Source organism: Myxine glutinosa, chromosome 3, assembly GCF_964187855.1.
Source record: "Myxine glutinosa chromosome 3, kmMyxGlut1.1, whole genome shotgun sequence".
Taxonomy (NCBI): Eukaryota; Metazoa; Chordata; class Myxini; order Myxiniformes; family Myxinidae; genus Myxine; species Myxine glutinosa.
The window spans coordinates 64155062-64299240 of NC_136263.1; the positions used below are offsets into that span (position 1 = coordinate 64155062).

At 45.3% G+C, this 144179-nt stretch overlaps 1 protein-coding gene across 2 annotated transcripts; it reads right to left on the reverse strand.

The window, feature by feature from the left end:
- Positions 1–7613: 7613 nt before the first annotated feature.
- On the reverse strand, positions 7614–114327 carry LOC137423474 (uncharacterized). 2 transcript variants are annotated; one of them, XM_078774125.1, is made up of 12 exons: positions 114038–114296; positions 107778–107834; positions 105505–105567; positions 85379–85456; positions 84165–84236; positions 81804–81881; positions 76980–77018; positions 75431–75499; positions 31985–32047; positions 20500–20565; positions 9609–9755; positions 7614–9256 (listed from the first exon to the last, which is right to left on the reverse strand). In XM_078774125.1, the coding sequence occupies exons 1-11, from the start codon at positions 114138–114140 to the stop codon at positions 9643–9645; spliced, it is 801 nt and encodes a 266-aa protein (XP_078630251.1). In that variant the 5' UTR covers positions 114141–114296; the 3' UTR covers positions 7614–9256; positions 9609–9642. The 2 variants fall into 2 exon arrangements, with proteins under 2 accessions (XP_078630251.1, XP_067966780.2); XM_068110679.2 differs by having other exon boundaries at positions 7614–9755; positions 114038–114327.
- Positions 114328–144179: the final 29852 nt, after the last annotated feature.

A 144179-nucleotide genomic window follows, 5' to 3' on the forward strand; every position in this document is an offset into this window, starting at 1 on the left:
CCATGCTGGCCCAGGCGTTCGAAGAGCGTGCGGAGGTGGCGTAGGTGCTCTTCGCGGGACGCGCTGGCGACGAGGATATCGTCCAGGTAGACGTAGACAAAATCCAAGTCGCGCAGGACGCTGTCCATCAGTCGCTGGAACGCCTGAGCCGCATTCTTCAGACCGAAGGGCATGCGCAGGAACTCGAAGAGTCCGAATGGCGTGATGACCGCCGTCTTCGGGACGTCCTCCGTCCTGACGGGGACCTGATGGTAGCCGCGTATGAGGTCCACCTTCGAGAAGAAGGACATGCCCGCCAAACGGGCGGAAAAGTCCTGAATGTGGGGGACGGGGTAGCGGTCGGGAGGCGTGGCGTCATTGAGACGGCGATAGTCCCCGCACGGTCGCCATCCCCCGCCGGGCTTCGGCACGATGTACAGCGGCGACGCCCAAGCGCTCTCTGAGCGCCGAACGATGACGAGTCGCTCCAGGGTAGCGAACGCCGCTTTTGCCACCGCCAGCTTCGTCGGCTCGAGGCGGCGTGCCCGGGCGTAGACCGGTGGCCCGACGGTGGGGATGTGATGGGCCACCCTGTGCTTGACGGCCCCCGCCGAGAAGGTGGGCCGCGTGAGGGCCGGGAAGCCGGCGAGGAGGCGGGTGAATGCGTCCGCTGCCGGAAGCGTACAGACCAACGTGGCCGGAACCGAACCGTTCGGCAAGCCGCTTGGCAAGCCGCTCGTTGAGCTGGGCAACGCACAAGCGAGCGAGCTGAACGTCTCGGCCTGGACAAGACGTCTGCGCTTGATGTCGACCAGGAGCCCATTAGTGCACAGGAAGTCCGCGCCAAGCAGTGCCATGGGCACGTCGGCGGTGACGAACGTCCATCGGAAAACCTGCCCTCCGAACCGCAGAGAGAGGCAGCGTTTTCCGTACGTACGGATGGGCGTCCCGTTCGCGGCAAGCAGCGCAGGGCCCCCACCCGCGGCGTGCTTGTCTGACGTGCCGGCGGGAACGACACTCACCTGCGCTCCCGTGTCGCACAGGTAACAGCGCCCGGAGAAGGTGTCCATTATGAACAGCAGGCTGCTCGAACGGCCGGCGCTCATCGCCACTATTGAGCGCCGGCCCGGGCGTTTCCCGACCTGTTGAAGGAGCATGGCGGATGACACTGCCGAGCTTCGTGGCCAAACTTGGCGTGGAACCAGCACCAGGTGGTGGAGCTGGAGGAGCGCGGCTGGCTCCGCCAGGCCGGTGGAGTTGGCGGGTTTCCCCGCAGTGGCGGTTTTTGCTGCGGCGGTGGGCGGGGCGTGGCGGCGGTCATGAGGTGCGTATCAGCATGCTGCGTATGCTGTATAAGCTGATGCTGTGGATCAGCAGCATCAGCAGCATTAGCAGCATCAGCAGCATTAGCAGCATCAGCCACGAGGGCCGTGACGGCCACGCCGACTCTCGCCCACGTGTCCGAAGCGGCGAAGTACTTGTCCGCCTCGGCCGCCAATGCTTGGGGTTCCGTTAGCCCGGTCCCGGCCAACGCGAGGCAAACCTGCGCTGGAAGTTGGCGACGGAAAAGCGCCCGGAATAGAGAACCGGGGGCTTCGTCGCCCAACAGTGACAGCATATGGTCCATTCGGACCGACGGGCGCGTGTCACCGAGCTCGGGGAGATCCAGGAGGCGGTCGGCCCGTGCGTCGTCCGTGAGGCCGAACGTGGCTAGGAGTAGCCGCTTGAGTGCCTCGTACTTGTGGCCGTCCGGTGGGTGGCGAAGGACGGACACAACTCGAGCGGCCGTGCCGGGCCCGAGGGAGGCGACGACGTGGCAATAGCGCGTGTCATCGCCGGTGAGGCGCCGAAGCTGAAATTGGGCTTCGGCGTGGACGAACCAGACTTCGGCCTGAGCCTCCCAAAATTCGGGAAGTTTGATGAAGTTGGCCATGGCAATGGCGTCGCGTGTGGAAGGATCGCTCCGGCAGATCCAACGTCGAGGGGGTCACCAGTAAAGCGCGGCGTTACGCGCGCTGCTTGCGAGCAAGGAGGAGGCGGACAAGCGGTAACTTATAAGGGTCTTTATTTCAGGAGCTCACTGTAACACTGGCGCGCTCCGGGCTGCGCGCCCGGTGTATATCATGAGGCCACGCCTACCCCTCGGGCGTGGCCACCGCCCACTTGGTGCGCGGAATGATGTCACCACGCCAGTGGGCTTTTGTGTCCGCCACAGTATGTTGATATTGTTCACATGGTTTGTCGATACTGTATGTCGATATTGTATACTGTGCCTGCTACTGTGTATTTGGTATATCCTCATGATGTTTCCTTTGATGTACATCTCTACTGTACCAGGACTTAGGATTTTGTAGTGTATCTTGCAATGTGCTTTTTCGTGAATTGCAGTATGTTCTTCTTGGTTTGATAAGGGTTTAATGTTTCTTGCTGTGTATTTCCTTGTAAAGAAAAAGTGATATCCTCCTCGGGAATTAAAATTTGTGATCCTTCTTCTGACAAAAGTTTTTGGACATTGAATTTTTGATTCATCAATTACATACTGTCCAAATATCTTCAACGCTGCCCCTCTTGACTTCACCTCTTGTATTGGCTGTCCCTCTTGACGTCCTCGCATCTTCTGGCTTTCGTTGGGAACGGTCACGATTTTTAATATCTCGCTCTGCTTTGGGATTTCATGGCGAGTGGTCGGAGTTCATAGCGCTCCTGCATGAGGGGAATTCATTGACGAGCAGAGACAAGTGGACGGGTGCGGCCTGCTTGCTGCACGCTCGATGGCTAGAGGAGCGAACTGTGCACGGAGGTCTGGTTTCCACTCGTGAGCAAGGCGTGCTGTTCCCACCAAAGACGCCGGGGTTTGGACGATTCCTGACGAGGTTAAGAGCAGCTTGGAGCTAAGTGCCCACGAAACAAACACACATTTTAAAATTTTTGTTCTTTTATATTTCCCGTTCTGTGTATACGAGTCTGTATGGCGGCGCTCCAATTAGGAATTTAGTTTTACTGTGCATTCTGTTGTTACCGACATTTTCTTCAATAAAGCCAGTATTTTTGTGCATTTTAATTCGGTGTCGGGTTTGAGTTGATTATCGCAGGTTCGAAGATGTCGGGTGGAAGCCGTCCAGGTAAGTTAGTCATTCTGCTTTCACTCGCGTGTAAAGAATACCGTCATCATTGGATTTAACGCCTTGGAGTTAAAGCTCGTTTGGTCATCTGTGTCGCCCTGCGGTGTTCACTACAGGGCAGACACATGACAATACATACACACAAAATTACACACACATTGCATTCTGACCCAGCTATAAACGGTCATTCTGATGTTTCACAGGCATAGTGATTTGAACGTGTGTGCCGTCGCTCCAATGGACGTTAAACTGCGTGTCCCATCTGCCGGCATTATTGGTTGACTTAAATATCCCACGATGTCCTACGCGAAGAGTACTCAAGCTATCACTGGCAACCTGAACAAATTACAATTTCCTGCCGTAATTACGACTGGGAAGGCAATGGCAAACCACCAAGTGTAACCCTTGTCAAAGAAACTTCTTCAGCAGCATCGATACTCTATATAACAGAATATGGTACATCAGAATATATTCCTTCCTTCCATCAACAAATAAAGCTTGACTTTTGATAGATAGCAAATGGAAATTGCGAAGCGTACCACATCCTGCAGATCCAGATCCATCGCTTTATCGAAGAAATGCACCCATCCTTGTTCCATTTCATAAATACCAAACTTCATCCACATCCATGTTAAGCACTGGCCCTCGATTACCCTAAAGATTGTGGTTGATGACAAATGTCTTTTTGGGAACAAATTGTTAGATGCTTCCAGATAATAGAGTTATAATAGAGAAACCATGAAGTTATAAATATTATGTCTCTCTAAATATCCCTCAGTGCCACCCTTCGAGCTGCAGCCGTTATTTCAGGAGTAAAGGTTCCTGTTTTTTACTGACTGGGGGTCCAGCAGACCCATCACTCCATTGATTTCCTGGAGCAGATTCAACACGTGAGGAAGAAGCTCCCACCAATAATTTAGATGGCCTCAGGATTTAAATCACAATGTGGTTTCGAAAACCTGAAAGGGCAATTGAGGGTTCTGTGCAAACATTCTGATGCACACCCCAAGGTAAGCAGTTGTTGCGACTTCTTGTGTGATTCTGTGACATGGAGGGCAAAGTGACATGGAAACCCAGGGGGTGCCTTGCACACAGTATGACATCTCTTCTCCGTTAGTATATTTGAAAAGTTGTAGGGAATAAAGACATCCACAGAAACATAGAGGGGAAGTAGAAATTCACCTGGATTTCAAAGAGACAACAACTCTCTTGGAACAGCTAAATGACAAATGCTTGATGGGTGGTCAGTTAAGTTTATGTGATGACAGGAAGGCATCACCTCTACTCTTTAGTTCCTCTTTTTTCCCCACCTGTGGAACCAACTTGCTCAGTCTCTTCAATCTCATCCTTCCTACCAGGGCTTCAAGACAGCAGTTCACCTTCATCTCAACTCATCTCCCATCCCTGCCCACAATCCTTCATACTCCCCTTAACCGTCCCCAAGCCCATCCTTTTTTCTAGGATTCCAATTTTTTCTTCGACTTCTGTAATTGAGAGTTTGTGGCTGGATCCATCTTGGTCACCCCTTGTGTCCTCCCCTTCCTCTCATACCTCCCCAAGTTTCCCTCCTTGTTCTTGATGTGTCTCCTCTCCCGTCTCCTTTCACTGTTCTTTATGTTTTGTTACATCCTGATCCATTCTGTGTTCTAGCCCTTCCTCCACAAACCTCGACACTGCACGACAAATCACATTCTGTCCCTATCCTACCCCCTCGTACCCAGTGTCTACTGGATTATGTCCTTCTTCCCCGAGATGGTAGAAACATTTCTCTTCTGCCTTGACTCTGCTTCGACATGGCCCCAGTGGCCCATGTTCTAAAATGCAGCTCCACTGCGCTTACTTCTCTGTCTGCTCTATTCAGTCTCTCCTTCTCATTTGGCCACTTCTTGTCTGCCTGGAAGTCTGCAAACAGCACTCATCAAGAAGAAGGGTGTAAAAAAAAAAAGATACTCTCAACTACAGATTAGCACACCTGTTTCAAGTACTGTACAAGCAAGGTCATTGACTACATCATTGCTACCAATGTCAAGTTTTTTTTCCAGTTTTCAAACAGCTTGATCTCTGACCAACAGTTTGGATTCCATCCCAGTCGCTCAACATTGGACATGCTGCCCCCTCTCTCAGCAATGGTTGGAAGCCCTCACTCTCAAACTGTCTCCTAGGACATATTTCAGCTGCATTTGCACATGAAATCCTGCTTTGCTTGCCGAACACTCTGCATGTGGGGTAGAAGCTCGCCTTCATTCCTGAATTCCTTACTTCCTCATATCACGCAGTCAACATGTTGCCATTTCGAAAACCTCTCCTCCCACCCTTTCCCCACCCCCACCCTCCCTGCCTCCCAGTGGAGGCTGGAATTCCCCAAGGCAGCGAGTTGGGCCCAGTCTTGTTCCTTATTTCAAAAACAACCTCTCTGATGCTTCCTTTTTGGCAGATGACTCCACATTGTGTCGTACAGTCCCCCCATCCCTCTGCTGGGCATACAGCAGCTGGGCCAGTCTCTGCTGATCTGGAATTGATTAGACACTGGTCTGATAAATGGAACATGTCCTTCAGTCTTGAAAAATCTCGCACAGTCACTCCAGAAGGATTCCACGAGGCTAGATATTTTAGAGAATAACAACAATGTACAGTCGTGGTCAAAAACATTGGCACCCTTGCACTTTTTAAAAAGAATGCACCATTTCTTCCAGAAAATTGTTGAAATTAAAAAATATTTTGGTATCCACATATGTATTTTTTTGTTTGCAGTGTAATAAAACAAATAAAGCTGAAAAAAATTACAAAATCTTAGCTTATTCCACACAGAAATCTTAGCTTATTCCACCTAAAATGGCCCGGACAATATTATTGGCACCTTTAAGAAGTTGGAAAAATAATTAGATTTCAAGCAGGTGATTCTCCTTTACTTTGGAATTGAACTCACCTTTGGTGAATGGCAGGTGTCTGCAATATAAAAAGCACTCATTCAACCAGCTTGAATAGAGAAAAGGAGTCATTCTGCTGTTTTGTGTCACTGTTTGTACCGCAATGAGCATGGAGAAAAGAAAGAAAACCAGAGAATTGTCTGAGCAGGTCAGACACAAGATTGCAGCCAAGCATGGACAATCTCAAGGCTACAAGTCCATCTCCAGAGACCTTGATGTTCCTGTGTCCACTGTACACAATGTTATCAGGAAGTTTAAGGCCCATTGCAATGCAGCCAACCTCCCTGGACATGGCTGCAAGAGAAAACTTGATCGAAGATTGCAGCAAAGGATTGTTCGATTGGTGGAGACAGCACCTCGATCGACTGCCAAACAGATTGAAGCTGACCTTCAGACACAAGGTATGACAGTCTCAACTCACACTATCCGTTGCCAACTCAATGAAAGGGGGTTCTATGGTTGGAGCCCACTGCTGAGAGAGAGAGACATAAGAAAGCCTGACTGGAGTTTCTAAAACACACCTGAACAAGCCAAAATCCTTCTGGGAGAATGTCCTGTGGACAGACGAGACCAAATTAGAGATTTTTGGTAAAGCACATCATCTCTATGTTCACAGAAAACAAAACGAAACCTTGAAAGAAAAGAACACCTTCCCTACAGTCAAACATGGAGGAGGTTCAGTGATGTTTTGGGGTTGCTGTGCTGCCTCTGGCACTGGGTGCCTTGAATGTGTGCATGGCATCATGAATCAGGAGATTACCAAGGCATTTTGGAGCGCAATGTTCAACCCAGTGTCAGAAAGCTGGGTCTCCGTCGAGGTTGAAGGTCATCGGTCTTGCAGCAGGACAATGACCCCAAACAAACTTCAAAAGCACCCAGGAATGGTTCAAGACAAAACGCACCAGTAGAGAGGTGGAGGAAGCTCATTCATGGCTATAGGAAGCGCTTGACTGCAGTTATTTTGTTCAAAGGCCGTGCTACCAAATATTAAGTCTTGGGTATCCATAATTTTGTCAATGCCATTTCTTTTTATTTTCCGATTTAAAAGGATATATTAAGTTCTGAATCAAAAACAAAGGTTCTGTAATATTAACAGTGAAATAAAGAATTGTGGAGACCAAATACTTTTGTCAATTTCAACATATTTGTCGAGAAAATTGTGAGTTATTTGAAAAAATTGCAAGGGTGCCAATATTTTTGGCCACAAATGTATATCATAGGGAAGGCAATTACGGTTGGACAAAGCAATATCATGCAAGTTATATATGATTCGGTACAGTCGATGTGTATTGATGAAATATAGTTTTGATTTTTTTTTTTAAACACTGGATGACCTTTTGAAGAAGAAAGCAAGTTTGTGAGGGTGAGGCTAGTCCCTCTGCAATACATTTTAAAAGCAGTATTTAAATTTTCAGCGTTTGTCAAGCTTTTGCATAATTCTGCCCTCACATGAGCTACAGTCGTATGCACAATGCAAAAGCAATTGTCAACCACTTTGGCCTCCATATGCGTTTAGATACAGGCTCACCATATTTGTATCTCGAGACTTAGGTATACGTAATTTAAGGACCATTGTGTACAAGAGCATTTTGTAAATAAATTTTATTCTCTCTTAATCTCGACAAGCATAAGCAAAGAGAACTAGAAAGCATCTGAAAATGCAAAGCCGCTTTGTATTCAGAATTCTTCAGGAGGCTATACATGAGGAAAACAGCAAAAAAAAACATATATATATATATATTTGATGAATTTAGGTGACCTTGACCTTTTGGCCTCAAAAGCAATAGGCTTCACTGACCCAATACGCAACTCTTAAATTCTTAAAATTCTTAAAATTTCTAATTGTTAAAATGCAAATTCTGCAAATTCTTAAAATTTCAGCTCAATTGGATGAAATTTGACGATTTTATGTGATGTTGACCTTTGACCAAATATTTAATTTGCCTTCTCCATAGTCTCATAATAAGCTTTGTTGAAAATTTGATGAGAAACGCTCAAATGGTAAAACAAAGTTATGGCCCGGATAGACACGCAGACAGACACAGACACACCCAGAAGTGATTGCAAAACCCCATTTTCCCTTACGTGGGGGACGAGCAAACCATCACATGACATAGCATGTTGCCTTACCAATTCAAAAAGGCAAGTATATACCATGATGGCCATTTCACACACAAGAAACCTGCAACAATCGGCCTACATGAACCCTTACAGCGTCCACCAGTCCACTACTAACACAAACAGTTACATTTGGAGTCATTGGGTCACCGAGTGGGATTCGTTCCAGGTATTCGGGTGCTCAACTTGTGGGAGCCGATGGTGTAGCTCAAGGGTGGGACCTTACAGCCACCATAGAAACTCAAGCTTGACGTGACACAATGAACTTTCTGGAGAAGTCATCGTCATCCCCAATGTCACAACCACCAGAACTCTTTTCAAAAGCATACTTTATAAATATAATGATTGACTTCTTACACACACACATTGACAAACATAATTTTAATTCTTAAATTTTTTTTAACAATAGAAAACATTCTAATTGGTCCCCACAGTATAAATTGTGGGTTGATAATTCTGCCTTTGGCACTTTAGGGGTTAATGCATGGAGATTTGGTCAGAACTAAGTGTGACAATACAGTGACTAAAAGAGTTGCTACGTTCGGACAGCTCAGATACTATAGGTCATAAATGTAAAACTGATAATACCAAGAAGAAAATGCATTCCATATTGTAAAGGCAAGCTTGTGGAGTAAATATATTACACAGGCACAGGAACTAAACCAAATAACTGTTTATAGACATTATTTTAGTTTCCTCGTGCATCATCAATGTCTATTCTCTTGATTGTTTTTCATTTCTGGAGTACTTTTGTCATTAATATTTCCATTTGTGGGTTCTTCCTCTCGAAGATCAATAGTTCCTGGTTTTTGTCTAACTTCTGCATTGTACACCTTGTTTCTGGCTCTGATTTCTGATGATGATTGTGCAGATGTTAAGTGCGCAGTGTAGTTTAGGGAGAGTGGCTTTGTACTCATGATAATGGTTGCCTTGATAAGAGGGGCAGCCATGGTCTTGTTGACCTGCACAGCTAAATTTGAATTGGGACATTGTTTGTATGCGATTAGAGATGAGCAGACACGATATTTTCTGATGATCTGTAAGACAATGATGGTGTATCACCAGTTGGTTTCTCCACCCTCTTGTCATGTTGTCTCAAATAAGGAACACCTGACAAAAATAGTGAGAGTGAGTAACAAATGTGGAACCTGTCAGCGGTGTTCTGTTTATATTAAGTAATGCTCAGAGAAGATAACTCATATCTCATTCGTGTTTAGATTTACTCCAACAATATACATAGAGCCACACTGTGGAGATTTGTTTATAAGTTTCCCTAAGAAACTGTTGGTCAGGCAGATTTGCTTTTCGTTTTTAAGTATAATTTTGGATTTTCAAGCTGTCCCTTACCTCCCATCCCACCTTGCTAACTTGCTAATGCAGTGAAATTTAACAGGAACTAGTACAGCACATGCCAGGGGTGGATTATCTACTCAATGTAGTGTTCAAAAACATGAGGGCTGACCAGTGCCACCAGGTCAGCACTGATAGGCCAATGCTCAACCGCTCTGGGCCTTCCTTTTCCGGAGGAAATGCACCAGCAGTGCCACGAGGACGACCACCAAGAGAACTGCAACGCCTATAATGATCGCGATGACCATAGCTTGTGAACCTGGTGGAAGAGTGAGACAGAATGACAGTTCAACTATAGTAAAAAGTATGGATTGCAAATTTCTGAAAATTCATTGTTAGGTTTGACTTTAAGTCAAACATTCAACAGGTGTTCAAAAACAGCTTGCATTTGAGGGAGGTGGTCCAGTAGCCATACAGGGATTTTCACCCTGGCCCCTTTTTGTCAGTTAAAGTTTTTTATTCTCTCCTGATTATTCATTCTTGGCATCCCAGTAATGATATCCAGGCAGATGTCAAGTTCCCACCTTTGAGCAATTTGTGTAAAAGACAAAAATCCAAAGTGGCCACTGCAAATTTTTGGATAAAGCCCTTTTCTTCATATTTTTGCAACCTGATGCTGTATAGACATTAATGAACTACAATTTTATATTTTAGGAATGATAAATCAGTTTCCATCAACATTTAAATTATTAGATGCACCCAAAATGAAATAAGAACAATATTGCTACAAAATACTGTTACGTTTGTGGGGGGTAGGCATGGAATACCTTGGGAAAGTTCAGAATGGTGTAGGTTTTAGAATGGACCGTGTGACGCAAAGAAGAAGAAGCCATCTCAATGTTCATAAGAAGGGAATCTGTATAGAATAATATCGTATATGTGTCTCCATACGAGGGGTTGAGCTATGCTAATTAGGTAGGGTTTAAGGATAACCCCCAGTGTGTAATTGCCCCGGTGTTTTATCCTAATGTTTTTATAAAACTCAGCCGACCAGGCAATGGGCTGCATTAGCCAACCACGCCGCCGGGCCAATAGAAACCCAGCACATTTGCCAATCGACAAGTAAACTCCAATGTCATCCAAACATTCCTGAACAAAGCTTAGACTCCGCTCCCCCGATGACACATGACGGGGAGGCCACGCCTCGACCTTCATCAATGGGCATCAAGCAAGGCCGTAATGCCCCACTCTGAAGACGACGATTGGTCGTGGTGATGGACTGATGTAATGGGACATCGGTGATTGGACAGAGTGTGACGTCAGCATCGAACATTCGATAGCTGAAGGAAAAAGACGCCGTCTCGCCATCATGATCGCTCTTCTGATCCTGGGATTCATAGCGGACAGTCGCGTTTGCCGTTCTCTATCCTTCGTTCTGGTTTGGTTGCAGGCGGTGGCGCATCTTTCGCTCATGTGTGCTTGTGGGGAAGAGACTGAACAGGAGAGGTTCGGGGCAGTCGGCATCGCGAGAAGTACCTCACGTTGGGACGTCAAGGAGTGTGATTCCATGCCATTTTTTTGTGCGCTTCCCACGCGGTGGTTTGGAGGCGACGAACGTCTACAAGCCCTTGGTTGAACTGCGAAGCTGAGTGCCGGCCGATTACCAAATCATATCATTTTCTATTAATTTATCCATGTGTCTGTGATTGAGTCCACGTGGAGGGTCCCTCACCTTAGCCAATTACTTTAAGTTTTTACCTCAACATTTTTATTGTCTTTGCATTTATTTATTTTCATTAAATTATTATTTGTTGACTTTTACTTTTCTTGTCTTGTTTCGTTTCTTTGTTTGTGGGTTCGGATTAACCCAGTGTCGGCCGTCCGATCAGATAAGGCTTCACGCCTTTCCCGTGCGCGCCAAAAACAATCCAGCCAAGGTTCGGAGTATGCTTCGGAGTTAAAGCTCGTTTCGGTCATCTGTCACCCAGGGGTCTTAACCCCGGGGACACGACAATACCCATGACAAGATAGTGGTAACTAACATTTCCCCATGTCCCCCATCAAGAGAGAATTTTTTTTTTTAGCCGGCAATACTGGGTTACCCTCCAATGCTGCCATACTTAACTGGGGGGGGGGGGGGGGGGGAGGTGGGGGGCGGGGGTGGGAGGGTTGAGAAGGGGTCAAGCATTGTGTTCAGATTTACAAGCTATGAGATATACGCACTCAGTAGGTTACACAACAACTCTACTACTGAAGGAATTAGAGAACGGTTTGGGACAAACATGGAACGGAAGTTTGTGGCCATGTATAGTTATTACAGAGTACATGCAATATGAAAGGAGAATAATATATATGATACAGACAAGAAAGTCTGGGGGGCTATTTGAAAAGCAACTCAGTGTCTTAAGGCTTGATGACAGTGGTGGCTTGTTGGTGAGGACAATCATTGGATTGGTTCAAATCTGGCTGAAGGCAGTATTAACTAAGATTTGGATTGCAATCCTCAGGAAGTCAGGATAGTCTCAGGAGAACTGTCACCCCCTATTGCATTGTGGGTAAATACCCAGATGGCTCATTAACGACCTTTACAATAAGATGATCTGCCTATCCTACCTGGTATGGTCTACATTTGATACTAGTCCACTCACTGTGGTTGTTGACCCCTCTCCTGTATCAGTACTTTGGCTTTGAATTTGTACCGATCGTGTATGAGCAGAGAGGAGTGAGATAATATTTCTACTCTGTCTGTCTGGCAGAATGAAACAAAATGAAAATCATTCCAAACAGGAAACTCACGGTTCTTAAGGACGTCATAAAGGACACAAACAACAGGCACAAATAACTAATGTAATGTGCTAAATGAGGTGGTGTAAAAGATGCTGCAGCAATGGCGGTAAACTTACGAATTTTTTTTTCTACAATCCTTAAAATCTTTATTTTATTTCAATTGAATTATATACTTGAAGAAAGTAGTACACAAATCACCTTTTTGTCAGTTTCAAAAACCTTTCATAGCACACCAGAATGTGACTCGCAGCCTTAGAGCACCAGGTGGTGAGCGATGCTGCCTCAGATCACACGAGATGGTGCTTTCCCTCACGTACAGATTTATACCATCTTACCTGCAGCTATCACACCTATCCTTTCACTCATGAATCCTGTGGTGAGCACCTTCAAACAACTTCCTTCTCTTTGTGAACACTGACTGAAGGCAACTTCAGATCATTCCGCAAAGCCTGGAACAAGTGTGTGCCTACTCTTAGGAAAACTAGAAAACAACATCTGGCTAACCTTAAGGCTAAACTCGCCAACCTGTCTCCTTCCTCCAAAGTTCTGGTAGCACCTTGTCATGTTTGTCTCTGGCAGCGGCGGTGATTTATTTGCACGATTGGGGGAACGTTTGGGGGGAAGACGACGACCGAACAAGCAGAGGTTTTTTGCTGTAGTATATCATCTATTTATTTCCTCTGTGGTAATTTGGGAAACGTTTTTATGGTTTTCTCCTTTTAATTGGGAAAATGTACAGAGGGAGAAAATAATTGTTGGGGCGTCCCCATCCGCTTTGTACTCAGACCTCTCTTCTTTCTTTTTTTGCCTTCTTCTTCTTCTTCTTACTTATGCTAAACATGATGAAAACAGCTGGAAAAAATGTACAATTTATTAATTAGTTTTGTCCCTATTCTCATAATAAAGGTTTGTTGAAAATTTGACGACAAAAGCTCAATTGGTAAATTGTAAAGTATCTCAAAATGCAAGCGGACAGAATAAATAAACACAGACGCTTGGTACTTTGTACTTAGTGATTTTAAAAACCCGGGCATCTCGCTCTGTGCGGTAGACGGGCCATAAACAATGCCCATTTGTACTTACTGTGAAGGCAAAAAGTCATAAATATTGATGGGGATATTGCCATTAGCATCCCCTCCACCATAAATATTGGGGGGCATATATCCACCCCGCTCTCCCCGGGATCGCCACCCTTGGTCTCTGGTATCTCCTTCCACTCCATGTCTTCCCTCACTTTAAATGGTATCACCGCTGACTCTGTTGGTGAAAAGGCCGAATTCCTCAATTATGTTTACACCCAAACGTTGTGTACCCAACCCTCACTGCCAACCTTTACACTTTACCCTATCCTTTCATACCCAACTTCTCCTGAATAATGTGTCTTTCCCACTTAAGAAGTTGGAGAGGTTTCTGGCAAACCTCGACTCCAATTACGGCATCAGTGCAAGCGTCCTAAAAACCTGCTCTGTTGCTCTTGCTCGTCATCTTTCTGCTCTGTTCACTTGATCATTATTTCTGGATCAGTTTCCATCTGCCTTAAAGTTAGCCAACATCAATGCATTCCATAAAAATCTGCAAAAATGGACCCCCTCAACTACAGACCTATTAGCTTACTTCTAATCATCAGCAAGGTCATGGAATCAATCATCACAGTTGATATGAAATCTTTCCTTTTCTCCAGCAGCCTCATCTAAGATACAAATTTGGTTTCAGATTAGGTCACTCTACCTTGGACATGCTGCTTAAACTCACCCGACAATGGATGGAGGCCTCAATGTCAGACCTTAGACTAGGCCCGTCGCTCAAGACATATCTCATACTTTTGATACAGTCTGGCACCCAGCCTTGCTTTCCAAACTCTTTGCCTATGGCATCCAAGTCGAACTCCACACTGGCTTCCTGACTTATTCTACCCACGTAGCCAACATGTGGCTCTCAACGGAATCCTTTCATCTCCTCTCCCTATCAAGGCTGGTGTGACCCAATGCAGTGTTCTGTGCCCAGTCCTATTCCTGATCTTCATCAATGATCTCTTTGACTCTCTGGAAAATCCTCTATCTATTTGCTGATGACTCCACCCTCTGCCGTGACATCCCTCATCCTTGAGATAGGCAGGCAGCAGCCTCTTCCTTCTCTTCTGACCTTGGCAAAATCACAAGATGGTCAAACATTTGGAACACATCTTTCAATCCTGACAAATCTCACATCCTCACCATCTCTCTCCGAAAGGACTATCTGGGAAACCCTCCCATCTACTTTCTTAACTATCTTCTGGAAGAGGTTCAGTCACTCAAACTCCTGGGTCTCACTGTCAGCCATGATATTTCTTGGGCAAACCACGTTTGAAAGTTGGCCTCCAAAGCCAGTTGTCAACTGGGTATCCGCCATCATGCAACGTCATTCCTTGGCACACCTGAACTCCTATTTATCTACATGGCCTTCATCCACCGCTTGGTGGACGACTGCTCTCTCTTCTGGGATGATGCCCCTGTCTTACACCTTGCTCAGAGTAACACCATGGAAACCAAGGCCTTCAAGATCATTGGAATCTCCCAAGATCAAAGGTCAAGGTCACATAAATCAGCAATTTTCAACCGATTCACTTGATATCTATGTACATATAGATATACATTATAGTTAAAATATATTATGAGCAGTGAGGTGGAAAGGGGGAAGCAGGGGGATTGCATAAAGGAGAAAAAACTGAGCGATCATGACTCTCTCGCACGCTGCTCTGCAACTGCAGACCCCTCCCCCCTCCCCAGATCGCACCAATCTCAGGAAAACACAAATTAAAAACATGGTCTGTCCGTTCGTACTGTTTGAACGTCAGTGGCATCCTGACTACATGTACATCTATTAATTACATACTATTGGACTGTACCTTTCAACCCTGTTGACTGCTGAGACCCCTTAGACCTTTTAAGATCCTTTAAAACCCCCAAGACCTTAAAGACCCCCAAGACACTTAATACCCTTTACGACCTGTAGACCCTATAGACCCCATTAGCACTCTTTATCCCGTAAGACCCTAGATACCCTGTTGGACCTTCTGTCTGAGGACTTCTGCAATAACACTTGAGGATCACCAGTCACCTTCCTTTCAAAAAAAACCCCAATGGCAAACCACCTCAGTACCAAGCTAAGATGGTGCAAAATATATTTAATGAATTAAATTTCTCTTTCTTTTTTTTCAGGTTTTGCTCATCTGAGTTAGTGGCATTGGGAAAAGTCTCTTGTGGAATAGAAAAAGTCCCACATGGGATAAAAAATTCCCATGTGGTAAAGAGAAAAGTCCCACGTGGAAAATAAAAAACAGTGTCCATGACAACAATTTCACCCCATTATAATCAAATGGGAATTTTTTTGTGATTTTATTATTGCCAAACATCAGGAATTTTTCAAGATATCAGATTTAAAATTACACTGTCCGCATGTGTAGGATATTGTTATGTGGAAGGGGATGGGGGATCCATAGCTGGACCATTGTAATTGTAGTATGGTCCGTGTGTTTTGAGTAGCTGTTAGATTGACATGTAATAGGGACCTGTCAGGTTAAGTCATTTGTTACACGTGACACTGAGGAGGCAGCGAATGTAATTTATAGACAGGATGGATGGTAATATGTGGGTGTGAACACCTCATGTACAGTCGTGGGCAAAAATATTGGCACCCATGCATTTTTTTCAAATAACTCACAATTCATCTAAAAATAAGTTGAAATTGACAAAAGTATTTGGTCTCCATGTTACGAATTCATGTGAATTACTATTCAGGTCTTTGCGTATTAATGTGTAGTCGGTTAAAGGTTGTTGTGATTAAAGGGTCAGGAGCCCTTCTGGGAAAAAGGAGACCGGAAACGGAAGGAAAAAGACACGAGGTCCTGGAGAAGCGACGATCTTCCTCTTCTTCCTCGCCAAGCTCCGAGGCGAGGGTATCGATATCGAGCAGCGTCTGACGCTGCGTTGGGAAACTCACCTGGCGAAAGGAATTACCCCTTGACACATCAAGTGGCCGTGGGTTCATGCACGGAACCAAGCGTCCTACACAGTTCACCTCACCGTCTACAAGGACGCGTACGGGTCGCACCTTGGGCCTCGCGCGCTGGACACGCCGCGCGTTGCTTTGCCCGCGTTGCTTGGCAAGGAGGTGCGCGCTGCAACCGTTGTTCCCGGTACGTGACATGCACGTTTGGGAGCACATCAGCCAGGGGTTCGTTCAACCGCCCGTGTGCGGAGAAGCCGACCATCCTCTTGGTCAGGAGGGGCCCAGAGACATTGTGAGGGACAGAGACCAAAGGGGTCGTGAGTACCCAAGGGGTCGGGAGTGGGGAAAGGGGACACACGTATATAAGATGGCCATCTTAATCATATTGGTGATTGATTGTTAATTGTGGATTGTTGATGGTTGTTGATTGTTGATTCCTTGGGGGAATATATCATTGATTGTTCCGGATCCTTGGTGTGGGGTGTCTTATTGATTGGAATTCATATTGATTGCATTACGAAAGCGCATAAATAGTATATCTTTCTGGCGGAGTTCCTCTCACGGTCCGGGGGTCACCGAGACCAGGTAGTCACCGGGAGGACCACGTAACACTCCGGAATTATTTATTTCAATGTTAATATTACAGAACCTTTTTTTGATTCAGAACTCAATATATCCTTTTAAATCAGAAAATAAAAAGAAATGGTATTGGCAAAATTGTTGACACCCTTGACTTCGTATTTGGTAGCACGGCCTTTGGACAAAATAACTGCAGTCAAGCGCTTCCTATAGCCATGAATGAGCTTCCTACACCTCTCTACTGGCAGTTTGTCCCACTCTTCTTGTGCAAACTTCTCCAGTTCTCCCAGATTTGATGGGTGCCTTCTCCCAACTGCTGCTTTCAGATCTCCCCACAAGTGTTCAATGGGATTTAGATCTGGACTCATTATAGGCGACTTCAGAACAGTCCAGCGTTTTGTCTTGAACCATTCCTGGGTGCTTTTTGAAGTATGTTTTTGGTCATTGTCCTGCTGCAAGACCCATGACCTTCTACGGAGACCCAGCTTTCTGACACTAGGTTGAACATTGCGCTACAGAATGCCTTGGCAATCTCCTGATTTAATGATGTCATGCACACATTCAAGGCACCCAGTGCCAGAGGCAGCACAGCAACCCCAAAACATCACTCAACCTCCTCCATGTTTGACTGTCGGGAAGGTGTTCTTTTCTTTGAAGGCTTCATTTTGTTTTATGTAAGCATAGAGATGATGTGCTTCACCAATAAGCTCTAATTTGGTCTCATCTGTCCATAGGACATTCTCCCAGAAGGATTTTGGCTTGTCCAGGTGTGTTTTGGAAAACTCCAGTCGGGCTTTCTTATGTCTCTCTTTCTCAGCAGTGTGTTCCTCCAGGGTCTCCTACCATAGAACCCCCTTTCATTGAGTTGGCGACGGATGGTGCGAGTTGAAACTGTCGTACCTTGTGTCTGAAGGTCACCTTGAATCTGTTTGGCAGTTGATCGAGGTGCTTTCTCCACTATTCGAACAATCCTTCGCTGCAATCTTTGATCAAGTTTTCTCTTGCGGCCACGTCCAGAGAGGTCGGCTACAGTGCCATGGGCCTTAAACTTCCTGATACAATTGCTTACCGTGAACACAGGAACATCAAGGTCTCTGGAGATGGACTTGTAGCCTCGAGATTGTCCTTGCTTGTCTACAATCTTGTGTCTGACCTCCTCAGACAATTCTTTGGTTTTCTTTCTTTTCTCCATGCTCATTGCGGTGACACAAAACATGCAGTGACACAAAACAGCAGAATGACTCCTTTCTCTATTCAAATTGATTGAGTGCTTTTTATATTGCAGGCACCTGAAACTCACCACAGGTGAGTTCAATTCCAAAGTAAAGGAGAATCACCTGCTTGAAACCTAATTATTTCTAACAATTTCTAAAAGGTGCCAATAATATTGTCCAGGCCATTTTATGATTTCTGTGTGGAATAAGCTAAGAGTTAGTAATTTCTTCAGCTTTTTTTGTTTTGTTCCACTGCAAACCAAAAAAAATACATATGTGGATACCAAAATATTTTTTTAATTTCAACAATATTGTGGAAGAAATGGTGCATTATTTGAAAAAAGTGCAGGGGTGCCAATATTTTTGGCCACGACTGTAGGTGGGACTACTAGGCGAGAACATCTCAGAAGAGACTTTGAGAACTTCTCATCTGTCTGGCCATCACACATATGTCTGGCCAGTATGTGTCAGCCATGGTGGCATAATGTGCCATGGAGGCGGAAGTCCCATCTGCATTTAATTTTTATAGGTGCCGCCCCCTTGGGTGGGACGGCTGGAGCAGGGAACTCTGCCCAGGAGGAGGGGAGAAGCAGAGAGAGAACCACGTGGAAGGAAGAGAACAAGAGAGACCTCGTTTGAGGAAGGTGGACAACAAGAGGCCTGGTTACAAAGAAGAAGCGGCTTCATTATTCAGAGTGGAGAGCATAGGCGTAGTTTGACTTCTCTATTTGTGGGGGTAAGGACTTAATATTAATAATGGGTAGCTCGGTCTGACTTCCAAAATTAGATTACCGTTTGTTAGTATCGTTACAGTAACAGTGTACGTGAAATCACAAATACAGTTTACGTTCATTACTTTTACTCACGTTTAAATACGAGATGTTTTTTTATGTTGATTGTAAAGTACGAAAAAAAATTAAGGAAGGGGCAATGCCCCCCCCCCCACACCCCCCCTCCCCCTCCGGTGGTGGAGAGCACAAAAGCCTTGTGTGGAAGGACTAAGGAGGCCTCGCTTAAAGGACAGAGGGGCCCACGAGGCCTGGTGGAGGAAGTTGATCATCACTGGCATTCGACAACAAGCAACATCTTCATTGTGCTCGCTTCGGTTTTGGAGAGATATCGTCCCACACCTGGTTCCCGAAGCGATCTATTTTGAGCCTGGCATTCACCCTATGCATCAGATAAGGGAAGGCTCACCTACAATTGTTTTGTTGCATATGTGTAATCTATGGCACCTTGTGAATTCGGAATTGCTTTATATTCAATCATTGTATATAAGTTTGAATATTCCCATTTACCTCTTTGTATCCATTTGACTCTTGGCTTATTCTGTATTTGTTTATCGCGTCTTGTTACGCTCTTCCCTGTTGTACACCACTCCTTTCCTATGCCATCTCCAGGCGCTGCATGGTGTCATTGCCGAGCACCGAAGGGGGCCCGGCAAAGACGCGTGCTGAAAGGGAGTACTCAGGTTTTACTTCGGTTTCTTGTTCGTTTGTTTTCTTGTTTGTTTGTTTGTTTGTCCGGGCGATATCTCAGCCATTCTTTGAGCTAGGAAGCTGAAATTTTGGAACAACAGTGAGCAAGTGCTTTGGCAAAAAGGTATTTTTTGTTTTTTTCTTAATCAATTAATCGATTAATTACTTAATTATGATCGATTAATTAAGTGCTTATTTATTTCCTTTCTCATCTGGGCAATATCTCAGGCACCTTTTGAGCTAGGAAGCTGATATTTGGACATGACAATGACCAAGTGATTAGGCTGGAAAGGATATTTTTGATTTATTGATTAATCAATTCATAAATTAATTATTTAATTATTCGATTATGACATATATATATCCTCAGCAGGCGAAACTGAAATTCAACATAGGATATTACCCACAGATATGACATATGTCCTCGGTAGGGGAAACTGAAATTCAACAAACGATATTACCCACAGATATGACATATGTCCTCATTTTGGGAAACTGAAATTCAACAAAGGATATTACCCACAGATATGACATATGTCCCCAGTAGGTCTTTTTCTAACAGTTATTTTAAAAAAAAAGACCTCCAAACAATCGCAATACCTCTTGTAGTCTTGTAGTAACAATCGCAAAAAAAAAACTCCAAATAGAAATTCTGCGCAAAATTTGGTGCTTTTGTCTGGCCTGTAACCGTATTTCCTATAAGCCACCTTGCTAGATGATGTCCTTTCCCACTCTTCCTTCCAGGGCTTTAAGCAGGCTCGTGTCAACCCCAATCCTGACATGATCTTTATTGCCCCCATCATTATCCCTTCCTAACCCAACCCTCTCACTTCCTGGTTTCAGTGTCTCCTCCTCTCTTCTCCCCTTCTCTCACCCTCCCTCTCATTTCCTGTTCATTATTCCTTTGATGATTGTGCCAATCGTTGTGCCGCTACCACACCGCCATTGTCAGTGCAACCTTGCCCTTCCATGAGTCTTGGTATTTTCGTGAAAACGATATGAAAAGAAAATTGCATACCTTTTTTCATCGGGTGTTTCTCGATGCATTCACGTATATCAATAGCACATCCTGGCTTTTCACAAGCTGCAGAAAAGGCATGGGAAATGGGCAGGGATGGAAAATTGAGTAAAGATAAACTTTGCAGAAAATTTTACGTGGCTTGTTTTCATGAATACTGTCTTTGTGCTTTTAATAAAATGGATTTTATTGATTTTAGAGAGGTTTGTATTGTTACAGTCATGGGGTTCGGGTCTACTATAAGAGGGTTAGCCTCCGTTCCCTCCCAAATTTACTGGAACTGAGGCTGCTGCACACGAATAACTTTGTACTTCAGCAGGTTGCGAACCAGCAACTACGAACGCCAATTGGTCCATCGCGCAATAGCAGCGTCCAACCATCTGACTCCGTTTACCTGTATCATGTGACTGTTACAATCGGGGAATGTATCCTCCGGCGGTGTACCACTCTTGTTCCTGGATGGAAATTTGGATGGCCGAGCAACCGCTTGGTACCCGCCGGGCTGATGCTAATGAGCCGATTAACCAGGGACTGATAACCTCCCGTTCACTAGATGCGAGCAATGGCGCCGAACCAATGAAAGAAAGGACATTCACGGAGAGTTGGAAAAGAAATGTTTAACAGTTTGATTTATTTACAAGTTTGTACAGTGCAACTTATCGATAGGAAAGAAAAAGGGATGAGAAGCAGAAACTTAGCTTAATCTACGCTTTATGATGATCACTCCGAATAAGCACGACAAGGGCGCCTATCACATTCACGGGGAGCGAGGGGAAAACGAACGTCAGGATCCTGTTACCAAAGTGGTTACAATGTTATCAGATGCTTCTCCTTGCGACGACCTTTGTCTTGACCTCACCAAAGAGCACCAGGCCGGCAAAGGGGCCAGTCCCAGTACGAACACCAAGAGGCAGTCTCAGCACGAACACAGGCAGCATACAAGCAAGGTCCGATAGGCCAAGGGAGAGCATCGTGAACACGTGCAGAGAGTCCGATGACCGCGTGCAGAGTTCAGAGAGTCTGATGAACACGTGCAGAGTGGGCGATGAACATGTGCAGAGAGCGAAACCGGCCGGCAGGACACGTGCACAGAGAGCAATGAACACGTGCAAAGCGAACAAAGTCCAAGGCCTTTCTGAAGGCCCCTCCCAAGGGTGGGGGCTGTTCGAGGTTTTCCGGGCTGCCGATTGGTGGCCAATTGCGTCACCCTGCCCCCACAAGCCCTCTCGAAGGGACTTTTACCATGACACTTTTCATCCCGGGGACTTTTATTTTGACACTCTTTGGCCCCTCTGAGACATAAGACTGCCTCATCTCGTGGACTCAAGCGTAACAGGTAAATTATAGCACGGGCTCCGATGGTGTGCTTTTGATCCTGCATGCACTGCCTGGCAAATTGCCCCTAATGAGTGGAGGGCCTGTCTTCCCATCTCCAATGCATAACGACATACTAAGCCGTATAAGGGGAAGAGAACGAAGATAATGTTCTGCTATGAAATAGCTATTCTAAGGGACCTGTATGGTGGTTGCCATTACTTCTTAACGGTTTCCCAAAACTGCAACAGTATGATTGTTTTTTTAAAGCAATTTATCAAGTGAAATCAAAGAAATCTATTTACCAGACTGGGTGGCATATAATGGTTTGCACATCTAGTCTGAGTCTGGGAGATAAGCGGTTCCATTCGGACCCTGGCCAAGTCATGCCGAAGACCTTAAGAATGGTACATACTGCTTTCTTGCTTGACGCTCGGCATTTCAAGGATAGAGCACGGATAAGTCCTGTTGGTTGGATGAGGAAATTTCTACTTAATTGCCCTGCTTTGTGTAGACAAAGTAACATCATAAAGATGGTGTCAATGGTACCCAGAGTGCTCTGGAAGGAGACATCACTTCCTCCAAATTCAGTGGTTGTGTTTGCCTGAACTCTGAAGTCAAGTTTTTAAACGTGGGACTGCAATTTGTGTTGTTTGTGCAGGGAACAGTGTTGTCCAAAACTGGTTTGAGATTAAATTTTGAAAAAAATGACAATAGTATACAGCTACAATCAGGTAGTTGCGCATGGTTCTGGACTGTGAAAATCCCACCAAGGCAGAAGCTCTGCGCGAAGGGTCTACATTGCATTCAGAATTAACACGTTACAATCCCCAAGGATTGCCCGATAAATAAACTGAATTTGGCTATTCCTCCGGGTACGCGGAAACTCAAAATGTAGGAAGTTGTTTCCTTGAATTAAAATTGGTTGGCAGGATGATGTAGAGGTACGCACACCCACCTCTTTCTGTCAAGCCCTGGTTTGATTCTGGACCCAGGTATAAACTGTTATCCCTGTGTTTCACAGGCAGGGTGATTTATCATTGTGTGTGCTGTCCCTCGGATATCTGTTAAACTGGGCATCTCATCTACCTGCATTAGTTGGTGCACGTTAAATATCCCATGGGGTCCTTCGCGAAGAGTAGGCGAGCTATCACCGGCAGCTTGGCCAAATTCCAAATTGTTGCCCTAACTACTGCTGGAAGAGGGATTGCAGACCGCACACCATGAACCGTGCCACCAAGAGACTGCTTCGGCAGCACCGACATTCTGATAGTGTGTTGCATTGAATCGAATATATTTTTTTACATAAATACATATGCAACGTTTGTTTCATTGCCTGTCGACGTTGTCACTCGAAGTTAGACACTACACAAGCAACGTCACCAAGTCTTCTCTTTGACCTGCTCTGTCTGTTTCTCAACTTTATCTGTCTCACACATTTTACAAGTTACATCCCTCATCACTCAAATGCAAATCATGCTGCTGCCTATGTCTCCAAGGCCCTAACTTGTTCATGCACGGCTCCTCTTGTCTGGGCTAACCCCTGCCCTGCCACTCAGCTGTGCTATTCTCCAAGAATGATGACTGCTTCTGACCCAAGGCGAATTGCTGGTTATGTGCCATTTTTACTATTAAAGATGATCAACTTCATCACATTTCTCTACTCTATATTTAACTAACATTGCAGATACTAAACAATTTCATTATTGAAGAATAATAATCATGCATGCAAATCTTTATCCTACCAACATATTTACATACAAATCCTACCAACTGGGGTCCGTTCAGACCCCTCCAAATATTTTTGTTTTATAACAGCTACAAACAGATAATAGCACAAAAATACCAGAATATTAGTCAATGCATTCCTTGATGGGTCATTTGTCAGGAAATATCACCTAAATGTAGCTCATTTTTCAGCTAATATTGGCATATTACGTGTATCTGTATTACGTGTATCATTGGGAGATCTCGCGAGATCACGGCGAGGTCACGTCTTTTCGAAGCTGCTCCATGCGCTCACGCTCTCGAAGCTAAGTGATCTATCACAATCGTGTTTTTGTCGAGACTGTATCTATCTTTCGGTGTGTGTACCTATAGCGTATCTTTTGGAAAATTTTCGGTGCTAATTTTTCGTACATGTATACACAATCGTCGGTTAATGGTATCGAGTATTCTGCGGCCTAGTACTCGTAGGCTTAGACTACCGTACCGTCTCCGACCTTGTGGTTTTTTCTCTCAGCGATTCGTCGAATGCGCTGAATTTATTTTCGTTCTCTGTTTCGTACCAGTCGTTCACCCCATACCTCCTTGTTTAATATCTGTACTCACAAAAACAAAAAAAAAACCCCCAAAAAAATATTTCCTTCCCAGGTCTTATTCGTTTATTTGTTGTTCTTTTTGTTCGTTCGTTCTTCGTTCGCGATCACGCGGCTAGAAATATATAATCTCTCCCCTGAACAACTATTTTCTCTCATATATTATAACACCCTTTTCTTCTTTTCCTACAAAAGGATGCTTTCGTCTTGCTCACCAAATCTATTCATTCCAAAAAATATATATAATACCATCTCTTACAGTTCCTCCTTTCTACATTCCCTAAACTATCCAGAACTCCACCCCTCCTCCAGTGTCCTCAAACGTATTTTTGACTCGGTCTCAAACTCATTTTGCAAAAAATGTTCGTTTCCCATGAATCGTACACTTTTCAAAATACAATCTCACCCCTCCCCTCCAAATCCTCCCCATCACCCATCCCTTTCAAATCTCCCCCCTTGCCCCTTCCCTCCCCTCCCTCCTAAACTCCCCCCACACCCCTCCCCTCCGAGACTCTCCCTCGCTCCTCCCCTCCTAGACTCCCCTCTCACCCCTCCTCCTCAAAGCATCCTCCCTGCTTCTTCCCCCTTCCAACTTTCACCTTCATCTCCCCAAACCTTCTGCCTCGCTCTTCCCCCTCCTCAAATAACACCTCACTGTGCCTCACCCAATCTCCATCAAACCTTTTGTCCGCCCCATTCTTCCCTTTCTCCAAGCTATTCTGAAATCTCTGAAATCTCTGACACACCTTCAACAGCTCTCCCTACCTCTTCCTCCTCTTCCACATCTTACCCTACCCCTCCCCCCCCCTGTTCTGGACCCGATGCTCCCCCTTCCTCTTCATTAACGGTATGGACCTCAAACATCCGGGGCCTTCGCTCAAACTTGACTGACCTCTCCATACAGGTTGCTTCTGACAAACCAGATGTGATCTGCTTAACAGAAACTTTCCTCCTTCATGATGTCTCTGATGCCTTGGTATCTCTCCCAGGTTACTCCCTCCTCCGGTATGACAGACCTGAGCCTCGTCCTGGAGGTGGGGTTGCTATCTTTATAAAAAACTCTCTTCCTCACTCGCCCTCCACTGCCCTCTCTCCACCTCACCCCCAGGAATACCTTTGGCTACGGCTTCCCCTTCGCTCCCACCTTTTGTTCATATGTGTGTTGTACCGTCCACCAAACAGCGATGACTCCATCTACATCTCACTGTCTGATAATATGGACCAACTTCTATCTACCCATCCCAACTCTCTCTTCCTCATATGTGGTGATTTCAATTGTCACCATGCCAGTTGGCTGGGGGTGGGTACCTCTCTCACCAGCCATGGCTCTTCAGCAAAGGACTTCTGCGACTCACTGGGACTGACACAATCTGTCAATTTCCCGACCCGGATCTCAGTCAACGGAGCATCTTCTCTTCTGGATTTGGTTATGACAAACTTCCCTGAAAATGTCTGCTGCTCTTCTTCTGCTCCAATCGGCTCATCTGATCATGTGCTTGTCAAAGTGGACATCTCTCTGACCATTCTCAGAGAGCCTCCTCAGCGGCGACGAGTCTGGCATTTCACTCAGGCCAACTGGCACGGTCTTCAAGCAGCCATCAATCATCTGGACTGGTCTCCCATCTCTACCGCCTCTGACATCAACTCATCCTGGGAATTCTTTCAAAGTAAATTGCTCTCTCTCATGCACAGATTTATACCATCTCGTCTTCAGTTGTCATACCCTTCCTTCCGTCCATGGTACACGGAATCTTGTGGTGAGGCTGTTGCCCTGAAACAACTTGCTTTCGTCTCCTGGAAAGCAAATCCAACGGAAGGAAATCTCATTTCCTTTCACAAAGCCCGAAACAAGTGTGTGTCCACCCTCAGGAGAGCCAGGAAACAATATCTCACCATTCTCAAGACCGAACTCTCTTATCTGTCTCCCTCTTCCAAATCCTGGTGGCGTCTGGTCAAATCTGTTTCTGGTGTTTGTTCCCCTTCCATCCCCTCCCTCACCTCAAACGGCTTAACGGCTGACTCCGCACGTGAAAAAGCTGAATGCCTCAACTCTGTGTTTGCCTCTAAATCTTGTGTCCCAAACCCATCCCTCTCTGTACCCACCGTACCCAGTCGTACCCAGCTGCTCCTGGACTCTGTGTCCTTTCCTCCTGACAAGGTGGAAAAGTTTGTCAACCCTCGACTCTGATTCTGCAACTGGTCCTGACGGCATCAGCCCACGGGTCCTAAAATCATGTTCTTCTGCTCTTTCACTCCCTCTTTCTGTTCTCTTCACCCTCTCTTTTGCTCAAGGTCATCTGCCATCTGCTTGGAAATCAGCCAACATCACCGGTTTGCACAAAAAAGGTGCAAAAACAGATCCCAGCAACTACAGACCAATCAGCATTCTCCGAATTATCAGCAAAGTCATGGAATCCATCATTGCTTCAGATATTAAATCTTTCCTCTTCTCCAATGGCTTGATCTCTGATCATCAATTTGGTTTCAGACCTGGTCACTCTACTCTGGACATGCTGCTTCTGCTTTCTCAACAATGGATGGAGGTCCTCAATGCCAAACAGGAAATTAGAGCTGTCTCCCTTGACATTTCACGTGCCTTCGATACGGTCTGGCACCCTGCTCTGCTCACCAAACTCTCCTCCTTTGGTATCCATGGAAATCTCCACGCATGGCTGGCGGACTTCCTCTCTGGTCGTAGTCAACGTGTGGCCCTGAATGGGTTTCTCTCATCTCCTCTTCCTGTTCAGGCTGGAGTTCCCCAAGGTAGTGTTCTGGGCCCTGTGCTTTTTCTGGTCTTCATCAATGATCTCTCTGACTCTCTTGAAAATCCTCTCTATCTCTTTGCTGACGACTCTACTCTCTGTCGCTCCATTCCTCATCCCTCAGATCGGCAGTCTGCAGCCTCCTCACTCTCTGCAGACCTGGACAAAATCACAGACTGGTCAAACAAGTGGAACATGTCTTTCAATCCTGACAAATCTCACACTCTTACAATGTCTCTCCAAAAGGACCGACTGGACAACCCCCCCATCTACTTTCTCAACAATCCTCTCCAAGAAGTTCTGTCGCTCAAGCTTTTGGGTCTCACTATCTGCCATGATCTTTCTTGGGAAAACCACATTTCCAAGCTGGCCTCCAAAGCCAGTCGCCGACTGGGCATCCTCCGTCGTGCGAAGTCCTTCCTTGGCACACCTGAGCTCCTCACCACATACAAGGCTTTCATCCGCAGCTCAATGGAATACTGTTCCCCCCTCTGGGCTGGTGCTCCTGCCTCACACCTTGCTCGGCTTCACGCTGTTGAGGCCAAAGCTTTCAGAATCATTGGAATCTCCTGCGATGTAGTCAACACCGAGGGCCTTTCACTCACTCACCGCAGGCAGGTTGGTGGTCTTTCTGTCTTCTACCGACTCCTCTCCGGCCTTGCTCCCCCAGCTCTCTCTGTGCTCTGTCCCCCCAATATTCCTTCAGGTCGCACAAGATCTGCCTGCAACCCTCTTATGGTTAAACTGCCAAAGTCTAGGCTCTCTGCTCACCTTCACTCTTTCATTCCCCTTTTCTCCCGCCTCTGGAACAAACTCCCCCACTCCCTTCAATCCCACTCCCCCCTCCAGGTCTTTAAAACAGCTGTTCACCACCATCTCTTATCTTCCACCATCGAAAACCTTGATCTTTTCTACCCCCGGTAATTCACCCCAGAGTCCTTGCAGTGTTCATATGTTTTATTCCTCTCCCACCTCCCCCCAAGTCCTCCCGATGTCCCTGCTCTCAAATGTTGTGTTTGTGTCCTTCCCCCTCTTCCCCCTCTCTTTTGTGTCCTTCCCCCTCTCTCCCCATCTTGTCTGCCGCTCCCCTTGTTTTTTGTGTTTTGTGTGTCGGTTTGTCTTTTTGTGTGATTAATGTTAGCTCTTTCACGAGCCTCGATCTTGTATACAAAAAAAAAAAAAAAAAAATCTGAACTAAACAATATCATAACGCTTTACCAAATTATAACCTGAGATACCTTCAACAAAATTAATTGATTGACTTTCATCATGTTCTGCAGAAACAAATGTTTTGAATTTTTTAACTTGAATAGTGTGCCGCGTTTGGATTTATAGGCATTGTTCGCAAACAACTTGTTGGGTGCTGTGATCGGAACATACAGGCTTCCTACATGCCCCACATTTTAGCCTAACTTTCTTGTCAACTTCACGAGGACAAAGGCTACATCTTTTCCTCTTGGTAACACCCACTGCCCGTTGAGCCTGCTGTGGCCGAGCAGGATCTACTACGCCAACCATCTTCATTGCCATATGGATCGGTGCCTGTAATGTTGGTATCAGGGATCGGCGCCGGACCTGTGGCATGATCAGTTCGTGTGCAAGTTCCAGCAGGAAGAGACGTCATCGTCATCGTCCCTCAGATGCCTTCCACTCAGGAAAGTTGACTAGCCATATGATTAATGCAGCCACAGCCCCAACATCAATGCAGTTACCGAACAGTACAACAGGCCAACGGTTCACCTTTCTCCTGTCGGTGAACATAGTTGCTAGGTGGTCAAGGTTGTCCACTCCATTCTTGGTGGCATTGTAATGCAGGATAATCTCTGGCTTGTGCACTTCTCCTGCAACACCTGCATCATGATGCATAGTGGACACAGCTAGAACAGACTTATTCTGCTTTGGAACATACGACACCAGTGTCACCTGGTCCTTGAAGCCAAACAATGAGCTGTGGACCTCTCTGTTGTTGCTGGCTTTCATTGCATCAGGTAAGTGAGGCTTGTTGGAACGGATTGTACCCACATAGGTGAGGCCATCAATTAGCAGATCTTCAGCCAGAGGGATAGATGTGAAGAAATTATCTGCTGTGACATTTCGACCACTTCTGAGCCAGGGTGCCACCAACTCCTTCACGACCCGTGCACCTTGTCCAACATCGCGCTGTTCACCAGGTTGTCTGCCTAAGTACACATCACCTTTTAGTGGGTAAGTGGTCTCAGCATCGCAACACCACCAGATTTTGATGCCATATTTTGCAGGCTTTGAAGGAATATATTGGCGAAATTCACACATACCTCTGAAGGCCACTAACTGTTCATCAACGCAGAGGTCAGTTCCCGGAATATAGAACTTTGGAAGTTGCGCTTGAAACAGGAGCCAAACAGGAGCCAGAGGTGCAAAGTTTTTCGGTTTTTCCAAGATGGCGGCCGAACCACGTGACCTATGACGTCATAATTATTTTAAAATTCTCCAGGTGGAGTTGCACCCATAGTGAAAATTCCTGTCAATCGGACCAACGGTTGCAGAGAAAATCATATTTATTCTGTGCGGACAAACAGACAGAAAGACAGACAGACAAACAAACAAACAAACGGACTCAAATGCAATATCCTCTCTGGCGAGGGTAATTACATCATCACCCATTCCACTCATTACAATGGAAAACATCACAATAAAATATGGAAATTCTCATTTTCGTAACAATATTTTCTCAATTATTTTTTATAATTACATCCGAAGCTGTGTACAAATGAATGTGACAACTTAAATGTAAGTTATATTGAAGTTTCTAAATAGGATTACTATATTTGATAAATTGCAAATTACTAGCGGGGCACTCCTGACCTCCCTGGATGGGAGAACACTTCTCGGCCCACCTTAAGTGGGTAGTCCGCTGAGGAACAGTCTTGGAAATGCACTTTATAATTTTTGTCATTTTAAAAAGGAATTGATCACAATCTACTATATAAGAGAGATGTCTGTCTGTCTGTGTGTGTGTCTGTCTGTGTGTTGCCATTTTTCTCAGAGATGGCTGAACGGATCTTCGTCAAACTTTCAGAGGTTCATCAGTGAGTGCCTGGGAGTGTTTTAGGCCAAATAATAAAATTCTGAAAAAAAAAAACGATCGTTTTTTTGGAGTTAAAATAATAATAATTAAAAAATCGCTCTATAGTGCCAAAGCCTTTTAAAATTAATGACAGTTATATACAAGTACACATTCGCATAAATAAATGCAAAACAATCACCAGACATTTGAATACAAATAAATCAAACAATTCCGGAAGTGTACGAAGTTGGGTAGTTCGGCTTCTTCTTCTTCCTGATCGGCATCACACTTAACTAAAACGTACTGAATGCCACATTCACCCACCAGCATATAGACCGATCCGACAGAAGGTTCAATGGACGGGCGCCCTCTTTGGACGCCACCATAGTTGGGAGGCGCCCGCTTCATTCGGCTTGCTCTCCAGCGTTCAGATTACATGCAGTTACCGGTCTCAGTTCACTTTGCCGAAAGAATATCGATACAAAATATATTTGTGTGTTAGATTCATTGGAGAAGATGGAATCGTGGACGATACGATCGGTCCACCGAGCTATACGACCGGTGAGGAGCCGGTGTGGCGGCCCGCGCGGAGGTGGACTCTGAGGGAAGAATCCATGCGGGGCGGCAGTGATACACCCGCCGTGACCTAGCCGTATGGAAGAGTCGATGAAGCGATAAGGAGCCGGTGAGGTGGCCCGCGCGAAGGGACGGAGGCCCCAGTCGGGTCTGCCAGACGAGTCGCAACCCTAGTGATCAAGGAACTTGGGGCTCGGCAGCGGCCACTCGGGGCCTAGCCGTAGTTGCCAGAGGTGGCCGGCCCAGGCGGAGGTGGACTCTGAGGGATGAATCCATGCGGGGCGGCTGTGGTACGGCCGCCAAGACCTGGCCGTATGGAGGAGTCGATGAAGGGACGGGCACCCAGTCGGGTCGGTCAGAGGAGTCGTTATCGTAGTGGTCAAGAAACTCGGGGCTAAGGCGGAAGGGGGCTCGGCATGGCGTAGCATAGGGTACGCGGTTGCTAACAAAATAGGTTTGCTGAAGGTGGAAGTGGAAACCGGGTACCCCCAGGTGCCAGGTGCCTTCAGGGCAGCATGGCCATGCGCCTAAGGCGCCCGGCGATATCGCCGAAAACGGGGTTGGTATCGTGTGCCTTCAGGTGCCAGGTGTCCACGACTGCTCCACACGTATAGAGAAACACTTGACAACGATTATCACGGACACTTTTCATGTACGATCGCGGTGATAGTTGTGCTGGCATAGCCAGCTGGAGTTAAGTTTGGATCGGGACGCCTCCCAGTAATGGCGGACGCAAGAGCGCCGCCTATCGGCAAAGGGGGCACGATCGTCCTTATCGGATCGGTCTATATATGAACCCCCTTCCTCTCCTGCCTCCCCCTCCCCTCCCCTTCCCCCTTCCCCTCCCCCCTTTCCCTGTTTTCCCCCCTCTCCCTCCTCCCCTCTCCTCTCCCCCCCTCCCCATTCACCCCCTCCCTCCCTCCCCTCCCCCTCTCCCCCGCCCGGCAACGCTGGGTACTTCTGCCAGTATATCATAAGACAAATAAAGATGATTTGTAATATCAGCTACTACCAAAGGCGGCGCTATTTCTGCCACATGTCAATTTTGGAGTTTCGGTGATATTCACGTTTGCTCCATTATGGTAAGATTCTGTTTGCATCTTTTCACAACAAAGCACAACATTTATATTTCCTGGTTTTACAGTCAATCAGGGACATCCAAAGGCATAGGAAACTTCATAGAAACTTCTGGGAAATTAACTCAGATGCACTTGCTGCTCAATGGTTCATGTAAGAAAGTAAAGAATAAAAAGACTGCAATGATCATATACTGTAATTAATTGTCGTTTTTTGAATTTTCCATGTTAATTGCACTTCAACATCCATTCTGAAAATGATGTGCAATGAGCGGCTGTTTCAATCCTGCAGAAAAATGGTTTTAAAGTTTGAATTTCGAGGAATGTGATCATCAGCTTCTGGTGATACATCATTAATGAGAATGTTATCAAATGAGGTATGTATACACTCACCTTCTGGGTTATCAATGTGGTGGAGGTGGGCACAATGCTCGATACTAAATTTTGCGACTTGCACTGTATCACATCAACGTGATTTATTGGGGAAAAGTGGGCAAAGGGGGAGAGAGAGCAATGAAAAACATTGACAATCTATATCCTGTACAACAAAGATGATTTTAACAACACTAATAAGCTGTTAAGCTGAAATTTAAGAATGTGTTTACACTGAAATTGCCAATAAACAAGCTGGCGTTTCCAAGCAAGATATTGACCGAACAAGAAATGCCACCAATATGTAAAGTTTTTAAGCAAAGAATCATACAATAAGTTGAGATGTGTGTGTGTGTGTGTGTGTGTGTGTGTGTGTGTGTGTGTGTGTGTGTGTGTGTGTGTGTGTGTGTGTGTGTGTGTGTGTGTGTGTGTGTGTGTGTGTGTGTGTGTGTACATAAAAAAACATATATATATATATATATATTGTTACGGACGCGGTTTAGATGTTATTTACCGAGCGGTGGTATTGCCGCGACCTAACAGTTCCCCCGATTCTTCCCCCAATTCCCCCAATTCACCCGATTCACCCAGACGTTGGCCAAATCGCGCTATGCCAAATCAATGATAGAAAGGACACGACGACTGGGAAAGAGGAAACGACGCAAGGGGTACAGTTCTCAAGACCTCCGGAGGAGGGTATAATTACAGTGGTGGAGAAAAGGGGTAGATTACAAGGCAGTGAGGTAAAGACACAGAAGAGATGGGCACTTAATTACCGTCTTATCTTAGCCCAGACAGACCACAGACAAACGGAACAAGGCGGACTTACACAGGGATTGATGGCAGGAAGGGACAGGTAGGTCGATAGCACAAGGTGCACCTTGGCTCGGGGACAGGATAAAGCACGGTCCAGAAGATGCGGGGAGGTCTCACAGCGCTCGGAGGGGACGTCTTTCTTGCTTCAAGCTCAGCGGGCATCTGACGTCACCTCCCTCTCCCTGCGCATGCTCAGCGGGGAGTGACACGCCCTCGGCTGGTTGGCTCCGCCCCACTGGGGCCGGTCCGCCGCTTCCATTGGGTGCGGGGGTTACCGGGCTCCGCCCTTGACGAGGAGCTGACAGGGAGCCTCTATTTGGTAACCCCGTCGAGCACATGTTCGATGGCGGCTCGTTGGGAAGGCCTGGTGCCCTCCCAACACCCCCTACCAACCAAGCCGGAGTGAGGACGCGCACTCCCTGCGCTCGTTGTCGTTGTTGTTGTTGTTGTTGTTGAACTGTGAGGAAGAGCTGCGGGGAGGTATTGGGAGGTCCTAAACTTCCTAACGGTGCCATACAATCACATTCTGGTGCAACGAAGGGTCAGAATTAATGGAAACGAGTCCTTAACTGACATAGACTAAGAATAACTAGCAAGATGTCCTATAGTTGTCTTACATGAGATGCGGTGAACCTGGGCACGACATTTAATGGGGGAAATAGGGGGAGGTCGGGTCTACAGAGTGTTGTTTACAGAAAATGGGACTAGGGAATGGGGGATTGGGGATAGTTGGGAAGTATTGAGGAAATAGGGGAATATTTACAAGCGGATATGGATGGATGCAAATCCCATATCCGCAACATTGCACCCTTCTCTACCTCGGGGCGGCCCGACCCGATAAATTTTTACCTACTTTAGTGTGGCACTCAGATGTAGTTCCCTCTACTATTAACTCAACCCTGAGTGCGACAGTTTTACAGATGTTCACAAATGAGTAAATATGTCCCCCTGCGACGTTGCACCCTTCTCCTAACAGAAACACACCCACAGGATAACCGAATCGCGGAAAGCATCCTCAAACTAAACATACAGCCGGTAGGGAGCATCATTTATACAAGACTGATATATTTACACTACGATCCAGGACCTGTTCTTTGAGGAACACATGCAGATGTTATGCATAGGGAGAGCACGCATGCCAGCATCGATACACCAACCCACGAGTGCCCTGTGGCCCTACGGCCTTTAATAATGTGCAGAGCACCCCTTCCAAGCACCAAAAGCACCACCCCATTACGCACAGTCAGCACCATCCGGTGCACCAATAAAGTGTTCATAAAAATGCACAATTAAGTGTCCATGGTCACCGGTGGTGTCGCAGCCGGCCGATGTTCTGCCGCTGGTCTTGCCTTCATGGAGTGCACTTGGCCTTCTGGCTTCTTTAGAAATAAAGAAAGGCGCCAACCGCGTCCATTGCTGAATTGTGGCCGTCAGGGGGGCCAACTAAAAGTGGTTCACCTGTATGGCATAGGTGCCACGTTGACCCAGAGGTCCATCCACGGGTGGTGCTTGACCGCAAAAGAACTGCGGTCCATTGTGGGCGGCCACAAAAATTGCGGTCCATATGGTGTATCGATCCAGGAAGCAAGCAGCGGAAGTACAGGCCCACAACTGCAGAGCCAGCACCTCTCTCTCCTCTCTCTCTGCCCCAAAGCCAGATCCTCGGAGGTGGGAGACAAAAGAAGACAAGTGAGTAAGGTGGTAAGGGCGCAAAAGTGCATGCAATACAAGGTAATGCACACTGGGGGCACATGGGAACCAGGTGAGACAGGTACGTTCCTACCGTATGCCCCCCCCCCCCACCAGGTAACCTACATTGCCCCTCCCTTACCCCTTACTGTATCCACAAAACACAACACTACCCATAAACATCTACTTTACACATCAACAACGTCCCTACTGTCTTCCCCGTTCCTCCCATAAACCAAATTCGTCTTCTCTCCCTCCTAACCAATCAAATTTGCCATTTCCAACTCTCATCAAAATCTGCCATCTCTAACTCAACATCAAAATCTGCCATCACCAATTCATCATCAGTCCCTCCTAAGGAGGGAGAGATGGAATCACCCCAATGTCTCATCCACGTCGTGATGCGTCTCACAAATCCAAACAGCAATTCTCCTTTCCTGCAACACAAAACAAAGAAAACACAGGTGTGGAGTCATCAGCATCACCTCAGGTAAGTGGCTGCGTATGGTGCGACAGGTTCATCGATCCTAACTATTTCCGAAATGACTTTAACAACTTTACATTACCCGGGGTCTTTCCCTGCCAATCCATTGGCCAACTTACACTATGGGTTCTAAAAACCAATTCCCATTGACCAAACTGTGGTGCTTCTCAATTTGGGGTCTCACTCCCCCGATTCATCTCCCGGTGCCCTTGCACAATTTCTGGGCTGCGACGTGTAGCTCTCCCAGCAGGTCTACCCACCTGCACACCTCCACCACTGCAGTTGCCTCCCGAGCTTACCTGCTCCTCACCCTCACCTAACTAACTGGGGAAGGCCCCTCCTGGCTCTGTCACCCCTTGGTGCCCTCTGGCACTGGGCTACCCGGGTCCGTCCTCCGGATCCTCGGGCCCCATCCACAACAACTACTACCGGCTCCCAGAGCCCACCTGCGGCCTCACCTGGCCGACATCCTCACAGTTGTGGAGTGCCCAAACCAACTACACACACTAACAGGCTACACGCCCAGCCATTTCCACAACACTAATGCACCCATCCAATCATCATTCTTCCACCCGCACCACAGATGCCAATATCCAACCACAATTTACCTATACCCTCTACCTAACACTTACACTACCCGCCCCGGGTATCCATGATGGGGGTCCACTCTTCCCCCATCCACACCTTCGCACCACGCACACCACTCCGTACCACTTACTCCAACTCTCTCCACACCACTCATTCTCTGCTCCATATATTCCACACACCATGTATTCCACACACCTGTTGGTGCACACCTGTGCACTCACACCTGGTGCCACCTGCACCCTTCTCTCCCCCAAGCGCATTCGCGCTGATCCACAACACTCACTACTCACCATGACACTCATCCGCAATGCTCTCTCATTCATCACTTGTACACTCACACACACCTCGGAGCATTGCCTCACCGATGCCTCATTTGAAGCTGCTCACCAGCACTTCCATTCACACTGCATCATCTGCTCTGTCTACTCCCTTCTAAAACTCGCGCTCCTCCGTCTTCCCTTACACTCAGCGCTCCCACGTCATTATCAAACACTAAGCTACTACGTCCCCACTACAGGTACCAAGTCTCTTACTTAAATCTTGTCACCCATAGTCACCTCTAGTCCCTATCAATATAACCTAACCCACCCGGGCTAGTTTTCACTGCCATACACCCCATAATCTATAGCGCATTTGCCCCACTTTTGTGAGGGATGACAGAGTTGCCATCCCACCACATCGGGCATCTCCCACTACCAATTTTGCACATCAAATTTCAACAAATCAAAAATTTGCCAATCACTACCCATCATCTGCCAATCATTACTGCCAATCCTTTGCCAATCATCAAATTTTGCCTTTTTCTAATTTTGGGTCCAAAACACTAACCTCATCACCCGTCTACTTATTAGATCCTCTCGGTACGCCAATTCACGTCTACAGCCCGGCTTCGTACAGCCGAGCAATGAACGCGGGTTCTTTGGTGCTGGCGGCTGGATGCGTCCGGCACTCGGTGCAGGGACGGGGGCTTACCCGGGCCGAGATCCCACGCACCACCTCGGCACGGAGCCATCCCATGGCCCGATCTCGACCTGCTGGAACGTCTCAACAAAAAGTGGTCGCCATGACGACCCTTCCTATCGGGCTGCCCGCTCCGCCTAGTGGAGCACGGACGCGGCCGTTCAAAGCGAGGCCCAGCGTGGATCGCGTACGGCGGTCCTTTCGAACCCGCCGTGGCTCGGATCCCCGCTGGTTCTCGCGGCACGCGACGCCCGGCACGCACCGAGGGCCCGATTCGGCTATAAGTCGCTCTAACCGCTAACCCGGTTACCGTCGATGCCTCACCTGCATGCTTACACGCATACGCTACCCCTTTCTTGCTCATACATCCAGCTGTTCCCATGCTCCTTGTCGTACCTTCTCTTACACACCTCGGTACACTCATTCCGCTCACTGACTTGGTCACACCTGACCACCGAACACCTTGGCACACATTCGTCGCTCGCACACCTCACCAACACACCTCTTCGCGCCCCCTCCTCGGTCACCTCCTCTGTGACAATCACAGGTGTGCTCTGACTCGCACACCCAACCACGTGCCTCACGACCAACTCAAGTGTGCATTCCCACACACGCTCTACCATTCCAGGTGTGCTTCCTTTCTCACCTGTCACAACCAACTCACGCTCCGTGTCACTCTTACTACTCTCACCTCCACTCTTGACAGCGCACTCACCCTTACTCTCGACAGCGCACTCTTTCCTCATGCACCCGTCCGTTACACACCTTGCTCGCGCATCCTCTCCCATTACATCCTCTGTAACACTCACCACAGGCGTGCATTCTTCCGTTACATCCTCTGTAACACTCCTCACTACGCGCTTCGACCGACTCACTCTCGACAGCACCCTCACTCCTTGGCGCGCACTTTTTCCTCACACACCCCAGAGTCGGACTTTCTCGCACACCTCCTTTTTCGCACACCAGACCTGTCGCACACTTCACCAACGGCCTCTCACGAACACCCGGGTCCATCTCGACCCCCAAGCTCATTAAATCACCTGGCGCATCATACGCACGACCATATTGGTCACCACTTACACCGGGTCCTCTTTCTCTTCGCTTCTCCTCCATCACCTGCGAATCCCTCATCCGGTTCATGAGCACATCATCACGATCCGAACACAGACTTTGGACCAATTCTTTTACTTCCTCTTTTATCTCTTTCTTATCCCCTCTCCGTCGCTTCTTAATTTCGCTCACCCCTTCTTCCACTTCTTCTAATTTCTGCTTCACCTCTTTTATTTCCCGGTGCGTCTCCTCAAGTTCGTCCTCTAAGGCTACCTTGACCGTTTCTATGTGCGTCCTCACCTGCCGGTCCTTCGTCTCCATTACCTGTGTCACCTCGTCCAACCTCGTTGTCAGTCCCTCACGTACCATCTGACATTGCCTCTGTGTCGCTATCAAGTCATTTTTTATGTCGTTTTGTGTCGCTTTTAACCCTCCTAGTACCGCAGTGTTCCTTTGAACCTGCTCCGTTAGTTCTTTTTATCCCTCCGTCAGCTGTTCCACTCCCAGCGTCAACTCCTCTATACCACCTTGCAATTTTACAGTCCCCTTTCTCACCTCCTTCTCCATGCGCTCCTTACAGTGCCTCACCTCCTCGCGCACTCCTCCGACCTCCTCACTCATACCTCTTCTGATCTCCTCTCCCATCACTTGCATCTCCTGCCCAGATGCCACCCTCATCTGCTCCATTTCCTCCCTGTGAGCATCCAATTTAGTTTCTACCCCCATTCTGACCCCCTCTATCTGCTGCCCCATTTGTTTAACTTCCCTTTCTGCTTGGTTCCTCATGTCCCTCAATTTGCCTTCCATACTGTTTTCTAACCCCTCTAACCCCTTTTTCATCCCTTCCATTTGATTCTCTTGAGCGGCCATTCTGTTTTCTACCCCCGTTAACCCATGTTTCACCCCTTTTATCCCATTGTCTAACCCCTCAAATTTAGCTTCTAGCCGTTCCCCCATTTCTCCCATTTTGCCCCCCATTTCGCCCCCCATTACCCCTAATTGCTCACTCTGAGCCCTTATTTGCTCACTCTGAGCATCCATCCGGTTCCCCATTTCGCTCCCCAATCGCTCACTATCAGCCCTCATTACCATTTGCTCACTCTGAGCCTCTATACTGTTTTTCAAACCTCCAATTTGGTCTCCCATTTGTCCCATAAGGGCCCTCATTTGCAGGAAAAAAAGGTTCGAATCCACCAGCGGCGCTGCTACGGTCGCGGGCGCGGTCGCCGTAGCCATGTGCGAGGCGCCATTTTGCGCGCCCGTAACCTCGTGCTCGAGGACACCATTTTGCGAACCTGCCGCCCTCACTGCTTCGCTCTCCTCATGTCCCTCAATTTGGTCCTGGATCGACCCTGCCTCACTCTCCTCTACCGGAACCCAGCCGTCTTGATCTCCCATAGCGCGACTTTCAAAATTCGGGTTTTTTGTAAAACAAAATCAAATTTCGGTGACTTGTAATTTTGAGCGCGTTAAGCGCGCTTCGGGTCCGTATCTCACTCCCAGACACCAATTGTTACTGTAATAACACAATTGGTGTCCAGAATTTGGGCTAAATAAATTTAGTCCCAGGTTCGAATCCCACTCCTGACACCAATTGTTACGGACGCGGTTTAGATGTTATTTACCGAGCGGTGGTATTGCCGCGACCTAACAGTTCCCCCGATTCTTCCCCCAATTCACCCGATTCACCCAGACGTTGGCCAAATCGCGCTATGCCAAATCAATGATAGAAAGGACACGACGACTGGGAAAGAGGAAACGACGCAAGGGGTACAGTTCTCAAGACCTCCGGAGGAGGGTATAATTACAGTGGTGGAGAAAAGGGGTAGATTACAAGGCAGTGAGGTAAAGACACAGAAGAGATGGGCACTTAATTACCGTCTTATCTTAGCCCAGACAGACCACAGACAAACGGAACAAGGCGGACTTACACAGGGATTGATGGCAGGAAGGGACAGGTAGGTCGATAGCACAAGGTGCACTTTGGCTCGGGGACAGGATAAAGCACGGTCCAGAAGATGCGGGGAGGTCTCACAGCGCTCGGAGGGGACGTCTTTCTTGCTTCAAGCTCAGCGCGCATCTGACGTCACCTTCCTCTCCCTGCGCATGCTCAGCGGGGAGTGACATGCCCTCGGCTGGTTGGCTCCGCCCCACTGGGGCCGGTCCGCCGCTTCCATTGGGTGCGGGGGTTACCGGGCTCCGCCCTTGACGAGGAGCTGACATGGAGCCCCTATTTGGTAACCCCGTCGAGCACATGTTCGATGGCGGCTCGTTGGGAAGGCCTGGTGCCCTCCCAACACCCCCTACCAACCAAGCCGGAGTGAGGACGCGCACTCCCTGCGCTCGTTGTCGTTGTCGTTGTTGTTGTTGTTGTTGAACTGTGAGGAAGAGCTGCGGGGAGGTATTGGGAGGTCCTAAACTTCCTAACAGTGCCATACAATCACATTCTGGTGCAACAAAGGGTCAGAATTAATGGAAACGAGTCCTTAACTGACATAGACTAAGAATAACTAGCAAGATGTCCTATAGTTGTCTTACATGAGATGCGGTGAACCTGGGCACGACATTTAATGGGGGAAATAGGGGGAGGTCGGGTCTACAGTGTTGTTTACAGAAAATGGGACTAGGGAATGGGGGATTGGGGATAGTTGGGAAGTATTGAGGAAATAGGGGAATATTTACAAGCGGATATGGATGGATGAAATCCCATATCCGCAACAATATATATATATACAGGATTCAGAAGAGGGTCAGAGAGCGGTATTCAGGATTGCAAAGCAGATAGCGAAAGAGAGGTGTGATGTGATCGGGGTGAGTTGCTTGAAGGATGAAGTGGGACAAATCGTTGTGGACCCAGATGGAATTAAAGGAAGATGGAAAAGATATATGGAAATGCTGTTGAATACAGAGAATGAATGGGATGGCAACATAGAGAGTAACCCAGTTTTAGGACCGGCAGAGAAGATAACTTAGAAGGAAGTTGAGGAAGCGATAAAAGCAATGAAGGGTAGAAAAGCGGGAGGGCCGACGGGAGTTGTGGGAGATATGTTGAAGGCAGCAGGAAGTTGGGGGTGTGAAGAGAATGACAGAGATCTGTAATCTGGTGGTGAAAGAAGGCCGCATTCCAGTGGATTGGGAACTGAGTACCCTCGTCCCTCTATACAAGGGGAAAGGTGACCCTCTGGAGTGTGGCTCGTACCGAGCGATAAAGTTATTGGAGCATGGAATGAAGGTATTGAAAAGGGTGTTGGAGAGGAGGATAAGGAAGAAGGTGAAGATCGACGAAATGCAGTTTGGATTTATGCCAGGAAGAGGAACGACAGACGCGCTCTTTATTGTGAGGCAGTTGCAGGAGAAGTACATGGAGAAGAGGAAGAAGTTGTTTCTTGGGTTTGTTGATCTGGAGAAAGCATTCGATAGGGTTCCACGCGAAGTATTGACATGGGCTTTGAGGAAGTTAGAAGTGGAGGAATGGTTGATCAGAGTAGTGATGGCAATGTACAAAAGAGCGTGCACAGCTGTAAGGACGAAGGACAGGAACAGTGGTGAGTTTGAGGTGAAGGTGGGAGTGCATCAGGGGTCGGTACTAAGTCCACTACTATTTGTAGCTGTGATGGACGTGCTGGCTCAGAACGTAAAGGAGGGTTTACCGTGGGAGTTGTTGTATGCAGATGATCTGGTGTTGATTGCGGAAAGTATGGATGGACTGATGGAAAAGATGAACAAGTGGAAGGAATGTATGGAGACAAAAGGTCTGAAGGTGAATATAGGAAAGACGAAGGTGATGGCAAGTGGTAAAGCATATGGTGAGGTGGAAAGAACTGGGAAGTGGCCATGTGCTGTGTGCAGGAAGGGTGTCGGAGTGAACTCCATTCAATGTACAATGCGCGCTGAGTGGGTTCATCAAAAATGTAGTGGTCTGAGAGGGTCATTAACCTGTGTGGCAGCTACATTCAAATGTAAGGTGTGCACAGAGGGAGCTGCAGATGGAGGAATTGTTGAGTTGGATCTTGGAGACGGCGTGAAGCTGGAAGGTGTGAAAACATTTTGCTACCTCGGAGACATGCTGAATGGAGAAGGTGGAACAGACTCGGCAACGGTTGCTCGAGTGAGATGTGCTTGGAAGAAGTTTCGGGAACTGAGTGGCGTGCTGATGAGGAGGGGAGTGTCATTGAAGCTGAAGGGAAAGGTGTATGTGCATGTGTGAGAAGTGTAATGATATATGGGAGCGAGACATGGGTCATGAATGTAGAGCAGCAACGAAGGCTGGAAAGGGTGGAAATGCGAATGATTCGGTGGATGTGCGGAGTATCGTTGAGAGAGAGGAAGACAAACGATGAATTGCGAAAGATGATGGGAATAGAGCCTGTGATGGATGCTGTGAGGAGGAACAGGTTGAGATGGTTTAGTCATGTGTTGAGGAAGGATGAAAGTGACTGGTTGAGAAGAGTGATGGAAATGAATGTAGAAGGAAGTAGAGGACGGGGAAGACCGAGAAAGACTTGGCTTAAGATGGTGGAAGAATAAATGCAGGCAAGGGGGTTAACAAGGAGAGATGCAGAAAATAGGGCAAAATGGAGAAGATTGTCATGGGGACCGCAAGGCTAACCCCCGCTCTAGCAGGGAAAATGGCCTTAAAATGCATGTTGTTGTTGTTGCAAACAGGATATATATATATATTGTTGTGGAAATGGGAATTGTGTTTTTTTATTGTTGTAAAAATATCACCCTCCTTCCTCCAGTTGTTGTGTATAAAGGTCAAAGGTCGTCCCTTAGTTAGGTCATATACAACCACACGTAGCCAATCATATATCCTTCTTTTACAGTTATCTCCTTATTCTGTGTATTAGGTTAAGGCTTTGTCTTACATTAATTAATACTCCATTGCACCGAATTCAAATAGAGTAGATTCCCTTTCATTCCCATTCCCAAAGCCTCGATTGCCAACTGCATTCGCCGCCATTGCCATGTGCTCCGGCTCGGAGAAGAAAGGTGTGTCTCTACCTCGTCATAGAGGGGAGGAGTGAACCAGCCCTTGCCGACCAACCCAGAACGAGGGGTTTGGCTTTGAGAGGGCGTGGGGAGAACCGTCGAGTAGGTTCGCGAATGTTGAAGGGCGTGGCCTATATAACCCGCGAGAGACGCCCCCACCTCAGATGAGTTCAGATGAGCAACGGAGATAAGATACGGCAGAGGAGGAGTCCGGAAAAAAGCACGCGACGTCCCCACGGCGGTAAAGAAGGAGATTGAGGGAGAGAGATGCACAAAAGAGTCCACCGCAGCTTGTGAACAAACCGCAGCTTTGAACCAACGGCAGGTTTAGCCACTGCAGCTTGGAGCGTCGACGGCGGTGACGGCAGTTGCGGCCAAGAAGCCATGTCGCCGTGCGGAGATGATTGGGGAGAGTCGGCGGCTGCTCAACTCGAGCCGGGATCACACCCACCACCCGCATCCTTCCAGCTCTGTGGACCTTCCCCTCCTTCCAGCCAATCGTTCCTGCCTTCATTTCCCCATTCGTGTGAGTTTGATTGTCGTCCGTTTTGTGTGTCTCGTCCTGGGTATAATTAAGACTGTAGGTAAGCTAGCATTGCACTGTGTCTCCTTGATTCCTTCTGTCTTTATTTTATTATCTTTCCTTCTTCCTTGGTTATTTTGGTCCTGTAAATAGTAGTAATAAATATAGTAGCATTTCCAACCCTTTTGCCTTCGTCTTCCTCTTCTTCACATCATTGTCGTTTTGGTGATTTCCCAATTGAATACCGGTGGCACGATTTGGCCAACGTTTAAGGAATCGGGTCTAGTCTTGGTAAACGGCTCACGCCGCAGTTCGCTTCACTCGGCGCAACATCCATTACGCTGCGGCCGTGAGCGGGGGGTGTTCCTTCGCGTACCGGGAAGCGCTGGTATTTAGGTCATAGGACTTGTGGGCCTAAAACCCTACCCAGCACCGACCGGGCGTGGCGTCATACCCCCGGGACCACGTCGGTCAGTAACAGACGAGGGGCTTAATCCCCCCTCGATAACGGGAACCGAGGCCGACGTCGGGTTCCGTAACAATTGGTGTCTGGGAGTGAGATCCGGACCTGAAGCGCTTAGCGCGCGAGTGGCCCGAGATTGTATTTTAACATCCTAAATTTAACATCGTGCCATGGATAGTCAAGGCGACGGGATACCGGTGGGGGAATTAGAGGGTGTAGAATCGACCCAGGACCCCGGGGAGGATTTGGGAGTAATGGCAGAGCGCAATACGCATTGGGTTGCGGAGGCTTCAGGCACACGAGATGGCGGCTCCTCCTCGCACGAGGTTGCAGCAGCACCAAATTGCGCCGCGCACGTGACCGCAGCGGCCGCGCCCGCGGCGCCGATGAACTGGGTGCATTTTCTGGCACAAATGAGGGCCTCTATGGAAGAGTCAATGTATAATTGGAAGAGGGACGCCATGTCAGACGAATCCGGGTGTGATCTAGAAAAATTGAGGGAGGAATCCAGGTGTGAAGTGGAAAAACGGATAGCAGAGGCAAAAAGGGATAATTAAAAAATGATGGAGGACATGAGGCGCAAGTCGGGCGAGCAGGTCCCAAGGGTACGCGACGAGGTAACGCGGGTCGAGGAGCACAGATTGAGCGAGGTGGAGCAAAGGGTAGCCAAGTTGACCAGGGCTATAAGGGACAAGACGCGAGATGTGGAAAAGCCGACGACCGTCAAATTGGATAAAAAAATGTCGGGAGCACCGGGGAAGGTTGAATTGGAAGACGAAAATTTATGGGCGCCGCCGGTCGAGGTAGAGCAAAGCACAGGTAAAATGACGGGTATAGAGATCGCGACCCGGGGTTTGGGGCAGCCGGCGACCGCTGAGGTAGGAGAGAAAATTTTATTAAAACCAGCGGTCGTTGAGGTGAATAAAGAAAAAGTAGTGGGAATTGAAATTGGAGAGACCGGGGATTTAGAAGAGCAACAACTGGAGGAAGGAATGGAAATTGCTCAAAGTCCATGCTCACATCACGATGCTGTGCTCATTAATCCTTATAAAGATTTGCAGGTGTTGGTGCAGGGAGGAAGAAGAACCCCGAAGGTGAGACGGGCTGCATGTGGTGCCGGGAGATTTTGTAGAAGGATGTTTGGCGCGAAGAGAATTGTCGCGCGATTGGGATCGATATGGCACCCGGGCGTTGGTAAAGGGTCCCGTGTGAGTGGAAATGGCGCGCGTGTGAAAAAAAGTGTGCGTCAAGGAGTGAGCGTGTTACGAAGCGCGAGTGTGAAACCGAGTGCGAGCGAGAATGCACGTCGGGGTGGACTGAGTGTGAGCGGGAATGCACGACGGAGTGTACGTGCGAGGGTGAGAGTGACCCGGAGAGTGAGTTGGAGGAGGAGCGGGTGCGAGGATGCACGTTTGGGATGAACGGAGAGGGTGTGCGAGAAAGCACACCTGAGTTGGTGGTGGCGCGGGTGTGGGAGAGCCCATCGGAGCACGTGAGTGGGTGGATGCAAGAGTGCATGCCCATGGTGAGTGGTACGGAGTATGTACCGAGGGAGAGTGCGCAAGACGGTGCGCGAGGTGTGTTAAGGGAGGGTGCGAACGGCGAGTGTTCGCGAGAGGTGTGGTGTGTAACAGGGAGTACGTTGGTGGAATGGACGGAGGGTGTGGAATGTACGGGCGGCGTTGGAACGCCGGGCTTTATGAGTGTGAAACGGGTCGCGTGGTGTGAGCATGCAAGTGAAGCATCGACGTTGACCGGGTTAGCAGCTAGGGCGACGGATAGCGGGCGCTCGGTGCACGGAGCGCTTTGTTGGATGCGAAGCCTCGCGCGGGGCGCGCTTTGTTGGATGCGAAGCCTCGCGCGGGGCGCGCTTTGTTGGATGCGAAGCTTCGCGCGGATCGATGCTGCGTCGCCCCGCTTCAGAGCGTCGCGCACGATTCGGGCCTGGCCCCGCCCCGCACGGTCGAGTCCGGGCCTTGTCGGGCGAGGCGACCGGTCCGGTTCAAGGGCGAGTAGGAGGAAGCGGAACGGTGCCCCCTGGCGGGGGCGGAGTTTCGACCGGGCGAGATTGAGCCATCGGGCCCGGGACCGCAAGGTGCCGCGCCGAGATGGTGCGTGGAATCTCGGCCCGACCAAACCACCTCCCTTGAACCGAAAGCCGGACGGATTCAACCTGCAGGCGACCAAACCACCCGCGTTCATTGCTCGGCTGTGCGAAGCCGAGTTTTAATGATGTGACGACGCACCGAGGCTCAGATATAGCGGACTGTGATGATGATAGTGTTTTGGACCCGAAATTAAAAAGCAAAATTTGATGATTGGCAAAGGATTGGCAGATAGATGATTGGCAAATTTTTGATTGGCTGAAATTGGTGAGCAAAATTTATAGTGAGAGATACCCGATGTGGTGGGATGGCAACTCTGCCATCCCTCACAGCGGGGGCAAAGGAGCAATAGAGTTATAGGGTTTATGGCAGTGAAAACTAGCCCGGGAGGGTTAGGATATCGTGTGTAGGGACCTAGAGATTGACCATAGGTAATGGTAAGGTTAGGTAGTGACAATGATACCTGTAGTGGGGACGCAGGTAGATTAGTTTGGATTATAATGACGAGGGAGCGCAATAGTTTAAAGGGGCGACTGGGAAGCGCAAGTTCCAGAGGGGAGTAGTTAGATGAGATGATGCCGAGTGTTTGAGAATCGGAAGTGTATTGAGCGTGGAAGTGTATGAAACAGTGAGTGAGGAACAAGTGAGATTGCACAGGTGTGCAACTGAACAGGTGTATGGAGCAGTGTACGAGTGAGTGATGGCAATGTGTGTTGTGTTGACCAAATGGTCCAGGGAGGAAGGAGGGTGCAGGAAGCACCAGGTATAGGAGTGATTGCACAGGTGTGCAACTACAGGTGAATGGAGAATGGTTGTGTGGAATACCTGGAGTGTGGAATATATGGAGTAGGGAATGGATGGTATGGAGTGAGTATGGTGGAAACTGTGGAGTGGAGTGGATGGTGCGAAGGTGTGGATGGGGGAAAGGAGGATGGACCCCATCACGAATACCCGGGGAGGGTAGTGTAAGAGTTAGGTAGAGGGTACAGGTAAATTGTGGTTGGATATTGGCATCTGTGGTGCGTTGTGGAAGAATGATGGTTGAATGGGTGCATTAGTGTTGTGGAAATGGCTGGGCGTGTAGCCTGTTAGTATGTGTAGTTGATTGGGCACTCCACCACTGTGAGGATGTCGGCCAGGTGAGGCCGCAGGTGGGCTCTGGGAGCCGGTAGAGTTGTTGTGGATGGGGCCCGAGGATCCGGAGGACGGACCCAGGTAGCCCAGTGCCAGAGAGGGCACCGAGTGGGGAGAGCGCCAGAGGGCCTTCCCCAGTTAGTTAGGTTAGGGTGAGGAGCTAGGTAAGCTCGGGTGGCAACTGCAGTGGTGGAGGTGTGCAGGTGGGTAGACCTGCTGGGAGAGCTACACGTCGCAGCCCAGAAATTGTGCGAGGGCACCGGGAGATGAATCGGGGGAGTGAGACCCCAAATTGAGAAGCACCACAGTTTGGTCAATGGGAATTGGTTTTTAGAACCCATAGTGTAAGTTGGCCAATGGATTGGCAGGGAAGACCCCGGGTAGTGTAAAGTGTATTAAAGTCATTTAGAAGGTAGTTAGGATTGAGATCTCCTCGCACCATCTACATCCACTCACCTGAGGTGACGTACCTCCACACCATGCCAGGTTGTTTTTATTATTTTATTGTGCAAATGTTTTGGATTGTGAGACGCATCATGACGTGGGTGTGACATTGTGCTTTGTGTTCCATCTCTCCCTCCTTATGAGGATTGATGATGAGTTGGTGATGGCAAATTTTGAATTAAAGGGATTGTGGGGACGAATTTGGTGTCGGGGAAATATGGGGAAGACGTGACAGTCGTGACGAATTTGTAATGTGTACATTTTGTACATATGGGGTAAGGGCAAGGGTAGTGTAGGTCACATGTGGGGGGGCGTACGGTAGGGATGAGCTTTCTCACTTCGCTCTCCGTACGCACCTCGTTTTGCATTGCCTTATTGATGTGTACCCTTGTGACCTTACCCCTCGCTCACCTGTCTTTCCCCCCCCCCCTTGTCTCCCACACGAGGACTGTGCGCCACTGGGCGCCGAGGGGAGCGTGCGGGAGTCTGCCATTGTGCGCCCGAAACTCCCGGAACCAGCTGTCTGCATCGATGCACCACGTATGGACCACATGTCTGTGGCTGAGCACCACTGATGGACCCCATGGGTTGGGGCATGGCCCCTCTGCTGGAACCGGCCATGAAGGCCCGAGATCTTGCTGGCAGACCTTGGTCACAGGGCACCGATGCCACACAGGTGAACCACCCCTAGTCCGCCCTGTGGGCCATAAATAAAAAACGGACACGTTTTCTGTGCAAGTTTTATTATGTCCAAATAGGCCGCCAGCAAGAAGACGAAGAAGACAACAACAAGAATAACAATGGCCAGCAGAGGGAGCCGAAGAGGAAGACCAGCACCAGGGTTTGTTGGGTTCATTTTTATTATTGAACTGTGGTGACTGTGCACCGATTGGTGCTTGAGGGTGCTTTGGTGCGTTTTGGGTGCTTTATGGTGCGTCGATGTAGGGCAGACTGTCTCCCCCCCAAAAGAACAATCACAGGTCCTGGGTTGCGTATTGTACATAAAAGTAGCGTCAACTGTAAATAATACTCATGTCACTCATACTCATAATACTCATGCAAAGCACTCATACCATAACCATACCATACCATAACCATACCATACCATACCATAAGCATACCATAAGCATACCATACCATAATCATACCATAACACTCAGGCAAAGTGTTTTTTCCACACTAATACAAGTGCAAAAGTGGTTTCCTGCACCAACACAAGTGCGAAAAGTGGTTTTTCAACACTAACACAAGTGCGAAAAGTGGTTTTTCAACACTAACACAAGTGCGAAAAGTGGTTTTTCAACACTAACACAAGTACATTATTTACATGAGTATTATGAGTATGAGTATGAGTATGAGTATTATGAGTAGTACACCCCATCATAAATGTATAGTTTGAAGACCATTCCGCAATTCGGTTAGCTGTGGGCGTGAGTCTGTTAGGTAGGGTGCAATGGAGCAGCGGGACATATTCATTTATGTTTTAAAACTGTCACACTCAGGGTCAGGTTAAATGTAGAGGGAACTACACCTTCGTGCCACACTAAAAGTAAAAGTAATAGGCCCGGGACGTGCCTAAGAGGAGGAGGGTGCAGTGTTGTGGAAATGAGAATTGTGTTTTTTTATTGTTGTAAAAATAACACCCTCCTTCCTCCAGTTGTTGTGTATAAAGGTCAAAGGGCGTCCCTTAGTTAGGTCATATACAACCACACGTAGCCAATCATATATCCTTCTTTTACAGTTATCTCCTTATTCTGTGTATTAGGTTAAGGCTTTGTCTTCCATTAATTAATACTCCATTGCACCAAATTCAAATAGAGTAGATTCCCTTTCATTCCCATTCCCAAAGCCTCGATTGCCAACTGCATTCGCCGCCATTGCCATGTGCTCCGGCTCGGAGAAGAAAGGCGTGTCTCTACCTCGTCATAGAGGGGAGGAGTGAGCCAGCCCTTGCCGACCAACCCAGAACGAGGGGTTTGGCTTTGAGAGGGTGTGGGGAGAACCGTTGAGTAGGTTCGCAAAGGTTGAAGGGCGTGGCCTATATAACCCGCGAGAGACGCCTCCACCTCAGATGAGTCCAGATGAGCGACGGAGATAAGATACGGCAGAGGAGGAGTCCGGAAAAAAGCACGCGACGTCTCCACGGCGGTAAAGAAGGAGATTGAGGGAGAGAGACGCACAAAAGAGTCCACCGCAGCTTGTGAACAAACCGCAGCTTTGAACCAACGGCAGGTTTAGCCACCGCAGCTTGGAGCGTCGACGGCGGTGACGGCAGTTGCGGCCAAGAAGCCACGTCGCCGTGCGGAGACGATTGGGGAGAGTCGGCGGCTGCTCAACTCGAGCCGGGATCACACCCGCCACCCGCATCCTTCCAGCTCTGTGGACCACTTGGACCTTCCCCTCCTTCCAGCCAATCGTTCCTGCCTTCATTTCCCCATTCGTGTGAGTTTGATTGTCGTCCATTTTGTGTGTCTCGTCCTGGGTATAATTAAGACTGTAGGTAAGCTAATTAAGACTGTGTCTCCTTGGTTCCTTTTGTCTTTATTTTATTATCTTTTCTTCTTCCTTGGTTATTTTGGTCCTGTAAATAGTAGTAATAAATATAGTAGCATTTCCAACCCTTTTGCCTTCGTCTTCCTCTTCTTCACATCCTTGTCGTTTTGGTGATTTCCCAATTGAATACTGGTGGCACGATTTGGCCAACGTTTAAGGAATCGGGTCTAGTCTTGGTAAACGGCTCACGCCGCAGTTCGCTTCGCTCGGCGCAACATCCATTACGCTGCGGCCGTGAGCGGGGGGTGTTCCTTCGCGTACTGGGAAGCGCTGGTATTTAGGTCATAGGACTTGTGGGCCTAAAACCCTACCCAGCGCCGACCGGGCGTGGCGTCATACCCCCGGGACCACGTCGGTCAGTAACAGATGAGGGGCTTAATCCCCCCTCGATAACGGGAACCGAGGCCGACGTCGGGTTCCGTAACAATATATATATATATATATATATATATATATATATATATATATATATATATATATATATATATATATATATATATCTCTATCTCTATCTCTCTATATATATATATATATATATATGTCAAGTAGTAGATTTGTTATTGCCTAAAGTTCAGTTATAGACGTTGGTTGCTAATGTGTTATGATTTAAATCTGGTTTAAAAATGCTATTTTCATGAAGTTAATAAAGGGTTTTTGCTTCGTTTTAGTTTTGGATGAGGAGAGGCTCGCTGAGGTCATGCTGAACAAATTGTATACGTGTGCTTTTTCAAGGCTAGATAACATAAACCTGTTGTTTTTACCATATGTATTTTGTTTTAATCTCAGCAACGCATGACTCTGTATAAACATGCTTTGGATTACTCATGTACACAAACCCATAAAATATATGGGTTTGTTTGGCTAAGCATACACTCTCCTCTTTGTGAGTTACATTTCTGTTTTCTCGGAGCCCAGAGAAACATTTGGTCCAAATGATAAGGAAGGGCTGACTCCCCCGAATGATAACGGTGGGAGGGACTCTCGCCAGTCGCTTCGTTCTCTCGGAGATTTTCTGATAATCGTATTCGTATATAAGTGAATGAGAATCAATGCGTTTTCAGGAAGGCTTGACGTGGCATGAGACTGGCTCTTGCTATAGATGTCTTGGCCTCCTCCGGATCTGTATAAGTTGGTTTTTAATAAAGCTGCGCCATTCCAGGCTATTGTGGACTTCTTTTGCAAACGAAGAGCTGATTCTTCACAGATGGTACCAGGAGTGGGGTGTCAACAGACGCGGAGGACGGGAAACGGAGCCCGAGGGACAGGAGGAAGGCTGACCTGAGGCCGGCGCCGGCACGCTGATTTGATTAAAGGTGGGAGTTGTTTTATATCAGAGGGCTATTATTCCAAATTCGTACCTTCCTCCCTCGCGCGGGTTCAGTCTCCTTGTCTTCCGCGCTGTCTGCACTCGAACAGAAATTGTAAGTAAAGGCTCATTTAGGCCTCGGAATGACGTAGCTTTGTTAAAGCCAGGATAAACAAGTAAGGATACAAGTAAGGACTTAACAGTAAGCTTAAAGTTACAGTTAGCACCAGGAGGGGAAAATGAGGTCGGACAGCCATATAGGTTGAAACCAGGTGGCCAAGATTTTTCCAGGAAGGAACAGCCCAGAGACAAGATGGGGTATGCCATTGCATGCCAGGGAACGAAGGGCTGTGGCTAAACTTAGATAGAAGGCCATAGGAACATAGAAGGCCATAGGAACATGGCCAGTAAAAGGATTTGCGCAGGATATCGGTGAAGATAACGTTCGGTAAAAGGGAAGGGGGGAAAGTGAGGTCGGACAGCCATATAGGTCGAGCCAGGCCGAGAACTTTCCAGGAAGGAACAGCCCAGAGACAAGATGGGGTATGCCATTGCATGCCAGGGAAGGAGGGCTGTGGTTAACTTAGACGGCCAAAGGGACATGGCCAGGAAGGGTGAAATGCGTAGGTACCAGGTAGGTTTGACAAGAAGGTAGTGACAACTACGAGGTCAAGCCAGGAAGCTCTAGACTAAGTTCTAGACAAGAGGTCCAGATAAAGCAGGCCAGGATCTGGTGGACAAGAGAAAATAAATAAGCTCACAGGAAATGGGCCAGGTGGCCACAGGGTGAGAAGGACAGGTTAGGTTTTGAAATATTGAAAATTGAAGCAGGAGCTGCATTGTAGGAATTTGAAGCTTCAGAGCCAAAGGAAGCAAGTTCAGGAAGCAAAGTTCAGGACAAAACAATTAAGGAGGTAGTTAAACAAGTAAATCAGCGAGTGATGCCGCTGGACCAGATACCAGACCAAGACCCCCCACCCCCCCAAGACCTGAGCTCAGTCCCAGGGCTCTAGGCAACACCCCAACACCCCACCCTGCCTTCCCTTTTTTTTCACCTCAACCCACCCCCCGTCCAACCAGTCCCAAAAATCCTTTTCCTTGAATGAGAGACGTAACATGAATGAGCAAAGATTGTTTGGGAGTGGCTGGAGAAAGGCATGATTTGAGTCGATCTGAGTTTCGCGCGAAGAATGGGAGACTCACTCGTATATGAATGAGGAATGAATGTATATTGGGATGTTAATTGACGTGTGTGTCTGGCCAATGTGTTTGTCTGTGTGTCATGTGCAAAGCAGAGGGTTTCGGTGTGAAACTTTGTAAGCGATCTGCTCGACTTGGGGGAAATTCAGGCCGGGAATGTCCATTTTAACGTCTATCCGAGAGAACAGGCGAGGTCCTGAACTGAGTCCGGATTTTCATCTGTTTGGGAGTTGTTTGGGAAGCGAATTGATATAAATCGGGTCAGGAAAGCACCCGGAGTGCCCTTGTCGATCTACTGTTGATATGAAGCGGTTTCTTGGAGATGGTTGCAGAATTCGAATCAATATGTGTGTTTTACTTGAATTGAAGAGTTCATTCAATGGCAGATATTGTGTATTGTATGCGTGGGATGTATCGCTGAGGCAGCTCACCTTTGGAATTGGTGTCATATAGTGCATTTTGGATCAGAGAGGTCAAGCGTCGGAGATCCTGTTTTTTGCGATGTTTACGAGTTAGGGATGAGTTCTGACAGCTCAATGTTCTGACAACTCACTACATGTCAGGTCGCAGATTTGTTATGACAGCTTTTCGCACTTTGTTATGACAGCCGACTGCATGTCCCAACCTAAGGTAAACCCCGCCGCGAACGCGAATAGAGCGGCGTGCAGGGAGTGTTGGGATTCGTGTGGAGGCACGAGGGTGCGCGCCAAGACGGGGGGCGGCGTGGCGTCGTCGCGTTGAGATGGTTGTGCCAGGTCGATCGGCGATCTCTGAATTTAACTCGGATTTTTGTCATGTGTGTTGTGAAATTAAACGACTATCCGAGAATCCTGGCAATGTTCGTTTAACAGTGTGGTACAAACCTGTGTTTCCGCCGTGCGGCTCCGTGGAAGTTTGGGTAGAGGGATATTGGGTGTTCAGACAGGAGCCGAGCGAGCCGCGAGTCACGGGTGTGCTGTATGAGATTTGCTCAGAGTGCTGGCGATAACTCGCCCACTCTCAGAGGAGGATGTGTGCCCAAATGCATTGTGGGTCATTTCGACTTTGCTGGATGTCGGACGTTCATGTCAGACGAGCCATGTCGGAATAGTGGCCGGCTGCGACATATATGCCAGGCAATGTCACAGGACGAATACGTTACTTATAAGATGGATTTTTATTTAAGATGGATTTATAAGATGGATAGATGGATGGATTTATTTAAGATGGCTAAAATAAACGATTTCAAGACAGAGTAATTAATTTCCGGAGCCAAGTTCCAACAGGAAGTCTTGTTCATACAGTAAGGTACAGTGCGGAGTGGCGGCTGGAAGATGCATCGATGCATTTGTGTTGACCAATTCGAAGTTTGACCTTTTAAAGTTTAGTTGACCTTTGTTCGAGATATGCAAGGGAAAGGTCAGAGGTAATTCACTAACCTTGGAAGAACGACAGGCGGAGTCAGTCTACAGGGTGTTGCTTTAACGACAGGATATAGAACCTAAATCTGGAGAGAATATCGGGACATATATTGTGGGTAAAACCAAAATCATGTACGTAATTAATGAACAGAGAATATCGAGTCCTGTTTGTCGTTGTAATTGTCGTTGATGTCCCGATTCAGGGGTCTCAAGAAATAAACAGACTTCCGGTGCCGACCGGAAGCGTCAGGTACAGTACGCTTGGAATTTAATTTAACCGGGTCGAGTACAGTAACGTGTTCGATCGAGCTGTGGGGATTTGAGATGGATTTGAGTCACGTTAAATGGAGGACAGTTGGGAGGATGAAGAGATGCAAGTAACGTGGATTAAATTGTGGTATCACGAGTTGGGTGCCAGAGATATTGTGGTTATTATAACTCACTGATTATAGGGGGCGCCGGGCGCACCGAGTACAGATCGGGTTGCATGATGGAGCACGCATGCATGGATTTTGGCTTTGCGAGGCTCCGGATAGAAATTGGCATTTCGATGCTGTGGATTATATTGTGCCTGCCCGGAAAGGTGATGTCCGGTGCTGGGGCTGGCGACATGCCTCTGTTATTTGTCTGTCTGTCGGTCTGATTGTAAGTCTTTGGTACTGGGAGGGCTAATTGAGTGCTTAGGCGTCATTGTTCCATGGAGGCAGGTCCGGGGGTTTTGGTCCAGCCTGCAAGGAGTCCAGGGGCTTGTTTTAGGGCTGGGTCGCCAAAAATGGGATGCTGTGCCCATCTGGATGTAAAATTATCCATCAAGGACGGGGAATAATGTGCAGTGTGATTGGGTAAGAGGTAAAGGCCATAAAACACCAACCCCATGAGGAACGAAATAAATGGAGAGATGTTGGGATCACATGATGGTTGGGATTGAAGAACAACCTACTGGGATTTCAAACCTGTGTTTGGGTCTGGGGCAACTGGGTGATGGGCAACAGTGTATGAGTGAGTAATTATGATCTGTTTAAGTGTAAGAGGCGGTGGAGAAGAAAGGGGTGATGAAAAGTTATTTGTTTTAGTGTGAAGTAGGTTGGTTGCTTATTTGTCACAGTAAGATGAGAGTTGCGTTTTTAAGCTTGGTCTTCGAATGAATTGTTGCTTGGAATGAGTTGATTGGAGGTAATAAGGATTTGTGTCGATTTCTTGATTGGAGTTGATCTGGAAACAAAGACAGATGGGATTAATGTGTATATCAGGAACATTTTGGAAAAGAAATATGGATATATGACATTACTAAAATATAACCAAGCAATTGAGAGTTCTTGGGTTAATGGGATATAAATAAATGCATCTACAAGTTGATGGTTTATAAAAATTTAGTTCTGGATGATACTTAAACGATGAACAGTGTTGGCAATATACAAAGAATGTGACTTGTTTTTTGGGGGGAAAACATGTGGTTTAAAATTGGTTGGCTAAGTTTTAAAGATGGAGATGTTTCGCAGAACTCCTATGATTATTTATATGAGTGGTGGACTATTCCATGGCGAAGCATTTTTCAGTTTATTGAAAGTTGGATTTTGTAAAATAATGGTTTAATATAACCACAGTAGAAAATAATATACAGATTTGGGACATTTTGTAAACTTTCGAGTAATGAGAAGATTCAAAAAAAAAAAAAAAAAAAAAAAAATTCATTTTATTTATTTCATGGAAAATATTTGGGTTGCAAGTGGAGAAGCATGGTATGGTATAAAAATAAAGAGGGAGTATCCAGGAAAAGGATGTTCAAGTGAACTTTGTGCTGTGAAAAGAATGTCGAGTTAATGGAAGTGTTTTGTTCGATTAAATTTGTTCAATTTGTGTTCAAATGACCATCGATGTTGGGGGCAAAGTTATGGGTGGATTTGGTGAGTGGTTGTGGGCAAACGAAGATTAATTTAGATTTATCATAGTTAAGTTCGAGGAAGTTGATTTGAAGCCAGAATTTCATTTGGATGCCAGAAAGGAGAAAGGAGATGCTGAAAGCCAGAAAGGAGATGCTGTTGTCTACTCTGAATGACAGGTGGCGGTATCCAGGGCGCTGAGGAGTTTGTTCACGTTGTAAAGTTTGTTTATTTAGTTTGTTTATTGTAGAGAAGAGTGCTTTTGGGATTCCGGAGCCAGAGTGGATAATTTGAGAGTAGTAGGTGGTCCATGTGAAGCTTGGGAGTGAACTGATTTGGGTTTAATAGGCACAAGCTGGTCTAAACAGGGTGAGGAGGATGGTGTGATTGATGATGTCAAAGGAGGCGTTGAGGTGAGGAGAATGAAAATGTTGAGGTTGCCGGCATCGGAGGAGAGAAAAGGTCGCTGGTGATTTTGAGGAGAGCAGTTTCAGTACTGTGGCTGGAGCAGAATCCGGATTGGGATGTTTCATACAGGTTATTGGCAGAGTGGTGATGTTTGAGTTGAGTGGCCACAGCACGTTCCAAAACTTTTGACAGAAAGGGTAGGTTGGAGATGGGTCTGAAGTTATTTAGGGTGTCAGGGTTTAGTCCAGGGTTTTTCCAAAATGGGGGTGAAGTTTCACGAGTTTTTGGGGAAATCGGTATGTGAAGCTGGATTAAGTTGGAACTGCTTGATGAGCCATGGAGATGGATTGGGTTTCGTTGTTGGTTGTCTGGGAGTTCGGTTGTTGCATTGCCAAAGGTTTCTGTGTGGTGGACACACTCGTTGGCTGTTGTCTTGTGTGACGTGGATGGAGATGTATGTGGCTGCGTGTGGCTGCCTGGAGTCGGGAAAACGGCTACAGTGGTTGATATTGGCTGTGGATCGTCCGGGGTGCTTCGATTTGCATAGGGGGTGAAGATTGGGATATTACATTATTTTAAGTAAGTATTGGTATGAGTAATTACATAAGTAATTATGAGTTATTATGAGTAATTAGTGGTATGAGTATTAGTTATGAGTAAGTGATTATTTTAGTAAACTTACATGTTTCGCTGTGTTGTGGATCTGGGGACAAGCTAGTTTGATGGGTACCCTGGGGTCTTCGGCGTGTCTATGTGTTTGGCTGTCTGTCACACCGGACTCTTGAATGGGTTTTCATGAGACGAATTTCAGACATAACAGTGAGAATCTATTTTGAGCGAATCACAGTGGGTGAGGAAAACATTGTGTGTGACCAGACACCAGAACTGACCAGAATTGAAATTGGAAGTAGACCAGGTTATTTCTATTATTTGTTTATTCGTGAAAATAAATAAATAATAGGGGGAGGTTAATGGAGGTTAATGGTGGTTTGTTTGTGTTAATGGAGGTTAATGGTGGTTTGTTTGTGTTAATTCTAGTTGAAACTCTCGCTGAAGTAATTTTCGTTTATTTTTATTTTTTGATTCGATTTGAGAGTTGAGATGATTGATTTTTTATTAATTTTATAATTTTATTTTTATTGATGTTGGAAACAGGTAATGGGATGCTGAGAGAAGGATTGAATTTAATTTGAATTGGACTGGATTAAATGGGATTGAATTTAAAAATTGAATATTGGATAAAATTGGATCCACTTGAAAAAAAGTGGATTAGGAAATTGGAGAAAAGGTGTTCTATGAAACTATGAATTGAATGAATTGAATCTATGAATTGGAGACCTGTAGACCAGGCGCTCCCAGGAGACTTGTGGACCAGGTGTTCCACCAGAGGAAAAAGACCAGGTGTTCGTGGAGCACTTCACCCGCAAGAACGCCTTGGAACCAAGGTGGAAGGGACCAGTCCAGGTGTTGCTGACTACACCAACGGCAGTCTTTCGCGAGGGCAAGACCTCGTGGATCCACGCCACGCACTGTAAGTTGGCCATACAAGCACCAGACACTACACCACAGCAACCACAGTAAGGATGGGCCTAATCATAGGTACAATACTATTGATAGCGACAGCAGCTAGGGGAAACTCCGATTCCAATAGATGCGAAAACGAAACCCGACACCTCACCGTAACAGGGGGACAAAGAGTATCACCACCATGTTTCGAACAGAAAGCCCTGCACACAAATTGGGTGAACATAAATTGGCTAGCACTGTCGGCAGGGCCTGGACGCGTTGGCATGATACTACAAAAGCAACGAGAGTTCCGGGAAGACGGGCAAGCTAGCATTAAGACCTTGGCCCAACCAGGATACCAATGGGGAACCCCTGATTTTAAGCTACAAACACGCACACGCCTAGGGAAAGACATGACCATGCAGGTCCGGTGCAGCGTCTGGACCCCTGGCGCGGCCGGTGGCGAAAAGAACTACATACCATGCATCGAATACATACTCACGCCGCAACCCCAGGATAAGGCCCCAAAGAAGGGTGAAAACACATATTGGAAAGTGGCCAGGGAAGTGGCAACAATTCAAAATAGGACACACTGCTGGTCGTGCATGCGCTTTCCCCAAGCAGGCACCACAGGAATACACATGATAGTGCTACCTCTGTCCCTCAATGACCTCTGCTCACAACCTATCGATTCCCCATGTTTAGTCACCACGCTGGAAAGAGAAGGGGTTGACAACGGCAAGAGTTGCAATCGACAATTTAATTATCGCCCGTCAATGATTGCCCATGTGGCCGAGAGGCCTGCCCCCGTCTGGGTCAAACCACAGAAAGGGAGGGTCTGCCTCCAGGGTTCCGGCCACTTGCGTATGGGAGAATCAGAATGCGCCTACACTCTCCCCGGGAAGCTGGGACAAGGGAGCTCGGGGATTACATTACGAATAGTACTGCAAGATAAACGCAACCACAACATAACGGCTATAACATTCTCTAGGGGGGTTAGTAGGATTAATGGGGTGGTAAAGGGACTCCAGTGCTTATCCACCCACCTGGTCCCACCCCATGGGACAATGTTTATATGCGGCGACAAGGCTTACCCCTATTTACCAAATAATTGGGGGGGCACATGTTATCTGGGTTCAGTCCTTCCTGACGTTGAGATACTGGATGAGCTAGACCCAAAGTCCTTGGACAGGCGTTATAAGAGGTCAGTCATGAACGAAGATGGAACCACTAAACTACACGGGAGCCTAGGGGAAAAGGTGTTTGGTTTCTTCTTCCCAGGAGCGGGCACAGTCATGGATAGTTTCCGGATAGACAAATTGGCTTTGGCCCTAGAAAAGGTGGCAAACGACACCGCTACGGCTCATGACATACTATTGGATCGATCGGATCGCGCGCGAAAATTCTTATACATTTAGCTGGCTCACTGGCTGGTTCCAGGGATGGACGGGCACCATAGTGAAGTGGTTATTGACCGCACTGGCTGTGATAATCGGGGTAGTAATTTGGGGGGCACTAATGAAATCTCTAGTCCTCCTCTGTATGAGAAAGTATTTTACAGGATGGAAAGTGAAGAAGCCGCCGACAACAACTATGGCTCTGACCACAGAGGCCGTCGACCTGAACGGGTCCTTCAACAAGGCAGTTGCGACCGGCGCTCCAGAAAATTGCATTGAATTTTGTGGCAACTGTGATACTTGTGTGGATCCCATGTGGGAACTGGCTGCTGCCTGTAACGGTGTATGTAATGACTGTGATACTTGTGCGGATCCCATGTGGGAACTGGCTGCTGCCTGTAACGGTGTATGTGATGACTGTGATACTTGTGCTATAAACCCCTTGCGTGTACTGGCTAACGCTGCTTATGTATTACAAGCTGACAGCTGCACGCCCCCTTTCAACCCAACTATGGATCTGATTGCGACGCTGGGTCTGGCGGTCGAGGGACCCGACGTGGATATCCTAGACCCGCAAGCCGACCAGGCGCCCAAGGGAGACTTTGACATAAAGGAAGTCCCTCTCTTTTCTCCAAATGTTTTAAGTTCAAATGCTTCAAGTGAATCGGATTTTTACGCTCTGTACCCTGACCAGGAAATTGAGACACAAGATACTGACAATACTATGTATTCCCCAGAACAGCAGCACGTGAGGGACCTCATGGGCATGATCGTTGATTAACTTCGAAGATCTGCAAGGACTGGGTCTGCAAAGGGTGGGGGGAGCAAGTTCCGCAGGGGAGGTGATGGGCCCTCTGGCGGAGCAGAACCTCATCTGGACCAGACACCTTCGTTGTGGATCCGAAACGTTAATGGACTTTCATGTTCTGAGCCCTCAGGCTCCGAGCACGCACCACACGACACGTTCGCCAAATGCACGGGCGAGGCGCTTTGGGCGCACGATATGCCCTTGGGAGATACCCGCATTACAATTATTTTTTCAATACCCGCATTACACAATTATTTTTCAATAAAGCCCGATGTGGCACGTTGTCTCTTAAGATACTTTGTCTCGACGAGACAAGAGGAAGGAATGTCAAGTAGTAGATTTGTTATTGCCTAAAGTTCAGTTATAGACGTTGGTTGCTAATGTGTTATGATTTAAATCTGGTTTAAAAATGCTATTTTCATGAAGTTAATAAAGGGTTTTTGCTTCGTTTTAGTTTTGGATGAGGAGAGGCTCGCTGAGGTCATGCTGAACAAATTGTATACGTGTGCTTTTTCAAGGCTAGATAACATAAACCTGTTGTTTTTACCATATGTATTTTGTTTTAATCTCAGCAACGCATGACTCTGTATAAACATGCTTTGGATTACTCATGTACACAAACCCATAAAATATATGGGTTTGTTTGGCTAAGCATACACTCTCCTCTTTGTGAGTTACATTTCTGTTTTCTCGGAGCCCAGAGAAACATTTGGTCCAAATGATAAGGAAGGGCTGACTCCCCCGAATGATAACGGTGGGAGGGACTCTCGCCAGTCGCTTCGTTCTCTCGGAGATTTTCTGATAATCGTATTCGTATATAAGTGAATGAGAATCAATGCGTTTTCAGGAAGGCTTGACGTGGCATGAGACTGGCTCTTGCTATAGATGTCTTGGCCTCCTCCGGATCTGTATAAGTTGGTTTTTAATAAAGCTGCGCCATTCCAGGCTATTGTGGACTTCTTTTGCAAACGAAGAGCTGATTCTTCACATATATATATATATATATATATATATATATATATATATACAACTGTGAGAAATAGTAGAAACTCCACAGTACGAGCAGGGCGTCTCATTTGCATTGAATAAATAATCGGGAGATTGAATAAGACGCGGACGTAGCTTCAGGGCTTCGATCTTTAATTCGACAAGCTTTCGACCAACAAAGGTCTTCTTCTGAGTCTACAAAAACAGCAGGCATGTATATCAGTCAAGTGTGTATGGTGATGTGTGTGAGATGTGTGATGTGAGTAAAAAATTGCATACAGAAGGGAGAGCCACGCCAAAGTTCACTCACCGGCCCCAAGTTCAACGGAAGTGAAGCGCAGCTTACAGTTACGGTTTGCGTTACATTTCCGGTGCACGTGTATATACAAATATAGGGATACATACATACATAAACATACAAGCATATATTCATATGCCATTTATATTCATATAATATATTTATATATTTATATAAATGACATACAAAGGTAGAATGAATGAATGGGTGAATGAATGAATGAATGAATGAATGAATGAATGAATGAATGAATGAATGGGTTACGGTTAACAATTTGATTGGGTTGATGTAGGAACATGCTTTAATCATCAAAATTTATGCCATGAGGGATTTTTGTCCGAAGTTTATGTATCCAAAAGGACTCACGTTTCAGAATCGTGGTGTGTGATCGATTTGTGATTGATTCAATGGCAGAGATCTGAATGTCATTTATAGAGTGATCCGGTTGATTGAAGTGTATCGTGTAAGGTAGAGATTTGCCCTGACTGGTGTGGAAGTTATTGATTTCTGACCGGGTGTTATTAAATCGTGTGTAGAGTGTATTCTCAGTTTTTCCAACATATTGTTTGTTGCACTTTTGGCAAGTGATTAGGTATATGACCCATGTAGATTTGCAGTTCATATAGGAGGTGATGGGGAATTTTTTTGTCCAGTGCTAGAACTACAAAATTTGTTTCCTTCTAGTAAATGCTTGTGAATAATACATTTTTTTGCTGTGCATTTATAGAAGCCAGGGATCCTAGTTTCTTTGTTGTGGGGCTGTGGGTGCTTTGCTTTTACCAAGAGGTCCCTGAGTGTCCGACCACGTCGAAATGATGTCAGTGGAGGTTGAGGAAATGTGGTGCCGAGTGTTTCTGATTGATGGAGGAGAGGAAGGGCCTTATTCAGAATACTTGGCAATTGGGATGAGGTAGCAGAGTAGGTGGTTACCAGTGGGACACGGTTAGTTGCAGGTTTGGGTTTGTAAGTCAGAAGGTCTGCTCTCGGTATGCGTTTTGCTCGGGTTATTGCTTCTTTCACAGAGTGAGGGTCATAGTTTCTTGCAATGAAGTGTGTTTCTAATTGGCAGAGAGAAGTTTCTTCTGCCATTTTTGTTGAGCAAATGCGTCTTACTCTGAGTGCTTGACTGTATGGTATGCTTGCAATTGTATGTTTAGGATGAGATGAAGAAGGGAGAAGGTAAGAGTGAGTGTCTGTTGGTTTGGTGTATAGTTCTGTTTCGAGTCTGTTATTTTGAAGCGTGAGTGATGTGTCTAGAAAGTGAACTTCGGACTGTGAGCTGTCGAATGTGAACTTGATGGTCGGATGAATCAAATTTAATTCATTTTGGAATTGGGTGAGACTACGGGGGGATTTTGACCAGATGAACTGGATGTCATCAATATAACGTACCCAGGATTTTTCCAAGATTCCATGATGAGGTTGTGCATTGATCTTGGCCTCTATCATTCCCATGAAGATGTTAGCGTACGATGGTGCAACAGGGGTACCCATAGCGGTACCTTGAGTTTGAATGTAATGTTGTCCGTTGAATTGGAAATTATTCAGTTTGAGTGTCAGTTCTAATAGGCGCATAAGGTCTTGAGTAGGTGGTATTGGGACTTGTCGTGTATCGAGGGCTTTGCGGCATGCAGACAGGCCTTCTGAATGTGGAATATTAGTGTAGAGGGATGTAACATCTGCTGTGACCAAAATGGTTTGGGAGTTGAAAGGTGAGTATATTCTATTCAATCCTTGGATGTGGGTCAGAAAACTGGTTGTGTCCTTGAGGTATGAGGAGAGCTTCAACACGAGAGGACGTAAATGACAGTCAACAAATTTTGATATTAGAACAGTTGGACATGTGCAGCCAGATATGATTGGTCTACCTGGATTGTTTACCTTGTGTACTTTAGGGAGAAAATAAAGGTTAGGGCAATGAGGATCTTTCGGAACCAAGCGAGATTTGATGGTTTTATCCACCTGAATAGAATCTACTACCTGTTTAACCTCTTCAAGATGTAGAAGGGTAGGGTCGGATGGGAGCCCTTTGTAAGTATCACTATGTAGTTGACGATTACCTTCTGCAACGTAATCGGCAGTCGACATAATGACAATGGCAGTACCTTTATCTGCTGGCTTTATGACTATCTTTTCATTATTTTGGAGATTGTGAAGTGCTCGTCGCTCTGCCTTTGTAAGATTGTCCTTATGTCTGGAAGAATTATATTTTTGTGCCACCTTTTCAATTTCATTGCTCACTTGTTCCATATAGACATGTAGATATGGATTGTCAACACGTGGTGTCCAGGTGCTTTTTGGTTTAGGTAAAGTGAGTTGTGGTGTATTAGTATCGGTGTATGTGATTGTATGCGTGGTTGTTGGTGTTTGTTGTGGCGTTGATGGTGCTGGGTGTACTTTAGCAAAGTGTGCCTTTAATGTCATTCGCCTACAGAAATCTTTTAAATCTTCTTTCAATTGTAATTGGTCTATTTGTGGAGCGATTGGGCAAAATTTTAAACCCTTAGAGAGCAGGTTTATTTCCGCCTCACTGAGGGAATGATTGGAAAGATTGATGATCCCGAGTTTAGGTAGATCTACAAGTTTGGTTGCAGTAGAAGTTATATTGTTGTTGGTTTGACTATTTTCAACCTCAGCTGTGTTCATTTCCATGGAGGAACGGTTCTGAATGTAATGATGTCTGCGGTTTGTGTATTGTTTTTTACGATAATGTCGATTTTTGTGTTTATGCTGAAGTTGGTCAGAAGTGGTTTGAGAAGTGGTTGGAAGTGGTTGGAGTGGTTGGAGATGGAGTGGTTGAAGTGGTGGAGAGGTGGTTGGAAGTGGTTGTAGTGGTTGGTCAGAAGTGGTTGGAGAGAAGTGGTTGGGAGTGGTGGTTGGAGTTACCTGGTTATTGTTTGCAATGGGTGTATTCTCTTGAGATGGTTTTATATGCTTGCATAACATTTCATCACGTTTAAGTTTCCCTTCCTTAACTTTAACAATGTCGTGTTTAGCAGCCATTAGCTTATCATTGAATGAGCACATTATGTGGTGGTATTGTTCAGGATTCACATTCTTCCACATCTTCTCCTTCTTTTGGCTGATGTTCTCATTCAATTTGATTAATTTTATTTTTACTTGTGTTATTACAATCTCCAGTAGTTGTTGAGCAGTGTTCCATAGCAGTAGATTCCAACGCGCAGTGATGACGTCATCATTGGTTCGAGTTGCGAAGCAAGATCGTTTTTTAATGAGGAGACCTTTAGGTACGATCCCTCGTTGTTTATATTCGTTTAGGTAAGTGAAGTGTAGTTCATGTCTTTGTCTTTTTTGCATCAATCGTTGAAGTTCATTGATCGTGGTGGTCAGGTATACATCGTTGTTGTTGTTGTTGTTGTTAGCGCGGTCGCCATTTCGTGACATGTCTGCTGTGATGGTAATGTATAAATCCTGAAGCCGTCCAACCCTACACGGATCCCAACAGGGCTTGGAGTTCTGTTGGAATTCTGAGTTTCTACAGTAATATATATATATAACTGTGAGAAATAGTAGAAACTCCACAGTACGAGCAGGGCGTCTCATTTGCATTGAATAAATAATCGGGAGATTGAATAAGACGCGGACGTAGCTTCAGGGCTTCGATCTTTAATTCGACAAGCTTTCGACCAACAAAGGTCTTCTTCTGAGTCTACAAAAACAGCAGGCATGTATATCAGTCAAGTGTGTATGGTGATGTGTGTGAGATGTGTGATGTGAGTAAAAAATTGCATACAGAAGGGAGAGCCACGCCAAAGTTCACTCACCGGCCCCAAGTTCAACGGAAGTGAAGCGCAGCTTACAGTTACGGTTTGCGTTACATTTCCGGTGCACGTGTATATACAAATATAGGGATACATACATACATAAACATACAAGCATATATTCATATGCCATTTATATTCATATAATATATTTATATATCTATCTATAATTCCAGTAATCTCTGTCTGTACGTTTGTACGTTTGTACGTTTGTCTGTGACCGCTGTTTCTCGACAACCACGGGTCCGATATACTTTTAACTTGCCAGGTATATTGCTGGGGACCCGAGGATGTGCCTTTTCAAGGTTTCATATTAATCGGACAATTACTTACCGAGCTATGTCCAAAAAACGATTCAACCAATCAGAGAGCAGCGAACGATCGCGTGTGCCGAACGTGGCGGACACACTCTGCCTCGGATGGCACATTTGAGAGCGTATTCATTTATTTCACGTTTGCAAACTATGTTGGCGCTATGTTGGCGTTAAACGATGTTTTAAAACTAATAAAAACGAATTTGCGATTCATTCGCTTTCCTGCGCGTTTGTGTACGCGATGGCGATTTCTTTACCAAACTCCGGAAGCCGTTCGCTTTGGACCGAACCATTTCATGTAAATAGAGGGGGGGGATTGTCACCACTCGCAAGCCGTTCGCTTTGGACCGAACCATTTCATGTAAATAGAGGGGGGGGATTGTCACCACTCGCAAGCCGTTCGCTTTGGACCAAACCATTTCATGTAAATAGAGGGGGGGGGGGGGGGATGCACGCGATGGCGATTGCTTTACCAAACTCCGGAAGCCGTTCGCTTTGGACCAAACCATTTCATGTAAATAGAGGGGGGGGATATAATTTTAGATATAGATATAGTACGGGCAATGCCCTAGTTTATATAAATGACATACAAAGGTAGAATGAATGAATGGGTGAATGAATGAATGAATGAATGAATGAATGAATGAATGAATGGGTTACGGTTAACAATTTGATTGGGTTGATGTAGGAACATGCTTTAATCATCAAAATTTATGCCATGAGGGATTTTTGTCCGAAGTTTATGTATCCAAAAGGACTCACGTTTCAGAATCGTGGTGTGTGATCGATTTGTGATTGATTCAATGGCAGAGATCTGAATGTCATTTATAGAGTGATCCGGTTGATTGAAGTGTATCGTGTAAGGTAGAGATTTGCCCTGACTGGTGTGGAAGTTATTGATTTCTGACCGGGTGTTATTAAATCGTGTGTAGAGTGTATTCTCAGTTTTTCCAACATATTGTTTGTTGCACTTTTGGCAAGTGATTAGGTATATGACCCATGTAGATTTGCAGTTCATATAGGAGGTGATGGGGAATTTTTGTCCAGTGCTAGAACTACAAAATTTGTTTTCTTCTAGTAAATGCTTGTGAATAATACATTTTTTTGCTGTGCATTTATAGAAGCCAGGGATCCTAGTTTCTTTGTTGTGGGGCTGTGGGTGCTTTGCTTTTACCAAGAGGTCCCTGAGTGTCCGACCGACACTTCAGGATTTCTACATTACCATCACAGCAGACATGTCACGAAATGGCGACCGCGCTAACAACAACAACAACAACAACACGATGTATACCTGACCACCACGATCAATGAACTTCAACGATTGATGCAAAAAAGACAAAGACATGAACTACACTTCACTTACCTAAACGAATATAAACAACGAGGGATCGTACCTAAAGGTCTCCTCATTAAAAAACGATCTGGCTTCGCAACTCGAACCAATGATGACGTCATCACTGCGCGTTGGAATCTACTGCTATGGAACACTGCTCAACAACTACTGGAGATTGTAATAACACAAGTAAAAATAAAATTAATCAAATTGAATGAGAACATCAGCCAAAAGAAGGAGAAGATGTGGAAGAATGTGAATCCTGGCCAATACCACCACATAATGTGCTCATTCAATGATAAGCTAATGGCTGCTAAACACGACATTGTTAAAGTTAAGGAAGGGAAACTTAAACGTGATGAAATGTTATGCAAGCATATAAAACCATCTCAAGAGAATACACCCATTGCAAACAATAACCAGGTAACTCCAACCACCACTCCCAACCACTTCTCTCCAACCACTTCTGACCAACCACTACAACCACTTCCAACCACCTCTCCACCACTTCAACCACTCCATCTCCAACCACTCCAACCACTTCCAACCACTTCTCAAACCACTTCTGACCAACTTCAGCATAAACACAAAAATCGACATTATCGTAAAAAACAATACACAAACCGCAGACATCATTACATTCAGAACCGTTCCTCCATGGAAATGAACACAGCTGAGGTTGAAAATAGTCAAACCAACAACAATATAACTTCTACTGCAACCAAACTTGTAGATCTACCTAAACTCGGGATCATCAATCTTTCCAATCATTCCCTCAGTGAGGCGGAAATAAACCTGCTCTCTAAGGGTTTAAAATTTTGCCCAATCGCTCCACAAATAGACCAATTACAATTGAAAGAAGATTTAAAAGATTTCTGTAGGCGAATGACATTAAAGGCACACTTTGCTAAAGTACACCCAGCACCATCAACGCCACAACAAACACCAACAACCACGCATACAATCACATACACCGATACTAATACACCACAACTCACTTTACCTAAACCAAAAAGCACCTGGACACCACGTGTTGACAATCCATATCTACATGTCTATATGGAACAAGTGAGCAATGAAATTGAAAAGGTGGCACAAAAATATAATTCTTCCAGACATAAGGACAATCTTACAAAGGCAGAGCGACGAGCACTTCACAATCTCCAAAATAATGAAAAGATAGTCATAAAGCCAGCAGATAAAGGTACTGCCATTGTCATTATGTCGACTGCCGATTACGTTGCAGAAGGTAATCGTCAACTATACACAAAGAATTAAGTTAAGCACCCCCCCCGTTTTTTTACAACCTCGCGCATTACAAGTTTGTTGTCGTCAAAACAGTGTAATATACCCATGATATTGCTATATTTTCTGGAGAAGTGATATTATGGTCACATAAAAACATAACAATCATGCCGTTTTCAATATTTTATTCTGAATAATTTAAGGTGAAATTTTTTGGGAATTTTAGGCATATTTTCACCTCAATTTAAGTATGGAGCTATAGGTCCATCACGGACAGTGTGGATGACGTTTATGTTTTCTAACGTACAGTCATTGTTCTGAGAAGACCTCTAGCGATCTTTGCGTCAATAACGTGTGTAGGACCCACGTGATCGGATCACTGACTCAACCCTACGTCTCATAGACCCTGTAAGCCGTCGTATGCGTTGCTGTGGCAGGTTGTTCCATTCCCGATGTAATGCACATTCCAATTCATCCAGATTGGCTATTGGAGGGACCATCTTCGCAATTTGTCGTCCCAACATGTCCCAAACGTGCTCGAGGGGGTTCAACCTGCCACAGCAACGCATACGACGGCTTACAGGGTCTATGAGACGTAGGGTTGAGTCAGTGATCCGATCACGTGGGTCCTACACACGTTATTGACGCAAAGATCGCTAGAGGTCTTCTCAGAACAATGACTGTACGTTAGAAAACATAAACGTCATCCACACTGTCCGTGATGGACCTATAGCTCCATACTTAAATTGAGGTGAAAATATGCCTAAAATTCCCAAAAAATTTCACCTTAAATTATTCAGAATAAAATATTGAAAACGGCATGATTGTTATGTTTTTATGTGACCATAATATCACTTCTCCAGAAAATATAGCAATATCATGGGTATATTACACTGTTTTGACGACAACAAACTTGTAATGTGCGAGGTTGTAAAAAAACGGGGGGGGTGCTTAACTTAATTCTTTGTGTATACATAGTGATACTTACAAAGGGCTCCCATCCGACCCTACCCTTCTACATCTTGAAGAGGTTAAACAGGTAGTAGATTCTATTCAGGTGGATAAAACCATCAAATCTCGCTTGGTTCCGAAAGATCCTCATTGCCCTAACCTTTATTTTCTCCCTAAAGTACACAAGGTAAACAATCCAGGTAGACCAATCATATCTGGCTGCACATGTCCAACTGTTCTAATATCAAAATTTGTTGACTGTCATTTACGTCCTCTCGTGTTGAAGCTCTCCTCATACCTCAAGGACACAACCAGTTTTCTGACCCACATCCAAGGATTGAACAGAATATACTCACCTTTCAACTCCCAAACCATTTTGGTCACAGCAGATGTTACATCCCTCTACACTAATATTCCACATTCAGAAGGCCTGTCTGCATGCCGCAAAGCCCTCGATACACGACAAGTCCCAATACCACCTACTCAAGACCTTATGCGCCTATTAGAACTGACACTCAAACTGAATAATTTCCAATTCAACGGACAACATTACATTCAAACTCAAGGTACCGCTATGGGTACCCCTGTTGCACCATCGTACGCTAACATCTTCATGGGAATGATAGAGGCCAAGATCAATGCACAACCTCATCATGGAATCTTGGAAAAATCCTGGGTACGTTATATTGATGACATCCAGTTCATCTGGTCAAAATCCCCCCGTAGTCTCACCCAATTCCAAAATGAATTAAATTTGATTCATCCGACCATCAAGTTCACATTCGACAGCTCACAGTCCGAAGTTCACTTTCTAGACACATCACTCACGCTTCAAAATAACAGACTCGAAACAGAACTATACACCAAACCAACAGACACTCACTCTTACCTTCTCCCTTCTTCATCTCATCCTAAACATACAATTGCAAGCATACCATACAGTCAAGCACTCAGAGTAAGACGCATTTGCTCAACAAAAATGGCAGAAGAAACTTCTCTCTGCCAATTAGAAACACACTTCATTGCAAGAAACTATGACCCTCACTCTGTGAAAGAAGCAATAACCCGAGCAAAACGCATACCGAGAGCAGACCTTCTGACTTACAAACCCAAACCTGCAACTAACCGTGTCCCACTGGTAACCACCTACTCTGCTACCTCATCCCAATTGCCAAGTATTCTGAATAAGGCCCTTCCTCTCCTCCATCAATCAGAAACACTCGGCACCACATTTCCTCAACCTCCACTGACATCATTTCGACGTGGTCGGACACTCAGGGACCTCTTGGTAAAAGCAAAGCACCCACAGCCCCACAACAAAGAAACTAGGATCCCTGGCTTCTATAAATGCACAGCAAAAAAATGTATTATTCACAAGCATTTACTAGAAGGAAACAAATTTTGTAGTTCTAGCACTGGACAAAAAAATTCCCCATCACCTCCTATATGAACTGCAAATCTACATGGGTCATATACCTAATCACTTGCCAAAAGTGCAACAAACAATATGTTGGAAAAACTGAGAATACACTCTACACACGATTTAATAACACCCGGTCAGAAATCAATAACTTCCACACCAGTCAGGGCAAATCTCTACCTTACACGATACACTTCAATCAACCGGATCACTCTATAAATGACATTCAGATCTCTGCCATTGAATCAATCACAAATCGATCACACACCACGATTCTGAAACGTGAGTCCTTTTGGATACATAAACTTCGGACAAAAATCCCTCATGGCATAAATTTTGATGATTAAAGCATGTTCCTACATCAACCCAATCAAATTGTTAACCGTAACCCATTCATTCATTCATTCATTCATTCATTCATTCATTCACCCATTCATTCATTCTACCTTTGTATGTCATTTATATAAATATATAAATATATTATATGAATATAAATGGCATATGAATATATGCTTGTATGTTTATGTATGTATGTATCCCTATATTTGTATATACACGTGCACCGAAAATGTAACGCAAACCGTAACTGTAAGCTGCGCTTCACTTCCGTTGAACTTGGGGCCGGTGAGTGAACTTTGGCGTGGCTCTCCCTTCTGTATGCAATTTTTTACTCACATCACACATCTCACACACATCACCATACACACTTGACTGATATACATGCCTGCTGTTTTTGTAGACTCAGAAGAAGACCTTTGTTGGTCGAAAGCTTGTCGAATTAAAGATCGAAGCCCTGAAGCTACGTCCGCGTCTTATTCAATCTCCCGATTATATATATATATATATATATATATATATATATATATATATATATATATATATATATATATATATATATATATATATATATATATATATATATATATATATATATATATATATATATATATATTGTTGCGGATCTCCCGCCGGCCTTCTCCCCTTACCAAGGGGGGATTAGTCCACTTGTCTTTGACTGACCAGCGTGACCCGGGACTTATGACGTCCCTTCCAGACAGCGCGGAACTGGGGTATTAGGACCAAATTAGCTATTACCTAAATACTCGCGCTGCCCTGAAGCGAGGAGATAAGCCCCTGCACGAACCACGTGTGTTAATACGCCGAGCGGTTGCGTACATGCGATCCGCGCCGTTATCACTTACTAGACCCCGATTCAAGCGGTTCTTATTCGTACCACGCTTAGTCAATGGAGAAATCACAAAGGCGATCGAATTGGGAAGCAAAGGAATAACAGGTTTAATTATTATTATTTACAATGTACAATGGTTCAAGAGCAGAGACACAGAGAAAATCCTTAAAAACAGTCTTATACGTAATCCCAAGGACACAGGCCCGTCTCACACACACACTCACATGGGGATTGCAGATGGCAGGACGATGTTCACCAGCTCATCCAGGGATGGCTCTCGTGCAGTTCTCTCCGGTCCCCGGCACGTCCTTTGGAGTAGGTGAAGGCAGGAGCTCTCCGCGTGTCGTCTGGACGGAGCGAGTTATCACGGGGTGAATTGGTAGGGAGCGGACTTTGACGCGGCTGGCGGTTATTCACTTGCGGCTACGGCCGCGCTTACTCGCGTGGGTGAAAAGCGCTATTCACGTTCCCGGCGCGTCTGGCTGCGCCTGCGTACATGTACCGCCAACGCTTCTCCTTCTCCTGGGCGCGCACGTTATACTGCGAGGTTATAGTTCACAATGGCATTTCCACTGAACAAGTCCTTCTGATCCTCTTGCATCAAAGTCCTGCTGATAAGGCCTCTCGAGGGCGCAGCGCGTTATATAGGCACGCCCCGCGAACCTTCTCAAACTCACCAGACGCGCCTCACCACGCCCTCTCACGCCATGCCACTAGAGCCCTGATTGGCTGGTGGCCCTTACCGTCTCCTGCTGCCGCTCCCCGACCTCAACGCCGGCCCCACCCTTTTACGGCCTACCTCATGTTACTCGACTAGTGGGCAGCCAATGCTTAACAAACTGGATCGAGGCTAGGGTGGCTGGGAAATCGGTGGCAAGTAAAGCCTATTTTCCTGTCTTTACACAACGCAGGCACTAAGAGGGGAAATGGCCTATTCTTACACATACTAAGACATAACTATACTACAAATGGGCCTTTATGTTGTTCGTGTGACTAACTATGGGGGGAAACCCTTTAACCTTTAATGACTTCAATGTGCCAATCTCAAAACTGTAGCAATATATACAGGATGTATATACAGGATATATATACATATATATTGTCGTGAAATTGTGTCTAAGTCTGAACCCAGGTGTCATGCGACTTCTGTCCACTGTGCGGCAGTTATAAAGATCTCGGACATCCAGCGCAGTGATAATTCCTGTGACATTTATTGTATGTTACGTAGGTGCATAAATAGATGGTATGTACAACCACTTTGCTCAAGGCTTGCTTGTGCTCGATTGTAAACCATTACTGATTCAGATGAATGCTGAGTATTGATATGATATCCGCTTGATTCTCTTTACAGGTATTGCTTGGGATCGATTCAGATTAAACTCATGATCTGAGACAATGTTGTATCTCTGATTTTTACAACAATTAATCTGAATCCATCTCTTGTCTTGATCGAGATCGTCATGACTCATAAGTTGATACACGTACCGATCTTCGGAGGAGATCCTCAGGCGCCGAACGCGTCTGCCCAGCTCAAACACTGGCGACGTCTACTGACAAGCTACCTGGGAGCCAAAGTGGATCTCACGGACGAGATCAAGCTAGCTGTTCTTAACTCCCATGTGTCCCATTCCGTTTATGAGTACATTTCTCAGTGCGACACATTCGACACCGCCGAAGCGGGACTACGTCAAACCTACATTAAACCTCGGAACGTCGTCTACACTCGCTATCAGCTCGCTTCACGGCGACAGGACCCTTCGGAATCCATCGACCACTTCGTTCAGGAACTTCGCCGTTTAGCTAAAGACTGTACAGCTGAAGTTCGGACGCACGAACAGGTGTGTGATGATTTGATGCGTGATTCTTTTGTTTCAGGGATTTACTCACCCATAATACGACAAAGATTGCTGGAGACGTCAGATCTAACGCTGAAAAAGGCTCATGAGTTGGCACTCGTTTTACACGAGGAGCAGACACAATCGGAAGTGTATGATTGCCCGTACGTCACTGCGGGTTTAACCGGTGAGAAATGACCGGAGAGTGCTGCTATTGCGGAGCGAACGGATGCCGAATCTCCGCTGGAATCGGGCACAACAGACCCTTTTGAGGCTTCAGGCACGAGCATGACAGCCGCTGCTGCTATGGCCCCATCTGCCAGGAGTAACGCTAAGTGCTTTTTCCTCGGAAACCGGAATCATTTGAGGTCAGTTTGCCCGGCGCGAGAAGCGACGTGTCACTCGTGCTCACGGAGAGGCCATTTTGCAAAGGTATGCCGCTCGTCACGAGGCCGGCGAACTCGCTCGACACTGTCCATGATCCTCTCACCGCCCGAGGCACAATCGGCACCCCGCGCGGTCTTGACTGGGATCATCTCCCTGCGCGGGCCTCGCGCGGCTCGCGCGACCTTGACTGGGATCCTCTCGCCGCCCGAGACACAATCGGCACCCCGTGTGGCCTTGACCGGGATCATCTCCCCGCACGGGCCTCGCGCGGCTCGTGCGACCTTGACTGGGATCCTTTCATCGCCCGGGGCTCGATCGGCTCCACGCTCGATGCTGGCTGGCGTTGGGCCCATGCGCGTGGCTCGATCGCCACCTCTGGATGTCTCGACAACTACCGGGCTGTCTGGACTATCCAGTGCTGTTGTTCCAGTTATGATTGAGGGACAGATGGTGAACGCCTTGATCGACACGGGCTCAACTGATAGCTATGTTGACATGCTACTCGTCCAGAAGCATGGCTGGCCGATTCTCGGGACAACGCGCCGTATTTTCATGGCTTCCCAAGCCCTTTGGATGCGGACTAAAGGAGAATGTCGGCTGAAGCTAGTGATCAATGCCCAGGTGTTTCCGGATGTTCATTTAAAGGTCTTCCCGACATTATGTGCAGAAGTTTTGTTAGGTCATGATTTTCTCCGTCGTCATGGTCGGTAAGAAAAAATGAATTTGATGGTGACCATACTCTTTCTGTATGCGCTCTGGCCGGGATGGAAATAGAACCCCTGTCGCTGTTTCTCAATTTGACTCCTGACTGCAGCCCGGTCGCCGTTAAATCTGTGGCCTTCTTTTCAAGGACTCTCTCCTCCGCAGAGAAATGTCACTCGTCTGTCGAAAAATAAGCGTACACCATAGTTGAGTCTATTAGGTGTTGGAGGCCATATTTGCTTGGCAAACGTTTTGAGGTCATTACTCATCAGCAAAGTGTTGCTTTCATGTACGACACGCGCCATGCCCAGCGCATTAAGAACGAGAAAATCACTCGGTGGAGAATAGAATTAGCGGATTATTGCTACATCATCAAGTATCGCCCGGGGCGGGATAATCTCGCAGCGGACGCATTATCACGACCAGTGGTGTGTGCGAGTCTCACTCCTTTGAGGATCTGCGTGTTCTTCATGAAACGTTGTGCCATCCCGGTGTGACTCGATGAGCTCATTATGTACACAGTCTCAATTTGCTGGCCTCTGTTGAGGACATTCGTCAGCTATGTCGCACTTGTGCTGTTTGTGCTGAACTCAAACCTCGTTTCTACAAACCACAGAAGATGGGTACACTGATCCAGGCTAGTCGGCCGTGGGAGAGATTGGCTATGGACTTCAAAGGGCCCCTACCGGCTTCGTGTCTACCTGCTAGTCCTAGCCTACCGGCTTCGGGTAGCTCTCGCTACCTTCTCACGGTAGTTGACGAGTTCTCCAGATTCCCCTTTGCTTTCCCGTGCAGCGATATGTCCGCTGGGACGGTTATCCGGTGTCTGCAGATTTTGTTTTCCATGTTTGGGAATCTGGCCGATGTACACACCGATTGAGGTGCAGTGTTTCTGTCCCAAGATGTGACAACCTTTTTGCTCCAGCGCAATGTAGCTTCTAGCTATACTACTCCGTACAGGCCACAGGCGAACGGTCAGGTGGAAAGATTTAATGGCATTATATGGAACCCCGTGTACTCTCTCTCTCTCTCCCTCTCTCTCTCTCTCTCTCTCTCTCTCTCTCTCTCTCTCTCTCTCTCCCCTCATCCTCCTGCCTCCCCCCTCCCCCCGTGTTGTGTGTGTGTGTGTGTGTGTGTGTGTGTGTGTGTGTGTGTGTGTGTGTGTGTGTGTGTGTGTGTGTACACACGAACCGAGAGTACAAGATTGCCATTGATATATATTTTTTAACACTATTTATGATTGGCGTAGTTGGTGAGCATAGGTAATAAGGTTTAGGCTAAATGCATAATTACAGAGAGAGAAAGAAAACAGATTTACTTGTGGTATCCTTGTGCTTCTCCCTCAAACATTTTTCTGTGTTATTGAAACAACGCTTGTACGTGCATTCTGAGGAACATCACAGTAGTATATGAGAAATCATGCCATCCATACTGTTTATCTCTTCACTTACTATCCAAGCTTACTTACTATTACTTACTTACTATACAAGTCTGTTATGGGTTTTTACAGGGTAACCTGTAAGGCAATGCCGTCTAGAACAGCATTTTTCTGTCCGTATGTCCCTTCAAAATACACCAATCAGAGCTGAGGATCTGGTCAAACCGTCAAATGACAGGGAGATGCGTTTAGTAACCATTACAGTTGCATATTTTACTGAAAGGAAATATAATAACCTTCTGTGGAATATTTTGGGGTTCCAGCGGGTGTCGCAAGATAGGTAGATTTCAAAAATTCCTCAATACAATTATGATTTTGAAATGCGATCGACTCGGACCTTGTTCCCAAATCCGGAAGTGAACAGATAACGACGGTTTGCAAGTTGATAATATCTCAATATAATCGTGATTTAACATTATATTTTGATATATTAATATCATAGTATTAATTTGTGATTCGAATGATGAATGATGCTGTTTGGAATGAAAAGATAGAGAAGTGCTGTCAATGCCTGATGTTCAAATGAAGGTGGCCCAGGAATGTGGAATTTATTGGTTCATCATTTGCCATTTGCCGTTTTTTTTTACCCAAATCATTCACGAACCGGCTGTCCATGCCTGAAGTCAAAAAAAGAATTAATACTTACATTATTTTCTAACTGCTAACTGGTATCCTCACCCAGGTCATACATACTATCTTCAACTAAAGTATCAAACAAGCCCGGCTACACCATTGTTAGACTATTGGTCTTGTTTTTCTTGGATGAATTTTTAAAATGCATTTGAACATCATATCTGATTCAGAGGGACTGAATTACCATGAAAAAGGTGAACGAGCAATGCAAAACTTGCCCTCCATCTTCAAATATCAACACAGTATTTTTCCAAAAAAAATTGAAATTAGGTTATATATTTGCCACATTTAAAGACATGCTTATTCAGTGTTACAAATTAGAGTCGACTAACTCATTATAATACATATGCTCCGAGATCATTTGAATTCATGATTCATGTACAACGCGACGGATTTGCCGAAGCAGTTTCATGGGAAGGATTACAATCCTGGATGGGTCACCACTCCAACACAGGAAGTCAGTGCAGGCATTTGTAATTTATTTATGGTGCCGGCGATGGCTCGCCTACTCTTCATGAAGGACAATATAGGATCTTTAACGTCCACCAACTAATGCTGCCAAACAGGATGTCCAGTTTAGCATCCATTCAAGGGACGGCACACACTTTGATAGCAGGTGATCATTACAAAATTAACGAGATTTTACTGCATGTATTGGACTTACCATTTGAGCATCTCTTACCATTCCATAATCTTTCAAAATATCAGTAAATTCACACAAAGCTTCAAAACACATGCAGGAACCTGAGAAATCAATTTATGTGCTGAAATAATCTCTTCAAACTAATGGACTTACCAAGGGCCTCATCTCCAATCTCTTTTTTCTGTGATTTAGCTGAAAAATACAGCATATCGAAACGTATTGGAACACAACCACTGTAAGTGAAACCTTGTTCTAAATATGGTTTTTGGATGTTATATTTCGGAAAGGAATTTTTTAACATAAAGATAAATAAGTAGAATAAATCAGGCCTCTTCACAAACATAAATTATGCCAGTTCTTCAAAAAGTTATACAAACCAGATACTCATGCAGTCCAAGACATGCCAACATTATTTTTTCTGTATAGTAGTCTATATAATTGAGTTATATACATATATGTATATACGTATATATAGCCTGGCATTGGCTTAGCGGTTAGGGTGCCGGCTTGGGATCCGAGGATCCTGGGTTTGAATCCCGGTCGATCGCTGAATTAACGCCAGGGGGGTTGACTCGGCCTGTCATCCTTCCGAGGTCGGCAAATTGAGTACCAGCTTGCTGGGATGAATGATCACGGTGTGTACCCCGATTCAGAATAGGCACACTGTATCCCTGCGCATCGTAAGAGCGTGACCAAGGGTTGGCGTCAGGAAGGGCATCCGGCCATAAAAACATTGCTATGATTGTCATGGGGCCCGCAAGGCTAACCCCCACTCTAGCGGGAAAAATGGCCTTAAAACGATCATTCATTCATTTCATTCATATATATATATATATATATATATATATATATATATATATATATGTATTCGTGCTGGGCCGATATCGGAACCGGCCATCGGAACAAGCCGATATCGGATATTTTTCGGTAATCTGTACCGGCAGATTACACTCAGTGCACAGTTCCGATGACCGATTGTACTTTTACTGTACTCAATACAACTCCCAAACCTTGAGTAGCTTTCACCCTTGTTTGAATGAATGAATGAATGATCGTTTTTAAGGCCATTTTCCCCGCTAGAGCGGGGGTTAGCCTTGCGGGCCCCATGACAATCATGGTTCCCTGTTTGAGGCAATGTTTTTATGGCCGGATGCCCTTCCTGACGCCAACCCTTAGTCGCCTCTTACGATGCGCAGGGATACGGTGTACCTATTCTAAACCGGGGTACACACCGGGACCCTTGTTTGGAGCGAACAAATTAAAGAAACCAACTTTGCACCGATTGCTTTTGAAACAGCTGCGAGTACAAAGAAAAACGCGATGGCTCCTACTGTACCATGAAAAACACGATGGCTCTTCCTGACTTCCTGACAGAGTACGTCTTGACGCAGATTTTTTTTTTTCTCATCGGCTATCGGTTATAGTCAAATTTCCTAATCAGCACAGCACTAATATATATATATATATATATATATATATATATATATATATATATATATATATATATATATATATATCTACAGTCACGTGAAAAAGTAAGTACACCCCATGTAAAGTTTTGACTTTTTCAACATATTTCAACATACAGCTATTTGATCTTCATTTCAACAATATTGAGAGATAAAGGTGATATAATATAACAAATATGATGAAGCATTTACATTTTGTAGTCCATTTTATAATTTAAATAAACATAAATGCAAATTTTGCATGTGGAAAAAGTAAGTACACCCCTACATTTATCACTGCTTCAAATACATAAAATTAGAATCAGGTGCACCAGCTCAGGTGCAAATGATTAGAACATCGTTAGAGAGGATCTTGGAGGAACCTGTCTTATTTAAACCTCAGACATTTAGTTTGGTTTGCTCTTTCTTATTGAAGTGTGCGGCGTCACCATGCCTAGATCAAAAGAGCTCTCTGAGGCCTTCAGAAAGAAGGTTATAGATGCCTACGAGTCTGGGAAGGGATTAAAAAAGATCTCCAAACAATTTGAAATCAATCATTCGACTGTCCGGAGGATCATCCACAAGTGGAGAAGATTCCAAACAACTGCCAACTTGTTCAGGCCAGGCCGACCCAGCAAGTTCAGCCCAAGAGCAGACAGCAAGATGCTGAAAGAAGTCTCTAAGAACCCCAGGATGTCATCTCGGGACCTACAGGTCGCTCTTGCCACTGTTGATGTCAAAGTGCATGAGTCGACCATAAGAAAGAGGCTGCACAAATTTGATCTACATGGGAGGTGTGCCAGGAGGAAACCTTTGCTGTCTAGAAAGAACATCAGGGCAAGACTAAAGTTTGCGAATGAACACCTAGGCAAAGACCAGCACTTCTGGAACAATGTGCTCTGGACAGATGAGTCAAAGGTAGAGCTATTTGGCCACAGTACCAGAAGACACGTTTGGTGAAAACCAAAGACAGCATTTGACCACAAGAACCTGATACCCACTGTAAAGCATGGTGGTGGAAATATTATGGTTTGGGGCAGCTTTGCTGCATCAGGGCCTGGGCAGGTCACCATCAAATAATCCACTATGAATTCTTCATTGTACCAGAGGGTGCTTGAGGATAATGTGAGGCCATCTGTCGGAAAGTTGAAGCTCAACCGAAGGTGGACCTTGCAACATGACAATGACCCTAAACATACCAGTAAATCCACCAAGGAATGGCTGAAAAGAAATAAATGGAGGGTTCTGGAATGGCCAAGTCAAAGCCCGGATCTAAATCCCATCGAGATGTTGTGGGGGGATTTGAAACGAGCTGTGCATGCAAGAAACCCCTCAAACATCGCACAGCTGAAAGAATTCTGCATGGAGGAGTGGGCAAAAATTTCTCCCAGTAGATGTCAGAGACTGGTAGACAGTTATAAGAAACGCCTACTTGAGGTTGTTCCTGCCAATGGGGGCAATACCACCTATTGGAGCCAAGGGTGTACTTACTTTTTCCACATGCGACATTTGCATTTATGTTTATTTAAATTATACAATGGAGTACAAAATGTAAATGTTTCATGATATTTGTTATATTATATCACCTTTATCTATCAATGTTGTTGAAATGAAGATCAAATAGCTGTATTTTGAAATATGTTGAAAAAGTCAAAACTTTACATGGGGTGTACTTACTTTTTCACGTGACTGTATATATATATAGTGCCTATAGAAAGTCTACACCTTTTGTTGCCTTCGAGCCGAGAATTAAATTGCATTAAATCAGACTTTTTCCGCCTTCATTTACACATCGTAATCCACAACTTCCAAATGAAAAACAAATTCTACAAATTTCAGAAAATTAATTACAATTGCAAAACTAGAATATCCTGGTTAGATAGGTGTTCACCCCCTTATAATATCAATTGTAAATTAGCTCAGGTGTAACCAATCACCTTCAAAATCACACACCAAGTTAATTGGTGTCCACGTGCATGAAATTGTAATGATTCAGAATAAAATGATTATTTTAACTGATTATTTCAGCTGACTCAGCTGATTATTTCAGAATAAAATCAGCTGTTCCTGTAGGTTTCTTCTGCTGGGTCGTGCATTTCACAGCAAAGACTCAACCATGAGCGCCAAGGAGCTTTCAAAAGATCTTTGGAATAAAGTTGTGGAAAGGCACAGATCATGGGATGTATATAAAAATATTTCAAAGGCCTGGAAAATCCCTTGGAACACAGTCAAGTCAATAATAATTAAGAAGTGGAAGGTGTATCGTACCACCAAGACCCTGCCTAGATCAGGCCGACCCTCCAAACTGGATGACCAAGCAAGGAGTAGACTGACCAGAGAAGCCACCAAGAGGCCAATGGCAACTTTGAAAGAGCTACAGGCCTTTTATGGTAAAGACTGGCCACTGTGTGCATGTGACAACAATATGCCAATCATTTCACAAGTTTGGCCTTTACAGCAAGGTGGCAAGAAGGAAGCAGTTACTCAAAAAAGCCCACAAAGTGAAAGACACATGAAAGCCCACAGAATCTTGTTTCTCACAGTCTGAGTCCTTTAGGTGCTTTTTTGCAAACTCCAAGCGGGCTTTCATGTGTCTTTCACTGAGGCGAGGCTTCCGTCTGGCCACTCTGCCATAAAGCCCAGATCGGTGGAGTGTTGCAGTGATGGTTGTCCTTCTGGAAGTTTCTCCCATCTCCACACAGGATCTCTGGAACTCAGCCAGAGTGACCATCGGGTTCTTGGTCACCTCTCTTACCAAGGCCCTTCTCCCCCGATTGCTCAGTTTGGCGGGGCGACCAGCTCTAGGAAGAGTCCTGGTTGTTCCAAACCTCTTCCATTTAAGAATTATGGAGGCCACTGTGCTCTTGGGAACCTTCAATGCAGTAGAATTTTTTGTAGGCTTCCACAGATCTGAGCCTCGACACAATCCTGTCTCTGAGCTCTGCAGGCAGTTCCTTTGACCTCATGGCTTGGTTTTTGCTCTGATATGCATTGTCAACTGTGAGACCTTATATAGACAGGTGTGTGCCTTGCCAAATCATGTCCAATCAATTGAATTTACCACAGGTGGACTCCAATCAAGGTGTAGAAATATCCCAAAGATGATCAAGAGAAATGGGAGGCACCTGAGCTAAATTTCAAGTGTCATAGCAAAGGGTCTGAATACTTATGTCAATGTGATATTTCCGTTTTTTCTTTTTACTAAATTTGCAAAACTTTCTAAAATCCTGTTTTCTCTTTGTCATTATGGGGTATTGAGTGTAGATTGATGAGGGAAAAAATGAATTTAAACGATTTCAGCATCAGGCTGCAACATAACAAAATGTGAAAAAAGTGAAGGGGTCTGAATAATTTCTGAATGCACTGTATATACATGTAGGTATATGTACTGTATGTATAATTGTGTCGTTCGTAAGAAAGGTATTCCAAAAAACATCTATTTACTGCAGGTCGAGGCAGATTATTACAATTTGGCAAAACAGCACTAAAGAGATCATTTAGTCCACAAATGGCAGAGATAAATATTTACCTTGCTTCGTGATATGTTCCTTCCATTTGGGTTCAAAACACTTTCTCTTCACTTGGACATAGGCGTTCAGTTTGCATTCTAAAAGACAGCCACATAGAATGTGTTTTAGAAAATACATGTTTGTCTTGCATTGCAATATCAGATGTTATAATATACAGCAAATACCTCCACTGTTGCTTCATTCGTGATGGCAGGTGGTTGATTTGAGAGTGTGCGTTTGTGTACAGATGCAGATGAAAAAGGCAGGTAGGAGTGTGCATGTGACTGATTTTCTGCGTTTGTACCTCTCCCAAATTTGTCCTCACCCAATATACTCATTTCCTCCTCATTTTTTTTCCACATTAGATTCTCTACTATAAATCCTTCACTCCTCCCTTTCCAGCCAAAAGATGGCAGCTCAAGATTTTCTACAAACATTTCCACGCAATTTATTTTTTAATATAAATCCTCAATGCCCTGGAAAATCCTCTCTTCCTTTTTGCAGATGATTCCACATTGTGTTATGAAGTATGGTGACCCTGATAATAAATTATTTATTTCCCCAGATATAATTATTTCAACATGCGTGGTAAATTTGATTCTCATTTTAATGTAAAAAATAGCTGAACACTTTTAAAGGGGCAATGCAACCAGTGCCTTGAGAAGTTATTATATATATATATATATATATATATAGTCACGTGAAAAAGTAAGTACACCCCATGTAAAGTTTTGACTTTTTCAACATATTTCAACATACAGCTATTTGATCTTCATTTCAACAATATTGATAGATAAAGGTGATATAATATAACAAATATCATGAAACATTTACATTTTGTAGTCCATTGTATAATTTAACTAAACATAAATGCAAATTTCGCATGTGAAAAAGTAAGTACGCCCTTGGCTCTCATAGGTGGTATTGCACCCATTGGCAGAAACAACCTCAAGTAGGCGTTTCTTATAACTGTCTACCAGTCTCTGACATCGACTGGGAGAAATTTTTGCCCACTCCATGCAGAATTCTTTCAGCTGTGCGGTGTTTGAGGGGTTTCTTACATGCACAGCACGTTTCAAATCCGCCCACAACATCTCGATGCGATTTAGATCCGTGCTATGACTTGGCCATTCCAGAACCCTCAATTTCTTTCTTTGCAGCCATTCCTTGGTGGATTTACTGGTATGTTTAGGGTCATTGTCATGTTGTAAGGTCCACCTTCGGTTGAGCTTCAACATTCCGCCAGATGGCCTCACATTATCCTCAAGCACCCTCTGGTACAATGAAGAATTCATAGTGGATTCTGTGATGGTGAGCTGCCCAGGCCCTGATGCAGCAAAGCTGCCCCAAACCATAATATTTCCACCACCATGTTTTACAGTTGGTATCATGTTCTTGTGGTCAAATGCTGTCTTTGGTTTTCGCCAAACATGTCTTCTGGTACTGTGGCCAAATAGCTCTACCTTTGACTCATCTGTCCAGAGCACATTGTTCCAGAAGTGCTGGTCTTTGCCTAGGTGTTCATTGGCAAACTTTAGTCTTGCCCTGATGTTCTTTCTGGACAGCAAAGGTTTCCTCCTGGCACACCTCCCATGTAGATCAAATTTGTGCAGCCTCTTTCTAATGGTAGACTCGTGCACTTTGACATCAACAGTGGCAAGAGCTACCTGTAGGTCCCGTGATGACATTCTGGGGTTCTTAGAGACTTCTTTCAGCATCCTGCGGTCGGCTCTCGGGGTGAACTTGCTGGGGCAGCCTGGCCTGAACCAGTTGGCAGTTGTTTGGAATCTTCTCCACTTGTAGATGATCTTCCGGACAGTGGAATGATTGATTTCAAATTGTTTGGAGATCTTTTAAAATCCCTTCCCAGACTCGTAGGCATCTATAACCTTCTTTCTGAAGGCCTCAGAGAGCTCTTTTGATCTAGGCATGGTGACGCCGCACACTTCAACAACAAAGAGCAAACCAAACGAAATGTCAGGTTTAAATGAGACAGGTTCCTCCAAGATCCTCTCTAACGATGTTCTAATCATTTGCACCTGAGCTGGTGCACCTGATTCTAGTTTTAGGTATTTGAAGTAGTGATAAATGTAGGGGTGTACTTACTTTTTCCACATGCGAAATTTGCATTTATGTTTATTTAAATTATACAATGGACTACAAAATGTAAATGTTTCATGATATTTGTTATATTATATCGCCTTTATCTGTCAATATTGTTGAAATGAAGATCAAATAGCTGTATGTTGAAATATGTTGAAAAAGTCAAAACTTTACATGGGGTGTACTTACTTTTTCACGTGACTGTATATCTGGAATAGTTGCGTAATGTCAATCATATGGCATGCATTTTAATTATTGGTGTGAATGTTGTTGATTACCTTCCAGATGAGCCAGGTTTTTGGGTAATTCACATTTCGTTGTCACTTCTATAATGCCATCACCTAAGCACACTTGGGCACGATAATAAGAAGAATAAGAGGCGGGAGGGGAGGTGGGTGGTTATAAAAATATTGCATAAATACATTCATCTAATTTTGAAAAACAAACTTGATTCAGTAAGGGAGAGTAACTAGTTTATTACCGCTTACTGTGCATGATATGCATCACATGAATACTAAATTTAAGGGGGTTTGATTTCGACAATAAAATAAGAACTAGAAAGCATCTGAAAATGCAAAGCCTGGCCAGATCTACATTGTACTCAGACATCTTATTCTTCTTCCGTATGTGAAACTTGATGAAAACGGCTAAAAAAAAAATACATAATGTAAATTAACGATTTTATGCAACCTTGACCTTTGACCTTTTGACCCAAAAAATCGGCTTCTCGCTTTTGATTGGTGAACCAATTCAGTGAACCAATATGCAAATTCTTAAAATTTCAGGTCAATCGGATGAAAATTGACGATTTTATGTCACATTGACCTTTGACCTTTTGACCAAATTATTAATTTTTCTTCTCCATATTCTCATAATAAAGCTTTATTTAAAATTTGATGACAAAGCTCAAATAGTAAATTTAAATTTCAGGTCAATCGGATGAAAATTGACGATTTTGTCCTGCTCACCTTTGACTTTTTGACCTTTTGACAAAATCATTAATTTGTTTGCTCTATATTCTCATAATAAAGCTTTGTTTAAAATTTGATAACAAAAGCTCACATGGTAAAAAATAAAAAGTTATGGCCCCGATAAACACAGACAGATAGACACACATAAGTGATTGCAAAAGCCCGTCACCCGCTAATGAGAAAAACCAAAGGTCTTGTAAAGAGTAGACGAGTGTTGAAGTTTATTGTAATTTACTCATATCATTGTCTCTCTGGGATGCATCTATTCCTAGGGGGATTTTTTTACCACCAATGCTTTCCATCGTTTAGGATAGGAATTAGATATCCTGCACAGATATTGTCACATGTTTTAAAGATCCATGGCTATTTTTACAAACACTCTCACATATACAGCAAAGTAAATTTAGACTTTCATGTCATTACATATAAGACTACCTTCCTTGTGTAGACAATGCCACCTTGGCAAAAAAAATTTCAGCAAAACAATTGCAATAAAGAAAATCCCTGCAATTGAAACTCACCCTCTTCCTTGGTCAGGTGTTTGTTGAGTGGAGCTTCACATCGAATAATTGCCTCCGACCTCTTCTTGCTGGTGCATTCTGCCAAAAATCGCACACAATTTCAGCATTACAAAACAGAAGCAATTCAAGGACACTATGAAATGCATTCACTAATGTCCACATCCCAGGTGTTTCAATTGGATGTATGCCCATGTCCGAGCTGTTAGTGTTAGTACATGCTTCTCGATGCGGCACCCTCGCTGGCGAAGTCTGAGTGGTGAACTACCTCCAAGGGCCTTTCACTCACTCACCGCAGGCAGGTTGGTGGTCTTTCCGTCTTAAACCGACTCCTCTCTGGCCTTGCCCCTCCCCCCCAGCTCTCTCTGGGCCCTGTCCCCCAAATATTCCTACAGGTCGCACAAGATCTGCCTGCAACCCTCTTATGGTTAAACTGCCAAAATCAAGACTTTCTGCTCACCTTCACTCCTTCATTCCTCTTTTCTCCCGCCTCTGGAACAAACTCCCTCACTCTCTTCAATCCCACTCCACCCTCCAGGTCTTTAAAACAGCTGTTCACCACCATCTCTTATCTTCCCCCATCCAAAACCTTGATCTTTTCTACCCCCGGTAATTCACCCCAGAGTCCTTGCAGTGTTCATATGTTTTATTCCTCTCCCACCTCCCCCCAAGTCCTCCCGATGTCCCTGCTCTCAAATGTTGTGTTTGTGTCCTTCCCCCTCTCTCCCCATCTTGTCTGCCGCTCCCCTTGTTTTTTGTGTTTTGTGTGTCGGTTTGTCTTTTTGTGTGATTAATGTTAGCTCTTTCACGAGCCTCGATCTTGTATACAAAAAAAATAAAAAAAATAAAAATAATAATAATAATAAATAAATAATTAATCAATGAAATGATTAATCAATAAATCAAAAATATCCTTGATAGCCACATCACTTGGTCGCTGTCATGTCCAAATATTAGCTTCCTAGCTCAAAAGGTGCCTGAGATATTGCCCAGATGAGAAAGAAAATAAATAAATGATTAATAATGAAAATAAATAAATAATAATCATAAAAAAATTTAAGAGTTAATCAATTGGCTAATATAATACATAAACCACCACCATTTCATGAGAATCTGTAACTTTAAAAAAAAAAGAAGTCATTAATCGAATAATTAAATAACTAATCGAATCATTAATTAATTCATTGATTGATTAATCAATAAATCAAAAATAGCCTTTGCAGCCAAATCACTTGGTCATTGGCATGTCCAAATATCAGCTTCCTCGCTCAAAAGGTGCCAGAGATAATGCCCAGAAGAGAAAGGAAATATATAAGTCCTTAATTAATCACTAATATTTAAATAACTCATCAATTAATTGATTAATCAAAAAACAAAAAATAAAGTTTTTGACAAAGTAATTGCTCACTATTGTGCCGAAATTTCGGCTTCCTAGCTCAAAGGATGGCTGCGATATCGCCTGGACAAACAAGAAAGAAAACAAGTAAGGATACATACAAAGTACACCGCCCCCATGCCAAATAATTAAATATCCTACAGCGCGGCATTGCCGGGGAGTCTCCGGTGCCTGGCAATACCGCAGTGCAGCTCATAGAGACTGCATTGGGAGGGAGAGGTGTGCAATAATTGATTGATTAATTGTATAATTAAAATCAATGATTATCAGAAAATATTTCTTAATCAATTGGCTAATAGCATAACTAAACCACTAGGTGACTAGTGCTTCACCCGAAGATGTATCTTTTAAAAATTTAATTAAACAAGTCATTAATAAAAAATTTAATAATTAATTGATTAATCAATAAATAATTAATCGATTAAATGATTAATCAAAAAATCAAAAATGTCCTTGATAGCCACATCACTTGGTCACTGTAATGTCCAAATATTAGCTTCCGAGCTCAAAAGGTGCCTGAGATATTGGCCAAATGAGAAAGAAAATAAATAAATGATTAATAATGAAAATAAATAAATAATAATCATTTAAAAATCAAATTATTAATCCATTTGGTCATAGAACACATAAACCACCACCATTTCATCAGAATCTGTAACTTAAAAAAAATTTTTTTTGTCATTAATCGAATAATTCAATAATTAATCGATTAATTGATTCATTGATTAAATAATAAATCAAAAATAGCCTTTGCAGCCAAATCACCTGGTCATTGGCATGTCCAAATATCAGCTTCCTAACTCAAAAGGCGCCTGAGATAATGGCCAGAAGAGAAAGTAAATTTAATTAATTACTTAAGTACTTAATTAATCGTTAATAATTAAATAACTCCTCAATTAATTGATTAATCAAAAAACAAAAATACGGTTTTTGACAAAGGACTTGCTCACTATTGTGCCGAAATTTCAGCTTCCTCGCTCAAAGGATAGCTGAGATATTGCCCGGACAAACAAACAAACAAGAAAACAACCAGAGTGAAAACTGAGTACTCCCTTTCAGCGTGCGTCACTGCCGATCCCCCTTCGGTGCCCGGCAATGACGTTTTACAATGACAAGATGGCATAGGAAAGGAGCGGTGTACAACAAGAAAGAAAACAACCAGAGTGAAAACTGAGTACTCCCTTTCAGCGTGCGTCACTGCCGAGCCCCCTTCGTGCCCGGCAATACTGCAGTGCAGCTCATAGAGAGTGCATTGGGAGGGAGAGGTGTACAATAATTGATTGATTAATTGTATAATTAAAATCAATAACAGATTATCACAAAATATTTTCTTAATCAATTGGCTAATAGCATAACTAAACCACTTGTGCTTCATCCAAAGATGTATCTTTTAGAAACTTAATTAAATAAGTCATTAATAAAAAATTAAATAATTAATTGATTAATCAATAAATAATTAATCGATTAAATGATTAATCAATAAATCAAAAATATCCTTGATAGCCACATCACTTGGTCACTGTCATGTCCAAATATTAGCTTCCTAGCTCAAAAGGTGCCTGAGATATTGGCCAAATGAGAAAGAAAATAAATAAATGATTAATAATGAAAATAAATAAATAATAATCATTAAAATATTAAATTATTAATCAATTCGGTCATAGAACACATAAACCACCACCATTTCATCAGAATCTGTAACTTAGAAAGAAATTTTTTTTTGCCATTAATCGAATAATTAAATAATTAATCGATTCATTGATTAATTGATTAATTAATAAATCAAAAATAGCCTTTGCAGCCAAATCACCTGGTCATTGGCATGTCCAAATATCAGCTTCCTAACCCAAAAGGTGCCTGAGATAATGCCTAGAAGAGAAAGGAAATGTATAAGTACTTAATTAATCGTTAAGAATCAGCTTCCTAGCTCGAAGGATGGCTGAGATATCGCCCGGACAAACAAGAAAGAAAACAAGAAAACAACCAGAGTGAAAACTGAGTACTCCCTTTCAGCGTGCGTTACTGCCGAGCCCCCTTCGGTGCCCGGCAATGACGTTATGCAGCGCCTGGAGATGGCATAGGAAAGTGTACAACAAGATAGGGATGATGTTGGTTTAGACTTTAGAGAGTAGCTAACAGTATTGCCATCACATAACAATCCCTACATCACTGCCTCATTTATACTTCATCAATTACTGCTTCAAGCTCCTACAAACACTCCACTGGTTACAACAGTACTTGATTACTCATGTAGTGTAGCCACATACTGAGACTACAAATTAGCAGCTGGAGTACAATGTCATAATATCAGCACATGATCATCAACTTCTTATAAACTGCATGGACATCACAAATAACAGGATTCTATAATTATCTGCATTTATGATTGGTTACTCCAAGTTGATAAAAAAAGAAAAGTAGGAAAGACAACTGAAGCCGCAAGAAGTCTCTGAAATTATATAGGAGCTTCTTATACTTATGCAGAAATGAAATATAGGAGCTTCTAATACTTTTAGCTAGGCCTAACCCTAGACAATAGTCTGGAGGCAGTGATGTAGGGATTGTAAATGATGCGCCGACGTAGCGAATCTGGCGCCGAGAAACCGTGACTCGAGAAGGTTTATTGATCACATGGTTTGCTTTTACCTTGACCCGCGACTAGAGGGTTCGTGATCACGTGTGCGGTGTGTAGCACTGGTACTTCGCTATTCTTTTATTTTCATGAATGTAAAACTGAAAAACAAGACATTTCCCGATTCATGATATTTCTGCTGATATTATTTGATGCCACATAACATTATCACGCATAACGCCGACACGGAGGCAAGTGTGTCTCGCGGCTCCGCCCCCATAAAGCTGATTGACAGTCATCGCCACGCCTACACCGCTCCTATTCTTTGACAAAGGTCAAAGTAAGTATCAAAAGTATCGCTCCAAAGGTCAAAAGTATCGCGTCTTCATCACCTTGGACCTAAAATCCGCCTATCATCAAATACCTACAAGGGAGTCAGATAGGCCATACACATGGTTCCAATCCTGACAATGGTTGTATCAATTCCCTCATCCCGTTTGGGGTAACGAACGGAGTCCTTGCTTTCAACGTGCGATAGATGACATCTTGGCTAAAGAGCAATTACAAGACATTTTCGTTTGTGGACAATGTGACGATTTGCGGACATACCCTGGAGGGACACGACGCTAACTTGAAACGATTCCTGGACGTGGCGCGTCAGTACAATCTGACCTTCAATGAGGACAAATGTCACTATGCTGCCAAAACAATTGACCTCCTTGGGTACACGGTGACCGGAGGCGAGATAAAACCTGACGCCGAGCGCCTTCGGCCCTTGTTCGAGATGGCAGCTCCGTGTGATCGGGCATCCCTGAGGCGTGCCTAAGGGCTTTTCGCGCATTACTCTCGGTGGGGTCCAAGGTTATTCGGAGAAAATAAGGCCTTTGGTGGATTGCAAAGCCTTTCCTCTGACGCAAGGTTGCCAAGGATGCCTTTCAACTTCTGAAGGAAGATATCGCGGGGGCGTGCATGACTTCCATTGACGACACCATACCATTCCTCATCGAGACAGACGCCTCCGACTGCACAATCGCAGCCACTCTGACGCAAGGGGGTAAGCCAGTCGCTTTCTTTTCAAGAACCCTGACCTCGAGCGAACGCAGACACTGCGATCGAGAAAGAGGCGTATGTGGTCGTTGAGCACCGTCGACAGTGGTGCCATTTGCTTCTGGGCTGAAAATTTGACCTCATGACTGACCAGCAGTCAGTAGCTTTTATGTATGGCCATAACACCCCCAGCGCATTAAAATAAGATAATATTACGATGGAGGGTGGAATTAGCTGACTATTGCTATGACATAATCAATCGGCCTGGATGTGAAAATTGGCCGCCGATGCCTGTCTCGACCATCAGTTTGTTCCGGCATGACCTCTGAAGACCTGAAGGGCATTCATGAATCGTTGTGCCATCCAGGTGTAACTCGACTCGTTCATTTTGTGTGCTGTCGTAACTTACCTTTTTCAGTTGATGACGTCAGACAGCTATGTTCGTCGTGCCCGGTGTGTGCAGAACTCAAACCGAGATTCTACAAGCCGCTGCTTGGGACCCTCATTCGAGCCTGTCGGCCCTGGGAGAGATTGAGCATTGATTTTAAAGGCCCTTTGCCATCATTGAGCTCACTACGTTACATGTTGACGGTAGTCGACGAGTATTCGCGTTTTCCTTTTGCGTTTCCGTGCTCTGATATGACCTCGACCACGGTCATCAGGCACCTACGTCAGCTGTTCCTATTATTCGGATATCTGGCGTTCGTCCATTCAGATCGTGGCGCTGCTTTTATGTCTCAGGAGGTAAAGGCTTTTCTCTTGGAGCTAGTTGTAGCTGCCAGCTGAACTACCCCCTATCATCCAGAAGGGAACGGTCAGGTGGAACGATTTAATGGTGTGATCTGGAAAGCCATGGAAATGAGATTGCAAACAAAGTCAATGGGATTGCAACAATAGCTTCAGGTCTTGCACGAAGCGTTGCATGCCATACGTACGTTACTATCCATGGCAACAAATCAAACGCCGCATGAGCGTTTGCTTCGCTTCCAGCACCGTGGAGCCAGCTGCCAGGATGGTTAGTTGACTTGGGCCCTGCGTATTTGAAGCGGTCGGTACGGCAAAGCAAATATGAACCGACCATTGATCTCGTTCAAGTTGTACAGGTGAACCCGGAGTATGCGACCGTATGAATGAATGACAGACGTCGAGTGACAGTGTCGGTCCGACATCCAGCGCCGTGTGGAGAGGGTGCAGAGGATGAAGGGCCACGTGATGGGGAGGCCATCGCGGGTCCAACCGCCGAGATCGAAGGGTCGTCCGCACCGCCTATGTCTCCGGTGCCGTCGGGTTCGGTTCCGGTCGGGGATTGGGCTACTGATGGAGACGCGCCGTGTGGGCCGATGGGGGTTCTGATGAAGGGTTTTCGGATTCGCCTTGCCCGACGATTCCTGAGACTGAGCGCGGCCCTAATGGCTACAGGACTTGCGCCGGGAGAGACTGTCGCCGGCTGCAGCAGTTGGGATTGTGAATGATTGCGTGAAGGCACGCTGTAGGATGTCATTATATATTTGATATTTTATAACTTAGTCTCACGCACTATAGTAGACCAGCTATTTATGAAAAAGTGCTCTAAAAAAACTTTGGATGGCATTTTCTGTTAAAAGCAGGCATCTATGCTGGATCACTTGGTTGGGGTGTGTGGAAAATTATGTGGGTGGATGCCACCCTGGATTTTGACCTTGAAGGTCATTTTCAAGGTCAAATGGACCTAAAACATGCAAAAATGGGTATATCGTTAGCCTATTTTTCATAACAGTTTCTGTTGCACTTAGAAATTTATAACCTTATTAGATCAATTGCCCGTAGGATGTAGAAGAATATGTGAGTCGATTCCACCCTCAATGTTGACCTTGAAGGTACTTTTCAAGGTCAAATCGACCAAAAAGTGCTAAAAATTGGTATTTTCGAGCCTATATTTTATATTACAATAACTTTCTGTTGAATGTAGAAACAGGCATATGCATTGCATCAATTGCCTGTAGGTTGGGAACAAATAAGTGGTTGGATGCAACCCTGGTTTTTGACCTTCAAGGTCAATTTCTAGGTCAATTGACCCCCTAAAATAGAAAAAAAATGGATATTTTCTCGCCTATGTTTTGACAGCATTTTCTGTTGTGTGTAGTAACAGGCATCCATGTTGAATGCTTGGGGTGTGTGGAAAAGCTTGTGAAAAAGTGGTGTTCTTTGTCAGACCTGAAGATAAACACAGTGATATCATTATAAATAAATAATTATAAATAAATAATCGTGAATTTATACTTTAATTGTACAAAGGTATCACATAATTTTGTATGAAAAAATGTGAAAGAAAATATTGTCTCAAAATGTTTGTCAAATGTGTTGTGTAAAGCAATTAATATTTGCTTTGCTTCCTTTTTTCAGCATCCTGCCTTTGCAGTTGAGCCCTGGTTGACGCGATGGAGCCAGTGGCCATACTCAAGTGGAAAAGTGGACAGAGAGTCACAGAATCTGCATCATACTTTTTCTGTGAGAACACTATGCCAGTTGCTGACCTTCGCACAGGGCCATCTCAAGGGAAAAAGAGAGCTAAAGTGTTTTTTTTTTTTGTGTACAGTCGAGGCTCGTGAAAGAGCTAACATTTATCAAACAAACAAATCAAACAAACAAGCAAACAAAGTATATGAAAAGGGGAGCGGTCGACAAGATGGGGAGAGAAGGGGAGGAAGCACACAAACACAACATTTGAGAGCAGGGACATCGGGAGATGTTTTTGGAGGGAGAGGGCCTGGGGGGAGGCAGGATAGGTATAAAACGCAAGGACACCAAGGACTTCCAGGAAAGAAGTCAAAAGTCACCTCAAAAAAGTGGATTTGGGGTGAAATTAGCAGGGGTAGAAAAGATCAAGGTTTTGGATTGGGGAAGATAAGAGATGGTGGTGAACAGCCGTTTTAAAGACCTGGAGGGAGGAGTGGGATTGAAGAGAGTGAGGGAGTTTGTTCCAGAGCCGGGAGAAAAGAGGAATGAAGGAGTGAAGGTGAGCAGAGAGTCTTGATTTTGGCAGTTTAACCATAAGAGGGTTGCAGGCAGATCTTGTGCGACCTGCAGGAATATTTGGGGGACAGAGCCCAGAGAGAGCTGGGGGAGCAAGGCCGGAGAGGAGTCAGTAGAAGACGGAAAGACCACCAACCTGCCTGCGGTGATTAAGTGAAAGGCCCTCGGAGATAGCGTCATCGCGGGAGATTCCAATGATTCTGAACGCTTTGGTTTCAACAGCGTGAAGACGAGCTAGGTGTGATGCAGGAGCACCAGCCCAGAGGGGAGAGCAGTACTCCATTGAGCTGCAGATGAAAGCCTTGTATGTGGTGAGGAGCTCAGGTGTGCCAAGGAAGGACTTCGCACGACGGAGGATGCCCAGTCGGCGACTGGCTTTGGAGGCCAGCTTGGAAATGTGGTTTTCCCAGGAAAGATCATGGCAGATAGTGAGACCCAAAAGTTTGAGTGACAGAACTTCTTGGAGAGGATTATTCAGAAAGTAGATGGGAGGGTTGTCCAGTCGGTCTTTTCGGAGAGACATCGTAAGAGTGTGAGATTTGTCAGGATTGAAAGACATGTTCCACTTGTTTGCCCAGTCTGTGATTTTGTCCAGGTCTGCAGAGAGTGAGGAGGCTGCAGACTGCCGATCTGAGGGATGAGGAATGGAGCGGCAGAGAGTGGAGTCATCAGCAAAGAGATAGAGAGGATTTTCAAGAGAGTCAGAGAGATCATTCATGAACACCAGAAAAAGCACAGGGCCCAGAACACTGCCTTGGGGAACTCCAGCCTGAACAGGAAGAGGAGATGAGAGAAACCCATTCAGGGCCACACGTTGACGACGACTAGAGAGGAAGTCCGCCAGCCATGCGTGGAGATTTCCATGGATACCAAAGGAGGAGAGTTTGGTGAGCAGAGCGGGGTGCCAGACCGTATCGAAGGCACGTGATATGTCGAGAGAGACAGCTCTAATTTCCTGTTTGGCATTGAGGACCTCCATCCATTGTTGAGACAGCAGAAGCAGCATGTCCAGAGTAGAGAGACCTGGCCTGAAACCAAATTGATGAAGATCAAGCCATTGGAGAAGAGGAAAGATTTCATATCCGAAGCAATGATGGATTCCATGACTTTGCTGATAATTGGGAGAAGGCTGATTGGTCTGTAGTTGCTAGGATCTGTTTTTGCACCTTTTTTGTGCAAAGCGGTGATGTTGGCTGATTTCCAAGCAGATGGCAGTTGACCTTGAGCAAAAGAGAGGGTGAAGAGAACAGAGAGAGGGAGTGAAAGAGCGGAAGAACAGGATTTTAGGACCCGTGGGCTGATTCCGTCAGGTCCAGTTGCAGAATCAGAGTTGAGGGTTGACAGAAACTTTTCCACCTTGTCAGGAGGAAAGGACACGGAGTCCAGGAGCAGCTGGGTACGACTGGGTATGGTGGGTACAGAGAGGGATGGGTTTGGGACACAAGATTTAGAGGCAAACACAGAGTTGAGGCATTCAGCTTTTTCACGTGCGGAGTCAGCTGTGTAGCCGTTTGAGGTAAGGGAGGGGATGGAGGGGGAACAAACACCAGAAACAGATTTGACCAGACGCCACCAGGATTTGGAAGAGGGAGACAGATAAGAGAGTTCAGTCTTGAGAACGGAGAGATATTGTTTCCTGGCTCTCCTGAGGGTGGACACACACTTGTTTCGGGCTTTGTGAAAGGAAATGAGATTTCCTTCCGTTGGATTTGCTTTCCAGGAGACGAAGGCAAGTTGTTTCTGGGCAACAGCCTCACCACAAGTTTCCGTGTACCATGGACGGGAGGAAGGGTATGACAACTGAAGATGAGATGGGATAAATCTGTGCATGAGAGAGAGCAATTTACTTTGGAAGAATTCCCAGGATGAGTTGATGTCAGAGGTGGTAGAGATGGGAGACCAGTCCAGATGATTGATGGCTGCTTGAAGACCGTGCCAGTTGGCCTGAGTGAAATGCCAGACTCGTCGACGCTGAGCAGGCTCCCTGAGAATGGTCAGATAGATGTCCACTTTAACAAGGACATGATCAGATGATCCGATTGGAGCAGAAGAAGAGCAGCAGACATTTTCAGGGAAGTTAGACATAACCAAGTCCAGAAGAGAAGATGCTCCGTTGACTGAGATCCGGGTCAGGAAATTGACAGATTGTGTCAGTCCCAGTGAGTCGCAGAAGTCCTTTGCTGAGGAGCCATGGCTGGTGAGAGAGGTACCCACACCCAGCCAACTGGCATGGTGACAATTGAAATCACCACATATGAGGAAGAGAGAGTTGGGATGAGTAGATAGAAGTTGGTCCATATTATCAGACAGCGAGATGTAGAGGGAGTCATCACTGTTTGGTGGACGGTACAACACACATATGAACAAGAGGTGGGAGCAAAGGGGAAGCCGTAGCCAGAGGTATTACTGGGGGTGAGGTGGAGAGAGTGCAGTGCAGGGCGAGTGAGGAAGAGAGTTTTTGATAAAGATAACAACCCCACCTCCAGGACGAGGCTCAGGTCTATCATACCGGAGGAGGGAGTAACCCGGGAGAGATACTAAGGAATCAGAGACATCATGAAGGAGGAAAGTGGTTGCAGCAGAGCGGAGAAAACTGTGTGATAGAAGCAACGTGGACATCATAGAAAGACTCGAGGCACTATCTGAATCAGACTTTGAAGGATTAGAAGTCAAGTGGCACAAGACATGCTACAATGTATTTACATCGGACTCCAAGCTCTCCAGACTGAGAAAACAACGTCTGCCATCTAGTATCAGTACTGATGTTCAGGCAGGCCCTTCCAGCAGTACTGCATTACAACCAACACGACGCAGCTCCTTACCTGCTGTTGAATGGAAGAAATGCATCTTTTGCCAGCAGCAAAGCAAGGTACCACTTCACAGAGTGACCACGCTGGGGAAGTCAACAGAAATAACTGAATATGCCAAATCGGATCTCGTAATGAGGACACGACTGGCAGGGGTTAGTGACTTGATTGCAGCCGAGGGATGCTACCATCTACCTTGCTGGGTTGCTTTTGAGCGAAGATGCAAAAGGCAGAAAGCAACATCAACATCACAAAGAGCAGACAGAGACTGGTGCATGGGCAGGCTATGTATGGACTTAACCAGAGGATTGTCCCAGGGTCATGTATACGACATGGGGAAAGTATGGGTCCGGTATGAGAGCATCTGCAGGGAAGAGGGTGCACAGGTGCCTCTGAGGTACAAGAGACGATCAACGTTCTGTGAAGAAGTCCAACAGTCAGTCGGATCGAAAGCCAGCTACGTCCGACCCCTCTCTCAAGGGCACTTGCTGATGTATCCTGGTGAGCAATCAGATGTCATCATTTCGAAACATCTCACAAAGTCATCTCAACATTCCATGTTCTTATCTGATTCGGAGTCTACAGGAGATGAAGGAGAATACAGCGAAAGAATAGGCTTCCAAGAGAACAACATCTTCCAAGACATGGTGCACGTTGCGCTCCAAATAAAGCAAGACCTTCTTGACACCCCAGGACATCCCAGCATGTGGCGAGGAATTGATGAGGAGCATGTGGCACAGGTGATCCCAGATAGCCTCTACTTGTTCCTCCGGCTCCTGTTTGGAGGCACCGATGTCGTGAATGAGGGTGTCAAGGTGGATGATGGTGACATCAGGCGGAAAGCTTGTAGCATAGCTCAGGACAATGTGTATGCAGTGTCCAACAGTCGGAAACTGACACCAAAGCACATTGGGCTGGGGATGGCCATTGACTGCTGCAATCCTGTAGGCCAGTGAACACTTAAACATTTGCAGGATATCAAGCACATCAAATCATACCCAAAGACATTTGTGTATTCACCTATTAGTATAGTTAGTGAGAAAATGCCTATTTTAAACATTATTCTTTGTTCAATTTGACCTTGAAAATGACCTTCAAGGTCAAAATCCAGGGTGGCATCCACCCACATTTTTTTCCACATCCCCCAAGCAATTGATCCAGCATGGATGCCTGCTTTTAACAGGAAATGCCACCCAAAGATTTTTTGTGTGACTTGGTTGGTCCACTGACTTGGCTGACAAGCTGAAACTTAAATGGAGGGTGAATGATATTAAACTACGGAATACATCTCCGAGCAAGTGCCCCTCCTCCCTGACCACTCGTTAAAGATGCAGTTCCATTACCTGTCCACGCGCGTCTGCTCACTGTCTATATAACCACCTGTCGGGAAAAAAGGATTCATTTCTGCATTGTCTGGCTTCAAGTTTGGTAAAAATGATTAAACAAATATGCCGTGTACCTTTCTGTAGATGTGTCGAATTCAAGTGTATTAAAGCTCAGAATTGGAGTAGGTGTGGACATCTTTGATTTTTTTCACAACATGACCCAAAAGTCACCGAGGACCCAAAAGCCCCCAAGGACCCCAAAAGACCCTGATTATCCAAAAGTCCCCGAAGATCCAAAAGTCCCCGAGTACCCTAAGCATCCAGAGAACCCAAAATACTCCAAGGACCCAAAAGACTCAGATGACCCAAAAGACCCAGATGGGCCAAAAGACCCAGAGTCCCCAAAAGATCCCAAAGGCCCCTAAACACCCAGAGGGCACAAAAGACCCAGATGACCCAAAAGTGTATGTGGACCCAAAAGACGTCAAAGACCCAAAAGACTCTGAGGATCCAAAAGACCCAGATGACCCAAAAGTCCCAAGGGACCCAAGAGGCCCAGATGACCCAAAAGACCCAGATGACCCAAAACTATCCAACCCAAAAGACCCAGATTACCCAAAAGTCTCCGAGGACCAAAAAGACCCAGATGACCCAAGAGTCTATGAAGATAAAAAGACTCAGATGACCCTGATGACCCAAAAGTCCCCAAACACCCAAATGTCCCTAGGGACCCAAGAGACCCAGATGACCCAAAAGACCCAGATGACCCAAAAGTCCCCTGGACTCAAAAGTCCCTAACGACCCAAAAGACCCAGAGTACCCAAAATTCCGGCAGGCAGGTATGCTATAAGGCGGTGAAGACCAATGAAAATTTGGTACAACGGACCAACGAACCCACTAGTATATATACACAAAGAATTAAGTTAAGCACCCCTACACAACGAATTAAGGTAAGCACCCCCTAATATATATTCTTTGTGTATATGTATACATTGGCATATATTCTAAGGTATGTGAGATCAAATAATGATTGGTATGACATTAGTTATTGACGTTATTGACGTTATTGACGTCACTTACACGTTATTGACATTACACGTTATTGACGTTATTGACGTTATTGACGTTATTGACGTTATTGACGCAAAGATCGCTAGAGGTCTTCTCAGAACAATGACTGTACGTTAGAAAACATAAACGTCATCCACACTGTCCGTGATGGACCTATAGCTCCATACTTAAATTGAGGTGAAAATATGCCTAAAATTCCCAAAAAATTTCACCTTAAATTATGCAGAATAAAATATTGAAAACGGCATGATTGTTATGTTTTTATGTGACCATAATATCACTTCTCCAGAAAATATAGCAATATCATGGGTATATTACACTGTTTTGACGACAACAAACTTGTAATGTGCGAGGTTGTAAAAAAACGGGGGGGGGTGCTTAACTTAATTCTTTGTGTATATAAATGCCATTGTCTCTCTGTGGCTGTCTGTCTTTGTTCCTTATGCACTGCCACATCTTTTAAGTTACAAACTCCAACCTCGGGGTACAATATAACTTTATGTGGAGGGTAACCTAGGCTATGTGGCCGTGGCTTCAGGTAAGGGTGTTGGGAGCCGGGATTGTGCCCACTCGCCAATGAAACTGATTCAGCAGCCCTATGCGCCTGACGTCGTGAAAGGAATGGTTATTATTCATGTCGAATGGATTTACAGCGTTTCTCTTGATTTCTTCATACCTTAGTACAATAACTTAGCGACGAGGATTGGAGATTTGGCAACCCATACCACTTCAACAATACTCCAAACAAACAGGATTTGAACTTTGAATGCCTTTTCCTGGAACATCCTTTTATACAAGAACAGGAACACGGCATCCCACTGTGACTTTGCGCCTTGCTGGACTCTTTCCCCTCATAACACTTTCATCTTTTCCCTCCATGACAATAGCAGCTTGCAAGCATTCATGCATTAAGCCTGTTGTATACTGGAGTTGTCGCCCAAGCAGTAAAAGCTTCATGGTCATCTTCGCTTATCTGTCTTCCTTTTCTTCATTCTATGAAATCACTACGAGTTTGTCATTTTTCTTCCTTCTTGGTTTTCAACATGGCAGTTCATCACCATTTCGATTTGTCACCCATGACTTAATCTTTGGCCTCTTTCTCTGGCTGCAGCTCTCTTTATTCACGGATTTCTGTGTGCATTTCTTATCCACTTGCTCCCTCGCTCCCCATGTTAATGTTCCACCACTCTGCTACTCCATGATTCTCAACTTCTATGGAATACAAACCTCAATTTTATTCCAGCCTCAGATCAGGCATGGGTCTGTCACATCTCACTACACATCCTGAATTATACGTACCCGCTCGAGCTTCCTTCTTTCTCTGCATCCGGATATCATGCTGAAACCGACCTAAAACCGCTCGTTTTTACACAGTGTTGTTCCACACACTATCAATTGAAATTACACACCTGCATAAAATAGTTATGGCTGGCAGGATAGCTTAGATTAGATGTATGCACACTCGCCTCTGAGCGGTCTAGTCTAGTTCCAAACTCAACCCAGGTATAAACTGCCATAGTTGGTGGACGTGAAAGTTCCCAAGGTGGCCTTCAGTGAAGAAAAGGAAAGCTAGCGCTGGCATCCTGAACAAATTCCTGCACACTTAGTAGAATATTCCACGTCGGAGTTGCAACACACCCAGGATTTTATCCCTTACCAAATAAATAGCTTCAGTAGAACTCATCTATATATATAAAACACAGTTTATGTGTGTGTGTGTGTGTGTGTGTGTGTGTGTGTGTGTGTGTGTGTGTGTGTGTGTGTGTGTAATGTTACCGATACACTCCTAAACGGAGAGGCTCGCGTACTCGATATTTGGCACAGACATGGCCATTGAGCCTGGGAAGAACATGGCCGACCTAAAAAAAAAAAATCATAATATTTTTATACCATATTTTTACCTCAGCGCATTTCAGCGAGGAATATTATGCTGACCGGTGGAAGAGCAGCGGGCTGATTCGCTCAGAGCGATCATGTGATGTTCCTTGCCGCCATTATCTCAGTTACGCGTTCGCACGTATTTCAGAGCAAAAAGCGATTGCGTTTTTTCACATTTCAGCGAGGAACATTGCCATTCACACCACATAGGTTTTTTTTTCTTTCATCTTTAGATCCATATTTTTTTTCAGCGAGGAATATTATACATGGAATCTGAATCGGTGGCAGAGCAGCGCGCTGATTCGCTCATTCGCGCTCATTGATGACGATCACGATCACGTGATTACGTGATCACGAATGATGTTCGTGACGCGATCACGTGATGTTCCTTGCCGCCATAAACTCACAGCAAGTAGCATAGATTTTAGCATGATTAGCATTTAGCATGATTTAGCATAGATAGTAGCATGTTTCACATAGATTTTTTTTCAGCGAGGAATATTATACACGGATTCTGACCGGTGGCAGAGCGGCGTGCTGATTCGCTCAGAGCGATCACGTGATGTTCCATCCCCGCTGCCAGTTGGCTTCACTTTTCACGGAGTATGAGCGTTCTATATATTTTCAATTCAGTGCGCCCGACTCGCTCACGTACTTGATTTGTGGCATAGACATGGCCATTGGGCCTTCACGGTGTAATTTGTGCGAGGCTTTTGTCCGAGTGAGCTTGAGTCGAGAGGGCGAATGTACGGGTTGGGAATGTACGGGTCTCCCTTCCCCGACCCGGCAACGCCGGTACTGGAGGGCGTCACAGGATCGGTGAGTCTCCAAAATCCGCTTCGTGCTGTTGCGAAGATTCAGGACGATGTCGCGATTGTTGTGCTGCTCTCCGACCATGAGAACTGCAACGTCATTGTTGACTGGCCCTCCCCTTCCCTCCCCCTTCCCCCTCCCCCTCCATTCCCCCTCCACCCTACCCCCTCCCCTTCTCCCCTCCCCCCTCCCCCTCCCTCTCCCTTTTCCCCCTCCCTTTTCCCCCTCCCCCTTCCCCTCCCCCCATCTCTGCGAGAAATGGCTGAACAGATCTTCGTCAAACTTTCAGAGGTTCATCAGTGAGTGCCTGGGAGTGTTTTATGCAAAAACAAATAATAATAATTTGAAAATAAAAAGTTTTTGGAGTTGGAAAAATTTTTTTTCTCAATAGTGCCTAAGCCTTTTAAAATTAATGACAGTCATATACAAGTACACATTCACATAAATAAATACAAAACAATCACCAGACATTTGAATACAAATAAATCAAACTGTTCCGGATGTGTGTGAAGTTCCATGGTTCTGATGTGTGAAGTTCGCTCCCACCTTTTGTTCATATGTGTGTTGTACCGTCCACCAAACAGTGATGACTCCATCTACATCTCGCTGTCTGAGAATATGGACCAACTTCTATCTACCCATCCCAACTCTCTCTTCCTCATATGTGGTGATTTCAACTGTCACCATGCCAGTTGGCTGGGTGTGGGTACCTCTCTCACCAGCCATGGCTCTTCAGCAAAGGACTTCTGTGACTCACTGGGACTGACACAATCTGTCAATTTCCCGACCCGGATTTCAGTCAACGGAGCATCTTCTCTTCTGGACTTGGTTATGACTAACTTCCCTGAAAATGTCTGCTGCTCTTCTTCTGCTCCAATCGGCTCTTCTGATCATGTGCTTGTTAAAGTGGACATCTCTCTGACCATTCTCAGAGAGCCTCCTCAGCGTCGACGAGTCTGGCATTTCACTCAGGCCAACTGGCACGGTCTTCAAGCAGCCATCAATCATCTGGACTGGTCTCCCATCTCTACTGCCTCTGACATAAATTCTTCCTGGGAATTCTTCCAAAGCAAACTGCTCTCTCTCTCATACACAGATTTATCCCATCTCGTCTTCTGTTGTCATACCCTTCCTCCCGTCCATGGTACACGGAATCTTGTGGTGAGGCTATTGCCCAGAAACAACTTGCTTTCGTCTCCTGGAAAGCAAATCCAATGGAAGGAAATCTCATTTCCTTTCACAAAGCCTGAAACAAGTGTGTGTCCACCCTCAGGAGAGCCAGGAAACAATATCTCTCCGTTCTCAGGACCGAACTCTCTTATCTGTCTGCCTCTTCCAAATCCTGGTGGCGTCTGGTCAAATCTGTTTCTGGTGTTTGTTCCCCCTCCATCCCCTCCCTCACCTCAAATGGCCACATGGCTGACTCCGCACGTGAAAAAGCTGAATGCCTCAACTCTGTGTTTGCCTCTAAATCTTGTGTCCCAAACCCATCCCTCTCTGTACCCACCGTACCCAGTCGTACCCAGCTGCTCCTGGACTCTGTGTCCTTTCCTCCTGACAAGGTGGAAAAGTTTCTGTCAACCCTCGACTCGGATTCTGCAACTGGACCTGACGGCATCAGCCCACGGGTCCTAAAATCCTGTTCTTCCGCTCTTTCACTCCCTCTCTCTGTTCTCTTCACCCTCTCTTTTGCTCAAGGTCATCTTCCATCTGCTTGGAAATCTGCCAACATCACCGCTTTGCACAAAAAAGGTGCAAAAACAGATCCCAGCAACTACAGACCAATCAGCCTTCTCCCAATTATCAGCAAAGTCATGGAATCCATCATTGCTTCAGATATGAAATCTTTCCTCTTCTCCAATGGCTTGATCTCTGATCATCAATTTGGTTTCAGACCTGGACACTCTACTCTGGACATGCTGCTTCTGCTTTCTCAACAATGGATGGAGGTCCTCAATGCCAAACAGGAAATGAGAGCAGTCTCCCTTGACATATCACGTGCCTTCGATACGGTCTGGCACCCCGCTCTGCTCACCAAACTCTCCTCTTTTGGTATCCATGGAAATCTCCACGCATGGCTGGCGGACTTCCTCTCTAGTCGTAGTCAACGTGTGGCCCTGAATGGGTTTCTCTCATCTCCTCTTCCTGTTCAGGCTGGAGTTCCACAAGGCAGCGTTCTAGGCCCTGTGCTTTTTCTGGTCTTCATCAATGATCTCTCTGACTCTCTTGAAAATCCTCTGTATCTCTTTGCTGATGACTCTACTCTCTGTCGCTCCATTCTTCATCCCTCAGATCGGCAGTCTGCTGCCTCCTCACTCTCTGCAGACCTGGACAAAATCACAGACTGGGCAAACAAGTGGAACATGTCTTTCAATCCTGACAAATCTCACACTCTTACGATGTCTCTCCGAAAAGACCGACTGGACAACCCTCCCATCCACTTTCTGAATAATCCTCTCCAAGAAGTTCTGTCACTCAAGCTTTTGGGTCTCTCTATCTGCCATGATCTTTCCTGGGAAAACCACATTTCAAATCTGGCCTCCAAAGCCAGTCGCCGACTGGGCATCCTCCGTCGTGCGAAGTCCTTCCTTGGCACACCTGAGCTCCTCACCACATACAAGGCTTTCATCCGCAGCTCAATGGAATACTGCTCTCCCCTCTGGGCTGGTGCTCCTGCCTCACACCTAGCTCGTCTTCACGCTGTTGAAACCAAAGCATTCAGAATCATTGGAATCTCCCGCGATGAAGCTAACTCCAAGGGCCTCTCACTCACTCACCGCAGGCAGGTTGGTGGTCTTTCCATCTTCTACCGACTCCTCTCTGGCCTTGCCCCCCCAGCTCTCTCTGGGCTCTGTCCCACAAATATTCCTACAGGTCGCACAAGATCTGCCTGCAACCCTCTTATGGTCAAACTGCCAAAATCAAGACTCTCTGCTCACCTTCACTCCTTCATTCCTTCATTCCTCTTTTCTCCCGCCTCTGGAACAAACTCCCTCACTCTCTTCAATCCCACTCCACCCTCCAGGTCTTTAAAACAGCTGTTCACCACCATTTCTTATCTTCCCCCATCCAAAACCTTGATCTTTTCTACCCCCACTAATTTCACCCCAATTCCACTTTTTTGAAATACCAACTTCTGTCCTGGAAGTCATTGGTGTCCTTGTGTTTTATACTTCTCCCTCCACCCCCCCCCCCCCTTCCCATGCCTCCTCCCCCCAAGCCCTCTCCCCTCCACACATCTCCCTGCTCTCAAATGTTGTGTTTGTGTGCTTCACCTTCTCTCCCCATCTTGTTTTCCGCTCCCGCTTTTTGTGTGTTTTGTTTGTCTGGTTGATTTGTTTGTGAAGTAAATGTTAGCTCTTTCACGAGCCTCGATTCAGTATACAAAAAAAAAAAAAAAAAAAAAAAAAAAAAATTGGTAGTAGGGCTTCTTCTTCTTCCTGATCGGCATCACACTTAACTCAGAAACGTGATGAATGCCACATTCACCAGCATATATTCAACAAAAAGGTGATGAATCCCCTTCCACTCCCCCCACTCCCTTCCTCACACCCCATCCCCCTCCTCCCCTCCAAATTCTCCCTACCCCCCCCCCCCCCCACGCACCCTCCTCCTCCCCACACCCTCCGCTCCGCATTCTCCCCCATCCCCCAGCCCCCCTCCACCTTCCTCCCCTCACCACCCCCACCTTCCTACCCTCCACACCCCCCGCCCCCAGCCCAGCAACGCCGGGTACTCCTGCTAGTATTCTATATGGAGGAGGTGGGGGAAACCTTTCCTCGTCAAAAGGCTATCATAGATATTGTTAAAGTTTCTACAGGCCTGTTATAATTATGCATAGTATAACCTAAGCATCCTGATTCTTGATACCAACGAAGCAAAGGTAACATAGGAAGTCATATACATTTGAATAATAGTCATATTACTAACAATTTGAAAGCAACTTCAATAATGTGACTTCAAATATTGCTTCCTTTTGATGAGAGTATCCATGATGGTGAGAATACTTGTTTCTATCCTATAGTTGTTTTCAAGTGAAGTGACTGCAGCTACATAAAATACGGAACAAAATGTCACCACTTGGGGCCAGATGTAAACATGTCGCGGACTGGATGCGGGATGAAGGTTCCCCATGCTATGGTAATGAGTGTGGTGAATCTATCCATCCATAACTTTGGTTCATATTATCTAGTGTCTGTAAAACTCACCAATTATATCCTCCGCACCACTGCAATTTTGAATTGCCTGAAAGACTGCGTGCCTTTTGCAATCTGAAAGGGAAGATGGGATGTATGAATTAGTTCTTGCAAGAAATAAAAGTGTAAACATTCTATTCAAGTTCTGATTGTGCTGCTCGACACTGCAGTACCTTCAGTAAATGTTGGATATTCTAAAACAATACATACTTTTTCCCTGTTTGTTGTATTTTCAATAAGAACTAGAACGGCACTCGGTAGAGCGCACACACCTCCGCCAGGCTGAACAGTTTACGTTTTGTATCCCACCGATAGGTCAGATCTGGATCCGGACCTGAAAAACATCTAATTTGCTTGTTCTCGTCACCTAACCAACTCATACACCACTTTTTGTCACAACTCGTCCCCAAATTTTTTGAAATATCATGCTATACAGTATAAGGTTGTGGTGCCATCTCTCAATGGTGAAGAATCACTTGAAAAATAAAAAAATTCTTCTATCCAGATCTGCGAGCAGTTATGTTGGGGCCCACCCCAGCTCAATTTGATCGGACATGTGACCCATGACGTCATTGGTATCAAAGTCTTGTGGTACGCACCCTCACCTCTAAGCTGTCTAGCCTAGGTTCGAATCCCGACCCAGCTACGAATTGGGTGGTTCATCAATGTGTGTGCCGTCCCTCAGATGGATGTCGAACTGGGTTTAGAACTATAACTGTCGAAAATCTCCCAAGGTTTATTTTGTGAAGAGTAGGAGAGCCATCACCGGGACCATTGAAATAAATCCAAATTCCATCGAACAACGGGACTGACATGAGTTTTAGGTTTAGACTGTCGATACTGATTTTACATCACATTTCTCGCATGTCTTTATCTTTTGAACTTTGCCTCAGATTTACTTTCATTGCAGGCTCTGATCCGCCTCCCATTGATATTTGAATTTTAATGTTTTAAAAAATCGTCTGTTTTAAGTTTTCCTCGATTGTTTTTATTTATGAGCAATTGTAATGGTTTGTGATCTTCAAAGATCGAGTTTCAATTAATGCTTAACATTGCATCGGAATCATTGTTTTCTTTTGAGCAATCTTATCTTTCTTTCTTACCCAATCCAGAAAGCAGAAGATCAATTAATATCATGGGGCATGTTGAGACATAACATGTCTGAACATTTCTGCTTTCAATCATCAATTGCTCGAATTACCTTATTGCTAATTGCAAGCAATTATTTATTTAATACAATCAAACACTTTTGAGAATAAGAATAGTGGAGCACCTGCTTCGTTCATCACCTTCCTTGTTCCCCTTGATGTTGCTGGTAATTTGAACGGACAGTCAAAAATGTTTATGTTAACTGCATTTTTCTTTTTAGCATTTAAACCTTTTTTGGTTTTTTTTTAACTGTTGAAGAAGCATAAACAATTTGCTTCCAAAAACTAGAATGGCACTCATAGAGCACATAGTCCTGACTCACGCATTCGTTCTGAACAAAAATACTATTGTCAACTGCACACGCTACTATTATGGGGCACTGCTATTATGGCCCATATGCCAGTATCATCCATGCACCCTATTATGTCACATAGTTTCTTAGCATGGGTTATGAACATCATAAATTTAAGTATTCACTCACATCTAGTTATAGATCAGCTATATGTAGTTTTAGATTTTTTGGATAAAGATTTCAATTCAACCAACTATGGCTGGAATACAACATCACTGATGATGTCATCGTTGTCACTTTATATCCCATGGGGAGTTGAAAACACATGCTAAGTTTCAATTTTTTCGTTCAATGGTTTCGGGGGGAAATGATGTCCAAATTTTTTTCCTTTAATCCAATATGGCTGCCATACCATGCGACCGATGATGCCAAAGTGAGCGATAAAATATTCTGCATGGGGAGTCCCTCCTATACTTAAAGTTTCGCATTAATCGGACAAGCGGTTGCAGAGTAAACCATTTTTAAAGCTAAAATATGAACACAAACACACACACACAAACATAGAGACAAATACACGAGACACCACACAGGACTATTAGACTAGACAAACGCAGCCACTGAGCTTGGGCGAAGTGATGTCACTTCCTGGGGCACTCTGGGTACCAGCGGCATTACAACAAGGGTGCCACCTATCTCACAGCACTGGATTGAAAAACCCAACAACTACCGGGTATTGTTATTCTTGATTTTGAAATTTAAAAAAAATAAACAAATAAAAATGTTTCCGTTTAAAGCTTTGTTCTTTGGTGGGAAGTTAAGCGAGACGAAAAGTGATTTATCTTACCATGAATCTCTTCTAAAGAGAATCCACACTTGGCCTTCACCTCCTTGTGAAATTTTACTGTGAGGGGGGAAATAAAGAGGATTACTTCCATGAATCACGTGTTACTTCAAGCAACATACAATCATCTCTGAAAATAAATAGATATAAGCCAGGGTGGGTGATTGTGAAACTGAGAATGTTCCAGAATTTAATGAATATATAAGGTAGAAATACTTATTTCCCCTAAAAATCTACAAAAATGTGTAAAATAATTGTATTGGCTACAGTCGTGGTGATTGCAATCCTGTTAATGTAGTTGTTACCCTGCACAGGTAGAGCGAAAAGCGGGTTTAAGGAATTGCTTCATGTCTGTCCGTCCGTATGTCCGTCTTATCAGTTTATGATCGTGTTTATGACTGAGGAACAATTTATTGAAATCGAATGTTATATTTTGAATTTGAATCGGAACATTATAAAAAAATGTACAAATATCAAAAATAAAATAAAATTTACAATAATGACTGTTAAATTTTAAATTTTCTCTAAATATAAACAAATATAAAAAACAATATTTAAAATTAAGATGTAAATAAATTAAAATAAAACAATTAAAAATGACTGTTTATTGTACCTTTTTTATTTGTACATGTACGTTGATTTGTATGATGATTTGTAATGATTGGTTGTACGGTCTGGAAGCCAAAAGTCGTTATATTGTTGGAAGAAGAAGAAGCTCAACACTTTTTCTTCTCAGGTCAATCCAACTAATTGTGCCACTGCCTTTTTCGGATTTATTTCCTTAAAAATCATTCTCTCTGCAATAGTTGGACCTATTGACAGGAAATTTTCACCACAGGAGCGCAATTTATTGAACAAGTTATTGAAATTGAATGTTATATTTTGAATTTGAATCGGAACATGAATATAAAGACAAGTCGTTTTACTGTACTCTGTCTCTGAATTCGTTCCGATCGCACATGCGCAGAGAGGAGTGAGATAATATTTTTTACTTTGCCTACCTGGTAGTCAAACAAAGTTTAAAATTATTCCAAACAGGAAACACTGTTTTTAAGGACGCCATAATGGACACAAACAAGCCTGGTGTTGGCTTAGCGGTTAGGGTGCCGGCTTGGGATCCGAGGATCCCGGTCGATCGCCGAATTCATGCCAGGGGGGTTGACTCAGCCTGTCATCCTTCCGAGGTCGGCAAATTGAGTACAAGTTCACTGGTAATTCCCTGCGCGTCGCAAGAGGTGACCAACAGGGTTGGTGGCAGGAAGGGCATCCGGCCATAAAACATTGCTTCAAAAAAAGGGCACCATGGTGCCCAAAAAAAGGCCTACCCCTGCTCTGCGGGGAAAAATGGCCTTAAAAGGCGGTTCATAATGGACACAAACAGCAGGCATGAAGAACTAATGTGACGTGTTAGATTGGGTGATGTAATAGAATGTGGAGAAAATTGCGGTGGACCCATAATATTTTTTAGTTTTGTTCTTTTAAACCTCTTTAAACATTCATTTAAATTGAATTATATATTTGAACACTATATAATACGAATCACCTTCATAATATTTCCAAGAACCATGCAATATACAATGCCGATTAAACAGTCAGTGGGCCGGAGGCACACAATGCTTTCGTGAGTGCACAATGCTTGGTGCACTCCAAAAGCACCAAGCACACACATATGTCATACAACCGAGACAGCTAGTGAGTCAAGACGGAGCATGAACAGAGTGACTATAAACTACGTAATTAATTAGATCACATAAATAAGTAATTAATACATATTTAATTACTGGTAATGAATAATTTCTTACCTGTTTGATGGTACACCACAGAATCCTTCGGTAGATCACAGAAGCGCAGTGTCTTGCTGATGAATTGAACATAAACTTTTACATAAATTTCCGTTATGGATAGTAGAGCATCGGAAATTCCTCGACAATGTCATCAAATGACAGGGATGTCATGAATGTGTTAATTGCACATTTTATGAAACTAATGGCATTCAGTCTTTTCTGGCCCAATGCTGATCACAGATGATTCTTCACCCGTTTCAGAACTGTTTTTCCAAGTTAAGTGCTACACGATGGTGCGAGCCTGTGGTTACCGTTTACTGTTCAATGCAGAACTGGTATGGCATTCTGGGAGATGGAGTTCTTAGAGTTCGATTGGATGATACCATTATTTTATTTACCAATATTTTTTTCTGACTTAATATTTCCCGTTTGATGAACATATATTTATTTGGTTTGTAAGTGTAATCTGTATTATTGAAATGTAAAAAAATACGATATATATGTACAATACTGTATATAATTTTTTTAATTTCTTCACCCCCCCCCCCTCACCCCCCATAATTTTGGGGCTTCCCTGAAGTTTGAGCCCAAGGCCCAGGCCTAGTGGGCTTCTGCTGTAATCCAGCCCAGAATATATAGATATATAGCATTAGAGGGTGTGGCATGTGGGATATTAGAGCATCGGTGGTGGAGAAGAAGCTGCCATAGTGCCATATGGCTATATGTACAGTCACGTGAAAAAGTAAGTACACCCCATGTAAAGTTTTGACTTTTTCAACATATTTCAAGATACAGCCATTTGATCTTCATTTCAACAATATTGATAGATAAAGGTGATATAATATAACAAATATCATGAAACATTTACATTTTGTAGTCCATTGTATAATTTAAATAAACATAAATGCAAATTTCGCATGTGGAAAAAGTAAGTACACCCTTGGCTCTAATCGGTGGTATTCCCCCTTTGGCAGAAACCACCTCAAGTAGGCGTTTCTTATAACTGTCTACCAGTCTCCGACATCGACTGGGAGAAATTTTTGCCCACTCCTCCATGCAGAATTCTTTCAGCTGTGCGATGTTTGAGGGGTTTCTTGCAAACACAGCTCATTTCAAATCCCCCCACAACATCTCGATGGGATTTAGATCTGGGCTTTGACTTGACCATTCCAGAACCCTCCATTTCTTTCTTTTCAGCCATTCCTTGGTGGATTTACTGGTATGTTTAGGGTCATTGTCATGTTGCAAGGTCCACCTTTGGTTGAGCTTCAACTTTCCGACAGATGGCCTCACATTATCCTCAAGCACCCTCTGGTACAATGAAGAATTCATAGTGGATTCTATGATGGTGAGCTGCCCAGGCCCTGATGCAGCAAAGCTGCCCCAAACCATAATATTTCCACCACCATGTTTTACAGTTGGTATCAGGTTCTTGTGGTCAAATGCTGTCTTTGGTTTTCGCCAAACATGTCTTCTGGTACTGTGGCCAAATAGCTCTACCTTTGACTCATCTGTCCAGAGCACATTATTCCAGAAGTGCTGGTCTTTGCCTCGGTGTTCATTGGCAAACTTTAGTCTTGCCCTGATGTTCTTTCTGGACAGCAAAGTTTTCCTCCTGGCACACCTCCCATGTAGATCAAATTTGTGCAGCCTCTTTCTAATGGTAGACTCGTGCACTTTGACATCAACAGTGGCAAGAGCGACCTGTAGGTCCCGTGATGACATTCTGGGGTTCTTAGAGACTTCTTTCAGCATCTTGCGGTCTGCTCTCGGGCTGAACTTGCTGGGGCGGCCTGGCCTGAACAAGTTGGCAGTTGTTTGGAATCTTCTCCACTTGTAGATGATATTCCGGACAGTCGAATGATTGATTTCAAATTGTTTGGAGATCTTTTTAAATCCCTTCCCAGACTCGTAGGCATCTATAACCTTCTTTCTGAAGTCCTCAGAGAGCTCTTTTGATCTAGGCATGGTGACGCCACACACTTCAACAACAAAGAGCAAACCAAACTAAATGTCTGAGGTTTTTCTAAGACAGGTTCCTCCAAGTTCCTCTCTAACGATGTTCTAATCATTTGCACCTGAGCTGGTGCACCTGATTCTAATTTTAAGTATTTGAAGTAGTGATAAATGTAGGGGTGTACTTACTTTTCCACATGCGAAATTTGCATTGATGTTTATTTAAATTATACTATGGACTACAAAATGTAAATGTTTCATGATATTTGTTATATTATATCACCTTTATCTTTCAATATTGTTGCAATGAAGATCAAATATCTGTATGTTGAAATATGTTGAAAAAGTCAAAACTTTACATGGGGTGTACTTACTTTTTCATGTGACTGTACATCTATGGTGATCAATAATGCCTCCATTTCCTAAATTGCGACTTAACATCGTCTTATTACAGTGTATAAGGTGATGTACAAGACTGCTTCAGTAGTGCTAGACTTCCGCACTGCCAGGTCGTCATCATCATCATCATCATCGTTTTATGGCTGTTCCCATGCTTGCATGTGTAAGCAATGATACACCTAATGGCTGCTTCGCCAAAAGGCATATTTGAGGCATGTTTTTTGTAGCCATAAGGCCTTCCTGACGCCACCACAGTATCAGCTGTGGACCTAGCTTTTGTCTAAAGAGGCATATCCTGCAAGGCAGCAAGTGTATTTGCAATCAGAGTTTCCTTCTCCGAGGTGGATTGCCGACTAAAGCTAAAGAGCTCCACCTACCCTGGTTGGATTGGTGAGTGTCACAGCAAGTCCTCACAACGGAGGGGCCATGCACACTACACCTAGAGGGTACCAACCTACTCTGAGATCCTCCAGACATTTAGCCAGTGCCCTCAAGAGCACCGTTACCATGGTGCACCACGAGAAGGTAGTCTGATAGTCTTGACAAGTGACATTATGACGGGACATAGTGACAAGACTATGTCCCGGAAGGAAGGGCTTACACACTCGGCCTTCTTTTCGCTATCTGGTGGCCGCAGCTAAAAGCAATGAGTGGTAAACCACATCACACTCTACCACAACAACACTAGATGCGTACACCTGCCCTGTGAAAAAAATAACCACAAGCACCACAAACACAAGCACCAGGTACGAGCTATTATCTGGTAGGACTATTTTGAGCACTGAATCCACGTTGGTATTACATCTTTGCTCATGGTAGATTTTTTTGCTGAGTACCACGTGATTTTTATTTTTCGATACTTGCTATTACCCTTCAAAATGGCATGTATGAATGCAGATGAAGTGGCAAAAAATAGCCATGGAGACTGATGATGATGATCATGATTATTAAATGGATTTATGTTTGTTGCGTTATCTGGTATGGCAGCATGTTCTATTTACAATACAGCAGCGTAATCTCTTCTATTCATATGACAATACTAGTATACTGACAGAATCTGGTACAACCAGTAATACGAGTATGAAATGATGGCAGTCACCGTGTTAAAATCATTATTTTATTAAAATTTAAGTACAAGGTATATACTTGAACACTGCGCAGGGTATCATGTTCTATGATCTCTCTAGTTCTATCTGCAATGATGTTGAATGAATATGCAGTGATGTAAAAAGACATCAAATATATTGGCAGTTATGTTAAATATGCAAAAAAGCCATCACAGATCATTTTAAGAGTACAGTCTCGAAGGAGTTAATGAATAACAACAAAAGGTTCAATTTGGGTTTGTAAAAGGTTGTGGAATGAGACTAGATAGATGGTATGATGAGAGCAATATGTGAAGGAAGTATAGATTATGGAAAAGATCGCAATCCTTCAAATGGATGTTAAACTCGGCATTCCGGCTGCAAGCATTAGTTGGTACACCCGGCTGCAAGCATTAGTTGGTACACCCGGCTGCAAGCATTAGTTGGTACACCCGGCTGCAAGCATTAGTTGGTAGATGCTTAAGATTCCACGATGCATTTTTCATAGAGTAGGCAAGCAATCGTCTTCCTCTTGAACAAATTCAAAATTCCTGCTCTAACTTCCAGGGGAACTGCATGGGGTGCTAGAGTAAATGGAGGAAGAAGTGAAAGTCAGAGGTAAGAGCATCAAGACAATCATATTTACAGATCGATGATCAATCTTTGGTGAAATTTTTGAGGATTTGCTGCAGAAGATGGTCGAGAGGCTGAAAAAGGTAGATGAATGGAGAAAATAAAAGTTGTAAAGACTTTGAGACTTGTTGGAGGCAACATCAACGATGGACGGCATTGGAGTAAGTATCCGCACTTCATACATCTTAGCGGTATTAGAACCAGCGAATGGAAGATGTTGCAAGATGATGAAAAGAAGAATCATTTTAGGAAAACAAGCATTTTTGGAATCATGAAAAGCCACTTAGAATAATTTGTGTTTCCTTAATTTTACTTCCATTCAATTATTTGTCCCCTCAACCTTTTTGAGAGAACTAGAAACCGTTTTCCCCCAGATTTCAAATTGAGGTGATGCTGCTGAACTCACCTTTTTCTTCAACAGTTTTCTTTGCAGGCACACAAGGAGAGAAGCAAATGAAGCACAGGCCGCAGAGAAGCAGGATCGGTGATTTTCCTGACATTTTCTTCATTGCAGTGACAATGGATTTGTTTTAAACTGTGTGAATGTGGGGTTCTTCTAGTTGTGGGTCATCAAGCTATATACTCACAAGTATACGCCATTTTGGACGTGAGGGAGGGTGGAGCAACCCCTCTTCCCTCCTGCCCTCCCAACCCTGTTAAACCATTTATCGAATTGGAAAACCCAAGTTATTATGCAGAAATAAATCCCGAAGGGGCTCCTAAGGTTTTTGAGAAGGAAGGAAGGAAGGAAGGAAATGGAACTTCAGTGAAAGGTCAAGTTAGGTATCAGTTATGTCCATTGTATATCTCGATGTAGGTTCAACCTTTCCATCCATTGGAGCAAAAGCACACACCACAGCAACAACAACATGCACACCTGAAGAAGCCGTTTTGTGTGTAGCACAACTAAACCTTCTGCATGCCACAACAATATGGAAAACATCGAAAACTGATGTTTAGAGGAATTGCTCTTTCTTCTGCTTTTTGCTTCGGTTTTACTTCTTGTTTTTTTGTCATCATGTTTGTCTGAACTTTCGATAGTTTCATTCTTGCTTTTTCTTCATTTATATGTTCGGATAAATTTTCATTTGGCGGGAGTCCAGGAAACCTTATTTTGCTTTCATAATAAAAATATATCACGAGTAAAATATCACGTACGTTATACACATTGGACTGAACCAATCACAGATTGGCTGCTGCTAACAATTTATGTATTATAAGATATACAATGCCTATATAAAGTCCACACCCCCTTTCAAAATTTTCACTTTTGTTGCCTTATAACCTGGAATTAAATTGCATTAAATCAGACTTTTCCACCTTTATTTACACAATGTAACCCACAACTTCCAAGTGAAAAACAAATTCTACAAATTTCAGAAAATTAATTAAAATTACAAAACTAGAATATCTTGGTTGGATAAGTGTCCACCCCCATTATAATAGAAATTGTAAATTAGCTCAGGTATAACCAGTCACCTTCAAAATCACGCACCAAGTTAATTGGCCTCCACCTGTGTTAAATTGTAGTGATTCTGATTATTTCAGAATAAAACTAGAACAGCACTCAGTAGAGAGCATACCTCCACCTGGTTGGCCATATCACTCAATGGTGAATAATCACTTAAAAATTCTACTAGTTGGATCCGGATCTGGATCTTCACCGAAATTGAATAGATTCTTCCTTGTCACACACACAACCTGTCCAACAAGTTTCGTCCAAATCCGTCCATAACTTTTTGAGATATCCTGGTATGTATCGTTTTTGGCCCGATCTCCCAATGGTGGATAATCACTTTAAAATTTCTAGAAGCCGGATCCGGATCTTCACCAAAATCTAATCATTTCGTCCTTGTTACATATACTACATCTCTTCCAAATTTCGTCAGAACCCGTCCACAACTTCTTGATATATTTTGTTCACAAACGGACAGACAGACAAACAGACAGACAGGGGTGAAAACATAACCTCCATCCACCTTTGGTGGCGGAGGTAATCAGCTGTTCCTGTAGGTTTCTTCTGCTGGGTCGTACATTTCACAGTAAAGACTCAACCATGAGCACCAAGGAGCTTTCAGAAGATCTCTGGGATAAAGTTGTGGAAAGGCACAGATCATGGGATGGGTATACAAATATTTCAAAGGTCTTGAATATCCCTTGGAGCACAGTCAAGACAATCATTAAGAAGTGGAAGGCGTATGGTACCACCAAGACCCTGCCTATATCAGGCCGTCCCTCCAAACTGGATGACCAAGCAAGGAGGAGACTGATCATAGAGGTCACCAAGAGGCCAATGGCAACTTTGAAAGAGCTACGGGCCTTTGTGGAAAAGACTGGCCAGTGGTCACTGTGTGCATATGACAACAATATCCCAAGCACTCTACAAGTCTGGCCTGTATGGTAGGGTGGAAGAAGGAAGCCATTACTCAAAAAAGCCCACCATGAGCCACATTTGATGTTATCATGTCATGGCAAAAACCGCTCTGGAGATTCTGAAGCCATGTGGCAAAAAGTTTTGTGGTCTGATGAAACCAAAATGAAACTTTTTGGCCTAAATTCAAACTTACGTTTGGTGCAAATCCAACACAGCACACAGTACATCATCCAAAGAACACTATCCCTACTGTGAAGCATGGTGGTGGCAGCATCATGTTATGGGGATGTTTATCATCAGCACGCACCTGATGGGTACTTGTCATAGGGTACTTGTCAGGATAGAAGGGAAAATGGATGGAGCAAAATACAGTTAAATTCGAGAGGAAAACCTGCTGCGCTCTGCAAGAAAGCTGAAATTGGGACGGAAGTTCACCTTTCAGCATGACACCGATCCGAAGCACACAGCGAAAGCTAAACTGGAGTGGCTAAGGAACAAAAAGATAAATGTCCTTGAGTGGCCGAGTTAGAGCCCCGACCTAAGTCCAATCGAAAATCTGTGGCATGACTTGAAGATTGATGTCCATCAATGCTCCCCATGCAAATTGACTGAGCCTGAACAGCTTTGTACAGAAGAATGGGTAAATATTGCCAAATCAAGGTGTGCAAAGCTGGTAGAGTCCTATCCAAACAGACTCACAGCTGCAATTGCTGTCCAAGGTGCTTCCACCAAGTATTCACTCAGCGGGGGGGGGGGGGGGGGGGGTGGGGGAGGTGGAGGAGGGCGAGGATGGGGAGGAGGGAGGGTGGACACTTATCCAACCAAGATATTCTAGTTTTGTATTTTAAATAAATTTTCTGAAGTTTGTAGAATTTGTTTTTCACTTGGAGGTTATGGGTTACGATGTGTAAATGGAGGTGAAAAAAAGTCTGATTTAATGTATTTTAATTCCAGGCACGAAGGCGACAAAAAGTGAAAATTTTGAAAGTGGTGTAGACTTTCTAGATCTCGAGGCATTGTATCAAGTATATTGCTACTCCTTTATTAAAGCATGTTCAAAATCCTGGAATGTGCCATAAGGAACCACTGAAGATGAACGGTTTCCCAGAAGGAGAAGGTGGGTATAAAGAGAGGGCTCAGGACAATATTTTAGTGGAACTTGGATGGGTGCCCAATACATAAGCTGCCGACATCCTGTAAACAAATAACAAAAACAAGAAACCTATCGACATAGCGTGTCCACGTATCTAGTCATCTGGTCTAAAGCAAGGTGAACTGTTCTTGACTAAGTTCTTTACGAAGATGCAAAGTGAAATAGAATGCGCCTTGAGATGCTTTGACACCACCGTACAGTCATACAGTCGCAAACGCAAACGTACAGTCGTGGCCAAAAATATTGGCCCCTTGCACTTTTTTCAAATAATGCACCATTTCTTCCAGAAAATTGTTGAAATAAAAAAAATATTTTGGTATCCACAAATGTATTTCTTTAGTTTGCAGTGGAACAAAAGATAAAAAGCTGAAAAAATTACGAAATCATAACTTATTCCACACAGAAATCCTAAAATAGCCCGGACAATATTATTGGCACCTTTTAGAAGTTGTTAGAAATAATTAGATTTCAAGCAGGTGATTCTCCTTTACTTTGGAATTGAACTCACCTGTGGTGAATTGCAGATGTCTGCAATATAAAAATCACTCATTCAACCAGTTTGAAGAGAGAAAAGGAGTCATTCTGCTGTTTTGTGTCACTGTGTGTATCGAAATGAGCATGGAGAAAAGAAAGAAAACCAGAGAATTGTCTGAGGAGGTCAGACACAAGATTGTAGCCACGCATGGACAATCTCAAGACTACAAGTGCATGTCCAGAGAGCTTGATGTTCCTGTGTCCACTGTACGCATTGTTATCAGGAAGTTTAAGGCCCATGGCACTGTAGCCAAGCTCCCTGGACGTGGCCGCAATAGAAAACTTGATCGAAGATGACAGCGAAAGATTGTTCGAATGGTGGAGAAAGCACCTCAATCAACTGCCAAACAGATTCAAGCTGACCTTCAGACCCAAGGCACGACAGTTTCAACTTGCACAATCCGTTGCCAACTCAATGAAAGGGGGTTCTATGGAAGGAGACCCAGGTGGACCCCGAGAGAGAGAGAGAGAGAGAGAGAGAGAGAGAGAGAGAGAGAGAGAGAGAGAGAGAGAGAGAAAGAAAGAGAGAGAGAGAGAGAAAGGAAGAAAGAGAGGGAGAGAGAAAGAGAGAGAGAGAGAAAGAGAGAGCGAGAGAGAGAGAGATAAGAAAGCCTGGGGGACAGATGAGACTAATTTAGAGCTTTTTGTAAAGCACATCATCTCTATGTTTACAGAAAACACAATGAAGCCTTCAAAGAAAAGAACACCTTCCCTACAGTCAAACATGGAGGAGGTTCAGTTATGTTTTGGGGTTGCTGTGCTGCCTCTGGCACTGGGTGCTTTGAATGTGTGCATGGCATCATGAAATCAGGAGATTACCAAGGAATTTTGGAGCACAATGTTCAACTCAGTGTCAGAATGCTGGGTCTCTGTCGAAGGTCATGGGTCTTGCAGCAGGACAATGACCCCAAACACACTTCAAAAAGCACCAAGGAATGGTTCAAGACAAAACGTTGGACTGTTCTGAAGTGGCCAGCAATGAGTCCAGATCTAAATCCCATTGAACACCTGTGGGGAGATCTGAAAACAGCTATTGGGAGAAGGCACCCTTCAAATCTGGGACAACTGGAGCAGTTATTTTTTATTTTTTTTATTTTTTTTGTATACAAGATTGAGTGTCTTGTAAGAGCTAACATTGATCACAAAACATTGATCACTCATTATCCATGCATAAAACATGCTAACATTGATCACAAACTGACACATAAAACATGTGATAAAGGGAGCGGGAGACAAGATGGGGAGAGAGAGGGAAGCACACAAGTGCAACATTTGAGAGCAGGGACATCAGGAGATCTGTGGGAGGGAGGGGGCTTGGAGGGAGGAAGCATGGTAGGGGGAGGAGGGGTGGTTCGAGGTAAAAAAAAACAAAAAAAAAACACATGGACACTGCTAGGAATTCCAGGAAAGAAGTCGGTATTTCAAAAAAATAGATCTGGGGTGAATTAACGGGGGTAGAAAAGATCAAGGTTTTGGATAGGGGAAGATAAGAGATGGTGGTGAACAGCTGTTTTAAAGACCTGGAGGGAGGAGTGGGATTGAAGAGAGTGAGGGAGTATGTTCCAGAGGTGGGAGGAAAGATGAAGGAGTGAAGGTGAGCAGAGAGTTTTGATTTTGGCAGTTTAACCATAAGAGGGTTGCAGGCAGATCTTGTGCGACCTGTAGGAATATTTGGGGGACAGAGCACAGACAGAGCTGGGGGAGCAAGGGTGGAGAGGAGTCGGTGGAAGACAGAAAGACCACCAACCTGCCTGCGGTGAGTTAGTGAAAGGCCCTCGGAGTTAGCTTCATCGCGGGAGATTCCAATGATTCTGAACGCTTTGGTTTCAACAGCATGAAGCTGAGCTGGGTGTGAGAGAGGAGCACCGGCCCAGAGGATAAAACAGTATTCCATTGAGCTGCAGATGAAAGCCATGTATGTGGTGAGGAGCTCAGGTGTGCCAAGGAAGGACTTCGTACGACGGAGGATGCCCAGTTGACAACTGGCTTTGGAGGCCAGCTTGGAAATGTGGTTTCCAAGGAAAGGAAAGATCATGGCAGATAGTGAGACGCAAAAGCTTGAGTGACAGAACTTCTTGGAGAGGATTGCTGAGAAATTAGATGGGAGGGTTATCCAGTCAGTCTTTTTGGAGAGACATAGTAAGAGTGTGAGATTTGTCAGGATTGAAAGACATGTTTCACTTGTTTGACCAGTCTGTGATTTTGTCCAGGTCTGCAGAGAGTGAGGAGGCTGCAGACTGCCGATTTTATTGATGAGGTATGGAGCGGCAGAAAGTGGAGTCATCAGCAAAGAGATAGAGAGGATTTTCCAGAGAGTCGGAGAGATGATTGATGAAGACCAGAAAAAGCACAGGGCCAAGAACACTGCCTTGGGGAACTCCAGCCTGAACAGGAAGGGGGAGATGAGAGAAAACCATTCAGGGCCACAAGTTGACTACGAGCATAGAGGAAGTCCGCAAGCCACGCTTGGAGATTTCCATGGATACCATAGGAGGAGAGTTTGGTGAGCAGAGTGGGGTGCCAGACCATATTGAAGGCACGTGATATGTCGAGGGAGACAGCTCTGATTTGCTGTTTGGCATCAAGGACCTCCATCCATTGGTGAGACAGCAGAAGCAGCATGTCCCAGAGTAGAACGACTTTGTCTGAATCCAAATTGATGATCCGAGATCAAGCCATTGGAGAAGAGGAAGGATTTGATGTCAGAAGTGATGATTGATTCCATGACCTTGGTGATTATTGGGAGCAGGCTGATTGGTCTATAGTTGCAAGGATCTGTTTTTACACCTTTTTTGTGAAAAGCGATAATGTTGGCTGATTTCCAAGCAGATGGCAGATGACCTTGAGCAAAAGAGAGGGTGAACAGAACAGAGAGAGGGTGAGATAGAGTGGAAAAGCAGGATTTTATGACCCATGGGCTGATGCCGTCTGGTCCAGTTGCAGAATCAGTGTCGAGGTTTGACAAACTTCTCCACCTTGTCAGGAGAGAAAGACACAGCAGAGTCCAGGAGCCGCTGGGTTCGACTGGGAAAGGTGGGTACAGAGAGCGATGGGTTCGGGACACAAGATTTTGAGGCAAACACAGAGAGAGTTGAGGCATTCAACTTTTTCACGAGCGGTTTCAGCTGTGTAGCCGTTTGAGGTAAGGGAGGGGATGGAAGGGGAACAAACACAAGAAACAGATTTGACCAGACGCCACCAGTATTTGGAGGAGAGAGACAAGTTTGAGAGTTCATTCTTGGGAGTAGAGAGATATTGTTTCCTGACTCTCCTGAGGGTAGACACACTTGTTCCAAGCTTTGTGAAAGGAACCGAGATTACCTTCAGTTGGATTAGCCTTCCATGTGGTGAATGCAAGTTGCTTCATGGCAACTGCCTCACCACAAGCTTCAGTGTACCATGGATGGGAGGAAGGGTACGACAACTCAAGACGAGATGGGATAAATCTGTGCATGAGAGAGAGCAGTTTACTTTGGAAGAATGCCCAGGAAGAGTTGATGTCAGAGGCAGTAGAGATGGGAAACCAGTCCAGATGATTGATGGCTGCTTGAAGACCGTGCCAGTCAGCCTGAGTGAAATGCCAGACTCGTTGATGCTGAGGAGGCTCTCTGAGAATGGCCAGAGAGATGTCCACGATATCTTAATTACGTTTTGACTGCTGAGACCCCTCATACCTTTGACGACCCTTTAAGTCCCCAAGACCCTCAAGACCACCAAGACCCCTGAAGACCCAAAATAACCCAGAGACCCCGAAGACCCAATAGCCCCTGAAGATCCAAAAGACCCTGAAGACCCCAAAGACCCAAAATCTCTTATCTTCCCCCATCCAAAACCTCGATCTTTTCTACCCCCATTAATTCACCCCAGATCCACTTTTCTGAAATACCGACTTCTTTCCTGGAAGTTCTAGCTGTGTCCATGTGTTTTTTTTACCTCTCCCACCCCCCACCCCCCATTCCACGCCTCCTCCCCCTAAGCCCTCTCTCTCCCACAGATCTCCCGATGTCCCTGCTCTCAAATGTTGTACTTGTGTGCTTCCCCCTCTCTCCCCATCTTTTCTCCCGCTCCCTTTATTACCCTGCACTCGGGAAGCGAAAGGCAGGGTTGAGCATTCGGGTCCGTCCGTTCATCGTACGTACGTGACGCAAAGCACACCGGACGCTCAGCATCATCACTCATTACCTGAGATAAGACGGCACCGATGCCGTATGACAAGCTGTCACACACCGGAATGAGTGGACGTGAAGGTTCGTAATGTGCGAGTACCGTGTCTGCAGTAAGGCAAGCTTTGACTCGTTAAAATGCTGTTTGTTCCACCGAACTCCACCTCCAACGAACATCTCGATGCAGCATGCGAGTCAGCGGAGCAAGCTCAGTGCTCAAGTTGCTGACATACCTCTGGTAATACTGAGCAAGCCTAATGAAGGAACGAAGCTGAATTTTGTCCCTTGGGCTGGGCATGTCGGCTATAGCGTCCACTTTCTGAGGGGCTTTTGACAGCCCCTCTGGGATGATGACATGCCCCAGGTACTTCCCTCGCTTCTGAAAGAATAAGCATTTGTCCTTGTTCAAGAGAAGGCCATGAGCAGCTAACTTAGACATCACCTTGTCATTGTTCTCCAGATGTTGTTCGGCCGTGGCGCCCGCAATAAGGATATCATCCAAGTAGCATTGTGCAGGTAAGTCGGTACAAAGATGATCCATCGCCTTCTACCACATTGCCGGAGCTGAAGCAATCCCGAAAAATAGACGGGTATACTGATACATACCCTGACACGTATTGACGCTAAGGAGGTGACGATCCTCCGGAGCGATCTCGACATGAAAGTACGCATCACGCAAGTCCAACTTCGTTAAGTACCGACTCCCCGCCAACTTTGAATATATCTCGTCAATGGATGGCAGTGGATACTGCTCCACACAGAAGTTGGGGGTTAACAGTCACTTTAAAATCATCACACAGGCAAATACCTCCATTCCGTTTAAGCACTGTGACCACGGGCATGGCCCACTCAGAGTGTTCCACCGGTTCAATGACTCCAATCTTTTCAAATCGATCGAGCTCCACTTTGACCTGATCACGAAGGGCATATGGCACCGGTCGAGGCTTACAGAGTCACGGACTGAGACCCTCAGTCAGGTGCAGTTGACCTTAAGCACCTTTGAGCTTCCCAATTTCAGGCCCGAATAGAACTTGGTGTTTTTCCAAAATCTCCTCCAAATGCGAAAGAACCGGAAATGACGTATGTACAATGTAAATGTTTGCCCAATCCAGACGAATGGTGTGCAACCAATCACGACCAAGTAGAGATGGTCCAGAACCATCAATCACATGCAGGGGCAACACCGCTTGCTGGTCCCGATTAAACGAACCAATACATCCATCAAGCCTAATGGCTTTTCATCTCCCCTGTGTAAGTAGAAAGGGCAGTATGTATCGAGGCCAACACCGGACAACCCAACTGACGCCAGATCCATTTACTCACGAGACTGACTGATGCCCCGGTATCCACTGTGAAGTTGACTGGCCTGCCATTCACACTGACAGGCACCACAAAGGGGTGATTCACAGGTGATATCATCGGAAACACACCCTGTTGATCAAACTCACTGCCAGCCCAGACAACATCAACCGATGACGGTTCCCAGCCCCGACAGACCCTCCGCACATGGCCTGTCTTACCACACCTGTAACACACCGCATTCCGAAATGGACAGCTCCCACGAGAATGTGAACCACCACATCCTTGACAAGACTGCTGTGGTGGCTGTCCCTGTAATGCACTGCTTATATGTACCTGGGGGGCAGAAGAAGATTCCCGATCCGCCGACCCAGTTGGAGAATTGTGAGCACGTGACCCTCCAGCAGCTATGGCTTTAACCGCGGAGTCCTCCCCAACAATGGGGCGAACATCCTTTCTAGCTTGTTCCACAGCAGCCGCAGTTCCAACCGCTTTTTAAAATGTAACCTCTTCAATCGTCATCCGTAAAATTGACGCTGCCATCTTCTCATCTCGCAACCCCGCGATAAAACGATTCTTCAATCTTTGTGATCGTTCATCGTCCCCAAAACAACAATCCCCCACCAGATGCTTGGGCCTCGCCATGAAATCAGCTACCTTCTCATCGGGAAACTGAACCAGGTTGTCGAACTCGTAACACGATAACTGGTGTGACTTGTCTGGTTTAATATGATCGTGCAGCGTCTTCACTATGGACTCGTCGGTGACAGCATCATCCGACATCCTCGCCGGCGAAATCAAGTCACAGCAAATGGAAAACCTCCGCCAAGAGGGACGATAGAAGAATCGCTTTCTGCTTCCCGCCACGACGATGTCATCAGCAATGAAATAAAAGCTTAGCTGCTGCGCAAAAAGTTCAAAGTTGTCTCCAGCATACTCCGGGACCTTTCCATACGACGTAGCCATGGTCCGAAAAAAAAGATCCTCGTCGCCAATTGTAATGTCTTTGTATAAAGATGCGGACACGCAGATAGGATCAAGCACCATCTTTATTCCAGGCAACACAGGCCTCACTTGGCCCTGCCCACAGCGGTCTCACTCGGCCCCGCCCACAGCAGCCTCACTCGGCCCCGCCCACAACGGCCTCACTCGGGTGAGTGTTGCATTGATCACGCTATGGCGAAATGTATGTTTGTTTTAATTGAATGTTTCGTCTGTTATGGCTGTAATGTTTGCATTGCAATGGAAATACGAATGCTCAGGGTATTGTATCCATCTTGTTATGGGTCTTGTTATATTAACTGATACATTCGGTTATATTCATTAATAACAAGATATGTATTGTTAATAATGTGGGAGCTGTGCTCGCACGATAAAATCGGACAAAATGGACGACGCCAGGAATTAGGTTTCTCTGAGCTATTTATTCCCAGCTCACTCAAACGAACTTCAAAGCACTGAATCAGCCCATCGAACGGGCGGCAATATAGTATATCAGAAACTCAACACACAAAAGCCACGCCTCTCAGGCGGGGCGTGGTATGCAAATAGATAAGCCCCGCCTCTCAACGGGGCGTGGTATGCAAGGCAAGCGTTCGCCCGGTAAAGGCAAGTCTCAACACGCCCGGGCGAGTCAGGACACGTGACCGCTCGCCGGTTGCGTCATCGGCCGGTGCAGGGTAATTGTGTCGTGCTACCGGTAACCGCTACATGCGCCCCCCCAGAATTAACATGCACCGGGAGAGTCAGTTTGAGGGGGGTCTTGATGACCCGGCCGAAACGACCCCTGACGATTCGTGTGGGGGTGGTAGGTGGCGGGGCGGTGGATGGTCGGGTGGGGGGCCTGGTTGACGGGGGACGGCCCCATCAGGGAGGAAGGGCCAACCGTGGAGGTTGGTCGAGGTCCAAATGGGCCGGCTTGAGGCGGTCCACGGAGATGCGGTCCGCCTTGCCGCCGATGTCGATGGTGAACGACTTGTCGTCCCTCTTCAGGACCCGGAAAGGTCCATCGTACGGCGGCCGGAGCGGTCCCCGGTGTGCGTCGTGCCGGATAAAAACGTACTCCGCAGTGCGAAGTGCTGGGGGGACGTGGGGTTGGGGGCAGCCGTGGTGGGACGTGGGCACGGGGGCAAATCTCCTGGCGGCCTCCTGGAGGACCGAGCGTTGGCGAGCCGCGGACCAGGGGCCGATGGCGTCAGGGATGAATTCGCCCGGCACGCGCAGTGGCTGGCCATAGACCAGCTCGGCGGTGGAAGCCTGGAGGTCCTCTTTAGGGGCCGTTCGGAGGCCCAATAGGACCCACGGGAGCCTGTCGGCCCAACCGTCGTCCTGGAGGCTGGCCCTGAGAGCGGCCTTCATCGAGCGGTGGAACCGCTCGCACAAGCCGTTGGCTTGGGGGTGGTAGGCCGTGGTGCGGTGAAGCTTGACCCCCAAGGCCTGGGCGACCGCGCCCCAAAGCTCGGAGGTGAATTGCGGACCTCTGTCGGAGGAGATGTCCGAGGGGGCGCCAAAACGGGCAATCCAGGTGCCAATGAAGGCCTGCGCCACGTCGGCGGATGTTGTTGATGCCAGCGGGACGGCCTCCGGCCACCTGGTGGTCCTGTCCACCATTGTGAGGAGGTGGGTGAAGCCCCACGAGGAGGGAAGGGGTCCCACCAGGTCCACATTGACGTGGTTGAAGCACCGCGCGGGCACGTCGAATGGTGCCAACGGGGCCTGGGTGTGCCGGTGGACCTTCGCACGCTGGCAGGCGACACAGGCATTGGCCCAGTCGCGGACGTCTTTACGGAGCCCGTGCCAGACGAATTTCGCTGCCACGTGCTTCTGTGATGCTTTCCGGCCCAGGTGGGAAAGGCCGTGGAGGGCGTCAAAAATGTGCCGCTGCCATCCGGTGGGCACGATGGGGCGAGGTTGGCCCAGGGAGACGTCGCACAGGAGAACTGTGCCTGTGTCCTCGAAGGGGACGTCGGCCAACCGCAGGCCTGTGTCCGCTGTCCGGAGGGCTTGCACCGTGGGGTCGGCGGTCTGGTCAGCCGCCATGCGGGCGAAGTCCACACCCAGGTGGATGGCGTTCGCGCCGGCCCGGGAGAGGCAATCGGCCACAGCATTGTCCTTGCCCTCGACATGCCGGATGTCCGTCGTAAATTCGGACACGGCGGAGAGGTGGCGCTGCTGGCGGGCCGACCACGGCTCCGTAACCTTGGCCATGGCGAAGACCAGGGGTTTGTGGTCCACAAACGCCGTGAATGGGCGGCCCTCCAAAAGATGGCGGAAGTGGCGAACAGCCAGGTAAAGGCCGAGGAGCTCGCGGTCGAAAGCGCTATACTTGCGCTCGTTAGGGCGAAGCTGCCGGCTGAAGAAGGCCAGCGGTTGCCAAGCTCCGTTCACCCACTGTTCATGCACGGCGCCCACCGCGTAGTCATAAGCGTCCGTGGTGAGGGCGATGGGTGCGTCGAGTGCCGGGTGCGCCAGCATGGTCGCGTTGGCGAGGGCCAGCTTAGCGCCGGTGAACGCCGCGTCCATCTCTGTGGTCCAGGCGACGTCGTGCTTGGCCGGCTTGCCCCGGAGGGTTTCGTACAGGGGGTGCATGAGTTGGGCGGCGCGAGGCACGAACCGGTGGTAGAAATTTACCATCCCCAAAAATTCCTGTAGGGCCTTGATGGAGCGAGGGCACAGGAAACTTGTGACTGACTCCACCTTGGTAGGCAGCGGGACGGCCCCGCGCTTCGTGATGCGCTGCCCCAGGAAGTCGACGGCCGTTACGCCAAACTGGCATTTCGCCGGGTTGATGATGAGGCCGTGCTGGCCGAGGCGCTCAAAAAGCATGCGCAGGTGGACGAGGTGCTCCGCCCGGGAAGTGCTGGTAATGAGAATGTCATCCAGGTAGACAAACAGAAAGGTGAGATTGCGCAGCACACTTTCCATCAGCCGCTGGAAGGCCTGGGCCACCTTCTTAAGGCCGAACGGCATTCGGAGGAACTCGAAGAGGCCAAAAGGTGTAATTACAGCCGTCTTCGGAACGTCGGCCGGCCGGACAGGTACCTGGTGGTAGCCTCGAATGAGGTCGACCTTGGAGAAGATCACCCGCCCCGTCAAACGGGTGGAAAAGTCCTGTATGTGTGGTATCGGGTACCGGTCGGGGGTGGTGGCGTCGTTGAGGCGGCGGTAATCGCCGCATGGTCGCCATCCGCCACCCGGTTTGGGCACGATGTGCAGGGGCGAGGCCCACGCGCTATTCGAGCGTCGCACAATTCCCAATCGCTCCAGCGCGTCGAATTCCGCCTTCGCTACGGCGAGTTTGGCCGGGTCGAGGCGGCGAGCCGTGGCGTAGACCGGTGGACCTGTGGTCGGGATGTGGTGTTCGACGCCATGCTTGACGGCGACGGCCAAAAACGTCGGCTGCATGAGGGCGGGAAACTCGGCGAGTAGGCGGGTGAAATTGTCCACGGCCGGGAGCGCGCAGGCTAGCTTGGTCGGAGCGGAGCCGCTCAATGAGCAAGCGAGCGAGCTGAAGGTCTCCGCGTTGATGAGCCGACGCCATTTGACGTCGACCAAAGGCCCATGCACGCAAAGAAAATCTGCACCCAGCAAGGCCATGGGCACGTTCGCCGTGATGAAGTCCCACCTGAAGCGCTGGCCCCCGAAGCAGAATTCGACACTGCGCGAACCGAAGGTGCGGATGGAGGAACCGTTTGCGGCAACCAAAGCGGGGCCGCAAAGCGCGGCCTGTTTGTCCTCCACCGAGGTGGGTATCACGCTCAGCTGAGCGCCGGTGTCGCACAAAAAACGCCGCCTGGACTCTGTGTCTGTGATAAACAGAAGGCTGCCTGAATGGCCGACGCTCATGGCAGGCAGCGAGCGCCGGCCTGGTCGTTTCCCGACCCGCCGAAAGTGCACGGTGGGCGGCACGTTCTGGCCTTCTGCCCGAACCTGGCGTGGTAATAGCACATGGTCCGCTCTGGTGGAGGCTCCAGCGGTCGCGTCGGGTTCGGTCGACGGGGTGTCACGGTGGCCGCAGCCGTCAGTGGCGCAGACTCGGCCGGTGGAGGCGCCGGTCGTGGCGCGGGCATTGCCTCGGTCGGCCCAGGGTCCCAAGCGGCCGCTCCGACGTGTCGCCTGGCCGAGCAAAATTTATCGGCCTCCTTGGCCAGGGCGCGAGGGTCCGTGATGGGCGAATAGGCCAAGCTAACCGTACCTGCCCTGGTAGCCGCTGGAGAAACAGCTCACGGAAGAGGAAGTCCGGGCTGTGGTCACCGAGAAGAGCAAGCATGTGGTCCATGCTTTCGGACGGATGGGCCTCGCCCAGCTCCGGGAGGTGTAGTAGTTGTCGTTCGCGTTCGGTCTCCGTGAGTCCAAACGCACCGAGGAGTAGGCCTTTGAGCGCGCCGTATTTGTCGGCGTCCGGCGGGTGCTGTAGGAAGCTCAGAACCCGGGCAGCGGAGGAGGCGTTGAGCGCGGAGACCACGTGGTGGTAGCGCGTCGTGTCCTCCGTAATTTTTCGCAAGGCGAATTGAGAATCGGCTTGAGCAAACCAAACGGCCGAGTGAGATTCCCAAAAGCCCGGGAGCTTCAAAGCTACAGCTGACTCCATCGCCGTGTTCGTAGAAAGGGGTCACCAATTGTGGGAGCTGTGCTCGCACGATAAAATCGGACAAAATGGACGACGCCAGGAATTAGGTTTCTCTGAGCTATTTATTCCCAGCTCACTCAAACAAACTTCAAAGCACTGAATCAGCCCATCGAACCGGCGGCAATATATATCAGAAACTCAACACACAAAAGCCACGCCTCTCAGGTGGGGCGTGGTATGCAAATAGATAAGCCATGCCTCTCAACGGGGCATGGTATGCAAGGCAAGCATTCGCCCGGTAAAGGCAAGTCTCAACACGCCCGGGCGAGTCCGGACACCTGACCGCTCGCCGGTTGCGTCATCGGCCGGTGCAGGGTAATTGTGTCATGCTACCGGTAACCGCTACAATAACAAGATAAGAAGTACTGTATGTATTGTACATTTATTGGAGAACAATTTTACGAGTGGTTACCGGTTGATTTATGGTAATATTACTACTGGTCAACCACAGAATAATTGCAGTCATGCGTGAAATTGAAATGTTGAAATGTTATTAACTATAATGTCTTTAATGGTTAACGATAATATTTTTATTAGTTAGCACCTGAATTAATGACACAAGATAGCTGATCGGAATTGTTCAATTGCTAGTAGATTGCATTGGTAAAATATTTACTCTTCAACTGTAGTAAATTGTAACGGTAATGGTAACAGTGTTTATCATTGAATACTAGTATTGCCCTGAAGTTTGTAAGTTCTTAAATTGTCAACGATTGCATCCTGACAGAGTTTTCATTGTGTCTTTAAGGCTTTCCATCCATCTCCACCTGCCATGCTCAATAAACTGTTAAAGCAAGATCAGTTGTTCTCATCTCACCTTCCACACACTTGCTAAATCAAGAAGAATTAAACGATCTGGTGAGAGACCTGTCATTGTCAAAGGAGAAGGCTGAAGTGTTGGGCTCCATACTACAGCAATGGAATCTCCTAGAGGAAGGAACCAAAATTTCCCACTTCCATGATCGCCAAACAAACTTGGCTGCCTTTCTTAAGATAGAAAATGATGTTTGTTTCTGTGCTAATGTTAATGGCCTAATGCATGAGCTAGGACACAAACATGTGCCTGATGAATGGAGACTCTTCATAGACTCCGTAGGAGTTAACACCGTAGGACCATGGAGGAGCGAACGGCTTTAATGGAGGCGACGACCAAACACGGATTCGGCTATAAGAGCACAGGGGGGGGAAGAAGTGAAGAGGAAGAAGCAGAGGCGCTTACCTATAGCGAACCGACGGCAGCTCCGATCCTCCAGGGGAAAGTAACTCAACGAACACGGGAGGTAAAATGTACAAAAGGAATGATTTATTTCAAACCCAAGACAATGAAATGCGACGGAAGATAAATAATTTTCCTAAATCGGGATCCCGCACACCGACTTCCAAATACGAGACAAAGGAATGAATTACATAAAATAACTGTCCCGTTGTGTAATGTCCTGTGGGGTGCGGCCTTATCTGTCAGTAGTCTGCAATGTGTCGTCCGGAATCGTCTAGGCTCCAGTGGCTCGAAGAAAGCTCTGTCCGCCTTGCTCGCGCGCTCCGCTAGGCCCCGAGCGCACGCCACCAGGTAGCCCCCGGCCTCGTCTGCTCAGCGGCACGCCTCGCTCCCAGCCCGTCTGCCGCACGTGAGGTCCCACTCGCTCCGAGCACCACGACAAACCAGCTAAGAGCTCCGAGTGCCGAGAGATCTCCAAGAGCGAAGCATGAAGGATTGAAGGGTCCAGGCAAAAAGAGAGCGAAGCACGACGGGTCCAGTGCAGAGGCAAAAAGAGGGCGAATGGCGATCTCCAACACGAAGGGGTCCAGTGCGAAGAGAGAAAATGTCGTCGAGCGAGTCCTTTTGTCACTTTGCGTGTGACGTCAATTCTGGCACGTTCCCAATCAGAGCCTCGTCTCTCAACCTCTCGAATGTTCTGACTGCGCTGGTGCCCTCCCATTGACCAAGTGCTTCCCGCCCTGTGGTGTTGCTCGTCCCTTCCCCTGGCCAATCAACAGTCCTCCTGGGCGTGGCTCCCAGCCTTCCTCGATACTTGGTCGCCCATGGTAGCGTACTGCGCAGCTGCTGCCTGCTTGTCTTTCCAGTCAGTCATTGTAAGGGGAGGGAATTATTTAATGTGTGCTCTAAGGGATCTATCTAGCGTCTATGTGAGTGTGTATTGCCATAAGGGACACAGGTTTGGCGACAGGGGGAACGACAAACGAAGGAATATTACCCATAATCCCTGTACTAATTAGCATGCCCCGCCCCCTCGTGGCGGGGACACCAATACAGCTTATACCGACAAACCGGGCTAAACATAGAACTTATTACAGGTAGATTCCCTATCGCGACAGTCGGATACCTACCTATACAGATCTATATCGGCTCTAGATGTTCCTCTACCCAAATTCATAACAATATGTACAATGTGGTGATCTGCAATAATAAAGTATCTAATATAGCATGCCCAGTATCATTAATACATGTACATATTTTGAAACCCTGACGTGCTGGCTAAATTCTGACTGCAGATTTGAAATCAGCGGCCCAGATTTAGCCAATAACACCTGCATTTATTTCCCTTGGTAGCAGATGAAAAGTTTTTTTGTTGTTGCCCAGTGAATCAATAATGGGGTCTCAGTCTGTATGGGTAAGCGTGTGTCTGTTCATCTGTGTTTTGGTAAAATAGATAAAGAGGAAAAAGGATCTCAAGTTCAAGTTTTTTTTTCAGCTTTTGGTTTGCTGTTTGTGGAACTGAAGCTATTTGTTTTACTATTATTCCTTAAATCAAAATCCTTGGTTTCTGAGTGAGGTTTCTGAAACGCACATAATGCAGATCATTGTTTGCCTCTAAAACTCATGTCAGAATCTCAGTATATTTACTCTTGTCTATTACACTGTCCCAAAGCACTTCATTTACAGGAAGAGCTTTCATGCTATTCCTGCCATTCACTCCACAAGATAGTCTCACTTCCTCTTCCCTTTGTGTTCCCGTCCATTGTTTATAGAGTTCCAAATGCAATGCTGCCTCAGTGATCTTTGCCAACTTTACCACACTTGAATGAAAACCTGACACTGATGATGCTTCATACGCCCAGCATTGCTTTGGCAACCAGTTAGTTACCCTGTGCTCATGAAGCAAAGAGCGAGGTTAAGCAATCAGTTGCGTACGTACGTGTGCATCTGCATTAAAAATAAAAATCGTTTTCTCAGTAACCGTTGAACCGATTGACACGAAATTTTCACCATAGGAGCGCCTCTGCCTGTATAATTTTTTCTTCGTAATGATGACGTCATAGGTCACATGGTAGGACGCCATCTTGGAAAAACGTTGCACCTCTATATCTCCGAAACCGCTCAATGGAGAAAATTCTAATATGGCTCATTGTAAAGAACTCCGCATGGGGAATAAGTGTTGTTAATGATGATGTCATTGGTGCCTTAATTATGATGTCATAATTGAACAGGGACAACGTTTTGTCTGATCAGTTTTTAATTTCATGAGCATGATCTAAGCAACAATTATATTAGAGAATGTAAATTTTGTCATCGCTCACGTGATCTGGCAGACATATTGGATCAAAGAAAAAATCCCCTTCATGAACAGAATAATTGGCTCGCACCCAGTTGATTGTGCAGGGTAAGTATTCTATAAATACCATCTAGTTAGGAGTTGACAGTGCCATGGCTATCTCTAAAGTATCCAGCAGGATAGGACCTGACCATACACTACCACTTATAATAATGATAATCATGCAAAAAGGTTGTGGTTAGCTGTGGTTCGTTCACGTTTCCCATTTTTGGGAGGGTCCTTGGCTGGCAAGATGGCCTAGAAATATGCGCACTCGCTTCTTCTGAGCTGTCTATCGTGGATTTGAATCTCGATCCAGCCATAAACTGTCACCCTGATGTCTCGCAAGCAGGGCGAGGGATTAATGTGTGTGCCATCCCTCGGACGTTAACGTGGCATCGCCCCTGGTATTAGTTGGTGCATGTTAGATCCCACGGTGTCCTTCACAAAGAGTGGGCGGCGCACCCTGAACAAATTCCTGCACACTCAGTCGAGTATCTTTCTTCGGCGTGGCGACTCATCCAGGATGGTAACCTTTGCCCGGAAACTGTTTCAGCAAAACTGACGATCTGTATAGAGCATGGTGCATGATTGTGATGATTATGGAGATACATAAGTTTAATCACAGTTTTCATTTGGTGCATATTCTTCACGTTTATTACCTCCACCATCGAAGGTGGATGGAGGTCATGTTTTCACCCTTGTCTGTTTGACTATTTGTTTGTGAACAGGATATTTCAAAAAGTTGTGGACGAATTCAAACGAAATTTGGTAGAGAGGTTGAGTGTGTGACGAGGACGAAAATTATTTTGGTGAAGATCCTGATTCGGATCTGGATCTGATAAATTTTTTTCATGTAATCTTTCACCATTGAGGGATAGGACCAAAAACGATATATATCATGATTTTTCAAAAAGTTGTGGATCGATTATACCAAACTTGGTGAATGAGTTGGTTTGGTTCATGTCCGGATCCAGATCTGGCCTATCAGTGGGATACAAAAACAAACTGCTCAGCCTGGCGGAGGTATGTTCTCTACTGATAGTGCCGTTCTAGTTCTTCACCCTGCTGTCATATTTTGTTGGCAGGAGAGGACTTTGGCAGTAATAAATCCAACTAGAACTGCCACTTTATAAATACAACAAACAACATGTGTTGTTGTTGTTGTTGTTGTACTTTATAACTTCTGGCAGTGATGACCGGTTTCCTCCGCCTTCCCGCTTTCATACAACCCCGCTTTCACATTATTATTGTTTTTCTCCATCAATTTATCCCTCGATGATGCTCAATAAATTTCATCCTGATTGGATGTTTTGTACTTGTCTAATTATGACGTCATAATGGAGGCGCCTATGACGTCATTCACATGGGTTATTCTCCATGGATAGTTATTTGCAATGAGCCATGTCTCAATCTTTTCTACGCAGCGCTTTTGGAGATGTGGAGGTGCAAAGTTTTTTGTTTTTTCCAAGATGGCACCCATGTCACGTGACCTGTGACATCAAAATTACCATTGAAAGATTCTATATGCAGAGTTGCTCCAATGGTGAAAATTTCCTGTCAATCATACTTGTGATTAAATGATTTGTGATTAAAAGAGAAAATGTTTTTTAAAGAAAATAAACCTGAAAAATGGTAGTGCCAGATTCATTGACATGCCCTGAGAAGCTCACGCAGAGTAGAGTTTCTTCTTAATTTTTTATTTTTATTTTTTATTTTTTTTGTATACAAGATCGAGGCTCGTGTAAAAGCTAACATTCATCACAAATAAACAAACGGACACATAAAACCTATAATAAAGGGAGCGGGAGACAAGATGGTGTTACGGAGTCCTCTACAATCTCCTGGTCTCGGTAACCTCCGAACCCGGAGAGGAACCCCGGCAGAAAGATATATATTACTCCATGTCAAAATCAAGTTCGAAACCACAGCAATGTTTATCAACAAAAAGAATATATTAAAAATCACACAGGAATAATGATACAACCATGATAGCCAGCCACCATACAATCAATATCTTAGGATGGTACCATCTGTTAAAATAATCGAACTCACTGTTCCCAGTACATGGGAAGAACCTCTTCAATGTCTCTATAACCTTCAAGGTGAAGTTGATTCGCTCCGGCGATCGTTGGAACAATGTCCGATCAAGAGCAATCGAGGCGTAGACGGTCGAAGCGACACAGAAGTCACGAGGTCCAACACCCAGCAAAATCGCGGTAGAATGGACACTCTCCACAGATGCGCGCCGACGTACCCGTTTGCCGTTCAATCAGCGAATCGCCGTGTACTCCTCAAACGCCGCTTTACTGCACAGCCGTCCCCGGAAAACCACCAGAGGATAAGCCCAGCCGACGCGACAAAAACCTTTTCCGATGAAGGCAGCGCGCGGGGCGAAATGACGGACAGCTCTCACTCGAGCCGCGGCCTCGAGGCGAAGATTCTCCGGAATCTCACCCCTGTACCTGGCTTCGCAGGCTTTTCCACAACTCCAGCGATAACACCGATCGCACGAGATTCCTTTCAAGGACTCAAAGTTCACTCGCCATGTACGCTCGACCACGCTAGGTACGGAGCTTTTTCAGACCGTGTCATTTCACTGTCCTCACGCCTTCTTCTTCTTCGCTCCTTTTCTTCCGGGTCACGATCCGATTTCCTGTCTCATTTTTACCATGAGCGCTTTTAACGTTTTAACCACAATAACCATTACTTAGAACCCACAATAATAATAATAATAACAGCAATAATAATAATAAGTGCCGAATCCGTAACAATGGGGAGAGAGAGGGAAGCACACAAGTACAACAGTAGAGAACAGGGACATCAGGAGATCTGTGGGAGGGAGAGGGCTTGGGGGGGGGGGGAGGAGGCATGGGAAGGGGGCAGGGGTGGGAGAGGTAAAAAATAACACATGGACACTGCTCGGACTTCCAGGAAAGAAGTCGGCATTTCCAAAAAGTGGATCTGGGGTGAATTAACAGGGGTAGAAAAGATTAAGGTTTTGGATGGGGGAAGATAAGAGATGGTGGTGAACAGCTGTTTTAAAGACCTGGAGGGAGGAGTGGGATTGAAGAGAGTGAGGGAGTTTGTTCCAGAGGTGGGAGAAAAGAGGAATGAAAGAGTGAAGGTGAGCAGAGTCTTTATTTTTGCAGTTTCACCAGAAGAGGGTTGCTGGCAGATCTTGTGCGACCTGTAGGAATATTTGGGGGACAGAGCACAGACAGAGCTGGGGAAGCTAGGCCGAAGAAGAGTCAGTAGAAGACAGAAAGACCACCAACCTGTCTGCGGTTAGAAAGTGAAAGGCCTTCAAAATTGGTTTAATCCCTGGAGATTCCAATGATTCTAAAAGTGGTTTCTACAGCGTGAAGCCGAGCTAGGTGTGAGGCAGGAGCACCAGCCCAGAGCGGAGAGCAGTATTCCATTGAGCTGCAGAAGAAAGCTTTGTATGTGGTGAGAAGCTTAGTAATGCCAAGGAAGAACTTTGCATGACGGAGGATGCCCAGTCGGCAACTGGCTTTGGAGGCCAGATTGGAAATGTGGTTTTCCCAGAAAAGATCAAATCCAACTTAAACGTGTGCCCATCCATTTCTCAGACATGCCTGAACCGATTTTCTTTAAACTTGGCACAAAGACAATACATGAGTACAGTCGGACCCCGCTATTCACGGGGGATACGTTCCTGGAAAATGCGCGATTGGCGAAACCCTCGAATAGCGGGGCATTGTTTCAATGGAAAAATGGAGCATAGGTTCCCGAGTCGCGAAAATCCGCAAACAGAGAGGCCCAAACCGCGAATGGCGAAGCAAAATCCGCGAATGGTGATGCAAATCCCGAGAATGTCGACGATAATCCGCAATAGTTGATGAACGTCCCGGAAATGGCGAGACAAACCCGCGAATGTCGGCATTTATCCATGAATGTCGATGGAAATCCACGAATGCGTGCCGTGCCATTGTTTCAATGGGGAAAAGGGAGACTGTGGAGTGTTTTCATTCGGTGCAGTAACTCGCAGGGATGACGTGTTATACAGCTGGTGGGATATCTATCCCGTGAAGCAATGTTTACCTGTGAACGGTGGAATATCACGTGTAGCTGTTCACAGTGTTAATGGCGGGATATCCCGCGAAAGCCGTGAAAACATGAAAGACACGGAAGCAAACGCAGGAGCAGGTCATGCTCGTGGCTCGTACTCGTAGAAGATGTTCTTTTGCGTATGTCCAGCTGCTTTATGCATTGCTGGTGAAAGATGGGTTTTATAAATACCGTATGTCAAGCTAACGCTTGCGTCCCTGAAAAATCGTGAATTCCTGGAACACGGCCGCGAATAGGAAAAAAACCCCGAATTCGCAGGACACTTTTCTGCAAATAGAGAAACAGGTCACATTTTATCACCCACGAATAGCAGAACCGCGAATAGCAGAACCGCGAATAGCAGGACCGCGAATAGCAGGACCGAGAATAGCAGGAACGTGAATAGCAGGACCGCGAATAGCAGGACCGTGAATAGCAGGACCGTGAATAGCAGAACCGTGAATAGCAGGACTGAGAATAGCAGAACCGCAAATAGCAGGACAGAGAATAGCAGGACCGCGAATAGCAGGACCGCGAATAGCAGGACCGTGAATGGCAGAACCGCGGATAGCAGGACTGAGAATAGCAGAACCGTGAATAGCAGGACCGTGAATAGCAGAACCATAAATAGCAGAACCGTGAATAGCAGAACCGTGAACAGCAGGACCGTGAATAGCAGGACTGAGAATAGCAGAACCGTGAATAGCAGGACTGTGAATAGCAGGACCGTGAATAGCAGAACCGCGAATAGCAGTACTGAGAATAGCAGAACCGTGAATAGCAGAACCGTGAATAGCAGGACCGTGAATAGCAGGACTGAGAATAGCAGAACCGTGAATAGCAGGACCGTGAATAGCAGAACCGCGAATAGCAAGGTCCGACTGTGTGTGTACACATGCAGATGATTTTTTTCATCCGACCAAAAATGGTCGACTGACTGCCTTTACCTCCATACAGCAAAATTACTAAAACCACGGTGGGGGCTATGACATTTTATCTATTTTTCTTCCTGTTTTTTTGAGTTGATAACAAACTCCAGCATATTTGTATTTCACCAGAAAATAAACCTAACACACCCCAAAAGAAAATGCACAAGTGTTCCCAGGGAATGCTTTTGGCCGAGACATTTTCATGAACCAGGTGGCAAGGATTGACGTTCAACTAAAGGTGTCAGGAAGTTGCAATTTGTTAAGGGTGTTGGCGATAACTCAGCTACTCTTCACGAAAGATAACCTGGCATATTTTAGGTCCACTAACTCATGCTGGCAGACGAGAAAACGAGTTTAACATCCATCCGAGGGATGGTACACACATTAATGAATGACAATCAGGATAACCTGGTATTGGCTCAACGGTTAAGGTGGCTGGCTTGAGATCTGAAGATCCTGAGTTTGAGCTTCTGTCGTGCCGTTGAATTAACAACAAGTGGGTTGACTCAGCCTGGCATCCTTCCAAGGTTGGCAAAATTGAGTACCCGCTTAATGGTAATGGGGGCACTGCATCAGTTGCACAGCCACAGCAAATGATGCCACTCATAACCATGTGCTGCATAGGAAAGAAGAGCAATGTCCACTTGTTCTTACAGCACACAGATGTATGGCAACACCCTGCACATGCAAAATCATATTTGATAAAACAGAATTGTGTGTTCTTGCATTCCTGGTGTACGAGATAGGTAGAGGAGAACAGGTAAAGACCAGACAAAAAGTTGTTGTTAAAATTCGAACACATTTCCTTTAAAAAAATTGTAGCTCGGTCCATCTGTCACCAACAAATCCATATTTAACAGGAATTCATAAAATAGAAACACGGAAGACAAAAACTCTAAGTAGAAGGATTGCAAGCCCAGCTTTTTAATCATCAGTTTTGGACATCTTTCTGCTTTCAGGTTTCATCATGAGACGAGGGACATTGAAATGGGAGATCAAGTTAACTTTTCTAAAACCAGGAACATTTAACACATTCAAACTTAAAACAACCATTGGGCTTGCAGAAGAAAAACGACAACTAAAAACCACTGGGGGTGCAGGACATGTTTATACACAGTTGGGGAATAAAGGAGTGGCAGCTGGCTCACTGTATGGTAGAGGAGGAGGAGGAGGAGGAAAGATTAATGAGCGATTTCCCAAAATCCCCCAACACTTCCTTCTCGGATATTGGATTGGGATTATTTGATCTGGATCGAGTTTTCAAACAATGTGTTATTTATCTGGCAGGAAACTATTTTCAATTAACCATTTCAGTGGTTAGAGTATCCTGCTGTGTATAGTGTGTAGCAATTAACCGTTGGGCACTGGTTGTGTTTAATTGGAAAAAAAATATGGAATGTCTCCCATAAAATTAACCTTATGGGGTTTATTATGATGCACATTTAATGTTGGGGTGTTATTGTGTTATCTAATGAACATTAAAGGGGTATTAGGCTGTATGTCCACAGGTGTCGTATGTCAATTAACCAAAAATGAGTGTTCATCACGTTAGGGCACATTACACTCTGTAATGAACCTTAGGGTGGTATTCTGCTCTCATGGGGTGGTAACCTTTAGGCAGGATTGAGTACTATAGGCCTTCTGATAACCGGGTATCCCCAAAGCAGATGCTATTTCCACCACTCACAGGTACAAGGCAGAAGCGCACTGTGGGATATTCACAACACCTAACCTAAGTGATTTACATCTACCTGCACGTACCATGGACGGACATGACCACACCACGTAGTAGGTGCATGAGAGCTGTTTGTTGAAACGAATAGGGAGTGCAAGTACACAGTGGTGTGTTTGGGAACATGAATCCTGTGCAGCATGCTCACCGTACCATGCTCTCGAGCACCACCTGCACGCTGTACCTGTGCGTGGCCATGTGCTGTGGACTCGTTTGTGAGTGGAGAGTCGAGGTCTCCATGCGTGGTATGGCAGCACCTGGAGATGTCGTCGTGGGTGCCTTTTTCCCCATTCATGACCATATTCATTACATGCGTCATTCCTTGAGAGAGCCACCCGGGTTCCACAAATGCATCGAGTAAGGTCTGCTCAAGGTCTTCTTTTTATTCTGTACGCTACTTGTATATGATAATGCATATATATATTTATTATATATTTATTATATATTTATTATATATTTATTATATATTTATTATATATTTATTATATATTTATTATATATTTATGTATATATGTATACATATTATTATATATGTATATTCGGTATACATTCGGGACATACATATTATTATATATGTATATATATTATATGTATATGTATATGTATTTGTGTATATGTATATATATATATATATATATGGTGATGGGGGAGATGATCTTGGCCCCATCATTTTGACGGCCTTTACACTAGTATATTTATAACAATCCTCACAGCGAGCGTAGTTCCCACCTCCCAACATGATTAATAGCAAATATAAAACATAAAAACATAAAACATGTTTAAAACATTAAAATGTTTAAATGTTTTAAATAAACACATAAACAAATGTTTTAAACATAAAACATAAACATAAATATATATATATAAAACATGTGTATATATATATATATATATATATATATATATATATATATATATATATATATAGATACATATGTGTATATATATATATATATATGCATACATATACATGTGTATATGCATATACTGTATACATACATACATATATATATATATACATATATATATACATACATATATATATATATATATATATATATATATATATATAAATATATATGTGTGTGTGTGTGTGTGTGTGTATATGCATATATATATATATATATATATATATATATATATATATATATATATGCATATATATATATGTGTATATGCATTTATATATATATGCATATATGTGTATATGCATATACTGTATATATATATATATATGTGTGTGTGTGTGTGTATATGCATTTATATATATATATATGCATATATATATATATATATATATATATATATATATATATATATATATATATATATATATATATATATATATATATGTGTGTGTGTGTATATGCATTTATATATATATATGATATGCATATATATATGTGTGTATATGCATATACTGTATATATATATATATATATATATATATATATATATATATATATATATATATATATGCATATATGTATATATATATATATATATATATATATATATATATATATATATATATATATATATATATATATATATTTTTTTTTTTGCATTTGTATATGTATATATATATATATATATATATATATATTTTTTTTTTTTTGCATTTGTATATGCATATATATATATATATACATATATATATACATATTTGAATATATACAGGGTGTGTATAAAGTCCCTATCTATTTCAGTGAAATAACGGTTTTTATTGCAGAACCCCATGGATATGAATGTGCAAGAACGTGTGTTGCGTCGTATATAGTGGTGTATAGTTAAAATAACATCCAACAACAACAAGAAAAAAAATATACAGAGTCGTGCACAGTGAGGACTATAAAAAGTATTATAACATCACAAAACTTCCGGTGTAGACATCCATATCCTGCTTAACAAAGGTGGCTGCATGACAAATGTTTTTTCCAAGAGTTTGTTTTCACGCTGCAAATGTTCCAATGGGGACTAATTGTGAAAAATCATACACGACGTCAACACAAAGTCTTATCACACTTGTTCCAAAGACTGCATCACACTCACTTGCTTATCGTTTTTTAACAGCAGAGGACGTGTCAGTAGTCCGAGGAAAAACAAACTCGAAAGGCTAATGCTCATGATCGCAGTACTCCACCATGCTCGCACGTTTTGTTTTTCCCTTCATGGAGGAAGTGAAGTGGCTGGGATAGCCGGAGAGGTATGTGTATTTGCCTTTGAGCTGTCTGTCCTGGGTTCGAATCTTGATCGTACCTGCAGTTGTAATCTATTCAAGCAGCGAGGCGAAGAAACCGACGGAACAATAGTTGTCACTGTCGATATAATCGCCCTCCGCACATTGAGCATTCTCCCCAGGTAGCCAAGGATGCCGGGCTCATTTTGGCGAGACACCTTGCCAGCTGTATAAAGAGAGTTAGCCAGATTCGTGGACTGCCAACATTGCCTACCTGGATAACCTCCAGCTCAGTCGTTCAACAAGTGTAACACCCAAAAATTGCGCAACCTGTTTGCCAAACTTGTTTGTTTCCAGGTGCATGTTTCACAAGTCAATCTCCTTTCTATTTTCACTTTCTTCCATGATTATTCTCCCCTTCAAGTCCTCAATTCCAGTCTTCAATCTACCATCATTCCCATTCCCACCCCTCCACTTGCAACATAATACAGTACATGGAAGACTGCTTACGAGGGTTGTCACTGGATTCAGATAAACATTTAAGGAACAATCGCATATATGTTGCCAATTGCCAATTCCATTTGTATTCGTCATTTTAGCAAGATTTCAGTTCATGAAATAGAGCGAACAAGCCAGAACATCAAATATGAAATTGAGCTGCTTATCTAGATTGGTGTTGGCTAAGCGGTTAGGGTGCCGGCTTGGGATCCTACGATCCTGGGTCGATCGCTGAATTAACGCCAGGGGGGTTGACTCAGCCTGTCATCCTTCCGAGGTCGGCAAATTGAGTACCAGCTTGCTGGGATGAATGATCATGGTGTGTACCCCGGTTTAGAATAGGTACACCGTATCCCTGCGCATCGTAAGAGGCGACCAAGGGTTGGTGTCAGGAAGGGCATCCGGCCATAAAAAACATTGCCTCAAACAGGGAACCATGATTGTCATGGGGCCCGCAAGGCTAACCCCTGCTCTAGCGGGGAGAAATGGCCTTAAAACGATCATTCATTCATCATATTCATCTAGATTGCTGGCTTACAATCTGCTCGAACTACAGGCACTATACTTACTACGAAGACTTGCAGCTCTCACACTAGTAAATGAAGGGTCGTCTTCAGCACCGAAGGTCAAATCTACTGAGAGTCTGAGACTACTACGAACTATTGCTTCAACTGCCCCTATTAATGGCAACTTCTATGGGGTCGGTCAGGGAAAGTTTTTGGTCCAACCAGCTTCCAGACCTGACGTTAAACTGGCAGGAATTTGTTCAGAGTGCCTGTGATCATTTGCCTAATCTTTGAGAAAGGTACCATGGGATATGTAACATCTAACATACTTGCACAATGCTGATAGACAGGTCATCCAACTTAACGCCGATGGATGGCGCCCACATTGATACATCGCTGGGGTCACAGTTTATGGCGTGGTCGAGATTTAAACCTTGGTTAGACAGCTAAGAAGCGAGTGCTCATACCTCAAGTGCTCATACCATAAATAAACCCAACAGTCTGGTATTCAAAGTATTTAATGGTTGTAGGACATCCTGTCAGCTTTGAAGGTACACTCACACACTTGAGGAAGTTTGTGGACCATACATAGAACATCACCTGCATCTACTGTATGTCTGCCCTTTCTTCGTCGTTTCAAATTGGCGGAGGAGAGTTTGAGGAGTTGGAGGAGAAAGAGGAGAAGAGTCAGGACCAAATTCCTGAAAACTGCTCATTTTAAGAACTCTTAAGGGCAATTTTGAGTAGAAGTCGGAAACCTGCCTTTCCAAGCTAATTTTGTTGTGCTGAATCCGAAAATTGGAGATACCAAGCCAAATTTTGAGGTTTAGTGGATCAAGTCATGACTTGCATCATAACAATACATTGGCCAAAAACAAAATGGCTGTCAAAACAATATTGTACTCAAAACAACTCATTTAAAGACCCTTTTGCAGAGAAGTTGGTGATGTGTTTCTAGCCTAATTCAGGGGTGCTAACCCAAAATATGAGCTTACAATGGTGAGGTTTGTTGCTAAGTAGGTCAAGTTATGAAAAAAGTATTGTTTTTTATTGGCAAATGCACCAATTGATGAAGAATGTCCCTAAACAAAGAATGTACCAAAATAATGTATTTATGAAATAAACCCAACAGTCTGGTATTCAAAGTACTAGGGCGTGCCCGTACATGGGTGCAAAAAAACATGCGTGCAAACAACAACAACAAAAAAAAACTTTGAAACCACGTGGCAGTAACGACCACAGAACCCCCCCCCCTCTATTTACATGAAATGGTTTGGTCCATTCGCAAAGCCAAAGCGAACGGCTTGCGAGTACGGTGACCATACCTTGGGAACCACTTGTCCGATTAATTTCAAACCTTGAAAAGGCACATCCTCGGGTCCCCAGCAATATACCTGGCAAGTTTCAAGTATATCGGACCCGTGGTTGTCGAGAAACAGCGGTCACAGACAAACACACACACATACACACAGAGATTACTGGAATTATAGATAGATTTAATGGTTGTAGGACATTTGAAAGTCAACATTTTTTTTTTTTGTATACAAGATTGAGGCTCGTGTAAGAACTAACATTAATCACAAAAAAACAAACGGACACATAAAAAAACATATAATAAAGGGAGCGGGAGACAAGATGGGGAGATAGAGGGAAGCACAAAAGTACAACAGTAGAGAACAGGGACATTGGGAGATCTGTGGGAGGGAGAGGGCTTGGTGAGAGGAGGCATGGGAAAGGGGGGAGGGTGGGGTGGGAGAGGTATAAAACACATGGACACTGCTAGGACTTCAAGGAAAGAAGTTGGTATTTCAAAAACGTGGATCTGGGGTGAATTAACGGGGGTAGAAAAGATCAAGGTTTTGGATTGGGGAAGATAAGAGATGGTGGTGAACAGCTGTTTTAAAGACCTGGAGGGAGGAGTGGGATTGAA

What these genes read in the sequence shown, in the direction of transcription:
- LOC137423474 (XM_068110679.2), bottom strand. Translation starts at nt 114,140, where the DNA reads ATGAAGAAAATGTCAGGAAAATCACCGATCCTGCTTCTCTGCGGCCTG. An exon ending in ACACCTGACCAAGGAAGAGG is followed by an intron (nt 84,237 to 85,378) that starts GTGAGTTTCAAT and finishes ATCGTGCCCAAG; the next exon opens with TGTGCTTAGGTGATGGCATT. An exon ending in GATTGGAGATGAGGCCCTTG is followed by an intron (nt 75,500 to 76,979) that starts GTAAGTCCATTA and finishes GATGTTCCTCAG; the next exon opens with AATGCACGTACAAGCGTTGT.